The following is a 144,179-nucleotide window of genomic DNA, read 5'->3' as shown; positions in this document are numbered from 1 at the left end:
AAAAAGAAATAAATATCCAAATTTTTTTTGGCATATTTTATTCTGTGCTCTTCTTTGACGAGTCCTAAGCTAATTTTTCTAAGAGTTATCCTATCTTTCCGATATATCTTCGTACGTATATATATGGCAACAACGTTTTCTTTTTTTCATTTTTATGTACTCGAAGATAAATCAAAACTCAAAAGGAAAAGTATCGAGATATAGAACAGAATTCAATCCACTAATTATTAGGCTACAATGACTCAATTTGATTCAAAAGAAAGACCTAAAATTCCAGAAGAATTGAAGGAAATTCAATTTAAAAAAAGAATTCATGACCAGCAAAAAATTCCATGAAAGGAAATTTAGTTGATCATTAAATCAAATATAAGAATTCTAATAAATTTTCTAATAAATTTCGCAATGAAGAAGTCTTATAAATAAAAGATATCGAACAACAAATATTCAAAGCTTTATTTTAAATATCTCCCATATATTTCAACAAGAAAATAACTCACAGGCATCAAGCTACATACTTAATTTCCGAATTCTTATAAATTTATATCACTATTTATATAATATCACCAAAACTGTATATGCACCATTTTCATAGTAAAATATGATTTTTCATACTAAAATAAATCTCTAGAAAGAAAGTATGTAAAGTTGGCATTAACAAAAAGCAGAGATTTTTATATTTTTATATTTAATGATATTCCCAAAATGAAAAAAAAAGTTAAAAAAATTTTAAAATTATAGAATAATTTTTTTAAGAATGTAAGTGTATAATAATAAAATTAGCAAATATAAAAAATTAGTCACCTATATTTTATTAATCCGCTTTCAGAATACTAATTAAATTTAAAATTAACGAAGACTAAAGAATTTAGGTAAACTAAAATAGAAATAAATTAAAGAATTTCGAACCACATGCATCCATATTAAATAGCGAGTTCTTTTTTTTTTTTAAATAACATTTAAAATAGCATATCTTGTGAGTACATTAATTTTAGAATATTGAATTTTAAATTTGCTAACAAACAATTAACTTTCTATATTCTATTTAGAACTAATGATCTAAATAGAATTCATTGCTTTTATTTTTGTGTTTGATTTAATTTGAAAAAATAATCATTAATGATTTTTATTTTACTATACTTACATATAAGAAAAATATTCTGTTTATTTATCGTATTATTTCGTCCAAATTTTTAAAGATGATGCTTTTTATTTTATTTGTCAACTATTTATAAATATTTAAAATTCCTTTGATAATATGAAAAGTATGATGTTATTGTGATGATTGTTATTATATTTTGCTTGAATTGTTGTATTATATATTTTTTGCTTTTTTATAATTTTTTATTTTTTGTTTAGATATTGTTTAAACGAATTTTTTTATAAGTTTTTATTCTTAGTACTGAATTTTTTATTGTTATTATTGTTATTGCTTTTATCTTGGTTTCTTTGTTAAGTTTCCTCTTTTCTAATTTGTTAAATTTTTGTCATACAATATATTAAGATCTGATATATATTTGTCATATAAATATTACTTTGATATATTCATAAAGATTTGTTTTTTAAGTTAGTTTGTATATTTTATTGTAATTAAACTTAGTATACATATGTAATTTCTGTTCTATTCTGAATCTATTTTTGTTAGGTTTAGTATGGATATAATTATATTATTTAATTATATTATTTATTTGAATATTATGATCATTATTAAATAGAAATGTTTTATTAATCATTTCATTTATTAGTAAAAAAAATTATAATTGGAATAAGAAGTTAATTTTTTATTCTTTACTATTAGTGCTAGTTGCTTTAAATGTTGATTTATTATTTTATTAGATTTATAAAAATTTAAATTTTTATAAATTTAATAAAAGTTAAATTTTATAAAAGTTTAAATTTTGCATGTAATAATATATAATATTGTGCTTAATTAATGTAAGATCTTAATAGAGAAATTAATTAATTTTTTTTGTTTGCTATTTGATTATATGAAATATTTAGATTTATTAATGTTTATATTTTTTCTATTTTTTATTTTCTAATTTTTTTCTTTTTCTATTTTTATTATTATTATTATGATAATTAATATGCATCAAATCATTTTTTGTATGATACCAAATAATCATTTGCTCTATATAATGTATATGTTAATTTGTTTTTATTTTTGAGGATTTATTTTATGTTTGTACATCTTATTTTGTATTCTTTGTATTCTTTCAAAGAGATTCATACATTTAGATTAAAAATTGCAATTGAAAAAGGAATGACATTGATATTTTTAATATTGCATTGTTTCTTTGTTTTTAAGTTTTTTTCTCGATGAATTGTCTATTATAATTTTTTTTATTTTTTGATTTTTTATAAGTTATTTATATTATCCGAAGATATTATACTATGAATATTGATGTTTATTAATGATTATTTGATTTTGGAGTTTATTTTTTTTCTATTTAGCTTATTTAATTTGTTCAAAATTTCCTTTGAGATATTTGTAACAATATCAATCAAGAGATATGGGATATTAATGCAAATTGATATGATTTATCACTATCATACAATGAATATCCAAATTCATATTCAGAATATAAAAAGTTATAATTATTTTTGACATGACTCATATGAAGGAAATATATTTTTTAAATTAAGATTGTAATATAATGGTAAGATTGTAATATAATGGTAATATTTATATATTTATTTATAATAATACTTGATAAGAAAATTGAAAAAAAATAGTAATTATTTGGAATCATAGTCACTTTATTTCAATGATTTTTGAGAGCATGATTTTGAATAATTTTTTCATTTGCATATTATTGCTATTTAGTCATAGTTTTGAAGATATTCATAAAAAAAAATAACATAAAATTATATAGAATTTTATTTATATATATGCATTAGTATTTTGCCACTTATCAAGTATTTATATAAATACATATAGTCAATTAATATTAAAAATATATAATGAGATAATTAATATTATACTTACAAGGAAACATAAATATATATGCTGATTTATGAAATTTATTATTAGAAAGTTAGTTCTTAAAAAAATATTCGATATTTTTTTTTTATCGATTGATATTTTGAAAGAATCAACATTCAAATTTGAAAAATTTTTTTTTTAATATTTTGAAAATTAGACAACATAGAACAATTAGAAATTAGATAACAAATTTTTTTTTTAAATTACATGTTAAATATGGAATTCAATCACATAAGAAAATTTTTTAAAAATTTATTTATATAATATATTGAAAATTTTGAATTTTTTATTTTTTTTTAAATTAAATATTAATTTACTCTTATGATAATTTATATATACATATATGCATATATACATATATAAATAGTATATAGTATATATAAAGTATAGCTATAGCAAAATAGAAGATACGTTTTTGAAATTTTTTATTTTTTTATTTTATTATGGATTTTATCAATAAAACTATTATTCTATATAATGTTTGCAATAATATAATTTAAAAAAATATATAAAATATATTTTTTTTATTAAGAATATTACAATATAATTGCAATAAAAACATTATCATAGTTAATTTTGTTAAACTAAACTCTATGTTGACTGGGCAGTGGAAAACAATAAATAAAAATATACGGGTTTAGCTAAATGAATATATTTGATTATACGTGATTGCGCGTATCTGTTTACAAAACATTTGAAATACGTGTATCGAAGAGAAATAAATAGCTACCAACTATGAAATAGTAATGTTGCTGACAACATTCAATAATGAAATCACATATAAAATTTCAATGAACTTTAAATTCTATAACATTCTATAATTATTCAAATTGAAATAGTCTAATTTAAAACTGATAATTTATTATAAATTAATAATTACATTTTAATTTATCTTATTTCTTGAATATAAAGTGATATTTATATTTAAAATCTTTTATTTTATATGTTAACAAATAACGAATTTAGTGAAACTATTAAAAGTACTAATTGACTCGCCATCGAATGATTTAGAAAATTTGATCTTAATGAATTTGTAGTATATAAAAATCATTTTCGAAATAATAAAAAAAACGAATAGCAAAAAAATAATATATATATAATATATATAATTTTCAAATATTAAAGGAAACAACAAAATAATGTTTTGAAATATTAAAATTTCATGTTTTTAATGTACAGACAATAAAATATTTTCAATACAAAAAGCTTTTAGCTAGAAATATATTAAGATAGATCTTTATCATAAAAAGATGAAAAAAAGATATCTGTAATAATTTAATCAACATTAATAATAACATAATTATACAATTATACAATAATTATACATTTCATCAATAGGCTCAGCAGATGACAAATTACTTCCCTATTTATTATTAAAAGAAGCAATTTTCAAACTTTTATTATTACTAGAATATCTAATTTATCGGGAAATTAATAAAAGAACTATTAAGGATTATTAACTATATTAAAGAAATGATTTGTAAATATATTTTTTTAAATTTCGAAAAAAGCAAATTTTTTATTTGATTTTTATTTGAAATGATATGATGAAATTTTGATAAAGATATGATAAAATATTAATTAAGAATATATAAAAAAGAATGCAATTCCAAAAGGAAAAATATTTTTAAAAATAGTAAAAAATAATAAAAATTAAAAAATATTAAAAAATAAAGCAATATTAATACATTTCATGCCATAGATACTATATCTAAAAAAAAAATTTTGTAAGAAAGATATCAGATTAACAATTAATATTATTATAATATATATATATGTTAATATATATAAAATATAATATATAAAATATTATATATTAATATAAATTTATATATAAATTTAATAATAATAATAATATAAATTTAATATAATATGTAAAAATATTAAAATCAATTTATATACACAAAATAATGTTGTATAAAAATGCAATCATTAATTCATAATCAGTTATCCTCTCTTACATATTAACAAATATTTAAATATGCATTTTTCAATAGATAATAAATTATAAATAAGAATTTGAAAATTCTAAAATGTTTTGTTTCAGAAATATAATTTAATATCATGAATTACTTCGACTGTAATTTAATTTCAAATTTCGTGATGTAAAAAACATGTTTTCATTCTTCTTTGAGAAAAAAATTCTTGAAAAAATTCTAATTAATACTTGTGAACATTATATTTTATATTGTTTCTTCAATGTCTATTTTGAAAATAAATATTTATAACTAAATTATTTTTTTTTATCAATATAAATAAGAAATATATCATAAATATAAATATTTTAAATATTTTATTTTATATATTTATTATATGAAACAAGAGTTTCAAATATACTTTTTTTTATAATAAAAAAATCAAATTTCTTATTTTATATTTGGGTATATAATAAATAAATATTTAAAAAATATATTAATATTTAAAAAATTAACAAAATAAATATAATATTTCTAATGTTTCTAATATTATTATTTAAATAAATTGATTTTTTATAAAATACAAGTGAATTTGTTATTCAAAAATATTAATTTTATTTATTTATATAATTATTTTATTTATTAAAATTAAAAATTTTAATAAAAATCTTTTAGTCTATAAAAAATATTTTAATAAATTTTAATAAATTTTTAAATATTCCTTTAAAATAAATCTTTAATTTTACAAATAATTTTACGAATAATTTTATCGATAAAAAAATATATTGTAAAATATTTTCATAAAAATTATTTATACTGTTTCACTCATATTTTGAATTTTATCAATAAAGTAACTATTTTATATAATATTTATAATAATGAAAATTTTCGAAGAAATAAATATAAATGTTCTTTACACTAAAAATATTTAAGAATAATAACAAATAATGACAATAATGATATATTATCATAGCTAAATTTGTGAAACAGAATTCCATAGGATTTTCAAAATTTTCTGAATGATTATTCGATTATTATTATTATACAATTAGAATAAAATCAAGCATAACGAAATATTATCTATAACGTAATGACAATATAACAATGAAGACTAAATCTAACTAATAATTTTTGAACAAATTTTTTTTCAAATACAGAATCTATTATTTATATACATCAAGAGGTTGAGTGATTAATGTCATATTTTTTGAAATTATTATTATTTCCAATTTCGATATTTATTTTTATAGAATATACTCGTTATATTCATTCCAAGAATAAAATAATAAGACTTATTAAAAATTTTAATTTCTTAAATTTTGTAATTTCTATATATTTGGAATAATGAACATATTATTTGAACAAAATGAAAACAATTGAATATTTGTTAAAATTGTGGATTGAATTATATTAGAATATTTCATAAGTTTCTTTCTTTATTTGGTACGAAATGAATACAATATTGTATTTAAAATTGATTTATTGCGTTATATATGAATCGTTCTGCTCTATCGCTTTCTTCGATCTCTCAGAAAGCCTCATTCTCTCTTTCCAAAATTGTTGAGATTATTTGTAAAATATTTCTCGAGGTACGTTTTTATTTCGCTTACGGATTAGAACCGTTTATCATGAAGAGAATTTTTTAATGATAAGAATAAATAATAAAGCAAAGATAGAGCAAGATCTAGGAAGTATGGAGAATGCAATAGAATGTCCCAATCAAATTGTAGCATCTTTTCTCTTACAGCCAATACAACATGCAATTTTGCATTGTTGTGATGAAAAATGATGCCTTGTCGGTTCGCCAATTCTGGCTTTTTTTTTTTTGTTATAACGACTTTCAATTTATCAAACTGATTGCAATATTTTGCAAAATTGATGGTTTTACTTCGAAAAAGGAATTCATAGTAGATTACATCTTTCCAATCTCACCAAATGGACAAAAAAACTTTCTTCGGGTGAAATCCAGGCTTCATGACTTGAAGATCTATTGTCCTTAGATCAAGTGTGTTTTCGATGTACATTTTGGTATAGAATCCAAGTCTCGTTTGCAGTGCAAATCTCTTTAAAAAAGGATCTCTTTCATATCTGAAGAAGCAAATGGCACTAGAAATGTGATTCATAAAGCCGGTTTTTATCAATAGCTGTGGAAGTCAAACTTCACATCGACTGATATCTCATCCTAATCAGGTGATTATATTGTTGTCCTGGGAATGGTATCCACTATCTTGTGCATTTTCAGCAAATATAGCTTTGATAAAATCCGTATTCGTTGTTGCTGCACAGCCACCGCGGTCTTCATTTTTCAAAACAGCTCTAAATCTCTTAAACTAATTGCGAACGGTCATAATAATTGTAACACTACTCCCGTAAACCATACAGATCTCATCTGAAGTATCTATTTATATTATTATCTTTTTAAAATAATAAAGCATAACATGTCGCAAATGCTTTCTTTGGCTATCTATATTGAACGATGTAGAAAAAAGTTTTAAAAGAGACTGTATTATCAACGAAATGTATTTTAAAAGAGTTTTGAGACAACTGAAATCGATGCCATAAACGTATAGATAGGTAATAGATAAGCCTGTATATTAATATAAAAATATAAAAATAGTTAAAGTCATTCCTAGTATGGTGCGAAAGAAACTCATAGGATACTCTAATATAACTGTTTAGGTTATCAAAATATAATAATAAAATATAAAATACAAAATATAAGAATAAAGTTTCTTTTTCATTTTTGTGTGATACTCCGTGACAAAATAATGAGATCCTTAAATTTTTGTACTTCATAAATATAACATAATATAGAAAAATTTTATATGTACTAAAAAAAAGTTATCATTTCTTTAAAGATTTTCTCGAATAATCACAAAATATGATCTTGCTGTACTTTTCAATTTTCCATAATTATCATTTATCACTTTTTTTTTTTTTAAGAAATTTAAGATTATGTTTTCGCTTTTGTTCATAATTTTTGCTACAGTAAAATTTTTTTTTTTTTTAAATATTTTTTTTCAGTTTTATTTTATTGTTTTTCATGGTCCATTTTATAATTAATATATTTACTTGACACTTTAATTAATAAACAAAAATACTAAAGTACATAAAATATTTATTCATAGATTTTACTATTTCGATTTCTTATTGTAATATGTTCAATGTTTATATTCTATCAATTTGTCTCTGTTTTTCATATATATATTATATAAATAATAAAAAAAAAAATATCAAAAAATTTAAATAGTTATTGATTTTTTGTAAATTATTAAAGAAATGATAGTTTCTTTTCTAGTATGTATAAAATTTTTATATATTGTATTATATATATGAATCAAAAATCCAGGAGTGTTCTATCATTTTGTACATGCAGAATGTATATGTGATATTTTATCAAAATGAATTTTCAATTGAAAGCTATTTTAATTATTATTATAAATATTATTTTTTCCATAAGTATCAAGTTTGTTTATTTATTGATACGAAATTTTCAGTTATATTTAAATCGATTAAATTATGAATATAATGATGAATAACAAGTAATATTATTGTATAATATGCATAATTTTCCATAACCAATACTTGAAAGTTTGAAATCCTTTTAAATTTATTTTTCGATTTTTATTATTGTCTTATATCCACTTTATTATTGTCTTATATCATAAATAATTATCTTACTCGCTTTAACAAATTTTTTTTATTTATTTTAGTTATACATTGTTTTCGCTTTTTCATTTTTTTAAATTTTTTCTGAACAGTTTAAAAACTCAGTAGACTTTTTATAGTAATTTTTATACTCTAGATCTACATTTTCAATATTATTAACAATAGATATTATCATTAGATATTATATTTGATAAATTTGACGAATTCTATCACAGCATTTAATGTTGATATAAAAGCTTATTTATTTTCAACAAAAATGTATGGTGTGAATTCATCTGTTATTGTATATTGTTGAATTTTTGCATTTATCCATACATAATGTTTTTATATATCAGTCGATTAAATTTATAATATTATTTGTCAATTCAATCTTTTTTCTATTTATGTTATATAAATGTTTCATCACTAATATCATCACTAAAATCATATAATTATGTTTCCATCAAGATTTTTATAACATTAATTTGATTAATCTTCATATTTGTAAAAAGAAATCTAAAAATAAACAAATAAAAAAAATAATTTAATATAAATTTTAAATATAAATATAATATATGAAACAAACATTTTAATTAAAATAATCAAAATATTATCATGTGTTTATTTAAATTATTCATTGACTATGTCTTTAATAACATAGGAAAACTCATAAACATCAAAAAAATATAGAAAAAATAATAATGTGCAATACAACATTTTCATATTTGTAGATTTGGAAATAGCTTTTTCTTTTAAAAATTGATCACTTAGATTCTTGGAAATTTTCAATTCTTTCTGTAAAAATATATTATGATCTTTTCTTTAGGAGATTTAAAGATACTAAACACATCGCCATTGGTAAATATAATATTTTTTAAAAAGGAAATATATCTAAATATTTAGATAAAAATCAAAGACATCATCGTTGATATTGTGTGAATATAATATTTTTTTTTTAAAAAAAGTAGAGTGTCAAAGAGTAAAAATAGAAGTTGGAAATATGGAGAGTAATAAGTAAATCGATCATACAATGGATATAAAACTAATAGATTTATGAAAATTGCAATTTAGGAAAAATGAAAATAAAAATTAATAAAAGTATTTTTTTGATTGAAATTATATTTATTAGCTATATAAATATATTACTTATAATATATATTCTATTAAGTATATATTAGTATATAAGATTAGTATATAGATTAGTATGATTATATCGATTAATATTTGTCATAAAAAGTATTGTAGACATCGAATGGAAATAATATTCATCATTAATTATAGTTACTTCATTTTCGAAAAACTATGGCCAAATATTTCCAGTTAATAATATATAACAAACTATATAAAGCAATAGTTTGTGATTACATCTGTTGTTCATGGTTTTTTTTTTTTTTTGAGTCTCAAATGTGACAATTTTATTTATTATTATATCTTATTTTTTAATAAAATGGATTTCATGGCTGGAAATTTTTTTGTAGAAATAATTGATAAAAATCTACTGCTTCGTTATTAAGATTCCATTTAATAGATTCATAATATTTTCATGCTTTGTTAACAAATTTTATATAGATTTAGTTTTTTCAAATTTGTTTACTAAATTATGTATTTTTTCTGATGAGCAGTCAAAAAAATATATTTTTGATTGAATATGAATTTTCATAATAAATTCTAAACACAGTCTTTTATTATAAATTTTTTCATAATTAAAATTATAATAGTCTATAGATAAAAAATGTCATTACATAGGAAATATTTTTCTATAATTAAAACTATAATAGTCTATAAATAAAAGATGTCATCACAGTTATAATAAATACATTCGTTACGGAAAATATATATTGAATTCTAGAAATTTTTCACTTGCGAAATAGAAAATTCAAATATGAAGTAAATAATTCACAGATATTGATTATAACGATAAATATTTAAAATATTTATTTCTATGATGAATTATACAAGATTATTATTAACTATAAAATAATTTATGTATTAATCATTTGAAAGTAAATTAACAAAAAATATAAAAAAATTTAGAAAAAAAATAAAATTTGATACAAATTTAGTATGAAATTTGATATTCTTGATTTATAATTTCTTAAAATTTCTTTAACTTATATTATGATATATATGATTATATATAATTTATATATATTTACATATATCATTGTAATTTCAATCATTTATATTTTAATCGCAATGATTTATTTTATATTTTATTTTTGCATTTTGTAGATTTAAAGAATATTATAATTGATAATTATTTACATATTCATTGTTCATTGTTCGTCCAATAAATGGAAATGTGTTCAAAAAATCTGCATAAAGATAAGCCATTTAAGATCCTCAAGTTAGACTAAATAGATATAATATACATATTTTATTTTTCTGATTTGTCTATATATTATATAATGATTATATAATGCAGTAATATAGATAGTAATGCAAAAATATCAAACATAACGTTTATCTTATAAAAAGTAGAATTATAAGTAATAATTTCAATTATTTTCATAAAAATTAATTTAATTATATTACAAACTCTAATAAAAAAATAACATTTTATATTCATTTATATTAATAATATACCGACTATTTTAAAAATTAAGGAGTTATTTTAAAAAATAAGGAATTATAACAATATTTATATATTTTTGTATTTGAATATTTTATATAAATCAATATTGTAATAATTGAAAATCAATATCATTTTATAAACTAATATTTTGTTCATTTTTTTTTTTTTTTGATTTTTTACTAATCTATGAATAGTAATCTATGAATAGTTTTTTTGATTTTTCTAATCTATGAATATTATATATTTATTATATATTTATTGTTAAATATAATTTTATGTATAATTTTTATGTATAATTTTAATTTTATATTATAATTTTATATTACTATTATTCTACGTATCTATATGATTCATGTATATCCATTAATGTATTTTTGAATTTACTTAATTTTCCTTTAATTATTGCAATCCATTTTTGCAATTGATTTATTAGGACTTTATACTGGCCATTTCATTATCAAAAAATATGGATTATAAAGTCAATTTTGGATTATTTTGAATGTATAGTATATTTATATTTTGTTCAAAAATTTTGTTTTGTTAAAAAATTATTTCATTTTCATTATATCTGGTGAAATTAATAATTGGCGGTAAATTATTTTATAAGATATCTAAATATTTCTTTTGCATAATCTTTTCAATTTTTCTTGAAGGATCAATACTTTTGCATGATCAAAACAGATTCGAATTTCAATGATTTATTGTTCGATAATGTTGATTTATTGTTCGATTCACTTCTATTGATGAAGTTCAGTACTTTCCATCTAATTCAAAATAAATTCAAATAAATCGATTTATTTTTGTTGCATCGGATTTTCACTATCACTCTCTCTCAAAATCATTCATGGCTCATTTTTTAAGTATATAATCTATATAATAGTTTATTCTATAATTTCCTGTTAAAAAGAGGAAATTTACGTTTTTTCTTTTATAGTTTTTCAAACAAAATTTTTTTAAATAATATAATCATTAATTCTTTTTATAATTTTTCTTTATTTTATTTTTAATATTATTATCTCGAATGAATATGATATAAAATTTCATGTCTATTAGAAATAATTCGAGATTTTTTGAAATTGAAGTTTTTCTTATCTTGGCCATTATTGACTATATGATTGATTCATATTAAATTTATTTCATATAGTCATGATTTATAATCGTACAAAGAAATATTCATTTTCTTTTTTTATTTATTTTATATTTTTTCTTGAGTTTTACTACTCAAACTTGAAAGATTAAAGAAATATGACGGATTTTACAAAAAGACATATTATTTTTTATAATTATAAGCAAATAATGATTAGTTATTTTTTAGTTATTTTTTAGCAAATAGTTATTTTTTTCTTTTATTATCATTTATTTTTTATATTTCTATGCCAAATTATTATTTTATGAATCGACGAGATGCTATGTATTTATGTTTTTTCAGTTTATAAAATTAAGATATCTCATAAAATTTCAAAATTTCATAAAACTATTTCTTTTAATGTATTGTTTCATTCATAATTATTACTATATCATATAATAATATTGAATATTCAATTTCAAATAGTTGTACTACTAATTCCTATTGATATATAATATATAGTAATAAAACTAATTTATTACGAAATTCGCTATTGCAAGTTCGATTGAAAGACGATCAAAAGCAAAGTCTATATGCTAATAAATACGTTTACGTTATCAAATTCGAGGTTATAACTTCGGCAAAATTCTAAATTCAGTTCTTGTTCTTTCTCAGATTAGAGTATTCTAAAGATTCTGAGAATTCGAACGATTCTAGTGTTCCGGAAGTTCTGAGAATTCGGATAGTTTTTTTTTTTTTTTTTTTAGTTGGATGGTGAGGAGATTATACAATATTGCCAGAAGATGGGTATAATTTCCTAGAAGTTATCTTCACACGCTGAAAAAATAATAAATAACATAGAGTATGAGTAAATCATTGTAACAGGAACAGGACAAACTTTCAAAAACTTGCTGAGGCATGTGCTATTTGCATCATGAATATCATAGGGCATACTGTGTTATCTGGATTTTGGATAAGTGTTGATCAATATATCTAATAATTGGTCGGCGATTTCCGCAAGCCAGTTTTCGGAAGTAAAGAATAGGAAACAGGCCGTTGTGTATTGTGTCGGATTCTGTCAATTGGTTAATTATGCTTATCTGCCCTTCTGCTGAAGGAGATGGTGGAGGTCTGTGATATATCCAATAGAAATGTTTTCGGATTATATGATAGGAGATGTCTTTAGTATGCAAGAGTTCCTCTAATGAGAGGGTTTTGATGGTGTGGAGATTGTAGTTCATGATGAGAAATTTTAGTACTATTGTTAAGAATAATATTCCTGATCTGATATATATATGTATGAAATAGTTTATGAATAGATAAATGATCTTTAGAATCTTATTCAGCATCCTTTGTAGGGATATTATTGGTGCTATGTGCCAGAAATGCTCTGTAAGCTAGTGGCTATTGGGCGTATGCATGTTTTGTAGAGTAGTGGGCAACTTGAATTGATGAGCTAAGAGGATAATAAACGTTCTAACAGTAACGATGGCTTTTTTGCTTCTGTTTTGGATAATCTCAGTTAAGTGTGTAAGATCATCCTTAGGTATTTCACTTCTTTTTTCCAATGGATTTCTTTATTGTTGACTAATAATGGCGGGATGTTATTCTCGAAATGCTTGTGTTTCCGAGTAAATATTATCAATTAGGTCTTGGAACTTCATCTTCCATTTTGTAAAGTATTCTGCAAAATTTAACTGGTTTTGCAAGAGTTTAGTTAATTTGTGGGTGCAAAAAGATACTCCCAAGATTGCTATATTGTCTGCGAAGAAAGTTAGAGTTGGATTTATAATGGGGAATATCATTAATATAGATTAGAAATAGAAGTGAGCCAAGATAGATCCTTGTGGTACTTACTAGCTTTGATTAACTTGAGATTAAATATTTTATTGCCGATTTTAACCAATCTTTTTTCCAAGTAGAAATGTAGAAGTTCGATTAGTGTCGAATGGAAGTTTATAATTTTTAATTAGTTTATATATTAAACCGTTATGTCAGACAGAATCGAATGCTTTATTTAAATCGAGTAAGACCATGATCAAATATTGATTGGCATTGGCATAATGGATGTGATATTAAGTTGAGCTGTTGTATTATAGAATGTGCTAAATGGAATCTGAATTATTGATCAATTAATATATTGTTTGTAGTAATGTAATTTAACATGAAAGTGTATATGACTTTTTTGAATATTTTTTATTATCAGAAGGAGATAATTGGGCTATAATTCTTGACCATTTTGTGATCTTTATTCAGTTTTGGAACCGGTATAACTTTTGCAATTTTCCATGCGAGATAATAGATATAGATATAATAGAGAGAGATAAATAAGAAAAGACAATTGAATTCTGATGATGTAGATGTAGTAGAGTTGGATTAGTAATCTTTTGGAGATATTTATGATATATAATTCAGGGAAGATCTTGTCTTATTCACTTGCTTTCCGAGATTATAATTTTTTTAATCAAGGACAAGATACGGGTGAAAGATAATCTTGAGCCAGTGAAGATGAAATGTAATGTTCTTTCAAATGGCAGTTGCAAAGCTCATTGTTGCTTTGGAAGATCGAAAGGTGTACGTTTGCTGAAAAATACTGTGGAATTGTTCTGCTATTATCGAGACTTTGAATAAGTTGTCTGAATAAAAGTTTTCTGTTTTGTCCTTTAGCGGAGAAATCTTTATTGGTTTTATGGTGATTTTCTGTATACAGTTCAGAAGGAGTGGTCCTTTAGTTTTGCTTGTTATATGTGTTCCTGGGTTAATTTTCATTTTAGGAAAATGATTCTTTTGTTGATCATTTTTGTTAAATGGAGATAATGAAGAGTTTTTCGTTCGCTGCCAATGCCTTTTGGCTGAGTTTCTTAAGATAATTAGATCCTCCAGTACCTGGATAATATAAAATAATTATGCATCTTTACAAATTCAATTGGATTTATAAAAGGCGTTTTTCAGTGTTGAAGATTGCTATGACAGAATCGATTTTTTGGGATAAATTGAGGTTAGTTTTAATTTAAAAGCTGAGAGTACTTTGTAATCGTTCAAGTTAATACTAATAATAGGATTAAGTGGATATTCATGATAGAAAGCAGGAGGACAGGCCTGTGGTCCGAGTTTAGATCCTGGGAACATCAATCGAGATTTTGATAGACGTTGGTCAGAAAAAAATCAATTGTTGAGAAGCATTTGTTGGGAATGAACTGGGTATAGGACGGAGAAAACACAATTTGAAGTTGATTGAATATTCTTTCAGGATTTTGTCGTTTCTATTGGAATAGAAGTTGTTCCAGTTAAGATGTTGCTAATACCTAGAAAATTGGTTTGCGGATTGTAATAACTTTTACTTTCAACAAGACAACGCAAGAAGTTGTCATGTTGAAAGTAAAAAGTTGCAGAATTATTTAAAACAGAATAATCTTAAAATATTGAAGTGGCCAACTAATAATCCTGATCTAAGCCCAATAGAAAATTTATAGGCAACGTGGAAGAAATTAATTTATAAAAGAATCCTACAAAAAAAACTCCGTGATGCTATAAAAAAATCGTGGAATGAAATTTCCGCAGCAGAATGCGAAAAATTAATAGAAAATATATCGCAACACATATTTAGCTATTATATGTGAAAATGTGAAAAATATTAGATAGTATGAATTTTAAGTAAATTATCGTTCATTTTTTTATTTGATTAATTGTAAATTTATATGGTCAAATGCTAATCATCTGATGATGATTTCAATGTTGAAATTTATTTCATTTTTTTATTCATGTGTACTGATAAAATTATCAGATTCAATATATCTTCGTCTTTATTATTTTTTTTCTGAGTTTTTTATGTAAAAAAGAATTTAGATATAAATCTAAATTAAATATAAATCTAATTAAATTTAAAATTAATCTATGAAATAGATTTTTTTTTGGTCTTTGTTCACGATACTTTTCGTATACTCCTTGTATACAGTTTTTTCAGAAAGTTTTCCAATATAGAATATTATTTTAAATAATATTTGCTTCATGAATAAGTACAGAAATGAGGATATAATACTCTTTGTATAATTATACATTTATTTGTAATCAATAAACAATAATTTTTAAAATTCTATGTTTATCTTGTATTTACTATTAATATTTCTATAATAGCATAATATTAAATCTCTTTATAAAATCCTTATATATTTCACTTAATCTCAAAGTTAATTTTATGATTTGCAATTAATCGCAACAAGATTTGAACATGTTTTATATTGTGATCGAGAACGAATAGCTGATAAAGTATAATTATTATACATTTATCTAAATTATTACAACATATCATACTAATAATAACAAATAAAGAAAGTATAACAATTAAGTGTAATAATATCTATAAGCTATATTAAATAATCTAGCTTTAAATATAATGTTTTATAAAATATATCTAATTATATTTTATGAAATACAAATAGCTAAAAATATCATATGATATATCATGATCGATAAAAATTACAAGACTGTATTACTAGCACATAAAACTTGATTCTAGAAAAACCAACACATAATAACAATTACAATTAATATATTTTTCCTTCAATAAATTAATAAATTAAATAAATCAAACAAAAAATTTCAAGATATTAAAATTCCAAAATTATATTAAATATATAAAACATACAAACAAAAATTATCAAAAAAACTTCCAAGACTTGAACAATCATTCAAAATAAAAAAAAAGAGAGAGAAAGAAATCAATTCATTGAAATAAAAATAATACGTTGAAATTATAATGATCTTATCGATATATTATCCACGATATCAATAAATTGAAAGACTTTATGCAAAACAGATTCAAAATGTTTTAGAATTTAGTCGATTCAGCGATTAAAGTCAAACTAATTAACAAGAAAATTATAACTAATAATTGTTTGTGATGTAAATAATAAAAATTGAATGAAATGCTGAAATTACACTTATATTCCTATAAAATTATAAAAAAAATATCAATATATATATAATCAAAATTTAACCAAAGATTATAGAGAATATCAAAAAAATAAGAAAAACATATTGGAACATATTGGAACTGAATATAATATTCTTAAAGAAAAATTTTCAGAATCATAATCAGACATCTATATTTTATTTTATTCATTTACCTAAGACATTTAAAAAATGACAAAAGATACTTGTTTTAAATTATTTTATAATATAAAACAAGAATAGAAAAATAGAATAACAAAGAACATTATTCCTCTTCTTTGGATTTTCTATAGACTTAATATTAAATCTGAATAACAGAGACTACTCCGTTAAAAAACTACAAAATATTCAAATCTCTATTGAATCATCACACATTAAAGAAGAAATATCTCGGTGCAAAAGATGTCAAAGATATACATTACACAAAGATACTATTTCAAAACACTAATTACACTAAAATGTGTAAAAGAATTTCACGATTATCATCTTTTCTCGGTTTACAAATGCAAAATTAGAAATAAATAAATAAAATATATTAATTACAACGAAAATCATTCCGCAAATTATAAGAATTGTACGATGATATCATTGAAACAAAAATATAAATCAAGTTTTACTCATAGAATCAAAAATGTATTCGTATTCACACATAACATATCATAGAAATGAAAAATTCTCTTATGCAGCATAATCATATTGTCCACAACGTAATATAACAGAAATTTTTATTTATAATGAAAAAATTTTCATAATGATAAATATGATATCAGAAATAAGAAATCTCATGAACAAACAATCAAACTAAATTAAATTCATAACAATAGTAAATTACATCCTATATAAAATATAATGTTTAATATATATTAAATAATTCTATGAACTGCTGATATAATATAATATACTTAGATAGCGCAAAAATTGATATTTTATTATTATTTTATATAACATATTTTTTAGATCGTAATTAGTACAAAATAATCTGATATAAAGTGTTCGGCAGATTATCTCAATAGAAATGTTTATGCTGGATTTGTCATAATAATAAAATATTATATGTCTCAAACTTTTAAAAAAGATTATTTACAAACTAAAAATATAGTTATAGATTCGATTTATTAACACTCAGCTACAATGTTATAAAATTCATCATGTCACTATCTACTAATATGGTATAAAAATTTTTTAAATCATCTATAGAGAGCAACTATAATGGCAAACATTAAACATTTAATGGAGCACTAAAGCAAAAATTTCTAAATTAACAATTTTTTAAATCTAAATATAAAAGTAATCATAACTGGAGAGTTTACGTATTCGCCAATGTTTAAAAATTGTAGATCAGATTTTCTTTATAACGAAGATTTTCTGGATTTCTTTATATTGATAAAGAAAATCGATGTTATGATTTCATCGTATCAAATCATATAGCGGTTATTAATATAATTTCATATTCCAATTTAAAATAAAAATAAATTTACACTCCACAATGCTAAAACAGATTATAACGGGATGTATTCAAAAAAAATTTTTTAAGAAATATTTTTACATTATTATATATTAAATTATTATTAAAATCCAAAGAGGAAATAAACAAAGTAGTTGATCACACGTCTGTGACATAGGAATACATATCGTTACCAACCAATAAAAACTACACTAATATTAATGATATAGATATTAATATTTTAATGATATAAAAAAATTATTATTACAAAAGAATATTACAACTTACAAAATAGCAACTTTCAAATCACTTGAAACAAATCACTTGAAAACATTCTTAAAATAAGAAAAAGTTTAATCAAACTAGCAGAAAATTGAAAAAGCTATAAAAAGAACATAACGAGTCATTGAAGACATTTATTGAAAATCTGTTATTTTCAAAAAAATTTGAATAACCCAAGATACAACTTATGCATTGTGGAAATTTTAGTAAAAAAGTTAAAATGGCTTAAAAACAATTTTTTTCTAATTAAAATGGAAGACAGAAAATGAACAAATGAAGAACTGAAGAAAAAAAAATTTTGGTATCTTTCAAAATAAAAAATTAATAATAATAATAAATTAATGAAAATGAACATCGATTAGATAATCCAGATATATAATTGCCTATATTCTTTTATAAAGCTTTTTTCAGCATATTAATTAATATAAAATAATATATATGCTAATTAATATAAAAAAAAAATTACTTGGCATTGATCTAATTATTATTAAAAAATTATTAATTCATTATCGTTAGAATCACTAAAAACATTTGATTCTAAAACATCAATTCAATTTTCAAAAAAATTTGAATAACATAAATTTAAAATTTGAATAATAAAAATCAAAATCAAATATTATTCAACAGCATTCCTAAATGTCTCCTCAGCTTCGATAAAAAAAAAATATCTCTCTATTATTCAAAATATAAAAACTATTGCTATCATCTTATATATAATTTCTAAAATATTATATATTTTCTAAAATCATATCTAATAAATAAACTATTTTAAGACTATTTAAGACAGATTTTACAGACAGAAGATTTAACAGACTCTTTCTAGGCCATACAATTAATAACATATTCAATCTGATATTCCATAGGATAGTATAAGATCACTGTTCACTTTATATTCATATAAAGTTATATATATATTTCGGATTTTCCTAAAAAGAATGACTAAACTAAAATACTATACTAAAATACTTTAGTGTATACTTAGAAAACTGAAAGATATTATAAAAAATATACATTCATTAAAAAAAAATAATAAAATATAAATATCTAAGTGGCTAATTAATAAAAAATTAATAAAAATATGTTAATATAATTATTAACAACAAATTATTAATATACAATATAATATAAAACTAATTTGGTGTCATCTTTGCAACTAGTTTTTAATTCCAACATTAAAATAATAGAAAGATTGCAAAACAAAAAGTTCAAACTATTATGAAAAATGATATATTCTGATTGATATATTCTAAATTATCAAATAAGGAAATCGACATTTCTATTAATAAAAAAGTAAATTGCCTATTGATAAAAGATATCAATTGTAATTACGAGCTCATTCTAATAGATTCACACTAAACTTCTTGGAATAAGAAAAATTACGAAGACATCATTTTCTTTAATTTCTATTTAGAAATTTACAATCAAAATTAGTTAAATAACATTATGATATATCATATATTCATTCTTATGTCATTATAAAATCATCAGATTGTATAAAATATTATTTTTGATACATTATTTTTAAATTTATGTAATTAATTAAAAAACAAAAATTATTGATATTGATTGATGAAAAAATTTTTGACTTTGAATATTTTTATCATTTATGTTCCGTATTCTGTTTTCAATCAATTATTAAATTCATTATATTGCCGAACTTTATTTTTGTTTCATTTTCTTTCTTTCTTTAAAAACTGATTCTTTATCTTATGAAATTTTCCATGTTTTAAGTATTAATATATGATAAAAAAATTGTGAAAATATACGAGAAAAACCGATAACTCGAATTTATATTAGGGTATCCCATAAGTTTCTTTGTTTGATACAAAATCAATATATGATTTTTGTTGTTTAAGGTTGATTTTGATCTCTCAAAAAGTCTTATTATTCTTTCTTTTCAAAATTGTTGAGATTTATTTCCAAAATATTCCTCGAGATGTGTTTTTATTTCGCTTACGGATTGAAATCACCATTTATCATGGAATGAATTTTTTAATGATAGGAACAAATAATAGTCGGATAGAGCAAGGTCTGGAGAAAACGGAAGATGCGGTAGAATGTTCCAATCAAACTGTAACAGCTTTTCTCTTACAATCAATACAACATGTGGTTTTGCATTGTCGTGATGAAAAATGACCTCATCGATTCGTCAATTCTGGCTATTTTTCTGCTATGATGACTTTCAATTTATTAAGCTGATTGCAATATTTTGCAGAATTGATAGTTAAATCAAATGCGTTTTCGATAAAATCTAACTCTCGTCAGCAATGACAAGCTTCTTTCATGTCGCTGGAGAAGCAAATCGCATGATTCATAAAGCCGATCTCCGTGAATAGCTATACAACCTAAACTTTTCATCGATTGATATATCCTGATCAGATGATTATATATATATATGTTGTCTTGGAAATGTTAGTAATATCTACTATCTTGCACACATTATATCGTGGATTGTCAGCGAGTATGGCCTTAATAAGGTCAATCTGTTGAACGAGCGCGCCCTTATCTTTCAAGTCAAAATTGCCAGCTTTGAATTTCTTAACTTAAACCAGATGCGGATGGATCATAATAGTCGCACTCCTGTAAATAGTACAAATCTCATCTTCAGTATCATTTGCACTATTACCTTTTTTTAAAGTAATAAAACATGCCGCAAATGCTTTCTTTGGTTATCCATATTAAACGATAGAAAAAAATTTTATAAAAGACTATGTCACCAACGAAATATACTTTAAAAGAATTCTGGAATGATTAAAACGGCGATGCTATAGACGGCTAATAGATAAGCCTGCATATTCATATAAAAATAGCCAGTTAAAGTCATTCCTCCATTCGTGCGAAAAAAATTTATGAGACATTCTAATATATCTGAATAGATTTTTCTTGCATAGTTTTAATTAAATTCGCATAAATATACCAACCAATGAATTGCATATCATCTTTTCAGTTCATTAAAAGCAAAAAGATGTATTTTTTTATTTATTTTTTTCTTTTTATTTTTGAAAAATATAACTATAAATTTTGAATCTATTCAAGCATGCTTTATTATAGATAGATATAGAATTTACTTATAATGAATATATATATATAATATTATATTCATTATATAATATAATAATATTATAAGAAATACTTATAGTCGCTACGACATTTTTTTATATTTTATTATAATTTTTCTTATCTTAATAATTCAGTTCTTTTTTTTGTTCATTCCATTCAAATAAATCTAAAAAGATAAAAAAATTTTTCCATATAATAAAATTATTATCATTATATATCAATTAAAATAGAATATAATAATTTTTATTATTATTAAATTCATTTGTTTTTACTTTTTATAATTTGTAAAATTTTTTATTAAAGCTTCAATATTTTATTTTATAATCTTTATAAATTTTATATTTTTGTTTATTTATAAAAATTTCTCCTGCATAAAATAATTTCTTTAAACATCTTTAACATTATAATATCACAAATAAATGGCGAATTCGCATTTATATATTTTAGTTGACAAATATAGAATAGTATAATAATAATATAGTAATAATATAGTAATAATTAATCTTTTGATAAATCCAAAGTTATTGTTAAAAATAATATTTTTTCGGTTTTATTCTTTTCTATTTTTCATTTTATTCTTTCGAAGTAATTTTCAAAGCTTTTTAATGGTCGCCCTCTTCTTGATAGTTTAGGAAAACATTGCAAAATTTATTTAAAAAATATAATTCCTTTGATAATCATTCATTATGTTTTATTTTCTTAAAAAAATGTTAATTTTTTTACATTTTTACATTTTTTATATTTTTACGAATTTCAACATTTAAATAAAATAATTAATGAAATAATTAATGAAAATTTTCTAATATACTTTTTTAGTTTTTTCCTTGTTGTTAAATTATTCTCGATGCAAAAATATCAAAGAATCAAATATATTCTTTTTTTCTTTCGTCGAATTGTATTATCATCAAATCATAATATATGTCGTGTAATTTTTCTTCTCCACTATTGTTTTGCACGATTATTTAAAAAATATTATTTAGAAATATTTTTTCGTTTATTTGCTTATTCAAAGAGAACTCAATATCGAATTTACAATAAACTTTTTATCATAAAACATTTTATATAATTTTATATAATTTTCATAATGCAAAAAAACATTACAACAAAATATTATGATATTCTTCCACAACGAAAAATATCTTCTTGAAATCGCGATTTATTTTTTTAAATTTGAGCAATTGTTTGTTTTAAAATTGATATTCTAATTACTACATATATAGGTTGTCAATTTAATCATATAATAAAGAAAAATTTTGTTCAAACAGTTGTAATATAAAAGAATATATATTATTTATCAAATTATTTTTTAGAACTTTATCATCATATAGAGAATAAATCTATTTATAGTAAATTGTGTTATTCTTGGTGCAAAAAAATATCATATCTTATTGTCTCTCAAATTTGGAAACAATTTTATATTTCATATTTTATTGAAGAATGATTATGAAGATGTATTCAAAATTTTCAAGATGTATTAAAAAATCCAATATCATTAATATTAAAATGTAATCCAATACCATTAATATAAAAATATGTGATAATAATTGTTATCATTTGAATTATTTTTAGAGATATGATATATTTTTATTTATAAAACAATTATGTTTTTCTATTTTATTCCGATTATAGCACATTTCTTTTTCGTCATTTCACTTTTATTTTATTAAAATCACAAATAATGCTAAAAATTATAACTTTTTTTGATCAGATATACATCTTAAATTTCTATTAAATTATATTCAATTTATGTATTTTTAAAAATTATATTAAAATATATTATAAATTTATATATTATATATTTCTTTATAGAATATAAATTTTTTATATTTCTTCATAAACTCCATACATAAATATTCAAATTATAATTTTTCGTATATAACAACTTATGAAAAATATAATACTTTAAAAATTAATAATTAAACAACGACTTATGAAAAATATAATATTTTAAAAACATTTTAATACAAGCTATAAAGATATGTAATAAAAAATAATAAGCTAATAATAATATAAATATATTATAAATAACATTCCATTTAAAAATTTAAATATGATTTTTATACAACGATTCAAAATTAAAATCAAACATTTATCATCATAATATGTATCCCTTAATACTATACAATTTTTCTGAAATATTTTTTTAAATAGATGAGTATTAATAAAAAAATTTTATGAATTTTTAAATATATTCTAATAAATATTCTACACAAAATTCATCGTAACTTCTTTTTTGTTAATATCGTTAAATGCTAAATATAACAAAAAAATATGTAGCTATTTCCGAAAGAATATTTTTTGAAAAATTAAAATATATTCTTATATTTGTTGCATTTATAGCTGAAGAGAAACTCTTTAATATTATATAATTTTAATCAAATTTTTTAATCAAATTTTAATCAATAAAAAATATAATGAAAATTTGAATATTTCAAATTGAATGAATAATTTCAAAAAATGATTTTGTAATTAATGTATTTTTTTTTATTTTCATTCTCAAAAAATTCTAGAATATTGATATATATTTGATAATTTATTTTTATACCATATTATTTAATTCGAACATTTATAACAAATATATACACATATGTATATATACTATATATACTATATATATACTATGCATATATATACTATGCGTTCTATAAACTGGGATGTAATTATTTAGTGTAATAATCGCTTTGAAAGTATAATAATATCTTTGAATAGATATACAGTCTCGAAATTACCAAATGATTTTGAGAGAAATATTGAACTAAAGTTTTGATTTCGTCGAAACAAAAATTTAATCTTTCTCAATTTTCATGCAAATGAAAAAAGAAGTAATAATAAATAAATATGACATAAATATGTATTATTGTTACTTGAAATAAACTTATCAAAATTGACAGGAATTCGGAATTCTGATCTTACAGAATTTCTTATTGTTCAACTAAACTTTTCTAACTAAACTCTTTTTATATTCAAAAATTAGAAAAAAAGAAAAAAACTACTAAAAATAGAAAAAATTTTATGGTCAATTTTATGGTAAAATTTTCGTGGAAAGATTCTTACTTCGCATTGATTTCAAATTTTCTAAAATCCTAATCGAGCTATCTGTAAAGAAAAAATTTATTTAACGTAAATATAACATTTTATTGTGATGCTTTTTTTTTCTTGAAGATTGAATGCTAGAAAAGAGAATATATTGCAAAATATGAAATAAACTATTTACGATATAATATATGAATATTTTTGCTTTGCATTCTTTTTAATAATATAAAATGCTGTATAAAATGTAGTTCTGTTTCATTATTTCATATATAGAATTTGTTGTTGTTTAAAAATTAGAATAGTCAATAATGCTAATCCAGTTATTTCGATTTCTTCTTTATAAGTTATCTGGGATTCTATTTTTAATGCATGAAATCTATGCTTTTTTGAATAATCATATTGTTTCTCATCGGCAAATTGTATTGTTTCTCAGCGATTTCGCTTATTTCGATAAGCGCCTTTGAAGTTTAAATTTTATTTGTTATTTTTTTTATTGATAATGATTTGTTGATAATCCTCGTTTCGATAGAGCTCGATATCAAGATCGACATTTATCTTCATGATATTATGCGAACTTTTATTGTCATGTCTAATAGTATTCCAACAGTAAAATTTCTCAATATAATTTCTAGAATAAATTAAATCCTTTGTAATCTGACATTTCTTAAGAATATCTTGGAAGCGTGAAGATTTATATTTATGTAAAATTATTATTGTGGAACCTCTTTTATTGTCCATTTTTAAGTCAAATGTGTTTCTGTCTCTTGACTCATCCATAAAGTGACGAGAAATAGAATTTAGAATGAGAATTTAGAGATGGTAAGAGATCTTTCGTTCTTTTTATGTATTTATTATAAATTTAGTAAAAATTTAGTAAATCTTGCTATGTTTAGGAATAATAGTGTAATCATCTTCATCAAAATGATTTAAAAATCTATTGTCTCGAATAAATCGTTGATTTTTCAGATTCGATTTATAGGACAGTCTTGTATACTCTTAATATTTTGATTTTCAAATCAAATTTTTTTTCTTGATTTCTTGAATTTAATCAGCGTTATATCTATATTTTTCACAGATTGCAATGTCAAGTATATATTATATATTATATATTCTTAATAATTCATTTTCATAATAATCTTAATAATTCATATTCATTTTTCTTAATAATTCATAATAAATTTTTAATTGAGAAATTTCCTCTTGAAAATAAAAATTCTTTTCGAATACTTAATTTAAATGTTTTTTTTTTAAATATTCTAATAATTGTACAATATTTCTTTTTATCTGAATATTAATTCTGATCGATTTGAATCTATTTTGAGATATTTAGGTTTTGTTATTTTCTTGCGCTAACGCGAGCACATTTCTTTGCATGAAAAATAATATATAAAAATAGATTTTCTTTTCTTCTTTTCTTTGAGAGAATGTTTTTGACGCAATTAAAATTATTTTAATTAAAATTATTAATTGTTATTAAGTACATATTTAAAGTATATATTTATATTTTTTTACATATTTAGATATAATGATATAATATAAAATATAAATATAAAATACATACAATATATATACAATATAAATTATAAATATAAAATTTTTAATATAAAATGAATAGGATATAATTATAATGTAATTTTATATACATTTTTATTTTTATCATATATTCATTTAAAATTGTCTTTCTTTTGTGCAGAATTTTTTTTATTTCAATGTTTTCTTATCGTAAATTTTCTTTTCTATGAATATATATATATACATAAATTTATATAAAACAAAGATGATTTTTATAAAATTTATATAGAACGAATAATTAAAAATATTATCGATATTGTAAATGATATAATAAATTAATAGTGGTAATCTATAAATATCGAATCGTTTCCTATAATTTGCATTGCATTAAACTTTTACTAATGGCATACAGTTTTTTATAATTTTTCGTAATTTAAAGTATTGTGTTTATTATTGTGCTATGTATTTATTTTAGTTATAATAAATTTTCAGATAAATCTATTATTGTTAAGTTGTACGTACGTAACCTAATTTTTCTTTTGATTTATATAGTTTTATGATTTCTGTTATAAATTTCGCTGTTAAAAATATATTTTTTATTTTAATTAAGATTATTCCAGAATCTTAAATTGTGATGTTATGATATATGTTATGATATATCTGAGTCACAGATTAATTATACCAGATTCGATGTTACGTATATCTATGTATCGGAATAATTGTATATAATATTTATTATTAAAATAATTATATAAACAATTTCAAATTATAATTTTTAGAATTTTGATTTAATTTAACATATAATTAAATTTTGAATAGTTAACTTGAAATCGCTTTATAAACCAATACATATATATGTGATTATGCAATGTTTTATATTTTTACATGTTTTTTAAATCGAATTGAATATAATCTTGGTTTAATAAATCTATACTATATAGTTAGGTTCTATTGTTTTTAAATAAGCGTAAATAGTTTTAATTCTTGTTAGAATGAGATTAATTTATAATGTTTAGAATTTAAAAGTAGAATTTCTATAATATTATATTGATTAATTCTCAACCAATATATTGATTCTATATAATTCATTATATCTAATCATTAATCTATCATTATATCTAAATATATTCTATGGACTAAAATATTGCATTGTTTACATTATTGCAATTATTTATAATAATTGCTTTTTTATTTAAATATAATATTATAATTTATTTCTATTTTATTTGCATATATTAGAAGATTTTGTGAAACTTAAGATAAAATTTTATCTAGTGCTTTACCAGATAATGAACACAGAAGTTTGATAAAATCTAGATATTACAACTAATATTGTAATGTTGTTATTAATTTTTGTTTTTAATTGATTCATTAATTGTTCATAATTGATTCATTAAAAAGTCCTGATCTTTTTTCAATAATTTGTAATTTCGAAAAAATATTCGATAAATTTATAATAGCCCGCTAGATTTAAAAATGATTCCTTTTTTTCTTATATTTTTTAATATAAAAAAATTTTTTATGATCATCCAATTTGTTAGAATTCATTTTATGCTGTCTTTTATTATAACATGATTTAAGTATTTTCATTTCATAAAAATTCGCATATATTTACTTATAATTAATTCGTTTTCTCTAATATAATAAAATACTTCTAATCTTCTTTGATATTCCTAGAAAAAATGCATACACGATATCATCTAGATAAACAAAACATTTTAATCTTATTAATTCAGCTAGAACTATATTCATTGCTTTTTGAAAAAATCGTAAAGAAAACAGCATTCGATTGTGTATTATGTATAATGATCATATGATGTGGAATTTTTTTTTCTATTCTTTTTATTATAAATTTATTTTGATGGAAATCGGACGCAAGATTAAAATCGCAAAATATTTTACAAATTCTAATTGATCTAAAATGTCAATGATATTTAAAAGAGAATCATCTATTATCATGTCATTATCATATCTATTATCATATCATGTCAATTCATGAAAATTTATTATTAGTTACAACTTAAGTCGTTTTGGATTCGTACATGGTCGAATTATCTAGCATTTTTTTTATTTGTTTTTAATTTTTTTTGTGTGTATTTGTGCGGTAATAGAAATGCGATTTTATATTCTTAGAAATTATATCTAATTTTAATGGATTTTAATAGAATTTTATGTTTTATTATCATCGTATGTCTTAATTCATCATTATCTATTTGTAAAAAAATATGTTATTAAATTTCTCACATAATTCTAATAGAATTTTTCTTCTTTTTAATGATGTACTAAATGTTCTCTCAAGATTTCACATTTCTTTTTTTTAATGGTTATATAGTATTATATAGCATTATATAGCATTATATATAGAATTGATGAGATTTTTTAATGAGATTTCGGAATTCCAAAGATATATATATCATTATATAATTTATCAATTTTTAATATAAAATCATGTCTATTTCAGTATTTATCAATATTTGTGAATTTATTGTCTCAACAATCTGTATTTCTGTTATATTTTTTTAATTTAAAAATTTCTTTTATTATCTATATCTTATATATCTTGTAAAATTCTGATTTCATCATATGCATTATACATATGTATAATATTTTCCGTTCGATTTTGATCCATATTAGTTTATTGTTCATAATTTTGATTTTATTATTGTTTTTTATTTCTCTATTATATATAAGAATTCAAGAATTTCTTTTTCGTACATACGTTTTTTTTACAATAACTGTTACTATCTTACTAAATTACTGTTACTATCTTTCTTCTTTCTATAGAGAGCTTACTTTTAAAAGTGATCGAATTTTAAACGAAAAGATGTTTAATCTTATATAATAATAGCTATATTTCCCATCTTTCATACCGTTTTTATGATTATTCACAAAATGCAATGAATTTATTTTGGCTATTAATTCGTAACGTAATATTTCAAACTTAACATATATTTTTCTTCCTTGATTAATTCTGTAATCACTTTATGTGAAGTATTATATTTTCTAGATTTGATGATTGTTTTTAATCTATCTTTTAATTTTATATTAAATATTGAATTTTTTTATTGCTTAAAATCTCTTAATAATAAAAAAAATTCAGTTTCTTTTAATATTTTTATTTTATTTTTTCACATTTCTCATGTTCTTTATTTTCATCGAAATCTCACTCAATTTTATTTTAATGACTCATCGCTTTATTTGTTTCATATATACTACNTATATATATATATATATAATACATACACATAGTGAACAGAATATCTAAATTATTCTTAACATTCTTTTTTAATTTTGATATTTCGTTGTTTGTTTTTCAACTAATTTAATTTCTAATTACAATTTTTGAATTAATTTTATTCAATGGTTAATATATCAATTAGTTATCAAATAGTTATCAATCTATTATTAGGCATTAATTTTTAACTTTCTTTTTCTACATTTTTTGTATATGAAATGGAATATTTTATATTTATTACGTCTATTTATTACGTTAACTGTTTCGTTCTTTATTATGTATATAGTGCTTTGATTGTTTATTATAGTATATAAAGTTTAATTTCTATCTATCTATTGTAATATATAGTTATATAGTTATATTATAGTATAACTATAATATATAGTTAGTTTTTAAATCGATGATTTTAGATTTTTTTAACATAATCAGTAGTCAATATCAATTTTATATTGATAATCAAGAATTATTTTATTCCAAATAGATTCTTCAACATAATATATTAGAGAAATAATATTTTTTCTAGTTTCATTATTTGCACTTGGACCATCAATAAGTATACATTTTTTTTTATTTTTGGAATTTAATTTTTTTAACTGTCCTATTTTTCTTGTATATATTATCTGAATATTCGCATATATTATCCGAATATCTATATTCTTGCATAATTATGTATTTTCTTATTTAATTTTTTATCTATTTTTCTCGTTCATAGCAAATTGTATTCATTAGGTAATATATAATTCTCTCTTCAAATTTGTTTTGTTTTTAAATAAAAATCAAATAGCAAAGATTTTTTTCTTCTCTCTCAATATTCTGTTCATCTCTTTCACTTTTCCATTCAATTGCGAAATATATTATCTTTGCCCAGATAAACATTATTTCATTAATATATTTTTTTTCATTGTCACATGTTATTTTGAACACTTATTTATACCAATAATCTTCTGCATTTTATTATATAAATTCTGCTAATAAATCTTACTTCTTTCTCTAATTATATTTTTATAATTTGATTTCAACATAATGTGTGCAATTGTTTAAAAATATAACAAACTATTTTCTTGTATCCTATGTTGTTCTTTCCATAGATTTGCATATTTATGATATATATGAATTATGATATATTTATGAATTAATTGAAGTTTTGTTGCTCGTATTTCAGTGAATTTATATATATTTATATATATATTATATATTTATAGTCTGCTCTGTTGCCTGGTAATCTTTTGATATGTTTAACAGATTATTTTATATTTTTCTTATTTTTTTTTATTTGATTCAATTTTAGAATATATCCATAAGATTCATCAATTTTTTTTTTTTTTGGCAATGTGTTTTAATCTTCAAATAATTCTGTTATCAATTCTTTTTTACTTATGATTTGTTATATTTTTCTACACATTTAATTCTTTGTGTTTGTTTTTTTATATATAATTTATTACATTTTTCTATATGTTAAATTTTTTAATGTCAATTTTTTTCTATATAATCTTTCATTTAGCTTCCAACATTTGATTTGTTGTTGTTCATTTCTTTTTCCCTCATAAATATCATTTTTCCTTCATCTTGTAATTTCATTGGAATAACCAGCATTATATATTTCTCAAAATTTTTTATATTCCAGATTATTCATAACTTCCGCTTTCATCGGCTCATTCTTTTTGGCTATTTCAATAGATTCTTTTTCTCATAAGTTAAACAAGTTCTTTTATTTATTTGTCATGTTTGATGTCATTTTCAATTCGACTATCCATTTATTTATATTGTCTATTTTTTGACATCAATATATATTATTTTATTTCTTCTTATTTTTATCTATTCCTTTTTAAAGTAATAGTTTTTTTCATCATGATTATCTTTTTGCTATATAATTTGTAATTTACTTCTTAAACTTCTTGTCTATTATTATTATTATTAAACTTGGCTAGTAAACTTGCTAATATTTTTGTAATTATATTATTTATAAATCATAGACGATGTGATGATATATTAGATATATTTGATATATTATATATCTATCTATCTAATAAATTACTTAACACATCATATTTTTTATGGTTAAAAGATTCATGCAATAAAATATACTTTTGTTGTTCATTATCTCGTTCGAACATCGAGCATAATTTTTTTGACTAATTCTCATTCGATTTAAATTTCATTAAATGTATTAAGATATTTTTTTTGAACAATCATGATTATGATTTTTTAAGTATTAGATTTTTATTTATTGTAGTTTTCTTCGTGTCTGTTTCTCTTCAATTAATATATCAAAAATTCGCTTCCCTCTTTTTCAATTTTTTTGTTATAGAATTTATTCTTTTGGATTTTTCACAATTTATATTTTTCTATTCTATTATTATCTAAACCCATAACCTGTTGAGTTTTTTTTACTGCTTACAGTTACTTAAGAATCAAAAAAATGAAAACTTAACAATCAAATTCAAAACAATCAATTTCTTTTCACATATTTCGTTTATTTTTTTCTCTTATTTTTCTTCATGTTCTTTATGTTATTTTCATCTTATATAATAATAAGTTATATAATAATAAGTTATCGTTTTATTTATTTTATATCATACTGCACTTGTTCTCACACAATCAATGGAAAGCATTAGTTTTAAAACAGTAAAAATTCAATATTTATTTATCGATCGAATCGATTAATATTTTGTTGTGCTACTTTGTGGCTGTTTCATGTCTTATCATTAATCATAACAATTTTTCTAATCTCGACGTGTAATTGAAAATTTTTTCTCTTTCTCTTTAATGATAAAAATTAAATTCCATTTGAATAATCATTGGTTTTTGTTCATCGAAAACGATATTTAACAATTTTTAAAAATCTTCAATATTTCTGCAGTTGGATTCTATTATGACTTTAACTTTTAATTTTGTTTTAAAAATAGCATGTAAATCAGTTATATCGATTTTGTTTTACATATAATTTTAAGAAATCTATTAGTTCCGCTCTAAACAATTTTCCTCTGAATTTAGTGATCATTAACGAAGCTCTGTCATTTACGTTATTGATTAAAGTCGCATTTTTAATCATTTTTAATAGTATGAACTCGATTTTAATCAGATTTTTCTCTTTATTTTCCTTACAGGATGTATTAAAATTAATTTGTCACGATTCGGTAGATTTTTTACTACGCAATGTATCATAATTAAAAGAAAGTATTTGATTATCTAACTTCACGATATTAAAATTTAAATGAAAAATATATTTTAAAAGTCTAGAAATTAATTTATGTTTGAATAAAAAATAATAATCATTTAGAATAATAACGTATCTTTATTCTCTCTTAATATAATAATTATATCTAATATCTCCTTCAGATTTCTAAAATATAAAAAATAAAAATAATAATATCCTTAAGAAATAAAAATATCCTTAAGAAATCAAAATTACAATAACCGAATTAGCCTCATATTTAGTTATAAATACGAGGATGATTTAAAAAGTTTTATTTAAATAAAAAATAAAAGATATATTTTTATAAAACAACAATAAAACAAAATTTTCTTTATTTTTTATTTTTTAAATTTTTCTTTATTTTTAATATCTCTTTACATCTTTTAAATTTTCACAATTCAGCGGTTTAATAAATATATTAGCACTTTGTTAATGCAGTTTCATAGTTCTTTCTTTGAATTTTTCTATCAGGAAATGATATCTAATATCTATATTTATATCTAGTATCTATAATTATGTCATTCTTAATTATCTGTACTCTGATTAATATATAAAAGTAGCGAAAACCTTTTTGTTCATAAGTTCCTCTATCAGATTTTTCAAATATATTACATATCTTAATACATTCAATTGCTGCTACAAATTCTTGTACTGAAAAATGAAAAATATTACGATTTGTTATTTTCAGCTGCAACCAAATAAATTGCGTATTCCATGTGCTCTTCTTTAATTCAGGATCACTAGCAAAATCGTAACAATTTAATTCTTCCTTATTTATCCTTCTTTCTTTTCTGCAGAAAAATTATTTTATGCCAATATTCACAATTTTTTAAATATTTCAACACTTTTTTCAACTTTAGACACATCTTTAGCCATATTTTTCTTGATGTATTATTTACAAGAAAAGTTATTTTCAATATTTTCCATTGAATTTTCGTCAGCACTTATGTTGTTGGGACATTTATTCCTTTAATTTTTATGATCTAACAATTTTATAATAGAATCTGTTTTCTATATTCTGGATAGTTGGTTTCGTAGTACATTTCTATCATTTTTATCTACTCTTGCTCCATAAGATTCAGGATTTTTTAGATTTATGTTTATTTTAAATTCTTTAAATTCTTTCATTTAATTCATCCATTATTTTAATTCTGTTTTTTTTTTTTTTTTTTTTTTTTTTTAATATTAGGCTATCATCTATGTATAATACTAATGTCAGTGTCTTTTTCTCATTCATGAAACATATGGTTTCGAATTCAAAGAATTTCTTTTTCTTTAAGAAAGTTGTAAATTGAAAATTCCGTGCGAATGGTGTTTGTTTCAGATCATAGATAGTATTTTTTAATTTATTTGGTATTCTTTTCAAGATTTGATATTCTTTTCAAATTCAATATTTATATATATATAATATAAAACTATTTTTTTGTTCAGAATTCCATACAAGAAGAGAACTTTTATGTCAAAAGTGAATATCTATTTCTGTTTTTTGATGGCTAACGTTCATTATTTCTCAAATCTTGTTCTCTTCCAGAGATTTTTTTCTCATCATCATTACTGCTTTCCATTTCCTGCATTCTGATCATTCATAGTCTGACTATATGTCAAATATGCACTACCATCATATTTAACTGAAATTCATTTTGCTCAAGTTGATTTTTTTAACGTTCATGTTCTTTGTTCTTAACTTTCTTCTTCTTTCTTGTTTCCTTCTCTAGAATCTATTTCTTCAAATCTCAATTGTGATTTCATTATTTTTTTTTTTGTTCATTTGTTTCTTATTCTTCGTCTCTTGAAAGTTGAAACAAATTAATCCATTTCTTTTTGTTTTGTTCAGTCTCAATGTCTCTTGAATTGGATATGAACTTCATATTTTTCGCTACTATAACTTTCTGTTTTCACAAATTTCATAATCTGTACCCATTTCTAATATAATCTACGAACACATGTTTTTCGCTTCTTAATTCGATCTTGAATGATTCAAATTTCTTTGCATATACTTCAGTTTGAAGTATTGACAAATTATTTTTTTATGTCCATTTTTCTGTTATCTTCTTATCGATTGTGGGTAATTTATTCAACAAATGACTACATACATTATTTTTCTCCATATCTCATAATTTATTGTCGAGTTAAATAGCAGTGGTTTAGTTATTTTCATCAATGTTGGATTAACCTTTTCAGCTTTTTTATTCCAATTGAAATGTATAGATAAAATTCAATTGAATTCTATGCTTTCACTCGTGACTTAGATTTTCAGTTTTTTATTTATATATTCTCTTCCGTTATATTATATATATAAACTTTATTCTGTTATTCCAATATGTTTTATACATTCAATCAACATGTTCTATTTTAGATTTATTATTCTCAACTAAAAAATTTTTATAATGAATGTAATCATTTATGAATGTTGTGAAGTTCTTTCCATTCCATGTATTCTGTTCAACTGAATATTCAACAAATATATGTTATCTCCTTATTTTCAACTTCGTATTTTTAAATTCTATTTTCGTCTATTTCGCTCTGAGACAAATTTCGTAATTGAAATTTTCTCAGACTGTTCTTAGAGTGTTTTCATCCATTTTGATTCCATTTGCCATCTTAATATTCTTTATTTGCATATATGTCTAATTTTTTATATTATTCAATAGCATTATCTATTATCCACATTTGGATGATATTCACAGTAAGATGTTTTATAATGATTATTATTACTTTTTTGATTCGCATATTTTTTATTTTCTAATTCCATTTTTATTAATATAAAAGAGAATATAACCTATAAAATATATAACCTATAGAATAAAATCTATAAAAGAGATCAATTTGCTTTCAAAATAATTTCCACATTTTGAAATTTTCATATTTCAAAATTTTTCAACTTTAATAATTTTGATTCAAATTTTCATTAAAAGTGGACGTTTTTTGCAAAAGTACTTTAAGAAAAAATATATATATATTATTATATATATATATATATAATTTATTCTTTTCCTTTTCTTCAGTATTCACTTCTAACAATTCGTTCGTTAAATAATATAATATTATTTTTTTCTAAATGTTGTAATATATAATATATAAGATAATATATATAATAACCAAAAACAAATTTAAGAATTAAAAAAAAAAGATGAAAAATATGCTAAAAAAAATATGGATTTGAAAAATATGCTAAAAAAAACAAAAAAAAAATAAGAAATGAACAAAGAAAAGAGTGAAAAAAAAGAATAAAATCGGAAAAAGGAAAAAGTATAAAATGAACAAAAAGTAAAATTAGAAACATACTAAATAACGGAAAGGTAAATATATAAGAGAGAGAAAAAAAAAAGAAGCAGATAAAACATTAGATTTTTGAAGGACAGAAAAGAAAGAAATGGATCAAGAAAAAGAGAAAGGATACGAGAGAAAGAAAAGCAAATCAAAAGAGAGAAACGGAAAAAATATCAGAATAAATCAAATAGTTGAGAGAGGAGAAAAGAAGATAAATAGAGGAATGAAAAAAAAACATAATAAAAAAAAGGAGAATGTATAAAAAAGAAACGAAAAGATAGAAAAAAAATGAAAAAAGTATTAAGATAAGGAAAAAGAAAAAATAAAACAGAAATTTAAAAAAAAAAGATAAAAACATAGAGTGAAAATAATAAAAACAAAAAAAAAATAGAAGGAAATAGTAATGTAATGATTATAAAATTAGAAAACTGAGAAGACAAAAAAATAATGACAGAGAAAAAAAATTTAAAGGAAAATATATGGATAATAGTTTGATCAAGGATAAGAAAAAAATAAAATACTGATAAGAATGAGAAAAAAAAAAGAGACAAAGATGTGAAAATGAGTATAAATATAAACGGAAGATAAAGATAAACGGAAATAGCATAGATAGAATGAAAGAGAAAAAAAATGATAGAAGACAAACTGGAGAAAAAAAATTGAATAAAAAAAGAAAAAAGAAAAAGAAAGAAAAAAAGAAGAATAAAAGTATATATTTGAAATATGGCAAGAATTTTAATGAAGATATAATGATTAGAAAATTTAAACTGATAAGTTTAATCAGAATATTTGTTGAGCCTAAGAAAAGAGGAAATTATCAAAAAACTATTGATAAAGCTGCTAAAAAAAAATAAAAGTAAATATATATTTTTTTTAACATAAATAATATTGAATTTTTATGTAGAAATTTTTATATAGAATAGAATAACAATAAATAACATAATATTTTTGCACCGTATTAAAATTATTAAAATTAATTATAAACATAATTTTTTTCAACAACTAATGCCAATAGTTGTTATTAAACTAATTAAAATTATTAAAATTATATGTTAATTTAATATAAGTTAATCGTAGTTTAAGAAGAAAACATTAAAATATTTTTAAAATATTTCATACTAAATTATTGTAAACTATAAAGAAAATTATTTTCCAACTTAAATTATCAACGAAATTGCTTCGTTAATAAACAAAATTTGCTATTGAATCGATCAATAATACAAAAAAATTCGAAAATGATATTGCAATGATATTCCTATATTTTGGAGATTATTTGAAATTATTATCTTTTAATTAGAAGAAAAGAAGAAGAGAATATAAAAAAAAATTAGAAAATTATTAGACTGTAAAATTATTAGAAATTGGAAAAAAAATTATTAAGTGAATAATTTCGTTTATTATATTCCAGTATGATCTAAAATGTAAAAATGTAAATGTAAAATGTAAAAAATTAATTGCGCATTCATCATTTAAAATCTTAGAATAGCCTTTTCAAAGTCCAAGATATGAATCTTATAAAAAATATCTAAGCATATGTAAAAAATAAAAAAAAAAAATAACGCTTTTCCGTCGACATAATTGATTTCTGAAATAAAGTGGAAAAATTCCACCAATGCTATTTCATTCGGCTAAAATTATGAATGTACAATATAATATGATTATGACAATATTGTATCAAATATATATGATTATTAAGCAAAACAATTAAAACAAAAACGTGATTTATCAATCAAATATTAAATGAACAAAAAATTAATTATTATTAAAATTAGTTGCGATAAAAAATTTCTTTCGAAAATAATTTATATCTAATTTGTATCTAAAGTAATTATTATTGTATATTATAATTATTATTGTATATAAAGTAATTATTATATATAATATTAACAACATTGTGAAATTGATTTTGAAAAACCAAAATATTATTTATGTTAAAATACCATATATTTAATTTATATTTACTATATATAGCAGTATAAAAAGATTACAAGAAGGAAAAAACAAAGAAAAGAATCATAGTAGCAATGAGAAAAAATTATAGAGATAAAAATAGTAATAGAATAGTAATAGAAATGAGAATGAAGAACGACAAAAAATGAAGCATCTAGTCAAGGAAAGAAGTATGAAGAAAAACGAATAAGGAAAAAAGAAGAGAAAAAGAAGCCACTTGTAATGATGGATTTTAACGTCAAAAGAGAGCAGAAGAAAAGTCTAATATGAAAAAGAGAAGATGATTAAGATGATCAAAGAAGACACGATTAAAGAGAATAGGATAAAAAAATAGAAATAGAATGGGTAAGAAAGGATGAATAATTTTAGATAGTAATTATAGAAGAAAAGAAAGCTAGATTTTTATAAAGAAAAATTAAATTTCAATAATATATTATTGAAATTATATAATAAAAAAAATTGAAATATAATATTCAATAAGATTATGACAGAAAATAAAAAAATAAAAGAATAAGAGAAAACGGAGTTAAACTATAATATTTACCATTTAAAATAGAAATAAAGAACAAAATAAAAGAACTAAAAAAAAAAAAAGAAAGAAAGAAAAAGAAAGGAAAAAGATTATAGAAAAAGACATTTTAACAAAAAAAAATAACATCATAAAAAATTATGAGAGATAAAATAGTAAATAGAACCGGAAAAATAAAAGAATTAGAGAAATAAAACAAAAACAAAATTAGAAAAAAAGAAGTGATAAAATAAGAATGGAGGAAAAGAAAAAGAATCTAAGAAAAGGTTTAAAAAATTTTAAAAAGAAGAAATTGAAATTTATAAAAAAAAAATAGAATAAAAACAAAAGGAAAAAATGAGAAAGAGAAAAAGAAACAAAATTAGGAACAAAGAGCTTAAAATTAAATAAATAAATACAGGAAAAGAAAGAAAAGAATAAAAATTGAAATGGAGAAAAAATAGAGTTATTGTAGTTAGAGTTAATAATAATATTGTAATAGAGTTAATGATTTTATGAATTAATTAGAAGAGAAAAGAGAAATGAAAATGAAAAAAAGAAGAAGAGAAAAAAATAATATAGAGAAAAATAATAGAGAGAAACAAAAACGCTGAAGAAACCAGAAGAGAACGGAATAATAAATGAAGATTAATATCCAAAGAGAGGAATATTAGAGATTGATCAACAAGAAAGGAAAAGAATATCCTAAAAAAAAAAAAAAAAAAAGAGATAATAAATTTAATATGTAAAGGAAACAAAAAAAAAATTAAAAGTTATTATATATAAGAGGATTTACGTTATTGAATATAATATGGTATATATATAATATAATATAATATAATATAACAAGGTATATACAGAATGATTATTATATGCAAACGGAGTATATTGAATAAAAAACTAACAAAAATGAAAAGTAAGCTCAGAAAAGGATAAATGAAATTCCGAAAAAATAAATATATAATAAATGCAATTTATTTTATACTTATAACTTCATGATAAAATTTAGAGAAAAGAAAAAGAAAGATATATGTTTTCTTCGAAAATTTAAAAATAGCATTCAATAATATTAAGAGGAATTAAATAAAATTTAGAAAAAAAAAATGAAAGAAAAACTGAGGAAAAAAATTAAATAAATTTTACACTGAAAAATTTTCAATATGATATTGACAGACTAATTCTAAAGGAAAAAAGAAAAATAATATTCGAAAAAAAAAGGATATAGACAATAGCATATGCATATAATATAATCGTATTAATGCTCACAGAAAAAAAATAATGAAGGAAATGATTACAGAAGAATGGAAAAATAAAAAAATAGATAACAGAGGGAATGAGGAAATTGTTAAGAACAAAACCAAGATTTGTGAAGCGATCAGACAGCTTAAATTTTATTTTCAACGATTCCAATATTTTCAATAAAACGAATGGATACAGTTCCCTAACGCTTTCCAAATCTTCACTCGCAATCGAAATGAAGATATAATAACATAATGACTTCACAAGTTACATTTATATGCCTAATATCTTGTGATATCGTGGAAGCACTTTGATTTCCACACATTGCGACGCAATTCCACGAGAATCTATTTTTTTGAAATCACGTTTTATTATTGATTCCTGTAATTCTTTCTTAGTTTGTATTTTCACAAAAAATAATGATTGAAAGAAAAACTAAGATCTGCGACAATGTTCTAGATCAAATCAATTAGAATAAAATAGAATTAAGATGAAATAGAATTTATGATACATAACAGAGTACAGTTAGAATCAGAATAGCATTATAATTAGTCGTCAATCAATTAGAAACAATTAAAGTAAACCATTATTCGTTTACTTCAAGCTCATGATACAAAGAATTGTATAGTAGTGGTTCTTCAAATATTATCAGTTTAGGCACCAATTTCTGTAATATTCAAAGTCAAAGTTATGTTGGATTTCAATAAGAATGAAAAAAAACATAGAAAATAAGAAAGAAGAGAAATTATTTAAAGACTTTTGCAGAAAAATGAAAATATTTTAAAATTTGATAGGCAATGACATTATATGAAACAGAGATAATGGGAAAACAAAATCATAGAATAGATAAAGTCAAGAAAAAATATATTATAAATGAATATTAAGATTTAATAAGAGATTATAGTATAATTGTTAGAATAGTACTACTGATACATAGTTTTTTATTTCAAAAAGGCAGATTAAATACATTGATTGAGATTTTTTGAGATCTTTTACGCGATATACATGCGTTCGGCTCGATTATTCACATTCGACAGCCACATATATGTTTCACTCATTCTATCTCTCACTTTCATACTCATGCACACATGCATGAAGCGGTAAATTCAAATCCATCTCCAACAATAATCATAGAGAAATAAAAACATCAAAATTAGTATAATAATATTAAAAAGAGATATAGATTACAAAAAAGAAAAAAAAATGAAAAAATCGAATAAAAAGATAGTGAACTGTATAAAAGAAATGGAAAGAAAAGAAAAAAGAGAGAAAAAAAGAAAATAAAGAGGAGATTGGAAATAGAAAAGACAATTATAAAAAAAAAAAAAAAAAAAACAAACAAAAACTAAATAAGTTAAGAAAGAAAATAAAGAAGAATCCTACAAAAAAAAAGAAAAGAAAGGAGAAAGAAAATTGAAAAATCAAGATATGCAGACTATAACAAAAATATCGAAAGGATTTCAAACAAAAATGAAAAAAAGAGAGAGTATTGATAATAATTTAAATGCGGAAATAAAATAAGAGAAAAACATTGAAGATAGGAAGAAAAAAAAAATATATTATAAAAAATATAATGGGATAAAATGAAAGAAAACATGACATAATGGACGAGAATGGGCGAGAATTGAAGATCTTGAGAAGAGTAGGAAAGAAAAAGAGAGTGAGTGAGTGAGTGAATGAATGAGTGAATGAATGAGCGAATGAGAGAGAGAGATTGTAATTCCTATTAATGTAATATTAAAAATTTCAAAAAACAGATAGAGCAAGAAAAAACAGACCAAAAATTAAGTATTAAAACAATTAGATAATTATTTTTGTAAATAATAGATAAATAAATATAAGAAATGTATAAAATTATGAGAAACTATGTATAAAAAATCGAGTTTCTCAAAACTAAAAAAACAAAAAAAAATCAAATATTATAGATAAGATTATTTGATTTAATGTAAAACATAAATATATTATAAAAAATTAATATAAATTTAATGTATAACATTTATATTGTTATCATTGATATAACTTACTTGTATAAACCAATTAGATTATTATTTCAAAAAAAAAAGTATTATAATAACATTTAGATATTCTTAATTAATTCTATATAGCTTAATTAATTCTAATTTCTATTTTAATTATGTTCCCAATTAATCGATCATAAGTTAATCCTTTTTTAGAAAAAAATCCTTTTCTAAAATTTATGGAGCAAAAGATCATTCCAACAGCATTTTCAAAAATTAAAAAAAATAAATTGATCTCAAATCACATGAGAATTATCAATTTAATATACTATTATATATCAATTTCTTATTTACTTCTAGTCCTCTTTATTTACTCAAAAAAATATCGTTTCTATATTTACTTTATTTTTTCTTTCAAGTAGTATATGTATCCCATCATAAACAAACTACACATGTATAAAAATTTGTATAAAATTTTTATAGCAATTTATATAATTGATTATATTTGATATAATTTATAAATTAAATTAAATAAAATTTATGAATATTTTCTCTAAATCAAATTAAAATGTTGATAACATTTTAATTTGAATTAAATATTTAAAAAAAAAACATTTCAGAAAATAATAATTTCAATCATAAATAACTGAAATAACGAAAAAGTAAAATTAATAATGTTACAAATTTATAATTTGGAAAATTGAAAAAAATTATAGGTTGTAAAAAAAAGTATGGGTACACTGAATTTTGCTTGTCGAAGCGCGCAGGAGATATTTAAAATAAAATCTTGAAATTTTGAATTACTTCATATTTTTATTTATAAAATTGCTCTAAAACCTATAGATTTTGATTCAACCTTAATATCAATGCAGTTTTCTTTTTGCAGAATGTTTTACTCTATTCATTCTTCAATCACGAACTTTCCATTTTAGTTTTTTTTCTGAGACTTTTAAGTTTTTCTTCTAGATCATATTGAATGATAGATTAAGTTTCATCTTATATGTTTTTCGTTCTGATAAGGAAATGTAAAAAAATAATAAAACTTTGGATATATGTAGTGCTTATATAAATATATATTACGCAATTTTTTTTTTTATGAAATCACTTTAAGGGAATGAAATTAACTTTTGAAATTGCCTATTTTTCGATTTTTTGTTATAATTCACAAAATATAAGAAATACAAAAAAAAATTTTCAGATAAAAGTTATTTGTTTTTATAAAGATTATTTTCGTAATAAAACATTTTAATTGTTTATACAATTAAAAATAAATTATAAACAAAAAAATTAATTTTTTTTTAATTTATTTTTCAATGTGAAAGTTTTAATTAGCAGATCTAAATAATCATGCGATAGTATAAAAAACAAATACTTTTTATTTTTAACAAATATAGTTTTGTTGTTACTGATTTTTATTGTTGAATTTTCAAAAATAAGAAAATTTATATCATACATATACTTCTATCTTTTATTAAACATTAACATACCAGATGAAAATAGAGAAAAAAAAGAAATTTATAACATATTTTATTATAACATTATAATTATTTAATGAGATTTTTTTTATTTTTATAATATAGTTGTTAAAATTTAAAAATTTGTATATAAAATTCTCTTATATGCGAAATTTATACATTAAGCATATCACATATTATTCCTATAATATTGTAAATATTTCTTTAAAGTCTAAACTTAATGACTTTGAATATTACACAAATCTGTGCCTGAATTAATGATATTATTCGAAGAATTATCTTTTTCTTTTTTATATGTAGAGGAAATCATTATAGGATACTCCGACCTTCTCTCTCTCTTGGTGAGGAAATCGGACTATTGTCGAATTTTTACCGATTAAAACCAACACGATGACTTTCCACAATGATGCCTCCGGGAAGCATTGGGAATTCTTGATGAACACTTTCCGGTATTTCCTCCCTGAGGCGCTTTGCCTTATTGAGACTTATTCTCGAACTCAAAGAATTATCTACCGTAAAAAATTGTTTATATTATGAGCTTGGAATGAACGAATAGTTTACTTTAATTGTTTGCAACTAATTGATGACTGATTATAATTATTCTAATTGTACTCTGATGTGAACTGTATCATTGCTGAACTGATTCTATCTAAATTCTATTTTATTCTAACTGATTTAACTTAGAAAACTGTCGCGCACCTTGGTTTTTTTTCCAATCATTATTTAAAAATGCAAATTAAGAGGAGATTAGAATCGCATTGGAAAGTGATTTCGAAAAATAGATTCTCGCGGATTCGCGTCTCGTGGCAATCAAAATCCTTGCGATCGCTTGCATGATGATTCAAAGCACTAGGTGCATAAATGTGACTTATGCAGTGATCAATGTACTGCTATATCTTTGTTTAAATTGAGGATTTGGAAAGCGTTAAAGAACTCGCTTGTAAATTATTCTTAGATTATTGAAAATATTTTATTAAAAATGAAATCTAAGCTGCACAAATTTTAGATTTATCCTTAATATGCTATCCGCCTCAAAATCGTTAGAGATTTTAACACTGTAATATATTCTACTAACGTTGACATATTAATTCTGTAAAATGTATCTATAACATCTGTATCTTCCTGTCATCTAAATGAGCTAAGATATGCTGATCTCTTTCTTTTTCGTTGAATTCGATAATAATCTTCTATCTTCGTGGACAGAATGCACAGCTTCGCCGTTGACCGCTTGATAATGATGCTGGCGACTTTTACAATAACCACATACGAGATACCATCTATTTCAAAATGAAGTTGCATCATCCTATCCATGCACCATTGTAAAGGAATGATTTTTTCTTGTATTATTAGATCATTTTCTTGCTTATTACTTTATGCCACTTATTCTTCTGCTATATCTGCTATAAATATTCTTTGCTCCAGTACTATCAGAAATGCGGGAATATTTATTGAATTAGCAGATATCGCTTGAGCAATCACTTTGATCCCTTGCAAATCATTCTCTAAAAATATATTGCAATCAATATATCGATCAGAAAATGATCTGGAGTCAAAGAATTCAAATCGTCGAGATCTGACAAAAGAATGAGAGATCGGGAATTCAGATAGGATTCTATTTGCATTAGCAGAATGTATAGCTCTTGAAATATCTGTTAATATTTATAGTTATATAATATTATATATAGTTAGTCATATATATATAGTATTATATATATAATATAGTTATATAATATTTATAGTATCTGTTAATATTTATAGTTAATATCTGTTTATCAATGATACGATGCAGGTGATATTTGGTAGATTTTATCATTTAGCACTTTCTCATAGCCCACCAAAATGTGGCGTGTGATGAGTTCAGATGCCATTCTATGCCGTATTTTCTTAGCGCTTGATATCTTTGTATTATATTTTTTATTTTTCAACATGCCTAATTCATATAACTCATTTCTCGCGTTTACAAAATTCATTTCGTTATTTGAGAATATTGTTGTTCGTGAGCACTTATTACTCGCTTATTACTAAATTTATAAATAACTTATTCGGAGAAATTCCTTATAGAAACTTTCATCTGTTATTATCATTCGCAGATTTCTATTAAACCTAAACAAAAGATGATATTATTTGAGAAAACTGTTGTTTTTGAGAGTTTGATCGATATTTTTATTATATTTTTTTATTATATTATATTTTTAACATGCTTCAGCCTGGTTGAAGAGCCCGATCCATCGTCCAAGGGGATGGTGATTCGCAACCAACATCATTCTAATTTGAGAAATTTTTCTCTAATTTGGAATCAGGCGATTGACCGCGATGTTATTGATTATTATCAATGCCCCAAAAAACTAAAATTTTCCCAATTGAACTAAGAAGGAATTTTCTAAAGTAGTTTCACTTGAAATAGAGTCTCATTATGAACAGATCGTATTCTGACTGCTGGATACGAAAAATGGAGTTTTGTTCTAATACGTCATCGTACTCTGATCATTGGGCATGATTATCTATTGTGACTTAAAAGAGAATTTAATTATCGCTTATTGTGAACATATCGTAATCTGATGCCAAATACGACAAGATAGTTTCTTTATAATTACGCATCATGATCTGATCGTCGGATAGTCTGACTGCAGTTATAACTCCATTCATCTTTAAAAAATACATTAACAGTCACAAACATCATCTTTTTCATATACACTTATCGAAAGTATAAGTATCTCAATCGAAAGAGCATTCGACACATATATTCATGCATTTAACAATCTATTACAATACTATTACTGCGGGCGCGAATAATTATTTTGCATAATCTTCTGTAGTTTATGAATCTATACAGACAATTTAAAAATACCTTACGGAAAATCCATAGCTAATTCTAAGTGTATAGCTTTCGTAATAAAACATACGAAAATGCATAAATAAGATTTGATTACGATCTTGCTACAAGTTCTTTTATGTGTTAGGAACAGGCTCGTATAATGAAGATAGTAGATAGAAAACGACCAAGCTGGAATTAAGCCGCAGATAATTAATTCAGTATGCATTCTAAGAATCTTGTCTTAAAACATCTTATATATCTTCTTATGATTTCCTTAATCGAGGATTTACATTTATAAATCAATATCGCTCCCATAATGCTATTATATTATATATCTATTGGCATCCCGCATATAATAATTTTATTGTGCTTATTATGATTTCTGTAAATAGATATTGGAGGATACTTTACAGGATGTTTTTTTTGAAATTGTATGAGTAATCTGCTAATCTTATAATTCCATCTTTATCTAAAAATACATTCAATGAGCATAATTTACTGATTTTTGCAGCAGCTTGTCTGTTCTTAAACACAATAGTTGAAAAGGCTTCTTGAATGAGGCGTTCTATTTTACGAATTTGTGTCAACTCGATAGTAATCAAATTGCCATTTTTTTCTGATTTTTCGAATCTCTATTATTCGTTTTTATATGTGAATTCTTACTAAATCTAATACAATAAGATATAACAGATGCGTGTCGAATATCTGCGCAATAAATCGCTTTTCTATTTATTTAAGTTGTGAAGACAATTTTTATCATCTTTTATCTCTGGTATAAATTTCTCTGTCGATTTATTTACTAAAATAGACCATTCATTAGTCCTTATTACTAAGTGACTATCATAGGACTAAGTAATTCTGACTATCATAAGAAGTTAGTTTGTAGAGATTGAGAATTCGCATTGCAAGATATAAAACTGGCCGGATTATCGCGTGAAATTATATGATATCATGCCCGATAATTGCATGCGCCTTATATTATCTGCAATCTTTATTAGCCAAAGGTTTCTCACTTATTCACGCAATAATCGTTTATTCATGCAAGCACATTGGTGCAATCTGACGATCATTAATACTCGCAAACAAAGTTTAAAATAAACTACGCTTATTTTAATAACATTTAATAATATTTTAATAATATTTTTGATATTAATTGCATGAATGTACCACAAAACTCTAATCATGAAAGAAAAATTAATTGGAGCCACTTTGGATTTCGTGCAGATTAGCCAATGCTTTACCTGCTTCTACCGGTAAGCATAGATAAACACATACTTTTTGAAAACATCGGAGCAACCATGCAACTCTATGCTTTCTGTTTTCGTTGTTAATGCACGGAAACCATTAATTGTTCTAAATCTGATCGAAATAATATCCAATCAAAATAAATTTCCTAAAAGACCGACTTGTTTCATCCTAACTGAACTTTTCACAAACATTGCACTTTTGCTCGGATAATTATCGATCCTATTAATTTTAACGGGTCATAAATCTATGCTATTTGGAAGTATCATTCGTTTAATCATGCGCGAATATGCAATTAAAGTGATGCAGAATCAAAGTTCATTATCAATTCGACTATAATAAACTCAACTTTTCAGCCGCTATTTTTATCTGAACAATAATGTTTTGAGAATCAGCTAATATGGTTAAACTATTATTGGAAATCTATTTTTACAAAGATAATTTGGTTTGTGTTAAGATTCCTTTCTCTCTGCCGGAGTTTCAAAATACTATCCGCGCTTGTTAATAAGTTATCGACGTAGAATTTTTCTATTATGATTCGATTACTCTTTAGAAAAATTTTAGCGCATCAGATTCTTATTTATCGCAATACGCGTATTTAGAAATGATGTAGATGTGATATCATAGATGACTGTATTTAATTCGTATATACTTATGTATATGTACACTGCGTCGCATTTTTTATTATATTATATACTACTATTATATACACTATTAATGTGTTCTAATCCAATCTCTACAAAATACGCTAAAATTTGCAATTTTTTACTCTAATACATATCTAATGTATCTTTAACGATACATTTTTTTTATATCCATTAATACTAAACATACTTATGTTGGCGAAACTGAAAATAGAGAATAAATCGTCTTGAATAGTTCTATTATTTGAGTATCATTTAACAATAGGTCCGATGAAGTTCTTGCGAGATCTATCGAATACGACATAAATTTTCATCATTACTTCGTATCTCAGAGACAATGTGGTGAGTGACTTTTTTCACCTGTCTTGAGAGACAATTAATCGAATCATATGTCCTAATCTTTCATATTCTGTCATAATATCGTGTTTGCAATTTTGATTGCCTACCTAATTTCCTTTCAAGCGAGTACAATCTTTCCACTGTTCGCACGAATCATCCAATTGAAGTACGTTATCTCAAAATGTATATTAATTATATAACATTCGTCTGTCGTTTGTTGTATGTTTTCTCACAAGTGAGTTTCACAATAATTTTATTTTTTGCTTGGACTTCACAAATATTTTCTTTCCTAAAATTTAACAAATTGTTTATCCAAATCACTATCTCCTAATGCGTGTCGGACTGTTTTGGTTACGCCACGTGAAAGTGCTGCCAACCGAACTGGATCTTCTGCCGCAATAAGCGAAGAGTCCAGTGTTGATCTACATACAAAAATGCTCAAAATGTGCCTGTTTCGATGAGCATGTCTATTTTTTGCTGAATTGATTAAATTGAAAATTGACTAATGCGTGACTATATAATATGTAACGGTATTTTTAATTTTTTCTTTACTAATGAAAGATTCGGCAAATATAATGATTTTATCTATGGCCAAACAAAAGATGCTAGTGTTAAATTTATTATATTATTATTAATATTAAAAGAAATATTAATAAACGTTTTCCCTGACACGAAATTAATTGAACTTCCAATATCCAAAACATTCTATTTTGTTCGCCTATATTTTATTTCCAATTATATAATTTCTCGGTAATAAAATTATATTGAAAACCTATGGAGAAAGTGCTAAAAATATAAGCCAACTTTTAGAAAAATTTAGAATCTATTTAGAATTTGTAAATAGATATATAAAACAGAATTATATATATATAATATAAATTATAATATATATATATAATTTACACTACATATTTTGACTTAATTTTGAAGAGATAATCTGCGTGAAAAAAAACAATATTTGATTAGAAGCTACTTTTATTCGCGAATTCAATTCTGCACTTCGCAATTCTTTATTTGTACACAAAGTATGCAAACTATGTACACTGCGTCGCATTTTTTTTTGTCTCGATGTACTCGATGTTTTCAATTAATTAAAAAAAAAATTATATTAGCCAATCAGTATTATTCCGCGTGAAGTTTGAAGCTTTTCTAATATTTGAAAATTTGGCAATGAGATTTCCTTCGGATATAATGTGATTAATTTTGTCACCGAGTTTTTAGATCTTGCGTTATATAACTCTTAAAAAATGTTTATAACACCAGTAATTAACTATCAAAACCGTCAAAAAACTTTTAAAGAATGCTGTAAAAACTATTTATTGATTAACAGTTTCTTTTATTCGAATAATTTTATTATTTTATTATTTTCTGTATTTCCGTCTAAGCGTCGTGTATAATCATCTAAGCGTTTGCACAAATCGATGTATTATTTATTATATTAACTGCTATATTACCTTCTTTCCGTGTTATATCAAAATTATTCTCAACTATTATATTGCTAATTTATAGCATAATTTATTAATAATTTATTAAATTATTAATTTAATTAATATAAATATAATCTACATATTAAGTTATTAATAGTGATTGACTTAAAAACGATCAGGGAATTAGCGTCTATCTGAACATATTTTGATCGTAATTGGCACGTGAACAATCGCGCAATTTTTTTCATAATTCGGTACAATATTATTCTGGGCTACCATAGACAAATCATCTTCGAATCAATAAATTGTTTTTAATATCTATCGATAGACATAATGTGTTTTTTGAATTACATATCAGATCAGAAGATAATTGATCCTTCATAGATCCTTCAAGATTTGCAGTAGATTTTTCGCATTATTTATATATACAAAGTGGAAAATCTTAAAAATTTTATTTTTTCCATAGTATAATTCTGCTTACAATTAATTGTAAATGAAAATGTTTATGAAGCTAATTAATTAATCACATCATTTTTCATCAAGTTAGAAAATAGATAGATTTTCTGTTATAACTCACCTATAAGTCAGTTAAATAATCTCGAATAGAGAATAATTGCACGAATATTTAATAATATAATTGATAACGCATTTGTTTACAATTATTCTCTTCATTCGTCATTATGATGATTCGACATTATTCGTCTGATGTCTTTGTTGTTTTAAATTGTTTATAGAACCATGTTTATTGTTAATATACAATTGTTCAGAAATACGTCGTATTTAAAAATGCATTCAATTATTTAAATAGAATTCAAATTATCGATTGCAACTAATGTTCCAAATCGTGACCTAAACGACAACGAACTTTCTTGCGACTATTTTTTAATATTTTCGAACAGAAATACTTCTGATCAATGTATAGATAATGCAAATTATCTAATATTTAATTAAGCAATTATTATCTAATTATTTATTGTTTCACATATTAAAAATAATCTCATTAATAGTTAGTGAATAATTTTAATATAATATAATAATTTTAATGTAATTATTATAATTTTAATAATTTTAATATATAGATAGCAATAAATTTTTATTTTGCAGTATTATAGTTTTATTCATAAAAAAATTTTCGAAAAAAACAATTATAATAGTAAGGCATTATGTCTAGTTAACAATAATGTGATACTTTATAATTTATAGATCTTATTTTAATTAAATTTATAGTTAAATAATATATATTAAATAATGTTTGATTTTACATTACAATGTTAATTTAATATTCGAATACTAAAGAATCCGTGATGTCAAATTATTTCCATTTACAATTAGATTAAGCAGAAACATGTGATACATGACTTAGAATAATATAAAATGTTACTATCACAGTCATAGGATTAACATTTAGAGAAAAAATAAATTTTAAAAATATATTTTTTGTTATGAATGAAATGAATCAAAATATGTGCAATATTAATCAAATATAAAAGACAAAAGACAAAAATAATAAAGAAGATTAAAAAATATAAAAATATAATATAACAGATAACTTAAATGTAAGTTTACATAATAAAATACGAATATAAATAAATATAAATATAAAAAAAAATTTACAATATATACAATATATAATATAATATATAATTTATAGATTTATTTTTAAATAATTCTTTTGTTTATCACTTATATTAGTTTCATCAGAAAATAAAATCCCAGTTAATTTTTCTAATATTATTTTTATATATAAAATTAAATAATTCTAATATCTTTTTATCTATATGATATGTTTTTATTTATATTTATATTTATTGAAAAATATCTTTCTATATTTGTATTGAAATACAATAATATTAAACATAAATTTCAACAATGTTTTTGAAAGTTAAAGTTAAGTTTCTTCAAGATTCTCACTAATTCTATATCAAAATTTATCTATATATAATTGTAACAATTTTACACTTCTATGTTTTAATTCTAAAAAAATAAAATGATATTATCTGCTATTTATTTAAGATTAAAATTCTATGAAATTTATATTATATTTATATTATATTTATTTATATTTATTTAATATATATATATATATATATATATATATATATTCTAATAAGTTTGTAATCTTTATGTTTAATTATCTTTAATATTAATTATTTAATATTAATATTAAACTGTAACAAATATAAAAATTCTCACTAAATTGTAGTATCTCAAATAGACTTTCAATGATAATCAATGTATTAATTCATTAATAATAGTAGTAATAAAACTTAATATAAATTAATGATTATAAAATTTTTTAATATTAATATAAAATTTTTTCATTATTTTTTCATTATTTTTAATCAAATTTAATTTTAAGTTAATTTTTTTTATAGTTTTTGATACTTTTATATATATATTATAACAATAATATTATAATAATAATATAATGAATAATATAATGGATTCTAAATAAAGTAAATTTTCTTCATTATTAATATCATTTTTATATCATGTATTATAAATCATCTATTATAGAAATTAGAAAGAAAAAATTTGTATATGACAATATAATAATCTTAAAAATCTAAAATATTCAGAAAGCATATATTAAAATTTTATTACTTTGAAATCGTTTATTAAATAGTAATCTGCATAAACATTTATAATATTTATAAAATGAATTTTAAAATTTGTAAATATTTGTAAATATTTTACATAGACAACTGAAATATTTTACATAGAAAATAGTAAATATTAATTGTGCAATTATATGCATTAAATTTATATCCAATATTTGTTTTGACCAAAACTATGTAAAATTGTCCATTCTTTTTGCAAATTTTTGAGTATTTTCTAAAATTTCTTATTTTTTTAGATGAGAAATACATATATATAAATTGAATTTAATAATTTTTCAATATTATAAAATAAGTTATTGCTTACGATGCAATTAAATGCATAGAATGACATACACGAGACATGATTGCAATTTTTTGCATTCATTTTTGCAATCAAAGAATCAATTTTTTCTAATATCATATGTGTATTCATATGATATTCATATATATTCCAACTATATTTTTTATTGATAATAATTTTATTGCAGATTTTACATTTTGTCTTATATGAATTATTTTCAATACTTGATGAAAACTTTATATAAAATTGTCCATTTTTTTTGCATAAATTTTTGAATATTTTCCAAAAATTTATTTTTAAATGAGAAATATATATATATAATATAATAATATAATATATATATAAATTGAATTTTAGAATTTTTCAACTATATTTTTTTTAAATTATAACTTCCAATCTTGATTTTTCAATCATATAAAGCGAAATGATTTTTTCTTTTTTCCTAGAAAAAGAAGACAAAAATATACTTCTATTATTGCTATTATCTATATATAAAATCTATTATTTATATTTTATATCTATTATATATATCTATATATATCTATTATTTATATTTTAAATTATACTAATGCAAAAATATTGAAATTTATCTTATTTTGTTTTTCTGTTATTCATCTTTTTGTAAAGTATAAATTATTAAAAAATAAAATAAATTTAAAATAGTAAAATTAAAAAGAAATTTAAATTACGCATCATACAACTTTATAAATTACACAATTCAAAAAAATAACTGATTTGACAAGTTATATTATAATAAACTCCCGCCAAAATTATGGCGCTGTTGCATTATAGCGATAAAGATATAATATAACGGAAAGGAATTGATAAAACTCTCATAGTCATAGTGGAGCATAAAATATTTGGCAGTTCTGTTTGTATCAAATTTGATGACATTTTGGTGACAAGATTTGTATCATTATATTTATTTCGAAAATATAGCAAATATTGATAAAGAAGTTTATATATGTATAATGTATATAATATACAAATAATTTACAAAATTTTTGTAATTATTTTTCTCAATTAAACTCGATTGATCACAATTTTATTTATATATATCATCTATATAACATTAAGAAAAATATTTAATATTTAAATAAAAGTTTATTCGTTTATTTATTTAATAGATTATAAATAATGAAAAGTCGAAAAAGTAATACTTAATGAAATTTGGAAAAAAAATGACAGATATTATTTTAGAAATTAAAAAGTTTATTTCTGAAAGTTGGACAAATATTTTTATGGAAGTATGTAATGCAGTAGTTTATATAGATCATTGTGCAATTGAATGTTTACATTGGTATACAGCTGGTAAAAGCTATTTAGCATTGAAAGATGCTGGAGCAGCTGCAGTTTATGAAATTGGCATGTATCATTTTCGAGTAAGTATATGTATATATTTTATTCACATCTATATAAATTTAAAAATAAAAAAAACATTATTAAATGTGCATTCCTTTTATTTTTATTTTTAGTATGTTGAAGTAAAAGATGTTAAGAAAGCTGTTATTATATCAACATCTAGTGATCCAGCATTTTATCAACGTACAATTAAAATGATTCTAACAAAGAATATATTCCAAAACTGTATTGTTTATTGTAGTGTACCTTGTTGCACTATCAACCATTTAGGAACATCATTTATTGAAGAAAAATTAAACTATAATAAATTAAAAAAGGATATTAAAATTTGGATGACTTCAAGAAATCTTTCTCAAGTTAGTTAATTAATCATTTATTTTTTTCAAATCTATAAATTTTTTCCAAATTTATATCTAGTTAAAACTAAATAAATTACTTTATAGGAACCCGTTGTCAATATTATTTATGCACCAATTTTTATTGCCTTTTTGAATAAAAATTTGTTTGTAACACCTCCTTTTGGAGATTTGATGCCACCTTTGGATACAAATATTTTAAAAGATATGATTATTAAATTGAATTTTTTAGCATATTCATTTTATAATCTATTTAATAATATAAAAGCTAGATTAGATATTTATTCAGTTGGAAAATTTAGTGATCATCTTGCAGAAAATTTGGAAGATTATATATCTAGTATTAATCACCAAAATGTGAGTATAAGAAGTAATAAGATAATAAAAATATGAATTTTAATATAATAATGAAAAATAATTTTTTAATTCACTGTTATGTTTATAGCATTTATCAGAGTCTCCAAAAGTAGGTATCTCTCTTATTTTGATTGACAGAACATTGGATCTTTGTACACCTACTAGTAATAATACAGAATCTTTTCTCACAAAAATATTACGAACATTTCCTCGTTTACCAAATCATGATAATGATGTAGCTATTAACATATCACCTATGTTTGGAACAACAGTAAGTAAGCATACATGAGTATTTATTTATATAGCTATTGTTATTAATTTATTTATTTTATGTTTACTTTTCTATGGATTTTAAGAATATTTTAGAATCATATGAAATACCTGGATGTTTAGCAAGCATAGAAAATATTATGATGGATCTTTTTATTTCACAAAAAGAAAAAAAATTGTTAGGTACAGCCAATCAATTTTTAAGTGATATAGCTCTAACAACAGATAGCTCTAAGTTGAGAACACCATCAAGAATTTCTGGTCATAGTTTAGAAAAATTTCTTAGTAAAATTCAATCTACAAACAATATTGCTTCTTTAGCAATTCACATAGAAAAACTTCAGGTGACTTATTTGGTTTTTAATTTCTTTATATATTTAATATATTTTAGGAAGTTTTTTAATTTTTGAATGTAGTGTATTTTAGCAATAATTGAAGCATCTACATCACAAAAAGCTAGTCAGCTTGAATTACTTACTAGTTTAGAAAAATTAGCTTTACAAAATCTTTCAGTAAGTCGAGAATCTTCAAGCATACTTATACAGGTAATCATTCTCTCAATTTTAATTTTTATCCATATAATACATATATATGATATATATCTAAATCAAATAATTTTTTAGTTAAGTAATATTATACGTACACGAATTCATAGAGGACTTGATATTGATAATTTATTAGCGTTATTAATTTACATTTATGCTCTTGCGGGAACGCAGATACAATTTTCTGCACAACAAGAACATCAATTAGAAGAATCAATTGCGAATGCAATCTTTGAAGATCTACAAATTTTAAAAAACAATCCATTGATTAATACAAAATCGGCATATCAGCGTACTTTATTACTGTTAGGTAGGTTTTTTTTTAAATAATGTAATAAATTATTAATAACATTTGTGAATATTAGGAGCGGACGATGTTACTGTAGCACAAGAAACATCATGTAGGATTGCAGCGCGTTTTATCAATATTCTTCGATTAGTCGCGGAACAACGTTTAATATTACAAGATTACAGGTGAAAACTTTGTTTTTTAATTTTTATCTTTATATAGTTATAAATTATTCATTCTATTTTCTTTCTTAATCATTTTTTTTTTTCAAAAATAATTTTATTTATAATCATTTGTAGATTTTGTATGTTGAAACCAAGTTCTCAAGAAGTAATTCGACATATTAGTATTTTAGAACAAATTATTAAGGATATATTTGATGTAGATGTAAATCGAGAATTACGGGATCTCCATAAAAAATCATCTTCATTTATTCAAGCCAGTTTTAAGTAATATTTCTTTTTTTTCTTAACATATCATATAATTAAAACTTTTAAAATAAATAATAAATTTTTAAAACTTTCTCACAAATCTTTTTTGCATTGCAGTTTATTTTTAAGAGGTAAAACAAAACATCATCCTCGAGATAATTCTTATATTTTAATATACATTGTTGGAGGAATTACTGCAGAAGAAGCAAAAATAATTCAAGAAATAGTATCTGTACAAGAAAAACATAGCAACAAAAAAACACCATATGTCATTCTAGCAGGATCTAGATTGTTAAATCCTTTGGATATAGTGGAAAAAATATTTTTTTAATTATTAATTTTTTTTTAAATCTATAAATATAATAGAATTTATTTTCTTTCCCTATTTATTTTCCATTTTATACCATTAGATAATATAGAATAATGTATTTTTTTAATAATTTGTGATGTTTCTAATGTACATATAAAATTTTTTGAATTACTTATTCTAGATAAATATATTTTGTAATCTATGTTATTTGTTAATTTATTTCTTTTCTTACATATTTTTTCACTCAATTTAGTATATATTGTTGCAATATTAAATTGAGTTGTATGTATTTTAATAACTTTTAATAAATTTTTTATATAAGTATCAATTGTGATAATATTGTCTTCACAATCTTGCCAATAATATGCTGTTATACTATCAATAGCTAAAAGTGCAATTTTGGTATTATCAAGAAATATGTCATCTAATGTACGTAATGTTAGAGAAAATTGTTCACTATTATAACAATTTATAATATGCAAGTTGTGTAAAGAATTTTTAATAATAGTTGTTTTATCAAAATCTATTTCCATTGCTTCAGATGCAAATGACATAGCATCATTTATAATACCACTCATTAATTCAATTAATTTTGAAATTTGAAAATGATGATCAGTATTTATCAAAATAGCTGAAGCATTACATCCTTTAATTTGATAATAATTTGGTAAAATACACTTTGCAAGTATTTGAGATAAAAGAAGACTTTTTCCAGATGATTGTTCTCCATTAATTTCTATAATATCTGTATTTCGAGGACCCTCGAGAAATAATGTATCTTCAATTCCACATAAACTTGGTTTATTATTTAATCTTGCGAGCAATTCTGCTCCGGATTCTATTTGAGATCGCATAGATTTTTTTTATATTTTAATTTGTTTTTATATTTTATTAATTTTAATTAAATCACTATTTAGATTTTTCTTTTGATTTTTCATAAGCATAAATATTATATACATAGATATACATATTGGATATCAATATAGTTGGCATAATGAATTATATAAATTAGAATTACCTAAAAAGTAAGGTTAATGTTCTTCTCGTAAGACTAAAGCCCGTATCACAATTTTTTAGTTAATAGGATAGACGAATTATAATTGTAACTAATGTCACACGATGGCAGTGTATGCTGTATTTCGCGTTTATATTTCATGAATTTAATATAGGACATCGAATATTATAAAAGTAACAATTTTATTGTTTTTTATTTTTGTCATATGTGTATGTATACATATGTGTGGATGTTAAAAAGTTTTTCATGAATGAAAAAATGCTTTATTTATGAAGATATAAATAAAAAACATTCAAAAATTAAAAACAGAGAATTATATAGAAAACTAACAAAATTGAAATTCAAATTTCACAAATAATAGATAAATTCTATAGATATATATAATAATAAATAAATTCAACACTTGATAAAGTAATGGTTAATAAAAAATTATTTTTTAATCACATGTGTATTAGTGATTTTAAGAAAATGTAAAGGTGTCCTTAGTAAGTTTTGGTTATATTATGAATTTAAAATACAATTTATTTTTATTTAATTATTTTATTAAATTATTTTTATAATTATTTTAAATAGAATTTGAAAAAATTTATTTTTTCAACAAAGAAACATTTTCATTTAAATTTTTATTTAAGGATTAAATAATATATATGTTAAAAATTATTAAAACTTTTTTTATTCATTATAATTTTTGTTTAGGTACATGATTTAATTTCTATCTCATAAGTCAATATATTTGTTAAAACTTTTCTGAAAATGGTGCCACTTGGACCATCACCAGGGCATCAAACATCTGTTAATAACACTGCAACTGCTCCAACCACTGGTACTAAAAGCAGTTCAACATTAGTAAGTTAATTTTATATTTTAATATTTTGGACTTTTTTTATTATTTTTTTTTTCTCATTTTATTTTTGAATAATCTCAAAAATTTGTTTTCTGATTTTTGTAGAAACCAAATTATACATTAAAGTATACCTTAGCAGGACATACTAAAGCAGTTTCTTCCGTAAAGTTCAGTCCCAATGGAGAATGGCTTGCTAGTTCTTGTAAATATAAATATATATTTTAAAAACAATGTAACATCAAATCAAGTATTTAATTTATCATTAATTTAAGTAATAAGTATTAATTTTATGATTGCTGTATCTATTTTGAATTTAATTTCTTATTTGTAGCTGCAGATAAATTAATTAAAATATGGGGATCCTATGATGGGAAATTTGAGAAAACTATATCTGGTCATAAGCTTGGTATTTCAGATGTTGCATGGTCTAGTGATAGTAGATTGTTAGTATCTGCTTCTGATGATAAAACTTTAAAAATATGGGAATTAAGTTCTGTAAGTTTGAATATAAAAAAATATTTAAAAATATTTATATTTAAATTTAGTTTTATATTAATATACAATGAAGTTTTTTTTATTATAGATAAATGAAATAAAATTAAATTATAATAAATTTATATACAATTCTTTTTATTTTATAGGGAAAATGTTTAAAAACTTTAAAAGGTCATAGTAATTATGTCTTTTGTTGCAATTTTAATCCACAGTCAAATCTAATAGTTTCTGGTTCTGTAAGTATTTTAATATAAAAATTTATGTGATCTTCTATAATATGTAGACCTGAATAATATATATATAAGATAGAAAAAGAATATAATATATATTTCAAAATAATAAATTAAACTTAATATGAAAATAAAAATAATAATTCAAAAAAAAAATTAAAATTAAATAAAAAAAGCACCAATTAATTTAATATTAAATATTTTTACAAATGTTTTTGTATAAGTTATAAAGGTTTGCATGCATAAATGAATAATATTGAATAATATGAATAATATGCATAAATGAATAATATGAATAATATATGAATAATATTAACTCAATGAATATTATTAGTTTGATGAAAGTGTTCGAATATGGGATGTTAGAACTGGAAAATGTCTAAAAACATTACCTGCTCATTCAGATCCTGTAAGTGCAGTTCATTTTAATAGGGATGGATCATTAATTGTATCTAGTAGTTATGATGGATTATGGTAAGTATGCATATTTTATTTTATATGAATTCTTAAAAAATATAGAAATATTATTAATAATACAATTATTCTAGTCGAATTTGGGATACAGCATCTGGCCAATGCTTAAAGACTTTAATTGATGATGATAATCCTCCTGTATCTTTTGTAAAATTTTCACCAAATGGAAAATACATTTTAGCAGCAACATTGGACAATACATTAAAGCTTTGGGATTATAGCAAAGGAAAATGTTTGAAAACATATACAGGTCATAAAAATGAAAAATATTGTATTTTTGCAAATTTCTCAGTTACAGGAGGAAAGGTAAGTTATATTGCAAATTTTATGTGGAATATACTTATTAGATATTTTAATTATATAAATTATCATTATTGAATTGAATTTTTATGTTTATCAGTGGATTGTTTCGGGTTCAGAAGACAATATGGTGTATATTTGGAATTTGCAGACCAAGGAAATTGTTCAAAAACTGCAAGGTCATACAGGTATAAATAAATTATATATCTTATTATGAAATATCATATTTTGATTTCTTTATTGATTTGTAGATGTGGTATTATGTACGACGTGTCATCCGACCGATAACATTATAGCTTCAGCCGCCCTTGAAAATGATAAAACTATCAAATTATGGAAAAGTGATACATAGAATATATATTATGTTATTCATGATGTCATTAAAAATCCTACAAAAAACTTGTATCTGTTAGAAACGTCCTATTCGCTCTCTTTTTATTTTTAAAATTTTTATATTTGATCATGTTTCGATATTAATTTCATCAATTTTAATATCCTGAAATTTATTATTTTAACATATAACTCATAATTTTGGGTAATTTTAAAAAATATAACTCTGATTTATTTAATTCAAAAATAATATATCTATAATCAAAAAATAAAAAATTACACATTATGTTATGTAATTTTATGCAGAATTCTTTTAGGTCAATATAAATGAATAAATCGAACAATCTAATTATTTCTATCGATTTTGAATAAACCGAAAGATAAATAATTTTTTAACAATTTTCTCTTATAATTTCTGTATTTATTGTATAATCGATTACTTTAAGTTTGTCACTATGTAATTTACTTGTAAAATGGATATATTTTTTTTATCTATAATAAAAGAATAAAATATGTATAATATAAAAAAAGAAAAATAGATAAAATGAATCCTTTTAATATAAATTTATATATAAAAAAAAATTATTAATATATTTAATATATTCGTATTTAAAATAAAATATTTGTACTTTTTTATTTGCAAATAAGAATATAGCATAAATAAATATTACTGGATTGAAGTATTAAATTATAATACGATATTTCGTATTTTATTAAAGCACATATTTTTTTTTTTAAACGTACAATTATAGAATTGTGTTAATACGCAATACACCAATTTGATTTTCTCTATCGAAAAAGCAAAAAATAACTCGCAATTTACAGAGCGAGTATTATTTCCATTTATAGTGATAGAGATAAAAAAAAAAGGAACTTTGTAAACATATGAAAAAGCAATTAATTTTTATGTTGTATGTATATGTATGCGCATGTGTGAAATAAAGAAAATAAAGTGGACGAAACTTGAGAATTCGGAAAAAATTATTATATTTATATGTAAAAGAGTGCATTTTCTTCAGCAATATTCGTCTTATTTTTTTTAACCGAATCTTCGCAAAATGTCACTTATATATGTAGGATCCGTTATTTCGTCCAATAAACCTAAAAAATAACAAAAATTATTGCAAAATATCATAATTGTAAAGAAGATCGATAAATGTACATACTACGTTAGAAACTTTTTAAAAAAAAATCCATTTGAAGAAATTTTTATAGATCAAAAACAATAAAAAATTTTTTTTCTTAAAAACAATTATAGCATATTCTACTTTCATTATTCATGCTATATATATTTCTTTTTATTTACCGACAACATCACAAAATTCTTCGAAAGATGTACAGGGTAACAATTCGTCACGGTATGTAGCTAATACATGTTCCGAAGCTTTTAACATAGCTTCGTCATTATGCCTGATATATTCAGCCAAAACTGATGGCCATTGATTATCGGACAATATGTTAACTTTCTATGAAAAAACAAGAGAAGATAACAAAATTAAATAAAAAATTAAATAATTATTAATAAATTAATAATACTTAGATTGAATTGTATATTATATATAATAAATAATAATAAGAAATATACCTTGAAGAAATGAGTATAAATACAATCGACTAGTCCAAAAAAGATTAAGGCGTTTTTATATACAGCGTAATGCTTAATAGTAACATCGACAATAGTTTTTGTCGGACCCGATGGCGAAACATATCGTTGATGGGCAAGAACAATTAATTTATTTAAATGAACTATTCTATATGTTTTCCAACGAGCCGGTGAATGAAGCAAGAGAGACATGGTGCACTGATAAAACGGTCCTTCCGCTTCGTAACAACTATCGAGCCAACTAGAACCTGGTGGCGTTTCCAAATATCCAATTAATGTTTTATCTGCTCGAGTGTCTGCTAGTGTGCTACAAAAAAATTATACACATATNTATATTCTAAACTATCTAATATTATATATATATATTATAATATATATTATATAATTATTATATTATATAATAATATATCTTTTTAAAATTTATATAGTTTGAAAATTTAAATATTAAATGAAATAAATATAAACATATGAAGAAAAATAAGATAAAAAAACTTCTTATTTAACATACGTGTTGATTACATAAAGTGCAGTATGAATTAAATAAGGGATCAAATGCATATTTGATTGTGGACCTCCTCCTCCACTATCTTCATGAAAACTTTTTTCTTGAGCAAATCGCAACAATAACAATTTCAAATCATGAACAGTTGATGGATAAGATATGTCGCGATGACTCGTACATTCTTGCAAATAAGTATTATGCCTTGCTAAACAACTAGCAAAAGCAGATTCTAAAACTTGAGGACCCCATAATGGTAAGAGTCCATTACATTTAGTATTCGCATTTTGCAATGCTGCACTTTCCCATTCATCTCTGCCACGTGCCAGTCTTACTGCAGACATATGACAATCTACATGAACAACATTGAAATGTGTAACAGTAGTATATCCTACTGTTTTTCTTTGTTTTGTTTCAAATTCTTCAACATTGCAACGTTTTGAAAATGTATAAATGGCCAAAACCTAAATACAAGAATAGAGACAAAAAAATATATAATGTTTGCAAAGATAAAAAAGATTTAGGGAAAAAAAGATTCTTACCATATTTGGTTTAAATTTGTATCCCTCGCGACAAATAACACAAACTAATCCTGTTTCATCACCTAAATCTTCCATTTGTTGAAGAATTGCTCCACTAGCTACTACTTGACCTTTATCATTTGTTTGCATGCCTAATGCACCTAACTGTCTTTCTCGCATAGCCATTGCCAAACGTTTTTTTTCGCTACGTGTATGTTGTCGAGCTTTTTCTATTAATTCAGCAACGCGTTTATTTGTACATAATGCTTCCAATAAATTTTCTGCTAGAGATCCAACATGCTCATCAGAAGATACTTGTTCTAATCTATGTATTATACTGATTGTAAATTGTGATACCGCCAACTGTGTTGGTTCATGATCCGTTGCTAGGCCAGTTAAGAATCGTAAAATATATTTGAGCGCAGGTTTAGAAATATAGTCTTTTAATTCATCACTATCCGTTCGTAATAGCGTAGGCTTAAGACAAGGAGCACGCACAGTTATATATTCGAAAGCATCTTTTACGATCCCCATGCTTATAATGTAATCTTTGAGAGTGTTTCCAATGGCATTGCGCTCAATGGCTTGAGTGAGAATGCAAAATAGTTCAAGTTTTTGTTCATCTTCTGCTGTATGTTCATGGTCAAATTCATAAAAATTTAATACAGGTTTAAAATAATCACAAAGAAGAGCCATTTTTTCACGATTGCCATATGTAAGAGCGGCTAATACACGTGCGAGTTGTGGCAATATATTACTTTGTCTGACTGCAGTTGATTGAGCACAAGAGAGGAGCGCTTTTATATGCTCCGGTCCACTTGATGTATGTGAAAAAGCTTCAAGTGTAGATAAGGATGCATGCGTTAAAATCGTTTCCATAATTTCTAATAATTGTTCTGTAATTTTCGCTTGCCAATTTTCTGATTCAGTTGCAAGACAGCGTTGAAGAACGTCGAGAAATACTGTTACTGCTCCCAATTTACTTAAAACTTCTTGATTTTTTTTCACTTTAACCGAAAGTCGAAACAATTTAAGAAGAACTTGAAGCAACGGTCGAGCTCGATTGACATTTTGTATAGCCGCTAATCTATTTACCATTACTTGAAGACCACCACAATCTGCTAAAACATTTGCCATTTTATATACTTCTTCATTGTTTACTTCTTGTTCGCTGTTTGCATTCAAACTTTCAACAAATTCTTCAGTTGCATCTCCAAGTAATCCTCGCATCCGATATACAACACGCATAGCATCACATTCTCCACCTTCTGGTACCCAAATTTTCTTATATACTTCTTTTACAGGCAAATCCAAACTAATAATTTTATTATTAACTAAAAGCTCCATTCCATTATCATCTTCCAATAAAGCAATTAATTCACAATCTAGACAAATCTTATTTTTTACATCTCGCATAAGGGGTCCTAAACCAGGTTCTAAGCTACTATAAGGATTTCCCAACATTCTACCTTGGAGAAAATCTTCTTGTTGTGAATCTTTCTCAAGAGTTAAATAAAACTCTCCTACATCGTTTTCTTCCGGATAAATAATCGAACAAAGTCTTTCAAAAATGAACACTGGTGTACAGACATCTTCGATGCTACATTTTTGTACTGTTTCCACACAAATTGCCATAAAAGCCTTAGTTTCTTCTTCAGTGCCTGTAGTCATTTCTTCAAGAAGTTCCAATAATTTTTTTTGCGTATCATCGATTAATCTTGTTCGTTGGACAACTAATCTTCTTAGAGATAGATAACCATTAAGTACAGCACCTACCAACCGACTTTTATATTGCTGTTTGATATTTTCTTGTTCGAGAAACGTTGCTATTAATTCGGTCAACATTTTCAAAGAATAACCTTGTGCCAAATCACTAGTTAATGTAGTTTCTTCCAGCCGATGAAGTTCTTCGATTTCTCTTGTTAAAAGATCTGCAAGTAAAGTCATAACACCTCGTACTGCTAAAAATTGTTTCCAAGGCGGTTGTCTGATTAAACTTTGATATAATGTCAGAAATTCTGTGCTACTTTCGCCAGCTGTACGTAATTCTTCTAAATAACAAGTAAGTAAAACAAGTACTTCTTTTTTTCGTTCAGTACCTTGACACAAACTTTCTATCATGTTACAAGCAACTTGTCGTGCTAATCGTGAACTTGGATTAAACAGAACTTCCTTCAACCAAGCACCGTCAGCCAATTTTAATGGTTGAACACCATGCTGTCTTAAACATCGGTTATGCCATCTATGTCCATATTTTTCCATTAAATAAAGTGCTCGAGTTTCTTCCTTCTTCATTGGTTTGCCTGAAGATTGTTCTATTTTTCTAGTAGGCATACGGCGAATCCATTCGGAATACGAATGTTTTGAATCACCATTTAACCATTTATTTACATCAATAGTAATACCTTCAATCGGTTGAACAGTTGCCAATGATTCAATATTTTTTTCTTTAGTTTTCTTTGAGACTGGTTGCTCTGGTTTCACGAGACCTTGCAATATTTTTAAACACGGTAAAATGATACTTTCCATGACAACAGGACTCTTCGATTCTTTACACGCCATCAAAAATAATTGCATGACACAACGTAATTTTTGTTCCCAGCAAGTATCCTCTTTCTGAATCAAAGCTGCCAATAACGCCATTTCGTGACGTACTGCTAATGATAAATCTGATGTAACAACGCGACCACGAAGTGTCAAAGTGATTCGACAAGTTAATAAAGAACAAAGCTCTTTAGTAGACTGAGCATTGTCTCTAGTAACGAGACATAACAATTGTCGTACTTCTTCCTGCATTTGTACAGTACCTTTGCGTAAATTATGCTCAACTAATTCCTGGATTAATCCTTGTTTACACAAAACTTCTTTAGCTACTTGATTAGTAGCAAGAGCACGTAATAAGGTTAAGCAATGTTCTGTAGCTGCGGTTGCACATCCATAACAACGACCTACTGTTTGCGGATTCACGCACCCAACAACAGATTGTGAATGAGGTCTTGTCACTGTCGATATCGATTGAGGAACATTTACTATTGCCGAAGCTTCTTCTTTGTCAGTAGCAATTGTATCGTTGCTTGATGAGCAACTGGCAATAATTTGTCCTCTCTGTTGACGATCATATGCTACAAGTTCTCGTCGGCAAGCCAAAACTCTTTGTATAATTTTACTTAATTCTTCAAAAGAAGTTTTACATTCACCACAGTATCTTTGAGCAAGTAATTGTATAGCTCTGTTTACTTGAGTACTTCCACTTGATACTTGAATAGCAGCTGCTGCTGCTGCACCATCTTCTACCAAACCACGATCCAATCGATGTTCTGATATTTTAATCAATAACATTTCTAACGTTGGCTTATTTGAAATTAAAGTTTTATATACTCTATCAGCTTTTTCGAGTAAAGTATTAATCGTCGCTACTGTCTTTTTTCGATCATCATCACTCTCAATAGGATCAACTGCACAACATGGTCTACCAGTAAGCGTATAATCAAACTTGGCGTATTTGCAAAAACCACAAGCATGACAAAGGAATGGATCTTTCTCGTCATAATTGATTGCTCTACATTTATGACATTGAAATACATTTTCCCCGCAATTCCCACAAACGCCAGGATTTGCAGGCACATTCGCAGAACATCGTGGACATTGTAAAGTTTCAGAAGAAGCCTGTATATCTTCATAAAAATCTGCATATTCAATCATCAAATTGCACGCGACAATCGGTAATGGAAATTCCATTTTGATTTCTGTTTGTCCTTGAGCTAGTGTAATCTTTTTAGCTTTGTGCCACATAGCCGGTTTATTTTTTAATTCAACTACTGCTTGAACCGATCGATTGTTATAATAAATATTAATCGAACGTACCATTTTTGTTCTTTTTAAATCACCTATGCGAAGAATAATACGACTAATCGTATAACTACCGATCAATTTTACAATTTGTGTGGTTGTTGTGAATTTTGAATCAACTTTAATTGAAGAAAGTTTAATTGTCGACATTGAAACTTCAGGATTATTGCATACTAAGCAAGGTTCACTTTCCAAATAATATCCATCTAATTCAACGAACTGAGCAAGATTTGCATATAAATTTGCATTTGGATGACGTGCAAGCAATTGATTTTGCGCGCGTAACACTGCAACTGCTTGTTCCATATAGTTGTGCATTTTTTTACTTGCATGCTGAGTTTTTAGAGAAAAGTAACCAAGCAAGTCAACAAATTGTGCCGCTTTTCGACCATAAGCTGGCAGCAAAGGCCATAATTGCCACAATAAGTCTAATAGAACTTCTTGATCTGCCGGACCACAATTTCTATATAGTAAAAAAAAATTAAAATGTTTAATTTGAACAAACGCTAGGAAAATTAAATAAAAAGAAGAGAAAAAAAAATATAAATTTACTTATAAATAGCCAATATCAAGGAATGTGCTTGCCAACGAACATTCGTATTATTTGTCTCAAGTAAAAAAGTTTGAATGAATTTCATTAATAGGTTTGGAGAGACTTGTTTTTGAATTTGTTCAACTAAAGCTAAACATTGAGCTTCCTCAAATTTAGCTTCTGTATCTGAATCTTCAGATTTTTCACGTTCTCGCTTCTCTTTCGTTGTTATAGTCCCAGACTTCGGTTCCTATCGAAGTAAAATAATAATTCAAAATATAAATTTTCTCAAATCTTTTTCTTTTCTTTCCTATCACTTTTTCTTTTATATATCATATGCGTTCTTTTTTTTTCTAAAAAGAAAAATAAAAGATAGTTTTGCTTACTTTCGTTTTAATATCTTTCGTTTCTTTTGATTTATTGTTCGAACATATAGCACATTGTAGAAGTTGCAACACTGTAGGACTAACACCTTCGTCTAAAAGTGTTGATATAGTAAACAAATAAGATAATACTGTATTCTGTTTTAAACAGAATCGTTGCCAATTTCCTGTACGACTTGTAGCTATCTCAACACAACATTTCAAGTGTTCAATTAAATCTACTAATGAATCATATGGTAAATTAATAGAATGAGAATGAGTTTGAAGAGGATCAAATCCACCAGCGGTACAGCATTGTTGTACTGACTATAAAAAAAATAAAGTATAATGTAATACCTACTAATACATATAAGAAATATAAAGAAAAATACAATAAAGATTATAAAAATTAATTTACCTGAATGTGTGAAATTAGAGCATGTAAATCACGAAGTTGTCTGTATTTTTCTTTATTACCACAAATAAAAAGCAATAATTTGCGCACTTGTCTTCTAACAAGTGGTGCTTGATAAGACATCATATATTCACAAAGATAAAAGTACCAAGGTTGTTCAAAAGCTGTCTGTGCCGAATTACTTTCAGCATATTTATATACTTGATAGGGTAATCGTAGTACCATTTCTGTTAATAATTGCGGATAAGGTTCAAATATATCACTGGGATGTCCCTTTACATGCTGTCGCAAAAAAAGCGGTGACATGTCTGGTAAAGAGGCTGTAAGATGTTCTTTAAGTAATTGACCGCCAAGAATAGTATCAGTTTCTTCGGTTGATGTTCTAGAAGAAAATATATTGATCAGTATATTAGACAATTTATCATTAAATGCATATATCCAATAAAAAAAACTTACGTTTTCCAATATTCTAGCAATGCTTTTAATAAAGTCGAACAATAATCAATTACTCCAGCTTTATTAAGTATTGTAGCTGCCATTTGAGAAATAAAATTCGAATTTTCTGCTTGTGTTTTAGCAGTATGTTTTGAGCGAGACATTAAAACACCTATTAGTATTAGACAAATTTTAAATATATTATATACATTTTAAATATATATCAAAAACAAATAGTTTATTATTCATCATGATAAGTTTATAATTAAATAATAATAACTCACTTAATAATCGCATAATAACTAAATGAACTTCTCGTTTGTTATTACGTTGCCATATGTTAGTTGTATCCGGTTTATCCATTTCTAACTCAGTTACCAATATTCGAAGTAATCGTTCAACACAAGCTTTGTCTTTTTCTTCTTGTCCATCTAAATCAGCTGTTAATATTAATAATACCTGAAAAATTAAGATTTTTGAAGCATTAAATTTAATTCAAAATTATAAATTAATCGAAATAAGAAAAATTAATTGTAAATTAATTGAATTTTAAAAAATATGGAAAATTAAACAAACCTGCATAAATGGAATAGTTAAAACACCAGGCACATTTATCAAATTTGGTATAAATCGCATGAGTTTATCGAGTAATAATAATCGTATAGTATGCAATTTTGCAGTGATTTCACAACTTGTATCATTTTCTTGTTCTATTACGTGTTCTTGTTCCGTACCTTCTTCTTGTTCGGTAACCTGGACAAAAAATCACACATTATCATTGTAACATTAATTTGTCTTGATTTTTTATCACAAAATAGTAAAATGCGCTATATAAGAGAAAAGAAGAAAATAGAAAGAATGTAAGTTCATTTACGGTAGACTTTCGTTTTAAATATTCCTTTTAATATATATATATAAAATAGATATTAAAAATATACTTTTTAATTAATGTATCGAGACACGATATATGAATACGAAGATGGAGAAAAAATGAAACTGAAATTGACTGTATGAATAATACACAAATGTGTATTATATCGAGAGTCTACCGTGAGAAAAAAGTACGAACAAACAAACGAATGAACACACGAATAAAGACGAGCAAATGGACAAACAAGATGAATGAAACACAGATAGCACTTGAAAAAAGATCAGAAACAAACATTTGTTATTCATCACATAACATTGGATACAAAATAACCATGAAAAACAGTAATCAGCCAACGACGAACGCAGTGACGAAAGCACTTACGGTGAAAGCCGCGGGAAGACCCACGGAATTAGTTTCGGAACGTGGTGCTTGGTTGACTCCAATTCCTCCAATCGGAGGTATAGAATCGGGACCATTGTCTCCGTATGCGGAGCTCCTTCCCGATACATTATGCTCCCCCGTCATGCTGTCTACAGCACTTCCTCCGCTTTCGCTTCCACCGCTCTCGCTACCCTTGCTACCACCACTACCACCCTAACATAAAATATATCCCAAACATTACTACCACCTACAATAACATTTTCGATAATCTCCCTCCCTCCGCCCTCTCTCATTGTTCCTCTTCTTGTTTGTATTGCTTATTACCAATAAATGATAATAGCAAAAAGTAAACGACAAATAACCTTAAATTGTTTCAGCAAACTGAAAAGTAACTCACTTGTTCTGCCGGAGATGTACGTAGTGTACTGCCATCAGTAGCTGCAGTTGATCCCTCATCATCCGAGCCTCCAGCAGATGCAGTTGTATCTGAATAATGACCACCAGCTTCTTGACTCTAAAAAACATTAATAATAAAAAAATAAAAATTAGATTCCAATAAAATTAAACATGTATTACGTGAATATTATAATCTGTTTAGAAGATTTAAAATATATAATAATAATAATCATAATAATTGTAAAAAATAATAATATGAAATAATGAAGACAAATTTGAATCATGACAATTAAAAAAAAAGTAACAAATTTAAAAAAAATTAAAATAAGATATTGAAAATATTGAAAGATATTTATTTTTTATTTATTATAAAATTATATAAATATATAATATATAGATATTTATTATAAAGCTGATTTAAAACATATTATTGAATCATATATGAAATCATATGTGAAATTTTTTAGTAATTCAAAAAAAAAATTGCTCAAATAATTGATAACATATCCGAATTTCAATTTTATTAAAAATATTATTTATAATTATAGAACTTAATAGATTTTAAGATCTCATTAGATAAGCAAAAGAATACATTTTTTTTAATAACTTAAAATTAGTTTTTAAAAATATTAATAAAGATTATATGAAAAATTTAATGAAGAGCATATTTAAGAGCACAATTAAGAGCAGTGATTGCAAAAATTATCATTATTAATTTTAAATTATTTATAATCTTATTTATTTTAGTTTTTCTGTAAGTATAATTTAAGATATTAAATATAATTAAATTTAAATAATTTTTTATTCAAACTTAATTTGTTTTTATATATCATTTTAAATAATAACTGTTAATAACTAAACAATCTATATACTATAAAAATATATAGAAAATAAAATAAAACTTAAGCAAATTATAATAATACAATTAAACTTTATTAATAATTATTTTTATTATTTATTTTACCACTTACTTTTGTTTGATTATATATTGAAATTCTTTTTATTTTTTTCTTAATCAAATATAACAAAACAATTAAAATTTTAATACTTACTTGACTGGTATTTTGAACTTGAACTAAACCTTGTGCTGCTAATGCTTGTAAACTTTGCAAAGTTGGACCATTTAAATTTTGAAGATTTTCTAATCCTTGCAAGTTTGAAAGACTTTGTTGAAATCCTTGTCGTAATACTTGTAAATCAGCATTTCCACCTTCATGGTCTTGTAAACTAAGTGCAATTGCTAATTCTACCATCGTTTCATCATCTGTATCAGGTGGTACATCCAATATCTGTGGAAAATTTCCTGAACCGAGCAACGTTTCTATGGAATTCACCGCTCCCCTTGTTATTGGTTCACTGCTATTGGCAGCAGTACTACTAGTGGCACCAGCAGAATTTCTACTTGTAGTAGTAGATATTGCAGTAGTTGTAGGAATAGTTGAACCTTGATTACTATCTGCTGTCAGCATCACTGCTAAAGGATCAACCACTGATCCTATTGATTCTACATCCAAATGTTGTTCTGTTTCTCGATCCATTGTTGTTGATGGTATTGTTGTTGGTAATTCTCGATGAGATTGTATAGATGATGTTGTTGGTTTTTCTTCCGTGTCTATAGCTATTTTTATACATTTATTAAGAATGAACTAATAAATAATAATAACTATTAAATAATAACTATTAATACTTTATTAAAAACTAATAAAATTATAATATTTAATTTAATTTTTTTTTTACCTGGTGTACTACAATTAGGAGGACTTGGTATATAAACTCTTCTTCTTTTGTATCTCGGACGAAGTACCCGAATTATTGCTTGTTTAACAGTAAAACTGATAGCAGTATTAGATGATAATAATAATTGTAAATATAATTTAGCAGTTAAAGAAATATTTTTTTCTATATCGCATGTCGTAAATGCATGAATTATTTCAATAATTGCATGAATCGTTCCTTCGACATGAGTCAATCCTGGAACTACTACTGGTGCAAGGGCCATATTCTTTGGATAAGCCATATGTAAAGACCATAACATTTCCATAAGTTGTACTACCAAATGCAGTTGATTTGCATCTGCATTTTTACAAGATTGACTAATATTTTGTCGATCTTTTTCGAAAATTGGTACTAAATTGATAAATAGAATTTAATTATTTTATAATTGATAATAATGATATTAGTAATGATATTAATAATTTATTAATATTACCATTAATTTCATCTATTGGTTTGTTTGTATATTGTTCAGTAAACTTTGCAAGGTTTTGTGGACGTGATACGGAAATACTTCGAACAATAAGTACTAATCTGTAGAAATTTTCTGCATCTATATCACGAGCATCATCGCATTCTCTCATTAATTTTAATGAATCCAATACATGTGATAGTAATACATGATCCTAGATAATAAAATTAATAATAATTAGAAAAAAAAATTATATTTAAAAAAAAATTGTTTTTTGCTTTGGATTGAATTTATTATTTAAATGAAATATGAATTATATAGTTTACCTTGTGAAAATGATATGCTTGTTTAGATGGATGTAAAACAGCTAAAAGTGCAGTTGTATGCATTTGTACAGATGGAGGAGTCGGTAATATAAGTAGTTGTGAAGCTACTTCGATAGCTGTTGTTTTCAATGATAACTTGTTCTCGTCATTCGAAGGAACATTGAATGATAATTCCAAAACTTCTAACATACTTGCGATCATTCTAAAAAAAAAATATGCTCGAAATAAAAAATAATTATTCATAGAGTAAGCTCTCAATATTATATATTATAGCATGTAAAGTGAGTGAAAATTGCTTGTCCTTTAAAACGAAATAATTTTTTTTAAAATTAAACCACATGAATTAAATTTTTTTAAAATATTGGAAGTTAGAATAATTTATTAAATATGTTTAAATAATATTTAAAAAAAAAAGTTTAAATTTTTTGAAAAAGATAATTTTTAACTTTTTATATTTATATGAAAAAAAAAGTAAAACACGTCTTTTATAAATCTAAAGAAATTACAATTCTATAATATAGAATACTATAAATACTATACTATTTTATTCTTAATTATTTATAATAATTTTAGTATTATATTATATATTATTATATTATTTAAAGTACTATAGTATTTTATCTATTTATATTATATATATTATATATATCTATATTTATTATATATATCTATATATTTAAATTTTTTGAAAAAGATAATTTTTAACTTTTTATATTTATATGAAAAAAAAAGTAAAACATGTCTTTTATAAATTTAAAGAAATTACAATTCTATAATATAGAATACTATAAGTACTATACTATTTTATTCTTAATTATTTATAATTTTAGTATTATATTATATATTTAATTATTATATTTATATATTTTATTATATTATTTAAAGTACTATAGTATTTTATCCATTTATATTATATATATTATATATATCTATATATATTCTATTATTTGATTATAATTAAATTAACGTATTTTTTGTTGATAAAGCATATATTGTTTTTGATGGAAATATAAATTTTTTTAATTTATTATTTAAACTAATTTTTATAATTTATTTTTTCATCATTTTTATTATTTATTTAATTTTTTGTGCAAATAAAATATTAAAAAAATATAAATATAAATAACATATTTAAAAATGTGTTATTTTTATCGCAAAAATATTAATTTTTTACAGTAATTTAACATAAAAAAATTATAAAATTTTTAAAATATTAAATATCATTTTGTTTGATTATATATTGTAATGTTGTTATAAATTTGTTGTCATGTTAGTTATAATTTTTATAAATAATTTTGCGTTATTTATTAACTTAATTTTTCGTTATTTATTAACTTTTTAAATTAATTTTTTATTTATTAATTTTTTCAGTTTAATTATCTTTTTTGTGTAGATAATTTCATAAATTTTTAATTGGGTTTAAATAAATAATCTAATGAATTTGATCATGGATGTGCAAGATAATTTTATATATTATAAATATTTTTAAATTTTGGCTTTATATTTTCGATCATTATCATAATAAAATTTGAATTTAAATATTCATTGTATTTTTTTTTTAGATTTTGTTTTAAAAATATTTAAATATCTATTATCTAAAATGCCATCTATATAAACTAATTCTTTAATTTCGTTTAATTAGATTTAAATTTTTAAAATTAAGCTCTTCTAATTTTTCGTTTATCAAATTTAAACAAATAAGTTGAATTTCATTGGCAAAAATAACATCATTTCATCAAGATTATTTTTTGCTAAATAAATTGTTTAACAAATATTATAATATATATTTTCTTATCAATTCGTCTCATTTATATGTATTCTTCTTTATAACTAACTAACTATACTATTCTAACTTCTTATATATTATTCTATCATTATATTCTTTTAATTATAATTAATATTCTATTAGATATACATCTAAATAACTTTTTAAATATTAAATTAAGTTAAATAGTAAATATTAAACTTGGAAACATTTAAATTAGGATTTTTTTTTATTTTTGTTATAATGTTCCATTTATTTCGATCAATATTTTTCTTCTTTTAAAAAATTAACTTTATTGGATTCTCATGATTATAATATTTGCCATTGTACTCTTGCTTAAATTTAGAAGAGTGCCTAAAATTTCCCGATAAGATTTTTCTTTTTTGCAATAAAAAATAACTAATTATCATTTAAAATGATTAAATAAAAAACAATATTAAAAATTTTTGACTAATCACGATGATTTTTAAATAATAACTAATATTTCAAAATATATTACATATCTTGCTTAACATATATTTATAAATGTTATGTTAAAAAAGCATAATTAAGAAATATTAAGAAATATATATATATAATTAAGAAATATTAAAAAGTATATATAATAAATAATTAAGTATCCAAATATTTTTGTGACATAAAAATAATTCATTTCTTAATATATTATTTGTTACATAACAAAATAATTAGTTTAAATAAATAAAATTTGCATTTCCATCAAAAAGAATACATGCATTATTATGACAAAAAAAATATTTTAATTTAATTTATTTTATTTTAAATTAGGATTATATTTAATTATTTTATTTTAGTTTAATAATAATTATTTTATTTTAATTATACTTAATTATTTTTAATTATTTTATTTAATTATAATCAAATATACGGAGAAATAATGAATAAAATGTGATATTCGAATATAAATCATTGTATGTATATAAAATTTCATTAAAATCGATTGATTGTACGTAAGGCATCGAAAGATGTAAATATTTATTATAAATATCAAAAATAGTTATAAAAAAATTGTAAATTTGAGTATTTTTAATCGTTTGCAGTTCATAGCAATAATAATGGATTTTGAAATTTTATGCAGTATTATGTATTTAATTTATTGAAATTTAAAAAATTTAAATTTTTTTTATAGAATCATATAAAAATTATAAGTTTTAATTTTTTCTTTGCTAATTCGATTAATAGTAATTTTTTTAAATTTTTTTTTATCTATTAAATTATCTACTAAATTAATTCTTCTAACATTTTAGAAAAATTTATCCAATATAGTTTATCCAATTTTTCTAATTTATATATAAAAATTTATCCAATAGTTTTGATCGAAAGTTATTTTATCCAATTTTAAAAAATTATTTCATTTTAAAACGACGATCGATTTTCAATTACTATATATATAAAATGTTAGGTTCATATTAATAAACATATTAAAATTCTGTGTTTATATATATATATTAATTCTACGTTTACATGTTTATATATATTTTATATAAAAAGCGATATATTGAACAAATAATTTTTTTGCAAATTATTAAAAACAATTTCATTTTTTATAATATTTATATATTATATAAAATATTTTCATATTCTTTAATAAAACCATATAATTTAAAAAAATGAAATTGATCTTAAAATCTTCTCTATTATTTGGATTCCTCATTTAAAGATTTTTTAATGAAAATTTTTTGTACAATACAAATTAAATAATTTTTTCTTCTTTATAACTAAACAACTATTGTTAAAACATTTTTTAATGATTTTAATTTCTCATGAAATATTCAATTAAATAAAACATCTTGTATATATAACATATTCGATTTAACTCAAAATAGTTAAATGTATTTTGAAATATGAAAAAAAAGCAATAAGAATACATAATAAAAAATATTTTCTTTTAAAAATTTAAACATGACTTTTATAAAACTTTTTCAAGTTTATCATAAGAATAAATTGATAATAATAATAATATAATTTGTTCATTCTCAAATATTTAACTAAAACATTTAACTAAGACATTTTTCTTATCGAAAAAAATTTTGATCACTATAGAAAGTCTATGAGATCTAATTTTTATTTTCTTTATGATTTTGATTTTCTTATGCATTATGATTTTCTTATATTTTTTCTTACCTTATAATATTCAATTAATAAAATTATTAAAGATTACTGATATTATTTATATGTTTTAGTTACTAGTAAAATTAATTTATTTTTCACTAATAATACGAAAGATTATATATAATAAGTATGTTATTTTTTTATTTGTTTTAAATGCAAACATTATGCCTTATTTATTATATTTGAAATATACAATATAAATAAAACAATATTATCGTAAATTTTTAAAAAATTTCTCTTTTTTATATTTATTCTCATTTTTATTTTTAAAAAATTATTTTTAATTTATTTTTATAAATATTTATAATTCTTTTTACTAACTTAACTTCAGGATGAAAATAAAGTTTGATTTTTATTTACTTAATCTTATTTTTTTGTATATTCATTTTTATTCAAAATATCTTGTTAATTTTCTTTCTATATTTTTTATGAAGAAAATTCAAAATTTTAAAAAGAAAACAGAAACCAACTTTATAAACTAAGTTAATAATAAAGTTAATATAATTTTATAATTAAAAAAATATATAAATAATGATAATATATAATTATAAAAAAAAAGATATAATATATAGAGTTTTACTAAATATTACCATCTTGAATAATATTATTATTATTATTCGCAGCGAGAAATGATATATTAAATGATTTTAAGAGGTGTATATATTAGCATTAATTTTTTATAAATGGATGTATTAAAAACATATAAAAATCAACTTTCATTTTTTAAATAGAATTATATATTTTCTTATACAATCGATAATTTTTAATTCTTTATAAAAAAGTATCAACTTATATATATCAAAAAATGATTAATTTAGAATTATTTTGATATCTATAAAATATTGTTAAGAAAACTCTTTATTAATCTCGTTTATTAATAATAACTATATTTATTTATTAATTATTTAAAAGATTCAATGTAATATCCACTCACATCTTGACATTTTTGAAACCGATTGAATAGTGATCATTTCGACCTTATAATATGATATTTTATAACATTCGTTTATGATATATTCTTTATCGAGCAAATATAATCGGAATTTCTGCGTAAATTTTATTTTTACTTAATAAAGTAATCCTATTTAATCCGATTGTACCGGAAAATTAATCATTCCGCACATGAAGTATTTTTTTTAATCTTAAAATAAATTGATAACATGTCTAATTTCTCTTCTTTTATGTATTTTATTTTCATAAATTATATAATTAAATGTCTAACATAAACTAAATGTTTGTATCAGAACAATAATACCGAACTTATCAAATATTTATACTTCACAACGCTGTAACTTATAACAATTTTGTTGCAGTAATATTGATATAAAAAGTTACTAATATTTAAAATAAAAGTATTATTAGTATAATTATAATATATATAATTATAATAATATATTAATAAATATTAATAATTATTATTAAAATAAAAGTATTATTAAGAGAGAGAAGTTTTCTTAATAATATTTACATCAAAATATCTTCTAAACCAATCATTTTCGTCATACGTAAGTTAATATTTTTTTAGAGAATTAAAAAATGTATTGATGCATAAAAAAATACATGGTTTTATTTAAAAAATGAAAATTTATTTTTATATATTAACATATCCATCTACAAAAAAAACTAATAATAATAATGCATTCTTGAAACCATTTAATATTCATCAAAATATTGCTATAAATAATAAATAATGATAATTCAAGGTGATAACATTTAGTGAAACACTTTTTATGTATTTGCAATTATTCAATCAGACCTGAATTTTTCCATTATTAATGTACAATTGGATTTTGATTTTGGATTTTGGACTTATATATATAGAACTATATATTAATAATAAACATTAGTGATCTCTGAGACCTCCGATAGTTATATATATAGTTATATATATATATATATATTATATATATATATATATAGTTATATATATATATATATATTATATATATAGTTTTAATGTTTATTGTCAATATTAGTTACTTACTGAGTTAAATTTTTAAGTTAGACTGAACATTCTATATGTATTTTAATGTCAACAAATCACATAATGACTTTTTGTTATTTTAATTAATTCATAAAACTATAATTGTTTCAAATTTTTCTTACCTATCAATATCAAGGGAATTGTCCTTTGTGGTGCTAAAGCATTATGCAACGATAAAAGATTTCGTTGTATATATTGTTGTATAAATTAACAAATTTATTATATGTATTTTTAATATTTACATACCTATCAACAGAGGATAAAGAAGCAGGTGCAGATAGGGCACTATCTGTCTCACTATTGATTGTGGTTACTGGTGCAGATGTTGATTGACCTGTTGGAACATCTTCTATTTCTTCAGGCCAGCCAAAAGCATCTTTTGTCTTACCATATCTAAACAAAAAAATAGGAATAAAATCAAAAAAAGAAATTATTAGTATATATTAATTTTAAAAACTTGTATGATTAGATTGTTAATAAAAATTAATTATGTATTATAATTATTATTATTATAATTATTAATATAATTATTATTATATAACTATTACAATACATACACCTTAATACAATCCACTATAATGACACCTTCAGGATCTTGAGATGGTCCAAATGTAATAGTTAATTTTTTATCAGCTTGAAGACTTTCTTCTCGTGTAAAAGGTATATCAAACCAACGACTTCTACTTAAAGTTGTACGAATACTTCTACCAAATACCTACAAAATATAAATAAAATATCATATAAATAAATATATATATCGAGTATTTTGATTGAAGATTGAAAATTAAAGATTGATTTGATTTTACCTCGATATAAACCGGAACCCTTTGAATATCTTGATTTCCAAGTAATACTCGAATTCCCGTCATAACCAAAACAGCATCATTATTGGTAACTTCAACTGTAAATCCCATTGCTTTCGTAGAAACAACGTACATTCCAGTTGTATTGAGTCTATGTTTAATTTGAGCAACGTTGTAAATTTGTAACAAATCATTACCACCAAATTCTACATCATTCATCACTTGACAATGTTCGAAAAAATCAATAGGAAAAGTAACAGATCCTGTTGGTTTTCCTGTTTTGATAGTTTTTTTCTTTCGCGTTGGCTTAACTGTGGCCATTGTAGCTACTGGCTGAATGGTAGGAGACATCCAATACCCAGTTTGTTCCATTCCAGCCATATAAATCCTTAAACTTCCATCTTCACATAACAAAATTAAAGTCGTACGATGCTCAGCATTTGAACTTGGATGTCTTATGACAACCATATCCATTATTTTGGCTTTGGCAGGAATAGCTTTAATTTCTTGAATCATTATTATATCAGGTTTAATCATTAATATTACAGGATTATTGCTCGTCTCTAAAATTGAGCAAATCAATCCAGGATGATTAGGTACTTCACTCCATTGACATAATGGTTGTGGTTGATTATTATTTGATTTATTTCCATTCGAACTTTTATTGCCCGTGAGATTAATTTGAAATACAGTTGTTACATCAGTTTCCATGTATTTAAGAGGCGCAATGAAACTTTTACCACATGCATAACTGAAGAAGAGTAATTGTAAAGCATGCGAATAATAAATTGATACGCCCCCACCTCCAACTTGACCATTATCTCTTATTTCTGGATGATACACATCGAGAGTATTTGTTACATAGAAAGGTCCATATTTTGCTGAGCTTACCTCATCCATTGCTTGACCATAAATATATCCAGCTGAAGATATTATTAAAAGATAAAAAACACCGTCTTCTGCATGCATAAACGTACAATCTCTTATTTTTCCAGTAGGTACTAAGAAATAATATTGAGGACAAAGAGCATCTTTTCCAAGATCATAAATCTTTACAAAATCTGCAGTAACTAGCGCAAGTTGAGTTTGGGATCCAGGTAACCAAATTGCTTTTATGATAAAATTGCCAGTTTCTAATTGAGGATATAGAACCAAGTGATCGGATACAGTGCCAGAAGTATTGAAAGTTAATACATGACAATCTTTAAAACCACAGACTGCCAAAAAATCTTCATTCCATTGATTTCCAGTTACAGATAATACTGTAAATGGTACTGGAGCGGAAGCAAGTCTTGTTAATGTTAATTTTCTTTTTGATGAATCAGGTTGTTTCAACAATGCGCCTAATTGCAATACCGTTATTTTTCCTTTCTCATGAGAAACCGCTATTTAAGAAAAATATATCTTATATTATTTTTAAATTAATTTGTGTAAATTATTAAGTAAACCAAAACAGGAAAATATAATTACTTACCCAAATGTTGTCTTTTACCATGTGGAGATGATAAACAACACATTGCGACGCGACGTATCATATGTGCAGATAGTAATTGCCTAATAGTCTGCCCTTGATCTCCCGAGTAATTCATACGAACATTTTCAAATGCCCCTTCTTGTGATCCCAATGTAGGAAGCTGAAATTAACATTGGAAAAAAATATAATTTTATTAATTTCATTAAATTCTTGGCAATATATACATACCATTAACTGATCAGTATATTCAAACTTTTTGTCCACTGTGTGTAATTGTTTCAATGCCATTTGAGCACGAGCATGGCAACCAATTGCCGAGTTCTTTTTACATGATGCATCTACAGCTGGTAATAATGCACCAGTCAGATCTACTAATGATGATACTAAACCACTTTTCCAAAGATGACTTTGGATCCAATCTTTCGATGTTTCTACATATCGATAACGAATAAATAAAAATCTAAAATAAGAATTTATAATTTAAGAAAATAAGAATAAAAGAAACAAAAATTACCTAGCTGTTTGGCTAAATATGCATGTCTCTGTTTATCGCGTCCTTGTCTTTCAGGTTTATCAGAAAAGTATAAAGGACTGGAAGTTCTTCGACGTAAACTACTTGTGAGAAGAAGATCTCGATTTTCAGTGGATGTACCTAGTGTATTTCCATAACTTGTACTAGCAACACTAGTTGAACCACTGGTTGATGCAGCTGTATTTCCAGAACCAACAGCAATTGTCGTATTCTGATGTTCTAATGATTGAGGACTCCGTTTAGTTAAAGCTTGACAAAATCCATCATTTTTGGCACCGCAATCACAAAAGAAATTTCCATATTTTGCATAAGTAACATCGTGTCCGCGATGACAAACACGAGCACATACTGTACAAACTCCAACTCCATTTACCATATTGCAAGTATGGCAATGATACCAATGTTGATTCATAAATTCCTTTAATGTAATAGTGAATGTGCATAGTTTATTACAAAGACTATCATCATCAGAATCTTCAGCAGCACTATCTTCATCTTCATGTGGAATCTCATCTATCCAATCACTATCATTTACATCATTAACTGGAGTAGTACCTTCCCACGGTGGACTAGTTGCTCGATCTTGTGATTGTAGCGATTGAGGACATATTGCACTTACTATATCTGCTATGTAATTCAATATGCAACAGCCAGCTTCAACAAATGGTAACGGTTTATCCAAACTTTGAAAATCTTTATTCATTAATTGTTCCTTACTGTAATTTGTAAATAACATTGATTGATAATTATTTTTTCAAGCACATATGTTATATATAAATAAATATTATGTATTACCAAAGTTCTATCCATTCAACTGCAGCTTTAAATAATAATGTATGTCCTTTTTCAGAACTAGCATCGGCTAATGTAGACATAACATTCATTAAATCCGAAAAACCATTACCCTCGACCGTGGGAGAAAGAATATGATAAGCTAATGGTATAAGAGCTCGAAGAAATGTCACAGGCACACCTTCATCAATGCTGATATAGAAAGATTCGTAATATAAATAAAATCAATAAAATGCATATTATACATAAAAAACAATCAAAATGAATATAAAAAAATATAATTTTACCTCTTCTCTTTTACTATATAATTTGTAAGCGCTCGTAGAAGACGACTATTTTCATGCATTGAATGTTGTTGTTGTTGTTGTTGTTGTTGTTGTTGTTGTTGTTGCTGTTGTTGTTGTTGTTGTTGTTGTTGTTGTTGTTGTTGTTGTTGTTGTTGTTGTTGTTGTTGTTGTTGTTGTTGTTGCTGTTGATCATCAGTGATACTTGTTGATTGATTATTGCTAGCTGAATCATTTGATAATGAAATTAACCATCGGTCTTGTTCGTTATTTGATACATTATTGACTTCATCTGATTTCTGAGTATCTTCAGTTGTATTAGCAATAGCAACCGATCTATCATTTCATTATTTTAATCAATTAATTATTTTGAAAACGTTTTTAATTTATATATAAATAACATTTTATACTTACGCATTTACAGTTGTTATTGTAGATTGAATATTTGTTGAAGATGTATTTGGAGAGATATTTGTTGCTCCTAAAATAATTTGCTTCAACCATATTTGTAGTTTTTCCGGCTCTTCATTAGCTAAATTCGATACCGATCCGCAAAGACGTTCTAATGATCCGTCACTTCCTTTCTCAGCTAAATACAGAAATATACATTATTTAACAAATAAACAAAAAATTGTCAAATAGATATTATTTTATTACCTGTTTTGAATAACATATTGAAAAATCTTAAAACATGTGTGGCAAATTGTTGCGAAGATCGTGAAGATGTTATACATAATAATATAGAAACAAGAGATCGATTACTATTTGGTGCAAAAAATAAATCTAATGCCTTACATCCAACTGATTTTTCTAATAATTGTTCCCAATATTTAATACATCGTTTCAAAATTTTTTCATCAATGATAATACTAAAAAACATGAAATTGTGTAATTATATTTTGACAAAAATTTATACATAAAAACTTAGAATATTAATTTTGTTTTCTTTGTAAATGATGTTTTTATTGACAATACCTGACAGGATCTTGGATATCATTTGTGTATTCAATTATCAAATTATACATATGATGCAATATAAAAAGGTGTTCTCGCAATTGCCGCGTTTCACTATCATTATCACCTAATAATTTTGTTAAAGCTTTATTAGTCATATCTTGAAGATAATCCGTACGAGCATCCATAGACAATGCAACAAGGATATCCAATGCTTGTGTATGCACATCTGTATTTTCTGGCGTTATTGTAGGACTATAAAAAAAACATCATATTAAATATCTATATAATTAATGTAAATTTAATTGTAATTAACGAAATGTAATAAATAGATTGCGAATGTATAAGAAAATGCAATTTATATATAAAATAATAAATAAAATAATTAGATTTCATCAGATTTTAAAAACATATATTTTGTATAATATATGTAATATCAATATATTAAAATTGAATAAACATCCGCTATTTAATAATATAAATTAGATTATGACTTACGTGACATACTCCACTATAAATGTAACTAAATTGTGCAACAATTTCTTCAAAGATGGATTAATAGAAAACATGGGATATTCAGAAAGTGAACTCACATGTTGACATACTGTAGCCAAAATGTAACTTTCTGCTGGTATAACGTCATTCGTATAAGTGTTCTATGATCAATAAAGAAATTAATAAAGAGATTCATTTATTATATATAATGTCTTTTAGATCTAAATTTGACATTGAAAATTTACCCAAGGAATATGAACGACATTGATAGATTTCCATTTATCTATAATAGATTTTACAGAATTTGGTAAAAAAGAGATCAAAGATGCTTCAGATGCCCAATTTGCACCTGCCATTGCAATGATGTTGTCAAGTATAGAATAATCTCGAGGGCCATATTTATTATCTTGTTCAAAAGATTCCAGCATCTCGTGCAATATATTTGATCGACACGAATACAAAATTGATTCAGTCAATGAAAGAACATGTGGAAGAATACTGATCATCATTTTATTTGCATTAGTATTTCCGGATTCTGAAGTCTGCGAATTTCTATAAAAAAAAGAAAAACAAAGAAAAACGAATTTAAAATATTTAAAATTAAATAAAAAAAAAAAGAATTGTATTGTTTCAAAACATAAATAATTCAACTTACTTTGAACTTTCAATAGTTTCATTTTGAGTCTTCAATAAGTTTTCATAAAAAAGAATTTGTAATTTGCCAATAACAGCAGCCAAAATACATAACGAACTAAATTTAGGTAATGCATTTTTTGGTATTATTTTATTGTTAAAATTAATCTCTGGTTTCAATGCTGTAATGCAATTTTTTGTAACTGTAACATCATATTTGAGAGAATTTACAGTGGACGATACTGTCTTCAAAAGATTTCTTGCATATTGCGCATACATCCCCTGCCTGATTAAACAATCCTACAAGCAAAAATAACGATATTTTAATATAAATGAATCACTTTGATTTAAAATAATTCGAATTAATTAATTTCTTTTAATTAAAACTTACATTCATCCAACTGGTAAAAGTTTTGCATGCAGCTCTAGGTCCCCAAATTAAAGAATATAATAACATTGGTCCAGCAGGAATTTCCTCACCCAGAGCTAATTTATCCATATATAGAGTAGATGGTGGTAGCATTAATAATAATCTATTAATAATTCAAGAAAAATAAATCTAACAAGAACTATTTTAGAAATGTTACTTTCAAATTTAAATAAAATTAAATATATTAATATATCTATATGCACAATAATTATAGTTGAAACTATAACTATAGATTATATATATATTATCAATATGTTTAATACATGTAAAATTTGAAAAAATTATGTAAACAATTATATGAAAATAACTCTTTAATGAAAACTTCTTTAGAAATTGAATATAGAAATTGAAACAGAATGACAATAAACAATAAATAATTTTTCTATTATAAATTCCAACTTTATTTTTTTACAAATTTTCAAAAAATTATTATATCAAATTAAAATTAAAATTCTTTAAATATGAATTATTTTATTAACTATTATAATTTTGTTAACTATTTATTTTATTTTTATTTTATTAATAACAAACAAACTATTATTTCTGAAGATTGCTGACATATAGAAGAGTAAATAAAGAAAAGAATAAATGTACAAATAAATATACATATAATATTTATAAATTATAATTTGATTACAATTAAAATTATAAAGATAAAGATTGTTATTGTATTATAATATAATTAGAATTATATAATTTATTATAATTTGTAAATTAAATTTTATGTTATACATTTATCTCCTTTTTGTCCAAGCATTATTGATAAAAAATTGATTAATATTTATGATTAAAGCGAGGTAACGATATAATGAAGATAAGAACTATCTTATTCTATTTTTGCTTTTACTAATACAAACTTAAATTGTTTATAATTTATATATTATATAATATTTATATATTTGTATATATTTATTTTATTATATATAATATATTATTTATATATTTATATATGTATATTTATTTGTATATCAATTTTTATTTTTATTTTAGTCTTTAGAATTGATTACCCAAAAATATTTATAAATATATTAATATCCTCTATAAACTCGTCATCTACATAATTGCAAATTATTATTATTATTATTATAATATATATAATAGGCTATATTTTATTAAAATCTAAAAGAGTAAAAAAATTATTAAAATAAAGTACTTTGTAAGTATGATTTTTGATAAAATTTGCATATAAATTTGTATTTTGATCAAATGCAATGATAATATGTAATTACGTAATTTATGATTAACAAGAATAACAAATTCTCTGGCAAAATGCGCATCTAACTTTAACAAATTTAATATATTCATAAAAATAGATAAATATGATTCAAAATAGAAAAACATGATTCATTAAGATTATATGATAATATTATATGATAATATTATATGATATATTATATGATATATAATATATATCAATTAGCAGAAAAGGATTTTATATTTTTATACTTTATTCCTATGTCGTTCCGCGAGATTTCTTATCAGTTATATTATACATTAATTAATTATAAATATTATTTATAAAAGCAATATATATTAGTATAAAAATATTCATAATACTACTTACCGCCAACATATAGAAAAACAATATCGAATTGCACATAATCCTATGAAAGTAGGTGTTTTATCTTTACCATCAGCATTAATTCTCTTTTGCATATCAGCTTGATTAAGAACATTTAAAATATCTATTAATGCATCAACCAGAAGTGGATATTTCATTTTATCTGGAGCACCCAGAATGAAATTACAAGCCTATATATGGTTAATAATTAAATCACAAATGAGATCAAATCAAAAACTTCAAGAAAAACTGTTCAAACAATTCAATACATTATAATACCAACCACTCCATCCAATTTTGGTGTATCCTGATTATTGAAATCTGTGGTAGAAAGATTATAAAATCGAGGCTTCATTGAAAATTCATCTTGATTACCAATTTTACGATAATTATCTTCAATTACTGTCCATGGTGTAAAAATACGGGCTGTTTGTTTATTACCATCTTTCATGTCACAAACTAAACTTGTAGCAGAAAAAAGATTCCACCGAACCTATGCATTAATCATTAAAAACATATAATGTATAAATTATTGATAAATTCAAATAAGAATAAAAAATTTCTTGTAATGAAAATGTACAAGATTTTTACTACCACTCAAATATATCTTTCAATTTAGTGGCCCTGGTATCTTGTCACGTTTTGTATATACACGTTATTACTTTCGCATTTTACATTAACATTATTTAATATAATGTTAATAATGTATATATTTATAATCTTATTGAAAAATGAAATAATGAAATAAATCAAAATATATAACAAGGAAATTAAAATAAAAAATGGAATCATGATGAATGAGAAAATAATGTTAAATGCTTTTTATAAACTTAATCAATAATTAAAAATATATATATATATATATATATATTTACTTACTTGTTCAAGCAATGCAGGAGGTGCATCATAAAGATGTTTCATCATATATTCAAGTAGTAATAATAATCGTGATAAATGCAGTAATTGAGAATCTTTCATTGGAGTTTTAATTGCTTCACTGCAACGTACAGCACCACTACCAGTTACAAGCAATACCGATTTTTTTTGCATAAAATTGAGAGAATGGAATAGAATTAAAACCAATTGAGCATGTTCTACATTTAAATCTGAAAATATTGATATGATAAATATAAATGTTGTGTGAAAAAAAGATAAGAAAGAAAAAATTAAAAATTTGATTATACATTTTTCAATACAAACAACAATGTTTTAAGAAAATAAAAGTAAAACAAGTAAAATATAAAATACAATAAGTTAGTTTATCTATATGTACACATTATTAAAATAACTTTTATATATTTAAAAAGCATTTTTGTGTTTTCACCTTCATTTTCAGCTTCAAATGTAGAAGGTGGATTACATACATTTTCCACTAAAGTTGTAATTAAACGATGCCATATACTTATACAAGCTGCTTCTTTTTCAGATCGAGGTTTTAATAAAAGTACCTATTATAATTAAATATAATTATTAAAAATTATGAGATTTCATTATAAATATAACAAAAATATACCTGTGCCAATACACTTAATGTTCTTGGGTAAACTTGAAGAGGCCAAGTGCATGGACTTGTACTTTCTGTTCCTGACCAAGGATTCACACCTAAATGCTGGAGAAGGATGTTTTGTAAACCTTCGCTTAATGTATTTTGAACAAGTAAATTATGCGTATAAAGACTCAAAGCTTGAGAAAATTCAGAGTACATAGTGCCTAATGTAGCACCATAGAACACTGATATAGTTCCTAAAATGAAATATATGTAACGATATTGATGAATATACAAATATTGTATAGTTATTAACCCTTTGCGCTCCAGACCTTTTTCGCTCGGTCGAATTTCATTATCAACAACTTCAGATTTCCCATTTGGTGAATTTCTTAGCTAATTTAAAATGATTTCACACGCAATATAAAAAACTTTTATATTTTAATATTTTATGTACCTTTACGTATAAAGAAAGAAAATTTGTTAAATATTAAAGTTTATATTATTGTTGTGATTTTAATAATAAAATAATTACCAAAATGCATTCTCGATTTATCACAAGTATCACAATAAAATGTCGTTTGATGTCTTTCATCTTTTTTATTTCATTGAGAACAAACACAATCAAACAATTATTACAATCCTAATAACATGCTCTCACATTCATTGTCTATTATTTTTATTTTTCATCTTCTTATGCTATATCTCTATTTTCATCATTATTTTTTTTCTCTCTATCATATCAATTTCTTAATGAATAAAAATAATTTCGTTATTTAATAACGAAAAACTCATCTTAAACTAATATTCTAATAACATGTTCTCATATTCACTGTCTATTATCCTTATTTTTCACTTTCTCTTACTGCATTTCTATTTTCATCATTTTCCTTCTCCTCTATCAATTTCTTAATGAATAAAAATAATTTCATTATTTAATAACGAAAAATCAAACTTATCTTCACTTGAAATTTCATTATCATTTTATTCCATGCTTACAAAACTCAAAAACTTTGAAAATAATATTTTTATTCCCACGACTATCAAATTCGAATTAATGCCGAAAATCGTTCGATCCGCGTTCACAGTCTAATTTGAAATAAAAAAAATCTAACCATTTGATAGTATATTATTTTATACTTTTATAAATTATATATAAAGAGCTTAGGAATCTATTTCATGAAGCGATATTTTTAAAAAACAAAAATAAATATTATCGCCGTTCAAATTGCCACATCAATCCAAGTGATGCCAGAGAGTCATTTCTGGAGTTATCGCAAAGGGTTAATCAAACATAAGTTACTTACCAGTTTCTGTTCTAGCAGTTTCGTGATCCAAATCTCTGATTATTGCCGCTAATATAACCATCTGTTGTTCAACTAAACCATTTACTACATATTCGCGAACATAAGAACTTCTATTACCAATCAAATGTTGATTCATAAATTGAAAAATTTTAGTGGCCAATGATATATACTGCAATAAAGAATTAAACTAATTACTATATTATGTTTTACTTATTTATATCTATAAAATGAAAAAATTAATTCACTTACTCCATGAGGCTCACGATTATCAGGAACAATAGTGTTTACAGTTCGTTCAGCATTGGTTTCATTGTTGGATTCTTTTGTACCATTCGTTGGCGACCCATCGGACGGAGCAATTGTTTCTTCAAACCATAAACCCAAAATAGGTTCGCTGTCCTCCTCTATCGACATAACAGTTTTTTCTGTATAGCGAGAAGACGCATTTAAACCGTTAATCATCTCTTTTTTATATGAATATTGAAATTATCAAAATAACAATTTTTAAATTATTTATGAAAAATATATATAATGTGAAATATACGAAAACAGCTTATATATTATGGTTATAACTATATCTTATATATGATTCAAAAAATAATTTTATATTTAAATAAAAAAAAATATTGTTAAGATAATTCATTTTTTTTAACTATTATTATAAAAAAATATATATGATTTTATATAATACAATAAATATTTTTTTACCTTCATCAGTAGAATTATCTGAGCAACTTAAAAGATCTTCATAGTAAGTTGTAGAATCAGATTGACTTAAAGCATCACCTTCGAATGGATGTTTTTGTATTCTCTTTAAAGTACAAGCCTGTAGCATAAATTTATAGCGTTAATAAAATCAATTAAATCAAAATAATTAAATAGAACATTTATATAAATATAATCATTACAAACTGACCCGTCTATAACTAATAGTGGCTAAATAAAACAATAAATGATTTAATGGTACAGCTTGCAGAAAAGTGACTGCTCTTTGAAGTGCAGTTGCAGTAGATAATATATCTAATGGAGCTGGTTCTGGAGGAGTTGAACAGTCAGCAATTGCTTCAATTGAAACATCTTCCAATAAAGCACTCATTAATGTAAGTGCATGAGAAGCTAAGGCAACTGAAAGTACTCCAAAACCTTGTTGACTAAAATACAAAAATTTTTAATAATTTTTTTCTTTCATTTGTATTAATCAATAAAATAATGAAAATATTTAATTATTTTATATCTTACATTTTCATAAGATTAACGCGAATTGTTCCATCACGCGCTTTACTAGGTGATTTACCCTTTTCTTCTTTTCCTTTATCTGCTGCACTTAAACCACTGACTGTAAGTTGAGCTTGTAAACCAGCTACCAACAACCAGACTCCAATTAATAAATGATTTTGTAGAATCTATCACAAATTAAAAAAAAAAATATTTATATAATTATTCTTATATAAATAAATAAACTTTTATAATATATGAAAATAATTTCTTACATGACCTCCAGCTCGTGTGCTGTTTTTAATTACATTTGAAACTAAACCAAATATTTCAAGACTCTTTTCTACCACTGTAATTGCTAAGGTGTCATATTCTTCTTCTACTGTTTTAATACCTGAAACGGTTTGTGTGCTGGCAGACGTATTCGTGCTACATTTAGGTGATACAGCATTTGTTATTCCAACAATACTAGATGCAGTTGCATATACAATCGAACAATATAAACAAGACATGGTCAGTAATGATAGTTTTTCTAATTTGTTTGGAGTTAAAGGTTCTAAAAAAGGCAAAGATATTATATTGTGAACAATATTAATATCGTTTGATACAGAATGTAAATTATGACGTATAGCATGTGCATCAGAGGCATTCACAGGCAAAGTGAAACTCTTTTTATGTAAATATGCTTGATATTTGCGAGTATAACATGATAAATGTGGAAGGTTCAAACACATATCTAATAGTGTATCTCCAACATCCATATTTCTAAGAATGTTTATATTATTTGTAACAAATGTTGTCTGCAAGATAAAAATAAAATTTTTGAAAATAAATAATATCAACTTTTTTATTATCTTAATACTTATTATTCATAAAAATATTTAATAAAAAATACCTTAATATCTGAATGAATTTCATTAACAACACTATCATTTATAGTTTTAGTTGCATTTTCATTAGGATTTTCAATAACTCCAGACATTGACATTGCAGAACCTTGCAATGGCATAGTTAATTGTTCTAAAATGCTACCTGATAAATCACATTGAATTCTATCAGAATCTTTAGATGATTGAGAAGAATCTTTTTCAGTTTCTGGGGATAATTGTGATTTAATGTCATGTGGTATATTAGAATTCTTTATAATAGTAATCAAAGCTGCTTCTTCAGTAGATGATAATAAAGATTGTCCAGTACAAAGAGCAAGAATTGGAAGCAATAATTGTTTTGTACTTAAAACAGTAGAAGTCCCATTTCCTAACTGAATTTGATGTTGAGACAATTTTTCCATAAGACGAAGAAGCAAAACTCTACATGCTTGACAAACTATAGATATTTGGCTTTTAGAAACTGAAAAGTTATAAAAATATGAATAAGAAATTATATAATTTTTCAAAATTGTTTTGTATAATGATTAAACAAAAATTCTTACATGTATTGATGCAAGCACAGAAATAATCAGCTGCAAGAACTGCCACAGATGTATAAAAAGTTTCATACAATTCTCCTTTACAGAGAAAATCATATTCGCTAAAAATTATAATAAAATAAAATTAGTGAATTCGATAAATAAATGGATAATCATAATAATCATTTTTTTTAAAATTGTTATATGATTTTTTTTCTTTCTTTTTGAAATAATTTATTGCATTTAAATCGCTTTTTTTAAAAAACATTATAACTCTTACCGTATAACGATACTTTTTGCCAATTCCAAGATATCATTTTTGTCAAATGATCCTTGCGATATTGCTAATAATGGTTTCGTTACCGCTGACCATGTATAGTTAGCACGAATCTTGGTCGCCATTTTCGAAACTGTTCGACTTTGTTCGAACTTGTCTCCTTTTCCTCAGTGATATTTTAACTATACGTATTTACATACTCATACATGTATATAAACGTTTCTTTTACGTATTACGTCTCTTTGTCTCTCCTAAATTTTTCTTTTTTTTCCTTTTCTTTTTTCCTTTCTCTTTTTCTTTTTCGATATACTTGCACTTGCGCAATTTTTAAATTGCACATGCATTTATATAGAGTTTTATGCAAGCTTATATATGCACACATATATGTATTTATTATAAAAAAAAAAAATAAAAAAAAATAGATAATAAAGAATTAAAAAAAAAAATTAAATCAAAAAGAAAAGAAAACTAATAATATTTGATATAGATACATTTGATTGTACTAACAAAATTGAAAATCTTCATATTTATGCAATGACTAGATAATTGCGCATTAAGCTTAAGGTTTTTATAACATATCAGAGGTCAGTAATCATGATACAATTGAATAGATTATTCTATCTAAAAAAATAAAAGCAAATTTAATATAATATTTTTTTGGATATTTCATTATCAAGAAACTAGATTTTACTAGAAAAATTACTAGACTAGAAAAATTAGTCTGTAATAAATATATATAATTTATAAATATACTATTATTTCGACTATATTATTATTATTTATCAATATTTACTAATAATTTAAAAATAATCTATAACGAAATGATAGATATTCAAGTCACATAGTCGTAAATTATCAGTTTATAATATATACTTATTATATATTCGTATTTCTTTGAAAAAAATTTTAACAATAAAATTTTAAAAAATGAAAAAGAACTTGTTTTTTTTCTTTTTTTATGTAAAAAGTAATCCCTTAATTTTATTTTAATTCTATTCTGTATATTTATTATGTTATATATTATGTATATTATTATGTTATAATATATATATTATATATATATATATATATATATTTACATAATATATATTACATTATATAATATATATATATATTGAATAATATATATAAATATATAAAATATATTGAATAACCATAATTCATAATTTTGAGATTCTAATGAATCTTATATCTTAATGAATAGTAAAAGAAATTGTCAAATTGTTTTTGAAGATAGATACTTATTGAAAAACGATTTTGTATTTCATAATTATTTTATGATTTTTTTCTGTGGACATTGCTAACAAATTCGTAAAACTATATATATATATATTCTATTATATAATATATTTAATATAAATAATTACCTATCATGTATAGCGAAAAAGGATAAAAAAGTGAGGATAATGATTTCCATATCTTTTATATGTATAGTTATAAAAAATTATTGATTATATATTATATATATATATATTAAATATACATTAATAATTTTTGAAAGTATTTATGTATATATTAATATATTAATATACTTATGTATATATTAGAAAGAGAAAGTATTGTGTATATATTAAATATTTTCTCTTTAAAACAAAGCAAATCTAAATTAAAAATTTTTTGAACAAAATTCAAAAGATAATTATATTAAATAGATTAAAATTATTCTATATAAGTTCTTTGCAAAACTTTTTTGTTAAGATATGATTAATTTTACTCTTTTATTTATATTAATTATATTAATTATTCTCTTTGCAGATAAATAGTTATACAATTTTAATTTTTTTCATAAAAAACTTTAATATTATTCATAAAAAACTTTTAATATTATTAGTATCATTGAATGCTGTCTACATAGTATATGTTAACATGCTTAGCATATATATTATATTATATTATATTATTATCTCTACTCTACTATCATTTCTCAATTGCTTACATAAAAACTTAAGACAACCAATTGTAATACAAATGAGCTTATCGAAAATTTATTTCCGTATAGATTTGAATGTTTCTTCCATCTTTTTTTAAAATTCCTTTTAATATATATATATGAAAACTTCAGTCATTTAAGAATTATTTTATATTTTTTCAATATTTTATATTTTTATGCATGAAAATATGTCTAAGCTTTCTATAGATAAATATTATTATATATTATATTATTATATTATATTATTAATATTATATTATATTATTTAATATTATTATTATATTATTATATATTAGTTGACCCAGTATATCATATTCATATAAACAATTGAAAAATGATAATTGTATAAATTGTATATATATATGTATATATGTATAGACAAAATTTAATGATATCAAAAATTTTTTATAAATAACTCGAAAACTAAAGCTGACCTGTTATGAATAAAAGAAAAAGTTGCTTAAAATAATACCATATTAACATTATACATTTCAAGCTTATCAAAATCAAGGAGGAGGAAGTTAATTGATAAGTTGATCTAAAATGATATGCTTTGATACTCAAAATATTGTAAATTTTAATTTTTTAAATTTTAATTTAATCCTAATATTTTGATTTGTTTTGATTTTATTTATATATAGCTTTAAATATGAATCCGATAAATTATTTACAAATAACAAATCAAATATATTCTTATTAAACTTTTTATAATTTTTAAATAAAAACAAGCAGGAATGATCATTTGATGAAAGAAATCAACTTCTGTTCTTTTTTTTTTATGTATTATTCTGTATTTGTAAGAGTTTGACAAGTCATGAATGTTTCAGAATACATATTCAATGGATAATTTTTGAAAATATATGAAAAACATATAACAGAACTTTGATAACAATGTTCACAAATATATTTCTCAATATCTTTTTTAAATATAAGTTAAAAAAAAATTATTTTTTCAAATTATTTTTTTTTTTAAAATTGAATGGATACATATATATATATATTTGAAGTATTTACTTATATATATATATATAAACGAGAAACATTAAAAATATATTTCTTCAATATAATAACCGTGAATGCATACAATAAGTTATTTATATTAATTATAAGAAACAAGTTTTCTAATTCATAAATAAATCTAAATCATAATAAATCTTGTAAGTCATACAGATAAATAAGTATAAATAAGTATAAATAAGTATATATAATATATAGATAATATTAAACGAAATTCCTTTTTTTACTTAAAAATTTTTATGCGATTATGTTCAAGAATTCGGAAAATAGTATTTCAAATGAATAAATGACTTTAAATAAGCCGTCATTAAGCATATACATTTGTTAGTTATCGAAATGTTTTAAAAAATTTTAAGAATTATATACACACGCATACACATATTTCATTATATCATATATATTTATATATATATATATTTCATTATATTATATATATGATATACATATATCATTTCACTATTATCGCATTTATTTTTAAACTATATTCTTCTCTTCTTCTCGATCTCGATCAATTTATATTTTTTTTCAGACTTCATTTATTTATATGCTATTTTTACCTTTATATTTATGAACTAAAATAATAAATAAAAAATTATATATAACAACTACACTTGTATTTTGAGAATAATACAAGTTATCATCGCAATAAAACATTATAAATATAAAGAAATTATACAATTTTAAACTATATAAATAATTATTATTGTTGCGAATAAGAATTTGTCAAAGATTTTTTGAATATAATATTTTTTTCTATAAAAAAAATTCTATTATTTGTAAAAAAATTTTTTTACAACATTTAACATGTATTGATATTGACGTTATTTATTATTTATTATTAAAAAATTAAGAAGTTCGTATCTATAAAAATATATATATAAATAGAACACATCAACTTTATTCCTTAAATTCATTATTTTCATTAAAATTCAACAAAATTTAAAACAATTTCATAAAATCTTTGATTGACAAGCGAATGTTGCTTACCAAAATTTGATTATTGGCAGTATTACAAGTATATTGAAAAAAGCTAAATTTGCCCTAATAATATTTCATTTATTTTTTATTAACTTAGCCTTCATCATTAATACTTATATGAATATACATCAATATATTCATTGAATTGCCTGATTAAAAGCTTTTAAAAACTATTTTTAATTCAAAATTTTGTTTTTTCGTTATAATTTTTTCAAATATAATCATTTTTAATTTTTAATATGGAAAATGTATTAATTTTATAAGATTGCAATTTTTAAGCAAATTAAATTTAAGAAAAATCAAATATCTTTTCGACAAGATTTATATTATTTGATATAAGTTAATTATTATGTAAGTGTAAAATATAATTTTCTTAGCATATTTAATATTATCATTGAACATAAAAATTTTATTCAATTATTAGATAGTAATGGAAATAAATATATATAATATATATATATAGAATAATATTTAAAAAATTAAAAAAATTTTAACAATTATTATTATTTTGTTGTAAATTTGTTTGTAAATTCTTATTTTGTTTGCATAGAATTGAAATAAGCAAATCAATCACTATATATGTAGTATGTAGTATATTCTATATTATACTGATTTATGCATAATAAGACTTAAAAATATATTTTTAAATATTTTTTCTAAATTTATCTTATATTTTTTTATAAACATATTTTCTATTAAAAATACATTTTAAAATGATTTAAATTGAAAAATTCGTGAAAAAATCTTACATCTTCACGATTGTGATCGACACTTTTTAACCGTATTTTTAATATAATGAAAAAAAATAAAGAAAGCAGTATGATCTCAACGATCTTGAAAAAAAATTTTAAAAAATTAATATAATAACCAAAAGAAATATTCACGCGATTTTTTATGTTTACCGACATCATCCACACATATATGTACACATATTTGTTTACTTCTTTTAATGCTAATTCTTTTATTTTATTATATAAAGACATACATTAAAAATTTCTTAAGAATAAAACAATTGATTCAATAAATGATCAATTCGTTCGTAAAATAAACTGTTATAATCGATTTATAACTTGTAAATCGGTCAATTCATATATTTGAAAGATATGTAAAAAAAATATAAAAATAATATATGAACAGAACGCTGCTTTTGATTATTACCAATTCGATAAAATTGAACCAAAAACGCGTATTGTTTAAATTACTCAAATTAATTTGTTCTAATTTTTTTCAAAATCATCGAGACTACGAACTATATTTTCTTTTGTTTTTATATATATACAATATTATAATAAAATGGTTAAAAAAAATTCATGAGAACCATATGAGAACATAAGCTTTTGATATATAGTATATAATAGTACTTATATAAATATTTAAAGTGAGTTTGTGAGTTGCACATATAATCGTTATACATTAATGGATAAGCATATTTCACCATGTGCGAAACAAAAATTTGATAGAAAATGTAAATATAAACCGATCTATTGTTTTTTATTCTTTTGCCATCATTATCAATTGTTTACTTATATCTTTATAATATCTATATATTTCTATATATTATTCTATATATCATTCATGTTTTACCATTACAACATATCGATGAATCATATTTGTTTTGATACGATTACTTATGATTCGGTATAAACCGAAAATTACAGTGTATTATATCATTGATATTGTAATATGATATACATAAAAATAAATATTCTTTTTAAATTCGAATAATATTGTTTGATTGATAATTTCAATAAGCCAAATCTGAATACTAGTTAAAAGAAAATATTATTTATTTATTTATATAATATATTATTATTTAATATATTATTATTGCATATTATCCAATGATATTATCCATTACCTATGTCATTACTTCATTACATTCATATCAAATTTTTTAGATTTCAATAGAAATCTATTTTTTTTTTTTTTTTTTAATGTGATGATAAAAACTGACAAATACAACTGATTGATCTCGTTACATACCTTAAAGTCAAATTTTGTATGTAACAATGCAATGTTTACTTGTTCATACTGATATGCAACATAATGTTCTCCATTTTGTTATTCATTATCAGTGCATGAATTTCATATATTATATTTTCATATATATTTCTTTTTTTTTATTTTCTCTAAAATATCTATTTTTTTTAATTCAATTCATTAATATTTAAATATAAATTAGTATGCTTAAATATTATAATATTATTTAATATTGTTAATTAATTATTTTTTGCATGAAAATATTAGATCAAGCAATTAGGTATGTTTTTCATTATATAAGTATATATTCAAAAAAATTATAAATAATTATTCAAAATAGAAAGAAATCTTTATCGATTTTCATGATTTTTGAATATGTTGCAAAACATTGTAAATAATTTTTTGCTATTCAATCTTAATTTTTTAAATTTGAAAAAAAAATTGCTATTGTTATATAAAATTTTTTTTTTACTATGGCTGCCTACAATTACCATTTATTTATTGTTGCTAAAAATATATACCGAATATATAAATTAATATATGCAAATATAATATATAATATATAATGGATCGATCAAAAATATACTTATTTATAGATTATGTTAAATATGTAAAAATAAAATATAAAAAATCTTTGGGTGATTGAAATTACAAAAAATTACAACGATATTGATATAAAATTACAAGAATAATGTTGATATTTATTATATTTTTAACGCCCAAGAATTATTTTATATTTTATTTTTGTATTTCGCGAATCCGCGTATTTACATTTATAAGGAAATTTATATTTATGAATGTTAAAGATATATATATATATATATATATAAAATTCTAGATAATAGTAACAATTTTTTTTTGCAAATAATATTGAAAATTTAAGCTGAATGATAAAAGAAAAAGTTCAAAATGTTGATTTTTGCAACATATATAAAAATTATTAAAATTGGTGAGAACTCCTATTCTGAATAATTATTCGAATATTTATATAATATATATACATAATATAATATAATATATTAAAAAAAAATTTACAAACATAACTTTTTCGAAAAATATTAATTTATATTTATTTAAAAAAATTTTATATAATATGTATATAATATATATAAACGAAACAACCCAATGAATATTGATTATAAAGTAACTTTTTAATTCAAAAGAAAAAATTTTGTCAAAAATATGTAATATGTAATATTTTAAAATAAACATGTAATATTAATATATTAATATATTCATGGAATATATTTAGTTTTCATATGGAAAGAGATCAAAATAAATGCAGAACTTAGTATACAAAAATTTTGATTAAGATTTATTTAATAAATCATAAACAATTTAAGATTAAAGATGAAACAAAAATAAGATGATTAAGATTGAGTTATTTCACTCTATTTTTGTCTTTATCTGTTTTCTAATACAAATTTCAATTTATTTATCATTTAATAAATAAATTTTAATCAATATTTTTATATACTAATTTTTGTATTTGTTTTGGTTTCTAAAATCAATCCTTCAAAAATATTTCACGAATATATAAACACATTGTATACAATTATTAAAAATTTATATCAACCTATAATTTAGTGTACATGCATATATATATAATTTTTATTTCATTGAACGATTCTCAATTTTATAATTATTGGAAAAACATATGATATTGTTAATATTATAGAAATATAGCGCATTGATGGATAGAACTGATTTACAATATAAGATTTATTGTATTTATATATATTGCATTTTTATATATGTATACTGTATTGCATATATATATAATATTAAAAACGAAGATAATTAAAAAATATATATTACTTTACGAAACTCAATGTCAATGAAAAAATACGTACTTTTATAAGATTTAACAAATCAAACAATAAATTGATCTCAATAAATTTTAAATAAATTTATATGTTTTCATCTTAATAATATAACAATCATCCATCAATAATATACTATACATAAGTTGTTCCATAATTTATAGTATTAACAAAATCAGAAAGAATCTATGCTTAAAATAAGATGGAAATAAAATTGAATTATTAATTTTTGAGAAAATCTAGATTGAAAATTTTTAAAACAAAAAAATTTTATTTCATAATTTTAATCATAATTTTTATTTTCACATATAGAATAGTAATCAATTCTATTTAATAAAAAATTAATCAGATGCATGATTTTTAAATATATTTTTCTCGAAAATAATAATTTTAATACAATTTCATTAATTATTTCTTACATTATTTTTTTTCATCTTATTTTGGATCGTAAAATTTTTTTAATGCTATTTGTACTTATAGGATACTTTATAAAATGAATACATTACACAAAATGAAATATAAAAATATAATAAAAATATAAAGATCATTAAAAAATATTATTTATTACTTAAAAAAGATTTAACTATTAAATTGAGATAATTCTTTATTTTACTCATAAATATTTTTAAAGCATTTTCATTTTTTAACACGTTATACATATTCTCTATATACATATTCTCATGTATACATATATTGTCACGAAAAGAAGATTTTCGAATTGAACAAATTTAATGAGCAATATTTAATAAGCGTATATATTTCGTACTTTGTTCAACTCGAAATTTATAACTTTCAATATCTTATTTATTTATTTATTATAATTTCCATAAATTATAAATTAAAAATGAAAATCGTTGCAAATGAATAATATATTATTTTTCGTTGATGCATAAGCTAATATTATCACATATTCACATATTCACATATTGATAAGAAAATTATTAAAATTTGATAATGATACATAGAATATACAAAAAATTACTTATAAATTATATATAATTACTAATCAATTTTTGGGATAATTATTTAGAAAATTATTTGAACCATTTTTAATTTCAATGATTTTTGAATATGTAAAAATTCGCATTTTAAACAATTTCCTATATCCCATATAATTGATCGGTTTCAAGGTAATTACAAAAAAAATATTATTTTATATAAAATTTCATCTATAAACATATATTAATGATAACATATAAGCTTATGATTGTTACTTATCAATTATTTGTAATAAATTACGACTGAGACCAAAATATATAATGCGTAAATTAATATAATTATTCTTAATAGTAATTTCTATTCAAACTTGAACATTCTACAAATCCTTGAAACTTATTTAAAAAAATAAAATATAAAACAACTCTTAAGTTATAAAGATAATTACTAAATATAATGTTAATATTATTATAACTTTAATTATTATAATTTCATTTGTTTTATATTTTATTTCCATATTTTATTTTCAAATTTTTTTATGGATACTAACAATAATAACAATTTCCGCTAAATATCCAAAGTTGTTATAAAATGAAGTTAAGATATTTTAAATTTATCACAATTCATCAAAAAATAATTTTCTGATTATTATATATAATTATCTGCTGCTGCATGTTTATATGTTTATATTAATAAAAATAACATGCTTACGCGCATGACAACACACATTGTTATGGACATATATTTATAGACACAAAATGCTATATAAAATAATAGCAATTTTTTTGGAAAATATTTTAAAAAAGAAAACCGAGCAGTTATATATATAAGAAAAAGTTATTTTTTATTCTGTAAATTTATACAATATATTCAAAAATAAGTCCATTTTCTAAATAATTATTTTTTTTTTTATTTGCCACTATTGATATTTATCAAATATCAGATTTTTCCAATTTTTATATGAATCAGTCAAGATATTTAGGCACTCATATATGCCTAATGCTGCATGCTAGTCTTAAAATAAAATTAAAAAAAACAATTTAAGACTTTTTTCTTTTTTTATCATTATATATTTTATCATTATTTTCTTTTCATTTCTCGAATAAATGAACAGATAAATAAATATAAACGATAAAATTAAAATAAAAATAAAATAAAAATAATTATTAATTTAAATTTATATATATTTTATTCTATTTCATAGATATTTTGTATTTTTGCAAACATATTTTAGTTCTCTACTGCTTCGTATTTGTTATTATGTTATAAATTTTTACTATTTTAATTAAGTTGAATACAATAAGAAAAAGAAGATATTAAATTATTAAATTTGATTATCGCCCATCCCATCCACGTGTACAAACGCAAAAGAAACAATTTGGACGTCTATATTATTGCGTAGAACTAATGGAAGAACTATTGCTATCTGTTGATATCCTATCCGAAAGCGGTATCGAAGATGATGCTAGAGGTGGTAAATCGGATGCAACATAATGTTCGCGAAAAATTTTTGGAAATGGTTGTCGTTGAGATGATAAAGCGATATTTACGTTTTCAGGTAAAGGAGGTAATACATTATTTTGAAACTGACCAGATATATTACCAACTGGTTGATAGTTAGCTACTACGATGATTTTTCCGCTTCTACTGCGAGCTTTTCCAACTCCAAAGTAACGACTATTTGTCCAAATTAATTGCGTAAAATGACCTGTGATAAAAAATTTATGATAGATATTAATCATTGTAACTATTTATATTAATTTAATTATAATTAATTTATATTATAATTACAATATTTAAGAAAATACCTGCATTTACATTAGCATGAAGAATATCTGGTTCCTTTAAAAAATCATATTGCTTTACCGCTGAATACCAATACGATGTAACATCTTGTCCAGTTACATCAGAAGGAATAGCACCACCAGGCCGACAATATAGATTTTGTCCTACTTCTCGATTATTTCTATAATAAAATGTGTTTGTATGCGCTAAATGATTGGCCCATGTTTGCGCGTATTCACACAACTGAAAAAAAAATTCAATTTTATATTATTAATAATTGATTTTATTATATATTTATAACACAGATATGTGCATATAACATTTTTTATTTTCTATTTTTGTTTTTAATTTTTTTCTTATAATAATGACAAAAAATAATATCAATTTTTCTTTTCTTTTTTTTTTTATCTTATTTCTCTTATACATTCAAATATTATTTTTACCTGAGGCAATATTGTTAAAGGTGGTGCATTATGTCTTTGCCGATAAACATTATGCCAACATAAACATTCTGTTATAAATTCGCTATCTCGCCATTTAGTCTCCAAATCGTTACTATCATGTGCGATACTCATTGGTTTATTACTCAGGATCTATGTAATATCGACAAAAAAGAGTAGGGCCAATAAAAAGATATGTTTTGAGAGAATAATTACTTGTTCATTTTGTTCTTCATTAACTTCTAAGCATTCAATCTAAATTGTTAGAAAATTTCATTCTCTCACCTTTTTTAATAATTTCGGTCGATTACCAAGCTGTTGAATTTGATCATTATTCAAAACCGAAGAAACAGAAATTGATCCACAAGTATCTGAAATTCGATTTGTTTTGTACAATTTTGATTGTTCCACTCTTTTTCGAAGATTTTCCAATGCTTTTGCTTCTTCTCTTTTTCTAGAAGGCGGCCAATTTGCATTCGAAGTATGAATCATACTAATACCAATATCCTAAAATATCAATAAAAAAAATACATTATGATTTTTGAAATCCTCTAATATATATTTTTACTTCGTTTTGATTTAAATTATATATAATTAAATAATTGTTATATTTTCCGTGTTATTTCTTCCTATTCATGTAATTTTAATAATGTAATTGTAATGATAATTTGATTATCAATATATTTGATTAACAATAATTAATATTTAAATTAATAAATTATAGAATATTTATATAATAAAATTATTGTTAAAAATTGAAATTATTGTTAAAATGAAAGATACAATTATACTTACATTAGAACATATAACAATGAGAATACGAAATTCTCATTAAACTTTGATGAGATTTAATATGCTATATATATTTAATTTAATAATTTAATTTATATTTTCAATTAAATATTTCCAATTATTATATTTTTCCATTGAAAATAACGAGTTTTATAATTGACAATGATTATATTATATATATAATTATTATAATATTTATTACAATATAAACGAATAATAATTTATGGAAATTTTCAAATATATATGTATATTTAATTTATTATAAATTAATTAAATATATATGTATATATATATTTAATTTATTATAAATTAATTAAATATATATGTATATATATTTAATATAATTTAATTATATATATATATATATTTAATTTATTATAAATTAATTAAATATATATGTATATATATTTAATATAATTTAATTATATATATATATATATATATTGTATGTAAAAAATAACTTGTTATGTAAAAAATAGCAAATGAAAAAAAAAAACATGTGATATGTTACCTTTTGATTATCATTAGTAAGATTAAAATCCGCTAAGTGAGCCGTTTGACTAAGTAAACGGCGACTAGCAGGACATCGATTGCGATTTATTATATCTTTTTGAGTAGCGTATCCGATAAAATAACTTTCAATTTCCATGTTATCACGATGAGATGGCGATAAAAGTTCTATAGTTTCTTCTGCACTGTCAAAAGTACGATTCATTTCGCGTAACTCCATAACAAGTTAGAGAATTTTCTGCAATTTATTGTAATAACCTGTAGTTTATTATAAGTAACTTTAAGTGATTATACTTCATAATTTTTTCTACCTACCCGCAATTACCAACTGTCTACCATCAACTACTAAGGTTCCACTTTCAACATTTCATCTCATCTATAGGTTTCCATCCCTTCCATACTTTATAGAAATTGCATCTCTGAGGTTATCTGATTCTATTTACTCATGCGTACATTAAATATAACTATATCTATACATTTCCATACAATACATAATTACAGAATAATGTTTTTTAACAATTATATGAAATTGATTATATTCGTATCTAAAACTACAACAATATGACTAGTCAACAGTTTTTCAATTTCGATATTTTATATTTCATATAATATTATTCCATTATTTCATTTAGCGAATTTTCTTCTATTTTTATGTTTATAAAATTATTATACAATAATAGATCAGAAAATTTTTATGCAATAAATTTATTATCATTTTAATATTTTACTTAACAGAAAAAATACAAAAAAACAGTAAATATATTAAAAAAATATATTCTCTATTTTATACAATATAACATCGAAAATATTTACATTAATATCACATATTATTTTTCATAAAGAATAATATAAAATCAAAAAATAATTTTTATGAATTAATTTTATAAATTTACTTTGTGAAAAAAATATTTTCAGAAAATATTATTAGAGTAGTTTAAGAGTAGAGAAATATTTTAAAAATTGTATTATTTTACATGTATTATATTTGATATTTTAAATACTTATTTAAATAATTAATTTTACGATATTGTTCGAAAAATTAATACATATAATACAGATGATAATAATAATGATATAGAATATCATTATTGCAAGAATATTATATTATTTTTATTTAATAATATAAATTAATAATTTAAATTAAAGAGATAAATAAAAAAAATTTTGAAATATAAATAAAACAATAATACATCACACACTTAAAAATATGTAACTCAAAATTTGCAATTTCTTTCGAATTATTAATATAACCAACTATTGTTATTCATACTTTTTATTGATGAAATCTTGTAAATAAATTTCCAAAAATTTCGAATTTGCATTTTGATATAATATTTTTGTGTTTTTATAACAATTCAAATTTTTAAAATTCTACCTAAAACATTTTTTCTTAAAAAATTTTTGAATTATGTCATTACTGCAATAAATATGCAATATTTATTATAATAAAATTATATACATAGCGATTTGTATATATAGAAATAACATATATACATGATTTAATATTTTTATCTAATAATATGAAATAAAATAATATACAAATTGTAGAATTATAATTTTAAGTGTATTAAACTTATATAATTAATAATAATAAATAATAAATAATTCTATTATAATTTCAAATATAAACTCTTAATAACTTTTTTATTTTCATTGTAGATAATATTAGAGTAATCAATTTGGTTAGAAGCACTAAATGTTTACAAAATTTATATATCCATTTACATCGTCGTTAATCGATTGTTAAATTTTATATGAAATTTTAACGACAAATTAATGTTACAATCTGTATTTTAAATGTCAAATTTATTACAAAATTTTTTGTTTAAAAATTTTTTAAATATTTTAATTATAAAAATATTTTTATAATAATAGTATATGCACAATATTATTTATAATTATGTATTTTTTCTACAATATATGTAGTAAATAAAAATTAGATTAAAATTACAATTCTCAATTTTGCTTTATTAATATTGCTTTATTATTTTTGTTCTATGTAAACTGTTTTGCCTTAATTTTTTAAATAATTGTTTTATTTTTTATTATTTCTGTTCTTTGTAATCTTTTTTTGCATAATCACATAGTATTCAGAACAAATTGTGTATTCAAGCATTGTTATTCAAATAATATTCAACAATATTTAATTCACATCTTGTGCCTTAACACGAGTTAATAAAAAAAATTAAACAAAACGCATTAATATTAATATTAAAATTTTAATAAAAATCTAATAATAAATGATATTAATTATAAAAAAAAGAAAAATAATTTATACATACTATACATATGGGAGAAGAATGTAATCATTTTATAAAGGCTAATTTAAAATTAAAAACTAATACGCTCAATTATTCTATAAATAAAAAGCATATTATTAGTATAATATATATAATGTTTTTTATCATATATTGTATATATTAATATATATATATATATATATATAATGTATATATTACTTATATATATATATTAATGTATATAATGTATATATATATAATATATATATATATTATATAATGTTATATAAATGTATATATTAATATATTATATATATATATATATATATAATATTGTAACATTTTTGTGTATAAACATATTTATATTTTAATTTTGCTGATTTAGATATGTATTACTCTTGTAATTTTGATATTTGACATTTCATGTTTATATGTCATAAATTTATATTATTCTAATAATATAATATAAATATATGAAATTAATATAAACATAATTTTTAAATATGTAATGTAATTAAATTATGTATGTAAATCCATTATTAATGAATAATAGCAATAGTTACTTCTGTTTGAAAATAAAAAATAAAATTTTTAGTAAAAAAGTAAAAAAGTAGATAAATTTTAATAATACAAATCTTATATCATTTTACTATGTAATAGCTATGTTATATACATATAACATATATGTATAACATATATATAACATATATGTATATAATATATAATTACATTTGATACTGCTCTATTATTGTCATATTTTTCTAATATATTTTCTTTTAAAAAATTTTGTAACATTTATAATATGGGAATTTCAAAAAATATGATTGTACAATAAAGTGCAGTAAATGTTTATGAAAGATATAATAGAACTTGATATATTTTGCCATCAAGACTTGATATATTTTAATATAGATTTAATGTAAGTATTAGTATAGATTTTAACATACTTTTAATGTCTTTTTTAATATATTTTCTTTTAAAAAATTCTGTAACATTTATAATATGGGAATTTCAAAAAATATGATTGTACAATAAAGTACAGTAAATGTTTATGAAAGATATAATAGAACTTGATATATTTTGCCATCACTTGATATATTTTAATGTAGATTTAATGTAAGTGTTAGTATAGATTTTAACATACTTTTAATGTCAATTTATTAATATAACTTAATAAATCTTATATCAATTTTGATGACAAAACTTATATCAAGAATTTTAAAAATATGAAAACAGATTTAAATAATTATTATAAAAATTATTTTATTACTTATATCTGTTTCTTTTTAATATCTATTAATAAAAAACATTATTACTTTTTATAAATGAATAATCTAATTTAATTAATTTTTATTTATTGAATTTATTAATTATCGCTTTGTTACAACTAAAATTTTGTACAGGTTATACAGAGTTAACTCGAGTTATCATATTGAATTTAGTTTTAATAATTATAATGTTATAATGTTTTAATAATTAATAATATTAATATCTATTTGTAAATCTGATTTTTATAATATTGATATTGAAATATAATAAGGATAATCTTTTGACATTGGCTAAATGGATATAAAGTATACAAAGCATATATTATTTATTCGATGAGTAATCAAGTAAAATTGAAAACATGTCAATTAATGAATTTATCTAAAATTTATTATTTAACCATATCAAATTAACTATTTTGAGGCATATGATCTTTGAAAAGTTTTTCATGATATATTTTGTTTTGCGTCTCTATTTATGCGCCGCGTGGAAAATTTAAATTTTCTTAAGATTCTTATCATATTCTTTCGATGCACGTTTTATTTCGATTTCTTAATCATATGCATTTTTCACTTATATATATATATGTATCCTTATGCAACGATAATTTTTTTTCATCTTCAATTTATGAGTATGAAACTGGAGAAAAAAAGCAATGTACAAAATGGAATTTAACTCAATATTGATCCTGTATAAATAGATTTCGAGAAAAAAATTGAAAAAGTATGTGATCAAAAAAAAAAGTTGATATCAAGATTTAACTGAGATTGATAATTGAACTGAGATTCTTTAAATTTCGAAATAGATTTGAAAATAAAAAGTATTAAATAGCGAAAATTCAAAATTTTATTTTGAATATGCGCGCATTTCAATGAAACAAAATGGATTAGCACATCAAGGACACCAACTTATGTTTACAATTTCTCGAATCATTATAAGTCTGTATTTTAAATATATAAAATCTGACTGAAACTAATTAAATAGGGACTAGAAAGTGCAACTGGCATTATCAGATTTAAGAAAAAAGTAGAATAGATCTTATGACACTAATGACTTTTGTGTTTTAAAAAAAAGTAAATATCGCATTATTGTCAAATAACTGTATACAATATTTTATATTATCACAATATAGAAGTTAATATATTAATTTAAAATTATCAAATACGAATTCTTCACTTTCAATATTACTAAATAGTAGTATTATAATATAGTACTAAACTCAATTCTTTTTCAACAATTTCTGTACGAAGAAAATAATGATATAACATTATTTTCATTACTAGATTAGATAATTATATAATATGATGTGATACTTGATGAAAATGATACGAAATCTCACTATGGCTATAGATTTAATATAAAATAATATAATATAATACTTAGAGACATTTTAAAAATATGTTTTTATTGAATGAATGAAATGAACCAAAATATATGTAATATTGATCAAATATAAAAGAAAAAACAAAATAATAAAGAAATAAAAATATTTGTTATAAAAATACACATAATATAATATAAAATAATATATAATAGAAAACTTTAATATAAATAAATATAAAACGTAAATATATAAATAAATACAAGTATAAAAAAATTTGCAATATAATAATATATAATATATACGATTTATAAATTTGTTTTTTAATAATCATTTTGTTTTGTGTAATTTGCTTTAGAAAATAAAATACCAATTAATCTTTTTGATATTATTTGTTTTTTATATATGTTAAAATTAAATAATAAGATTCTAACATTTTTATTTTTTTTTGTGTGACAGTTTTTATTTTTGAAATTGATAGTCTTATAATTATATTTATTGTTTTTGTTTTTAATTTATTTCTAAATTTTATTTTTATTTATATTATGATTGAAAAATATATTTCTATTGCATTGGAATCTTTGCGTTGGAATGTGGTAATATTAAACGTAAAATCTATTTCTTTTTAAGATTTTCAATTATATTAATATCAAAATTTATTTATTCTTAATTGTAACAATTTTTTTTTAATTCCGAAAAAATAAAATTTATCAATTTTTTTATCAAATTTATCAGCAACATTTATCATTTATTCAAGCCTATTTCTCTATAAAATTTTGTTTTATATTTAATTAATATATTTTAATAAGCTTATATAATATATTCTAGTAAGTTTAGTCCTATCCAAAGCTATTTTTGCTATTAAAAACTGTAATGAATATGAAAATTGAATAATCTCATTGAACAATAATTTTTTAATATTTTCACTAATAATAATAAAATTTAATGAATATAAATTATGATAATAAAATTTTTGAATATTAATATAAAATTTTATTTTTATATTTATTTTTCAAAATTTTCAACTGAATTTATCCATACTTTTTTTTATGGAATTTTTTGAAACTAATAACAATAGATTTTAAAGAAAATAGATTTTCTTTATTATTCATATTATTTTTATATAAGTCATTTATTACATAAAAAAATTATTATTCAACAATCAAAACAAAATTAAAAATATAAAATATTCAAAAAACAGACAACAATTTTTTTACTTTTATATTGCTTTTATATTACTTTTATATTGCTTTTTAAAAGCATTTGTAAAAATCTGCAAATATTTATAATTTCAAAACAAATTTTAAAACTTATAAATGGGTAATTAAATATAATAAATATTAATTGTTTTTATCTTCAATATTCAAAACACTTGTTTTATCTATCATTATTATCTATATTTATTACTATTATTATAAATTTTAAATTATATTAACAAAAATATCAAATATTTATTTTCCAAATTTTTAAAATCCCTATTATTCATTTTGAAACTGAAATTAGAAAACAGCAAAATTAAAATAAATTCAATGTATTATAAATTATATAATTCAAAAATTCCAATAAAAAAGGCTTGCAAAGTTGCAACAAGTTTTTATGAAAAGCATTAATGTATCATAGCAATGAAGATAATAAGTCACTATATATCTTCTTCGTTTTGAAATTCATAACAGAAAAATTAAATTATATTTAGTTGGTAATAGGAATATCATATAGTCTATGTTTAACAACTGGATATTTCTCATTATTTCTTCTCCCCGCTTTCTAATTTTCACCAATTATTTCCAGTGGAAATTCTTGCTGAATTGAAGTTGTTGATATCGACATAACTATAATAATAATAAATAATTCTTCAGCAATTCTGCATATGTTTTAATTAAAATCTGATCTATACTTATTATAATAAAGATAAAATGTCGAAACGTCCAGAACATTTAGCTCCACCTGAATTGGTAAGAATAAATTTTAAATTGGTTATGTTATGAATTTTGTGAAAGTGTTTTATTTTTATTGTAGTTTTACGATGAATCCGAAGCTCGAAAATATACTCAAAAGTAAGATTTTTAATACTTTTTTTCATAATTATATCTTTTTATATTCTATTTTAAACAAATATAAATTTACTTTTTATAGTTCTCGCATGATAGATATACAAGAGCAAATGTGTAAACGTGCTCTAGAACTTCTTTTACTACCACATGATAAAAGTATTTTACTCTTAGATATTGGTTGTGGTTCAGGATTAAGTGGCAATGTAATTGAGAAATATGGACATATATGGATAGGAATTGATATATCTCATGCAATGCTTGGCAAGTATATGTAGAATATGTTTTAATAAATTATATTTCATATAACTTTAATTATTTTTAATACAAATATTTTATAGAAATAGCTTTAGAAAGAGAAGTGGATGGAGATTTAATTTTAGGAGATATGGGTCAAGGAATGCCATTTAAAGCAGGAAGTTTTGATGGAGCAATAAGCATTTCTGCATTACAATGGTTATGTAACGCAGATAAAAGTACTCATAATCCTTCAAAACGATTATACAAATTTTTCTCTACATTATTTTCATGCTTATCAAGATCAGCTAGAGCTGTGTTTCAATTTTATCCTGAAAATAGCGAACAAATTGAATTAATTACAACACAAGCAACAAAAGCAGGTTTTTATGGGGGTGTAGTTGTTGATTTTCCAAATAGTACCAAAGCAAAAAAATATTTCCTGGTATTAATGATAAATGGATTTTCTATTCTTCCACCAGCTTTAGGTGTTAATGATGCTGAGTCAGTTGTATCTTATATATCTAGAAGGTTAAGTTCTAAATTGCTTTAATTCATGTTAAATGAAATCTTATCCATTTTTTTCTTTTTTTTTATTTTAGTCTTGCTTATAATTCTTATTTTTTTAGAGAACAAATAAAAAAGACCAAAAATAAATCTTTAAAAAATAGCAGAAATTGGATTATGGAAAAGAAAGAAAGACGTCGAAAACAAGGAAAGAAAGTACGAGAAGACTCAAAATATACAGGAAGAAAAAGATGTGGAAAATTGTAATATTTTTTCTGATTTATATATTTTTAAATTTCTGTTTCAAAAAAATAAATATTTATTTATTTATTAAATTTGTTATCTATTATATCTATTTTTCTATTTCTTATATTTTTAATTGTGTTTAAAATGCACTTATATAAAAAAGAAGATTTCAATATTACAAAATTAAAAATCATTTAAATATTTCATTTATTGTATAAAGAGAAATACATAATTGATAATTCTACACATTCTATATATATATTCTAAAACTTTGTATTTTATATTTTATAATGATTTAATCAGGTAATAAGAATTTAGACAAACTTTTATAAACATCAGGATGTGTGGTTTTTTTAAGTTCTTTTCTATCTAACCAACAATGTCTTACATTAGAAGAAATATCTCCACTTATATATTTTGCTAAGAAATAGAAAATTTTTGCCCCATTTTGACCTTTTTCCTGTATATTTTTAGGATATTTATATTGATAAAATCCAATTGGTGCATTGCCATAAAATTTTACTTTTATGTTATTTCCACATAGTTCTTGTAATGTTCTATGTGCAGTCTGAAATAACAAATAAATATTGGTAATTATATTATAAGAGAAAAAAGAAAAAATAAATAAAATACATATAGTTCTTACTTGTATCATACTTTCTCCATGTTTTCTTTTACTTTGTGGAGGAATCCAAAAGTTAGAAGTACCAATTTTTTGTTCTACTAATAATACTAAATTTTTATCTAATTTTCGTTTCAATGATACAATGGTATTGTCCTCTTCATTTTCTATAATTTAAGTAAGTTAGATATAAGAAATATGATTAAATTATTTAAAATCATTAAAACTCATACCATTAATTCTTGATGCAAATTTAAACTTAGTAAGTTCTTCTTCCCAAAAATCTTCAAAGTCTTGCATTGTTTGAGCAGAAGTCATACTCTCAGATGCAGATAATTTTTTTTTATTTTTTTCCTTCTGTTTTTGCATTTCAAAATCAGATATCATACTATTTTCAAATTCTATATATTGTAACATTTTTTGATATCTTGCTTCTATATCTAACATCGGTTTTGTAATTATTGGATGACGTTCCAAACAAACAGCACTTAATAAATCCCATTTTTCCAAAACATCTATATCTTGTTCCGAAAGAGTTCGAGATATAACCTTTGATGTTGATGAAATATCTATGTAAAAGGTATTTTTCTTCAAATGATTTCATGAAATTATGTGAAAATAAAATATATTTTAAAATATATTATTTTATAAAACAAATATAAAATCATAAATTTATAAATTTAATTATAATAATTAAAACCTACACGTTGTTAAAGGCGAACCACTTGATGTACATAATGTTAAAATTTTTTTAAACATCATTGTTCCATACTTTAAGATACTTGGAAAATTAAAAGTTTTTTTGAGTTAAAGTAGAGATAAAATAAATACAAATAAATAATAGAATAATAGACTAAATAAATAATAAATAGTATTATGAATCTCTAGAAACTGCATAAAAATAGTAATTTTAAGGTTATTAAACAAAATTGCTGGAAGAATTCTCTACTATAAAGAAAAGAAAATGACGTCATATATACATCGTTGTGTAGCTCGAAAATTATAATTATTGTTATCCTTGAGAAAAACTAAACTACTACTCATGGTTATAATTAAAATTTAAATACTAATTAAAATAAAATTCATTCAAACTCACACGATTTTAAATAACAATTTTTAAAATTTTTTATATTCATAATATTTTTATATTTGATATTCATATGATGTTAATATGCTTTGTTAATAATAAATTTAAATTAATAATTTTATATAATTTAATTGATATTTCATATTGTTTTATTTACTTTTTTTTTAATAAATATTTTATATCTCAACTATATTTTCTCTTCTAGATAAAAATAAATGTTTATTTAATAAATTAAAATATATAAATAATAATGACAATTTTTAATAAATCCTATTAAACTACTATATTCATTGTTTCATATATCTTGTTGTAGAATTCATATGTGGCGCGTTTAAATTTCCACTATAGAAAATCATATAATATTTTAAAAGAGCAATTAGTAATTAAATTTATCATGTTGGTAAGACAAAATCATTTTTGACGTTTGATATTCTTTACTTAATGCCAACGTTACGTTAATGTTCCACGTTGTAGGATTGACGATTGCGTTGCTGTCCTTCCACGTTGCAGAGATGGTAGCCGGTACTGTTATTTTGAAGCAGCGTAGTTGAATGTTGCTTTGAAGTGAGTGTTCAAGAACTGGGATAAATCGATTTTTATAACAGAAAAATTAATTTTAGAACAACGGAACGAAATGAAGAAGTTTAACATTTTTTTATTAGTTTTCATTTCAACAATTACTTTTACAATGAATAGAGGTAATAAATAATAATGAAATGTTAATTAATATTTATTTTACAATTTATATTTAAAACATTGTAACATATTTGAAAAACATATGGAAAAATTATATTTTTTTTCGTTTTTATTTTTTTCTTCTATATGTAATTTATATTAAACATACAATTAGCACAATTTTTTTAATATCAATTAATAAATTTAAAGTAATATTTTTCATAATAAATTTATATATAAACATTATACATATAAACATATATAAACATATTTTGTAATATATTTTTTTATAATTATATTGATTATATTAATGTTTAAATTTATATTTATATTTGTTTATACAATTTGTATAAACAATTGTATATAAATAATTATACAACGAATGCATATTTTTCATTATAGTTTATACTCAAGAAGATGAAAATATAGATGATATTGTAGATATTGAAGGAGAAGATAATTCTATAATAACAGATGAAGAACCAGAAGATGAAATAACTACTGCTTCATCTGATGCAGATACAACTATATTATTTACTAAACCAGTTTACAATGGATTATCAACATTAGGTATATATATAAATCTTTTGAAATCATATCAATCAGAGTATATTTTTTTATTTATAAAATTAGAAGTTAATATTTCATTTACTTTTTTAGAATTACCAGCTGGAAATTTAGTTGAATTTCTTGTTGGTTTCACCAATAAAGGAGAATCTGATTTTGTTCTTGAATCTGTAGATGCCTCTTTTCGTTATGCAATGAATTTTAATTTTTATATTCAAAATTTTTCAACTGTTATATACAACAAGATTGTAAAACCAAAACACGAAGCAACATTAGCATATTCATTTATTCCATCAGAAAATCTTGCTGGAAGGCCTTTTGGCTTTAATATTAATTTGAATTATAGAGATGCTGTATGTAATATTATAATATAATATAATTATAATATATATTTATTATCAAAAATATTTGTTCAAAAAATTACTGAATCTATAATTTTACAGAATGGTATTAGTTTCAATGAAGCTGTCTACAATGAAACTGTGCAAATAATAGAATTGGATGATGGTCTTGATGGAGAAACAATTTTCTTATATGTCTTTCTGGCAGCATGTGTAATATTAACCCTTGTAGGAGGGCAACAACTTCTTTCATCTCTTGGCCGTAAATCTCGATCTTCTAGTACTCGTAAAACACCTGTTGAAATGGGTACTTCCAATCCTAATAATGTAGATTATGATTGGTTACCAAAAGAAACATTAAATAGAATTAGTAAGTATTATATATTTGAAAAATTAAATTTAAAATAACATATTTTTTTTTAAAAATGTTTTTTTTATAGATAAATCTCCTAGAACTCCTAGACAAAGCCCTAGGCAACGAAAAGTTAAAAGAACTGATGACTGATATTAATATATGCGTGTGCCTGTGTGTGTGTCTGACTATCATGTGTAAATAAAAGAGGAAGTATGGTTTGACATTTATGATAATTCTTTAACAAAAAATTTTCACATTTTTGCATTTATGATATATTAAAATGAGAATTTAATTATTATTATGTATTTAAAATATAAAACAAATGGTTTACATTATACTTTGTAATGAAACAAAATAAAATTTGTAATTATTTTAAATATTATAAAATGTTATATGATATTATCAAGAAAAGGGATAATGCAAATCAAAACATATAATTATTTCATGTAAGTAATATATTTTTCATGCACTGCTATTTATAAATTACATCAATATATGTACATCTTATAATCGTTGTTTATTTTGTTATTGATCTCTGAAGAAATGTTATATTAATAAAACAATTTTGTATAATCTATTTATATATTATTTATGATATAGAATTTTGATAATTCCATAATTATAATTTAATAGAATTTAAAAATATTTTGTGTCAGAAAATGTAAAAATATATTTTTTCTATGTTTACATTAAGTACTTTTTAGCTATGGCAATTATTTCTAAATATAATTTTTAATAAAAAATCAGAATTTCATAAAAGAAATTTTTATTAGAATTTATTAGAATTTAAATAATAACATAAAAAGATTTTTGTGATAATCGCGAAATATATTAATATATATGTATTATAATGTGTATATATATATATATATATATATATATGTTATTTATAAATTCACAAATAATAGGAAATAAAATGTTTTTTTAAATCAATTTTTAATTAAGGATATATCATAATTAGTTATATACAATTATATATATTAATGTAGAAATATTAAAAATTATATAAAATTTTCTTTGTACGATTTTTTATATATTTATTTTTTATTAAAATATCTTTTGATGTTTTTTGTTATATTGTTTCATTTTTAAATATTATTATAAAAATATTTAAAGAAAAAAATATAATAGAATATATAAAAAATAGAATAGAATATATTTTACAACACCATATTTGTTATTTTTATGTATTGTGTTCTAACCTAATCTACATAGTCACTAAATAATACACGTCATACATTGTCAGTGAATTGTACTTATTTATGTGCATAAATAATATATTAATTGTAGTATTAATATAAGAGTTACAAAAATGTCGGATGTGAGAAATTGGTTTAATTCTTTACCAATTTTCACAAGATATTGGCTACTATGTACAGTAGTTTGTACATTAGTAGGAAGATTCGGACTAATAAATCCGACCTCACTAATACTTATAAATGACCGCTTCATAAACAATTTTGAAATTTGGAGAGCAGCAACCAGTGTTTTTTTCTATCCTCTTAATCCAAGTACAGGCTTTCATTTTTTGATTAATTGTTATTTCTTATATAATTATTCGCTGAGGTTAGAACGTGGAGAATATGATGGAAGGCCAGCAGATTATTGTTTTTTACTCTTATTTAATTGGATGTGCTGCGTTATTATAGGACTTATTGGTGAATTTCATTTTCTTATGGATCCTATGGTACTTAGCATATTATATGTTTGGTGTCAATTAAATAAAGATGCTACTGTTAATTTCTGGTTTGGTAAATATATCTTTTTATAAATAAAACTATTAAATTTGAATATTTTTTTATTTTTAATTTAATCTATTAATTTTATGTTTCTATAACAGGTACATCATTTAAAGCAATATATTTCCCATGGGTATTGTTTGCGTTTAATCTTATTATATCTGGAGGTGGTATGATGGAACTTTTTGGTATTTTAGTGGGACATCTTTATGTATTTTTAAAATTTAAATATCCTCAAGAACTTGGTGGACTTGAGCTTTTGAATACTCCAAAAATTCTTGAATTTTATTTTCCACCTCAAAGAGGTAATATTAGATGGTTTGGATCTGTACCTATACAAAGATCGCAGACTCAACATACTAGAAATACATTTGGTGGTCATAATTGGGGACGAGGATATGTCTTAGGAGAATAAATTGTTAATTTTATTATGAAAACATGATATTAAATTTTTTTCCATTATTATTTTCATTCAATTAATTTTATTAAAACATATATAAAAAAATATATAAATAATTTTGTTTTTATAATATATCTTCAAAAATTTATTAAAAATAAATACACTTAATATACTAATTGAATATGTAGAATATCTTTAATATTTTCTTATATATGATAGAATAATTTTTATATAAGAAAATTAATTATATTTACAATTTTGTATATTAATTTTATAAATTAAATATATCTATTTTAATAATACAATCAAGTAACTGCATTAGTTAATAAGTTTTAAAATTTTCTTATATAATTTCATATAATTCTAATTTATGCAATAAAAATGTTAAAAAAAATAATTTATAAAAGAAAAATATTAGACTTGATATGATGATAAACTATGAAATTTTATAAATAAAAATAAATATTAATCTTTTAAACACAACACAAGAATTAGAATTATTTCTAATATATGATTTACAAATAAAACTATATAATTATACATTAATTATATAATACTATTATTAATATATTTAAAAAACTAATTTAGTTAATATTTAATAACAATATTATATTATATTATATTAGATATAATATTAATATAAATATAATATTATAAATTATAATATTAATATAAAATTATATAAAATTAAATATTCATTTTTCATGATTAAATAATTTTAATTTTTTAATTTGTTAAAAGAAGGGAATATACATAAAAGTATAACACTTTAATATTAAAAATGTTTTATTTTTACTCCTTATGAAAAATCTGAAACAGTAAAAATGTAAAATTTTTACAATTAAAATATTATATATATAATAATACATGTAGAATATTATATATTGTATATTAAAATTTTGACTATCAAATTTATTATATTTTGCCTAATTTGTCCAAATTGCTATCAGTTATTTCAGTTTAATATATTTTAATATGCATATATTATATATATTTTATTAAAAAATAAAATTATTTAAATATTTTATAATGAATTTAGCACTTTATTATCAAAAATTTATATATATGATATTATAAATATGATTATTCACTCAATTTAAATAATTCAATTAATCTTTTGGTCTTTTGGTCAATATATTTTATTTTGTTTATCGAATGTTTAAATGAAAAGAAGAAAGTTATTATTAATATAATAACATATGTCTTTTTTTAGTGTATTATTTCTAAATGAATATACATAAAAATCAATGTTTTAAATAACGATTTTTTATTGAGGTTTTCTCCTCAGTAGCAATATCCTTGATTGCTTGCAGATTTACAGCTAATCAGGTGGATGGGATTCTAACCCCTACCAAAAGCTCAAAGCATATATTTTCATCACAGAATTACTTTTTTATCATTTTGACAATACAATAAATTAATTAAATTCATAAAAAGAAATAATGCTGAAAATATTAGCCGAGAGCTTTAACTTACCATATTACTCATCTGGTACTTGAAGTTTTCCACCATTAATCTCTTCAATGAGATCTCGTGGTGGTCTACCTTCAACTGTACATCCAACTGATTGACAAGTTCCTAATATTTCCTTAACAGTACCACTAAGATATTTTGACATAGATCTTGGTCTCATTGATCGAGCAATAGAAACAATATCATCAAATGATAAATTTCCATTGTGCTTGATATTTTTCTGCCTTTTGCGATCTCTTGGAGGTTCTTTCAATGATTTAATAATTAATGATGCAGCAGATGGAACTACTGAAATTGTAGCTTGTCTGTTCTGAATTGTCAATTGTACAGTAATTTTTAAACCCTTCCAATCACTGGTAGCTTTAGCAATATCATCACCAACTTTTTTTGGAGACTATAAAAATAAAACATTTTATAAATATTTTATGTTGAGTCAAATATTAAAAAAAATATGTATATATGTATATATATGTAAATATGTATATCAAAAAAAATATGTATCATTTTTAAATAATATATACTTATAAAATATAAACTCACCAAACCAAGAGGGCCAATTTTCGGAGCTAAAGATGAAGTTGCTCCTACTTCACCTCCAACGCATCGCAAATAAACTATTGAAATAAATGTACACATTAAGAAATTTTGTTTTTTTTTAACATTATATAGAAAATTATATAAAAAATTAAAAATATACCTTTCTTAATTTCATTAGGATCAAATTTAGGAGGCATTTTGATTATAAATACATAAAAAGTAATAACTAAATATTTGATGAAATACGATTTTTATCTTTATTTTAAAATCTAAGAACGATACATACACGTGGCAAAGCTACGTTCAAAAGAAGGTTATTCAGATATATATTTAGGAACAACGTAACATGAACTATATAATTTAAAGTAAAGTTTTACGTTCGTTTAATCTATTGAGCATTTCACTAGTTACTTTTAGTTATTTTTGTTTAAAATTATTTATAGAGAAGTCTGATAATTTCTAAAGAGAATGAAATTCTCTCGTTAGTAGTTTTGAATAATAAATTTATTATTGCTTACATTTTTAAATTATGAAACAAATACTTTACTTAAATTTATTATAACTTAATTATTTAACAAATAAATTTATAATTTTAACAAATTAATTTTATAATAAATTTAACTATATAGTAATAAAAATTAAATTTACTAAATTTCTAATATATTTTATAGTATATTACATCTATTATTTTTAATAAAAATTGATACTAACGAAATAAAATATTTTAATATAATAATTAATATAAATAACATAAATTTGCTAAATAATTTATAAATATTGTAATAAATTGCAATTTCAGTTATTAGTTTAAGATATTGGTATTAGAATTGTTACATATATATTTGCCTGTATTATTTTCAAAATCATATATATTCATACATGACTATAATAATTGGCAAGAATCATCTATATGATATCATATGAAGATATGTAATGGAAAATTTTTTACTTTCAAAATAATAGTACATAAATATTTACGAAATGCAATCATTATTATGTCTAAAATATATATTTTATTATATTATCTTTAACTTTTATTTTACTTTTTAATGCATTTCATTTCGTTTCATGACATATATCTTGAAAATTATAATTTAAAAAAAAATTAAATTTTAATTAAAATACTGATAATATTCAATTTATAATTATTTTCTTATAATATATTTTAATTAAAAAAAATAAATAAGAATAATGGATATCTAGATAATATATTGCAATGAATGTAAAATTTTTCAATTTAGCAAAATATATTTTTTATTTAGATCTTAGAACATCACTTTTATTTTATTGTTTTTAAAATTCTTTATATAAACATATAACATATTTTATTATTATTAATAATTATTAAAATATAATTCACAGCCAAATATGAAATATAAATATAAACATTATTTCATTTGTTGTTAATTTATAGTTTTCTTGATATCAATTAAAATTGTTGCTATTACATTGAATTTTACTTATGTATGTTTATATAATATCTTATGTATATCATTATATAATATCATTAGAATCGTCGCTTATATTGTTTTTATAATATATCCTAACATATTCTAATAATCATTTAATATATTTAACATTTAAAATTTTAAATATATATATATTTAAAATAACATTTAATATATATAATAACATTTAAAATATATAATCAGCAGAATTATCGAACGGAAGCAATATCCTATACACTTTTTTATTATAAAAATGACTCAATTTCTGTTTAATAAATTTCCACATAAAAAGAATATATCATATCATATTATCCCATTGCTAGTACTATAGACAGATACATTATGAATACATCACTAGATGTATTCCTTTCTCCAAGTCAAAGTAAAGCATCGCATCACGTTAATATATTATCTTCATTCAACAATTCTGATAATGGTAAGCTAATATTATCAATGTTAGTATCTATTCTAAAAAGTTTGGACATTCTATCGGATTTTTTCGGATCTGCGGAGTAAAAAATAAAATAAATAAAAAAACTTTCGTACAACTAAAATTATAATGATCAAAATTACAATGACCGAAATTACAATGATAGTGGTATCAGTTTTACATATTTGATATTTTATATCACATTATATATTATATAAATATTTATTATATAATTTCGATTTGTGTTGTATATTTTTGTATTCTACAAAAAAAGGATCTGTGTAATGCCCAAGTTTATTATAGATAGATATTGATAATAATGATATGATAATATTAGTTCATTCGTTATATATTTTGGATGTTATTCATCATAATGTTTATAAAAATTTTATAATAAATAAATGGTGCATACTAACGCAAATGCTGTTACGATACGAACGCTGAACGATATAAATGTATAGAAAATTCTATAATCTAAATCATATATAAACTAATATCAATAATTTTTGTTAATATTTCGAAAATTATGAATTTACAGCAATCCGAATTATTATAATTTTCAAAAAAATATACATTCAAACTTTTGAACTTATACTTTTCAAACTATAAATTCTTTCTAATAATAATTAATAAAATTAGCTAATAAGAACTAATAAAATTATGTTCTACTTGTAGTATATATCTAATACAATATCATTTTAAATTATCTTTTAATCATAAATATAATTAGCCATTATATTTTTCCTATTATCTTTATTTCAATTTAACTGTGGATTTTTATACATAAATTGTATTTATAAGTACTTATATATGATCTAAGATTAATTCATTAATGTTCACAGATTTTCATTTATTTTTATTCATTTATATATGAATTACCTTGTTCTTTTACAGATTATTTGTTAGATATTCACTTTTTATTTTTTATTTTCTTTCTTAATTTAAAAAATATAATATATTCCAATAATATTTTATTACATAAAAAATTCATAGTATCTTATTGTTAAATTTGTGAATTTAAATTTGTTTTTCTTAGAATAAATTTTAATCATTATTATATTCAATGATTCTTTTGTTAAATAAATTTAAGATATATTCATATATATTATTACTTTCTATATTCTATAGTTTTCCACTTGTTTTTTATCTCAATAAATTTAGCAATTTTTGTGTTAATTGTTAAATTCAATTAGTTAAATGAATTTAATAAAACAAAATATTATTTGAATTTTTTTGAATTAAATAAAATATGATATAAAATAATTATTACTTAATTTTTTCATTTATAGTTATAGTTCATAGTTATACTTATTTTAATCTTTTCAACTCCAATAAAATATATATGTAAATTTTAATAAATAAATATTTCTGTTCTTCTGTGAGATATCTATGTATCTCTTGTTTCTCTATATGTATCTCTATATGTATTTCATATGTAAATATGTTATTTCTTGCTTTTATTATTATATTTTATATTATATATATAATAATAATAATAATAATAATAATTATTATTATTATTATTATATTTTATTTATTTATAAAAAAAAAAGAATAAAAATTGAATAGAAAAATCGAATTGAAATAATTAAAATTGTTGAAAATTTTAAAATTTTGAAAATTTAGTATTTATTAATTTATTAATGACATAATAAAAATATATTGAAAAATAATCTAAAAATCAGTGCGAAAAAATATTTATTTTGAACAATTTTTAATTTTGTTGCTGAAATGATCCTAAATGTATTCATATGTAGTTAAGAATTGACTATTGTATAACTGTCTTAAAATTCTTTAAATGCTTTTATCTCTATATCCTGATATTAATATATATAAAATGAATTTATATAAAAAAAAATAAAAATTATAAATAAGATACATAATATTAAAAATAAAAAAAATCTAAAAAAAGTTTTACAAGATAATAATATCAAATAATCAAAAATAATTTCTAAATTTTTCGAAAATTTAGTAAAATCCAGCTATATTCAATATATATAAATATAAATAATATAATAATAATATATAAATAATTTTATATAGATGACAAATTTTTTTTTAGTTTATTGACTAAAAATTTTATTGAATTAAAAATTTTATTATATTATTGAATTAATTATTATTATTTTATTGAATTAAAAATTTTATTATATTTTTATCACATATAAAATAAAAAAACTGAAAAATTGAATTATGTGCATATGAATTTTAATCATTTTACACAATTTTTAGAAAAAAATCATCTGAATGTTTATATATAATTTTAAATGAATTTAAATGATTATAAATGTTCATTTAATATTATAATATATATAATAAAGAAGTGAATAGTTATTAAATAAAAAAAAAATAATAAATATTTTATTATAATTAAATATGTATACAAATTTATTTCATAAATATAAATATTTAAAGTGAAATAATTATAAATAATCAATAAAATTAATATATATGAAACTATTATGTAGAAAAATGTAGGCAATTCCAAAATGTAATAACAATTTGAATAATCAAAGATAAATATATTTTATTAATATATAAAATATATAATAATATTAATATTATTTTTTTTAATTAAATATATAATATTCATAATATTCAAATTGTTTCTACTTCACCAGTAATAGCAATAGCTTCAATTTCAAGTTGTGCTGCCTATAATAATATTTTGCATTTAATTTTAATACTTAAGATTTTAAAATATGTACATATATAAAACATATTCACTTCATACCATTGGTAATTTTCCAACTTGAAATGTAGACCTAGCTGGATAATTTTCCTTGAAAACTAAAAAAAAAAAAAAAAAGTGTATATAAATTTGTTTATAAATAAATTAATAACATAAAAATTAATATATTTATATGTATATATGTAAATCTCACATTCTTTGTAAACTTCATTTACATCAGTGAAATCATTAATATCTTGTAAGAAAATTGTTGTTTTAATAACTGTAAGTAAACATAAAAAATTAACTATTATCATTATTTGAAATATTTAATCTATATTTATATATAAATATAATATAAAACATGATATATAGCTTTTTTAATTAGTTCATAACTAAAGAAAAAATTGAAAAATGAATTTTCAAATGAATATATAACCTTTATTGTAATTAGATCCAGCTTCCTTTAAAATATGTCCCATATTTAGAAGAGCTTGACGAGTTTCTGCAACAGTACCTCCACTAACAAGTTTTTCAGTTTTAACATCAATACCAAGAATTCCAGACAAATACAAAGTATGATTTACAAGTATAGCTTGGCTATTAAAAAATTATTTATAGTAATTAAATGTTTACATAATAAAAATTAATTAAATTTTTGTTTCATTACATTAAAAAAATTTAATGTTTAATCTAAGATGAAAAATATTATAATTTATTAAAATAATTATTGCTTACTTATATGGCCCAACAGGTTTTGGACATAATGGGGATGATATTATTTTTCTTATAGTTTTTTGTGATGCCATTATTTTAGTTTGAATACATTTATTAGTTGATTGAAACTGTTTCACTACGTATTCTTCTTTCTTATTATGAATATTTTATATTGATAAACTTTTGACCTTTTACTAAGAGAAATATCTTATCTTGTATTCAATTCTTTTTTATATATAATTTTCACAAAGATTTTTATATATAATATATATAAAATAGAAAAAATAATACATAAAAATTTAAATATATTTTCATGTTTATTATATTTGTGTTTTATATATAAAATTTACATATAAAGAATTCAGAAGTCAATATAAATTTATTGATATGAAATTAAGATTATATAAGATTTTTATAAATTAATTATAAAAAATTCACAATGTCAGTAATGATATAAAAAAAGATTTTTATTATAAACTAATATAATATAATGTAATATAATATAAAAAATTTAAAGAATTATTTAAAGAAAAAAAAAAGAAAATTATGATTTCTTAAAAAAAAAAAAAAAAGAAAAAAAAATCAAATTGAATGAAAAAATTGTAACTTACATCAAATGCTTAAAAATGCTCAATAAATTAATATATATATGTATCTGTCAGTTTCAATATTATTTCATGTATCAAGATTCATTTGATTTAGACTTTGAGATTGATGCTCGTGTTTTTTTAATTTAGATAAATTTCAATAAAAATAAGTGATAATATGGTAATAATAAATCAAATATATATCTTTTTTTAATATTTTTCTTTATTCTGGATAGTGAGATTTTATGCAACATTTAATAAATTCAAAAACCTTTCTTTTATTGTTGGTTTTATATTTATTTCATAAAATGAAAATATTTTGTAAATAGAAAATTAAATATGATTAATTTTTACAAATCTCAGCCATTTTATATTGAACTAGTTTACTTTAATGTTTTGTAATTTTTCTATTACAAATATGATTTTATAATTTTTTAAAAATTAAAACCAAATCGATCTAATTGAATCATGAATCATAAATAAATTTTTTCTCTTTTTGTTTTTGATTTGATAATATTAAAAATATTATTTGGCAGATAATTCAGCAAAAAATTTGTGATCAATAAAAATAGTAATTAATATTAATTTTATAATTCTATAATTCTAGATTTTGTATTAATTTTAATAGATAAACTTAATTTACTATTTCTGTTTTAAGCTGTATAATAATTTGAATATAATAATATAGGCATGACTTGACTATATTGATTGTCCTTTGAATAATTTTGCTAAATATATCACTATTTATAGTTTGCATATGAAAATAATGATTTAATTTATTTATCAACTAAAAGTTGTTTTAACAATAAAATTTTTAAATTATATAATTTATTTTCAAAGAAAGTTGATCCTTTATTATTTATTAAAAAAATAAATTTCAAATAAATATCAAATTGTAATAAGTTTTCAAAATAAATTTTTAAAATAATTGATTTAAGTATTTATTACACGAATTTGTGTATATGATTATATATGCTCTTCATTAAATTTATAATAAATTTATTTTATTATAACATAAAATTAATTATTTTAATTAATTTTAATTAATTTATTATTATTTTAATCTTTTTAAAAATAAAATAACAAAATTAAAATAATTAAAAATTTAATCACTCCTTAATTATTGATAAAAATTATTAAAAGTTAAATATAATATTAGACATAATTTCAAAAATGTTTTTTTAATAAGAAGATATTAAATAAATAATTTTATAATTTTTAATATATTTTATAAATTATTGTTATCAATTTATCATTTAATTTTAAATATATTTAGAAAAATCCATTGGAAATTATATTAATAAAAATGAGATTATGAAGAAAAAATATAGAAAACATTCATATAATCTTATTTTTGTTAATAAAATTAATTATAGAATATAATTTCTTTTTAATATAAAAATTAATTTATCTTTATATTAGAATATCATTAAAAAGTTTATTTTGATTTAAGTTTAGAATTTTATCAAATAAAAAACAATTTTATAAGATTATTATTTACCATAAATAAAATTATTTAATAAAACTAAATTAAAAAATGAAGATATAAACAAAAGTACATTTTTTTTAATATTATTATTAATCGATACACACGTCATCCTTATTTCTAAATGTCTTGATGAATATAAAATATTACATATAAAGTAATCAAATGAAAAACGAATATTTTGTAGATTAACTTTTACTTGATAAACTGATGAAAATGAGGTTTTTACAGCGCAATCATACCTTTTATTATAATATATATATTTATATAATGTATGTATGTGTGTATTATATATATATATATATATATATAAAATACACATATACATACACAAATACGCTTCCGTGCGTACTTTTTATATGAATGTATGTATGTTTGTATAGATCGTTTACACACTTCTCGCACTCTTTTCTAAGCACAACAAATATTACAGTACATTTTATTAATGATGTTAATATCTATGATGATCGAGAGTGATTTGTAATAGGCTTACGAAATTTCAATGAGTAGTGTTATTACGCCGCCCGCGTCTTTTTCGATTTCCACCAGAAGGACGGTTTGAAGAGGCCCATTGTTCGTAAAAACGTTCTGCTTCTAACCATTCTTGATATTTATACCACCATTCTTCCCATTTTATATAATCATCTAAAGTAAGATCTCGAAGATATCCTCTTGCTTTATAGTAATCATATCTAACGCGAACATCATCCCAACATTCTAGACCTCTTGGTCCTTGTGCTAAAAGTGATTCAGGATAATGTCCTGGTGGCGGAGAATCATATCCTAGTCTTGCAATTCTTTCTTCACCCTCTATTACAACTTTCATTGCATTTTCTCCATCTTTTGTGATGCGCATATTTTCCATATCTCTGCGATCTACACTCCATTGTGCCATTTTACCAAATCTAAAACAGTTTTATATTATTATATAATTTTATATTTTTATATTAATTTAAAATATAATTACTATCAAATTATTATTTCAAATTTTAATTATGATTTTAGTTTTAAAATCTATTTTATATTTTTATAAAATTATTGATTAAATTATACCGTTCAGATAGTGTCATTCTAGGTGGACCCACGTGTGATGTTGTAGAGGAACTATCACTATCTTCACTAGGTGAGGATTCAGGAGGAGGCCTAATCATTTGAGTTGATCCATGACTTGAATGAGTTTTTTCTACCTTTACAGGTTTACGCATCTGTACAAGTTTCATAGTTATATATTGAAATATAGAAAGAAAGTATAGAAAAAATATGTAATAAAAAATAATTAAAAAATTAAACTAGAAATATATATGCTATTTCAAAATCAAAGTAATTTGAACAAAATATGTTTTACCAATGGAATGGAGTCTGGAACTCTTGGATCTTCTGGAATTCTAGTATGATGTTTTTCTTTACGCCGGACTTTGGTTTCTTTTTCTTTAATTATTTTATAGTCTTTTTGATGACGTGGTGGAGGCTGTGGCGTAGGCGGTGGTGTACATGGACGTGGTAAAGGAGGTGATCGTGGTCTAGTTCGAGTTGGTATTACTCGTGAGCTTGATGGTATTACTTCTTTTTGATGTGTTCGGGCTCGAACTGGTGTCAGTGATCTTGAACGCGAACGAGAAGGTTGAGCAATGCGTCGTCGTTCTTTTGGTGAACAAACACTACATGAACGATCAGAACAAGTACTTCCTGTACTTGGACTACGTGTAGGTCTTCCTCTTGTATGTGATTTATCACGTGGTGATCGTGGACTTCTAGTTCGAGGACTACGTGGTCTTTGGATGTGAGGGCTTCGTGGTCTTGGACTTCTTGGACTTCTTGGATGTCCTCTGCTAGGTTCTCCACTTGTTGTGCCACCAACATATAATTCCTTATATCCACTATGTCTCCATCTATTTGGATCTCGTTCCTCTACCTCCAAAAGTTTTTTATTCCAATAACTTGATTGAGATTCACGAGCTTTCCGCATTACACTATCTAATTCTCTTCGTTTTCCTGAATTTTCACCATGTGGTCTGGGTTGTGATATATTGGTATCCATCCGCAATTTACTAGAACTGGTACCACTACCGCTACCTCCTCTTCGTCTATCATAGTCTCGAGACATTCCTGTCATATAAAATATGTATGAAATATTAATGATCTATAAAATTACATATTTTCTTCCTTTTATTTTTGACACAGTTATTCAAAATATAAACAATTATTAATTTTAAAATTAAAAATAAATATTTACATATGAATAAATATTTTTTAAAGTTTCTATTTATACTAATACATACCTGACAGAAATCTTAGAAAAGATATAGGAGGAGCGAAAAGCTGATGATCCAAACTCCTGCGAGAGCAGTGAACACGTTAATTTTCAATACATGATAGAATGCCCATAAAGATGATAATACGTTGGATTAAGAGCCATGAGAGATCGCTAGAAGAACCAGTACCATTCGTCCTTTGGATCAACTGGCCTACGTCAAAAATTCTATGTCACAAATGAGTATCATCTGCAGTGGTCAAGCAGTGGAAAAGTTAGTATTCCCGATCAAAAACATTTTCTTTCAGAATTTAAATTCGCGAAATCCATATGTGGTACTGGACATCACCCGTCGCGAGACCTTACCATCGCCACTCTCCGCATGTCCAGAATTGTAGTACGCTTCGATCCACGATCCATAAATGTTGGTCGCGTGGACTTTCAATGAGTCGAACCAAATTCAGAGATCGCCTTCGAAAGGCGTCGCGCGCGCGTTAACCGAACTTAATCGTGTCCAAGTTTTCGTATTTTTTACCGAACCGAATGCGGATAGGGTGAAGTTTATCTCGGGCATTACCCGGGTAATGCCATGACGGCGGCACTCACGTAGCCGGTTACGATACACGATAAGATTACTCGTCAATGTTATATCGATGGTACACACAAGTAAAAAAATATAACGAACGTTGCGGTAAAGCTTTTTGGCATTTTTTTGACATCATTAAGGATGTCATTCGAACATCACCTTTCCGGTACGCATCGAAGAATATTTCGCCGCGTACGTCTCATAGCCACACCGAAACGCGGCGCGGAATTCGTGGCTCGAGTAACGGGTACGTCAAGGTCACGTAAAGGCCCGACTGTGCGATTTCGCGACCGGCGGAACTGTATCTTTCGCGACACCATTTCAGATATTACCCGGGTAACACCTTATTGGTGTCGTAACGAAGAACTCGAGAAGCGCGGATTACCTCAAATTGCTTGAGGAAATAAAGAAAAAGAAAAAGAGTGTCCGGAACCGGTATATACTCGTATAGCCTCCTTCGCTTCTTTCTTTCATTAAAAGCGAAGGTCGGCTCTTCTCGCTTTTTCCATTTGCTGGTACACACCTTTGCACTATATTTTTTAAAATGTAGCTTCACAAAACTCTTACTCGACAGTATTCAAATAGATCTAACTTTGATAGCGTTGTCTGCTATTCGTATCGAAGCGTCAGAGGCGTTCATTCGTTCGCACTCGACGGTCACTTTGAAAATCAATTGCCCACCTAGTGAGCGCTACTCGAGGAATTTCACGACATTCACCGGACTCAAGAATCTTTCGAGATAACGACACTCACTTTTCTCACCGCGGCAAATTGCAAACTTGCATTTTCTGGCACGAGAATCGATGAATCACTTCCGCGTGACGTTTTACGAATGAAGATTGTTAAGAAGACTTTCCTTGTGGAGCCGCACCAAATACAAAGAGTGCATTCCAAACGAAATAAATAACAGATGTCGCTGCACAAATTCAATATTCATAAATTTTATACATTATTTATAAATAATTTTTTTTTCAAAATAATTTATAATAAATAATTTTTATAAAAATTAAGATTATTTTTACTATTTTTTATATGTAATATATATTATAATTGAAAATCAAGTAAAGTTAAATAAATATGATTCTATTGCGCATGTATCTATACTTTCTATTGGATAATTACTTAATTTACCAATGGTTGTTCATCATATAAATTTGTTTTATATTTTTTAAAATTAAACGTAAAAATATAAAAATGACAATTGCAATTGGATTCGAAGGTAGTGCAAATAAATTAGGTATTGGAATTATTCAGAATCAGAATATTTTATCAAATGTACGGCATACGTATATTACTCCACCAGGTGAAGGTAAACTTAACCTTTAATGATTATTTTTAATTATAATATAAAATGTAATTTGAATATAAAAATATTACATATATCTTATTTATTAATACATATAAAATATTATTACATAAAACCTTTTAAAGATTATTTTGAAAAGGCTTTTTACCTCGTGAAACTGCACAACATCATAGAGAATATATACTTAATATTCTACAAAAAGCATTGGATGAAGCTAAAATAATATTGAAAGATGTAGATATAATATGTTATACAAAAGGACCAGGAATGGGTGCACCATTAACAGTTACTGCATTAGTAGCAAGAACAATTGCTCAGATATATAATAAACCAATAATAGCAGTAAATCATTGTATTGGTCATATAGAAATGGGAAGATTGATAACAGGAAGTATAAATCCCACTGTTCTTTATGTTTCTGGTGGAAATACACAGATTATTGCATATTCTCGGCAGAAATATTGTATTTTTGGAGAAACAATAGATATTGCTGTTGGGAATTGTTTAGATCGTTTTGCAAGATTGTTAAAACTTTCAAATGATCCTAGTCCTGGTTATAATATAGAACAATTAGCAAAAAAGTAAGTTCTTTTATTATGATAAAATTTAAATCTATTAAAATTATATAAATTTAATTAATTATATTTTATATGTAAAATAATATTATATATACAGAGGAAAAAAATTAGTTCCATTACCTTATGTAGTAAAAGGAATGGATGTATCTTTTTCTGGAATTTTAAGTTATATAGAAGAACATATTTCTTCTTGGCTTGATTCAAAAGAATTTACTTCAGAGGATTTATGTTTCTCTTTACAAGAAACAATATTTGCTATGCTTATAGAAATTACAGGTTTTTTTTATTACTTATGATTTATATAAAATATTATATACAATAAAGTAAATATTATACATTTAATATTATTATAGAAAGAGCGATGGCCCATATAAAATCATCAGAAGTATTAATTGTTGGTGGTGTAGGATGTAATGAAAAGTTACAAGATATGATGAAAATTATGTGCAAGGAAAGAAATGCAACACTTTATGCTACAGATGAACGATTTTGTATAGATAATGGTGTAATGATTGCTGTTGCTGGATTACATCAATATAAAAGCCAAGGAAATACTCCATGGGCAGAAACAACTTGCATACAAAGGTATAGAACAGATGATGTACATGTTTCCTGGAGAGAATAAATTAATTTTATGTAGATTTGTATATGGAATTGTTTAAAATGTTCATTGTTAATGAAATAAAAGTAAAAAAAAATGTATATGTAGAATAATAATTAATAAATTTTGATTTTGATTTTATATGATTATAATACAATATGTAATTAATATAATATAATAATTAATATTATATTAAATATTATATAATTGTTGATGATATTATATAATGTTGATTATTGTAAATTGATTTTATCCTTAATTATAATTTCTATATTAAGCAAAACTTTATTTTATATATTTATAATATTTTTTATGTTTATGTTTTTCTTTTTATTTATGACGATATAGATAAAATGAATGTAATTATATTGAATATATTCAATATAAAATTCTATTTTATATTGAATACGGAATACATTCCATTTCAGAAGATAATTTGATCTTCAAGTTATTTAATTTTCGAGTTTATAATAATTTGAAATTTTCATATTTAAAATAATATAAATGGAATTTATAGAATTTATTATATATATTAATCTAATTCTCAAAATTTAAATATAATACAAACAAAATTACAATACTAAATTACATAAATATTTTAAATGCTTATTTTAAAATCATTGATAAATATAATGATAAAAGAAATTTAATAATTATTTTTATTTTTATTTATGTAATACATATATATATATATATATATATATATACATATATAATATAATAATTCATAAATATATTATTTTATAATATATTATAATAATATATAGATATTTTATTTTATTTATAATAATAAAATGATTAAAAATAATAAAAGATATTTTATAATAATTAATCAATAATTTTTATTTTTATCTACTAAATCTACTTCATTGATAATTCATTAACATTACTATTATATTGTTCTGAAATAAACATAATTAATTGTTTATTATATATACTCTTCTGTTTATTCTCGAATAGGAAGAGAGAAAACTTGAAGAATGAGTGAAAAATTTAAGATATTAACAGAAATCAGAAAGTAATTGATTAAGCAACAATTTTATTCAAAAGAAAGAAATAAAATGACATGTCATTTTTCTGTTATTAAATGATTCTGAATAAATGTAAAGATATCTGGTTTTTTGCTTTCATGGATTTCTTATTTGTTTTCATTTCTTATTTTGTATCCGACTTCAAACAAAGAAGTAAAAATAGTTTAGCTAAATGTAATTTATTTCAGAACAATATTATATTTGATTTTTTTTTGAAAAAATATCAATCTAAAAATATCAATGTTATTTATCTATTTTTCATTTGGTTTTGTTATATTATTATTAAATAAATTAAATATAACAATATTTTAGATGCTAACAAAATGTAAAAATGTTCTACATCTTTTTTACAAGATATACAGATGTTCAAGATATTTTAGACTAATAATTCAATAGTTTTTTAATATCTGCAATGGAAATGTTCTTACGTAACAATATGTAATTATTTATTCGAGTTTCAAAACGATTTTCTTTGAAATTTTTATTTTAGCTTTAAATTATTTAGATATTTAATTGAAATTTTGATGATCCATTATACATATATCTTATCCATTACATATATCTCTAAGTTTTAAATTAAAAATTATAAATAGTAAAAATGAAAAAGATTATTTAATATGAACGAAAAAATGATTTTATAAGAATTTATAAAATCTAGTTTTGACGTTTTGTAAATTTTTTTATATATATTAATTTAATTTTGATACAATTATAGTTATTATTATAATAAATATCATTATAATATTTATAATTAAATATATCTATAAATCGGTAAATTTTATTAATGAAATTTAATTCATTGATTTAAATAAACCGTAATAATTTTTTTTAGTTTGATATAATATTTTCTGCGTACGCATATATATATATATATATATACAAAAATGCATACAAAAATATTATACAGGTTCAAAATTGATATCGAACTATCAGTTGTAAAAAGAAAAACGTGAGCATCATAGGTAAAGGTCAAATTTTCATGACACGCGCGATAGACAGGGTAGTATACGATATTCGTCCACGCAAGCGCAAGTCTGGCTGTAATCCAAACAATCTTTGTTGGAAGTAATAGCAATTGTAATATTAGTAGAATTTATATTGTCATCATTAGTGGTCGTACACGATCAACTTTATTAGTTTAAAGATATTAATGCTTATGTTTTGTTTTTGAAAATTATTTTGCAATTCTGTTCCAATACAAAAATTTATTATAATTGTATATTAAAGTTTTGATTTTTAATTTAAATTATTTTTTAAGAATCCGAAACAATAAAAACGCGAAATTTTTTTTCTTTTACATCAAATATAAATAAAAGCGGTTATCATATTGACTATTTCCTAATCGATAAACCTGCAAACGTCGATTGCAGCGCTTAGTGTGGAACAAGTGGCAGTACGATATTGTCGTCATTGCTCGTCACTGATCGTCACTACTCGTCATATTATTCGTAATATCACTTAACAAAATGTATTACTACATTATTGTATGTAATGTATCTTTTCGGACGAGTAGTGCCCGTGTTTAAAACAGAGGTGAGTTGTAAAAATTAATATTTCTAGTTTGTTTCTATTACTACTGTATGTCTATTTCCGTTTAGGAGCTATTCATTATACATACCGGTACACGTCAAATATTGTCTCCAAATAACACGCGTAGATAATTTGAACCTCTCAGCTGTTCGTCCTTGAATTTGACATATATTTAATATTTCATTACTGTCATCTTGTAGATTTAAATTAAAATTATGATAAAAATATATTTATCATTAGTAATAGAGTTGATAATGAAATATATTACATATTTGTATAATTAAATTTTGAAAAAATTTCAATCGAATTTATTATAACTATTTAGTTTTTGGTGATTCAATATTAAAAATATTTAGACTATAATGCACAATGTTTAAATCTAATGAAAATGAATTAATATTAAAAGAATTAATATTTAAAAGAATAATATAGAAGAATATATAGAAAATATTTTGCCTTTAATAATTAACTGCTAAAAAATAAAAAGAATAACTATTTAAAAAAATTTTACATAATAGACATACATAGAGCAACAATTTGATTTTTATGTTCAATATAACGATTACAAATTTAATCACAATATTTTTTTTTATTTAACAGAATAAAAAAATACGATATTTCAAATTTGCAATACATTAAGAGATGTAGTTTGTAAATGTATGTTGTTCTTTACTATTTTGCTAACATTTTTTAATTACTTACAACCTACGATAACATATATATGACGAATTATTTGTTTAAATGGATATATTTAATTATAACTTTTAAATTTTTTGAAAATATATATATTATACTTATGTATTATATGTATTTTATATAATTTATTTTTTTTCATTATGTCGCGAATTTGAATCGTAGACGATGTTATTAAAAGCAAAGAATTCGAAGCAGGCATCGTATCTTACGACACTTGGCGAATATTTTTGCTAGCTATATAACATTATATTGACGCGTAGCCAAAATCCAAATTGTGCATCCAAACAATACGTGGACAACACATATTTAAATAATAATATCTTGAATTATATATGCGATTGTTGGCTATGATTATCTTCTTACATAAATATTTTTCGAATGAAGATTTGAGTTATAAATCAAAAAATGAACAATTTTATATAAGAGCTAAATAACAAAGAAAAATAATTTAATTGATAATAAGAATATTAAGCATAATGCTGTTCAAAAATGTAAAAAAGTTTTAAAATTAATATCACGAATAAATATCATGCTATGATATTTAAAGTTATTTTTTAGAATCATTCATAAAAAAAATATTTTTTTGTATTTTATATAACTTCATTCTTTTATCAATTTTTTAATGTTTTAGAATGATGTTGAATAAGTTCAGTATAATAATAATTTTCAATATATATATTTTCATATATATATATTTTCATTCAAATATATATATTTCAATATATATATTTTCAATATAATAATCATTTTCAAGGAATAATTGATTCAAATAATAAGAATTTATTGAAACAATTGATATATACATATATATATGTTCTATGATGCCGTAATCGTTTAAATCGGATATTTTACGTACATTTAACTGTACATAAAACGTATATTTACATTTGCTTAAAGTATCCAAAGAAATTCAAATAAGTAATTCAATGATCGAAGTATTTCGTCTCGCGCAGTTGTTTCCGCCCACATGGATCGATCTGCGCAAAGTAGATACCAGAGTGTACTCCAAAAGCTTTTAGAATACGAGTGTCAAATAATTACTACAAAATTGTAACAAACAATATCTTGTTCACTTATATATAACTAAGTACTTTTTTCAAAGATTATATATGTAATCATATAGAAATTCAATTACAAATTGAAATTCTAGATAAAATTATTTTTATTAGATAATCTTATTTTTTTTCATCTTAATACTTTAATAATTTATTTAAATACTTAAATATTTACTTAAATACTTAATATTAATTTTAAGATAATAAAAAATTAAAAAGATTATCCATTATATGTTTTATATATATTTTTTCTTTTTCTCTTTTTTTAAGATAGAATTATAGTTTATAGATTCTATTTGAATCTACTGAAATCTGATGTTTTTAATTTTAAAAGATTGATAATATAATATAATCAATGATCTTTTTTTACTTCTAATTATGGTTATATTTAATTAATTATAATTTTTTACAAAAAAAGGTTTCTGAAAAAAATATATAAATTATTTTGACATTTGACAGAAATTATATCTATATATAATCTATATAATTAATCTATATATAATTATAAAATGACTAATTATAAGGATCTAGTGAAAGAAAGAATATATTACAAATTATATTACAAATAAAAAATTGATTTTTATTAATTTTCATATTTTTCGTTGTTTAGTTACTATTAGTTATTATTATATTTGATTTAAATATAATAAAATTTCTATTGTATTATATATACAAATGATTGTTTTTTTTTATATATTTTAATGAAACTCGTATATTTCTATATTATGCAGAATTTTTGCTTAATGTTCATACTTGCTACATATAAACAGTTTCGTAAAAAATAATAAAATTGAAAAATATAACTTCCATATTATTATTTATTTCATAAATATTATGACGTTTACAAGAAACTTAAATGTAAATTATAATAATAAAATAAAAAATATATAAAAATTATTTAATAGACTTAAAAACTTCAAAATAAGTTTACATTAAAAAAATTCAATCTTAATTATATAATTTTTATTAAAAATATTGTTTTTCATAAAACCTTTAATATCTCTTAACACTAACATAACATTGTAACATAACTCTTTTTTATATTAGATTCCTTAATTAAATTTATGAAATTAAAAAAAAGTTATAAATATGATGAAATTATATATGATATTAATTAAAATATCAATAATTAGAAACAAAAATAAAATAAAAGAAATATGCAATCAAAATAATAATTTTCAAATTTCCGAATTTCTATTAAATGTATTTATGTGATATTAGATCTTAATGACCGATTTTCTTTTTTGTTTTGCTTTTACTTTCTTTTATTCTCTTTTTTTATCTTTTCACTAGTTGATTGTTATGAATAAAAAATATTGTTATGAATAAAATTGTTTGCAGCTATATTTAGCTTGTTATTTATTGTTATTGATATCTATAAACTTAAGAAATTTATAGAGAGAAAAAGTAGATATAGAATTTTGAAAGAATTTTGAATAGAATTCTTATTTATATTGCATTTCCGGTTACTATTGAGATAATTTATATATTAAAATATAAAGTGTTTGATAATGGAGTATTGAATACTGATCTATTTACTTAAAGATAAAACATACAGCATTGTTATAACTATTGTATTTTTATTTTTTATCTTTTTTCTTTCAATAATATTATGTAATATGTATTAATATAAATTATGTATTAATATAAAATGAATATTTCGATTTGAATTTTTTAATAGTATATTTTTTTTTAGTATATATTCTATGAAAAATATTATTGCTTGTCCACTATGTTTTATAAAAAATATTTATATGTATTTAAGATATTATTTTTAGAAAAATAATTTAAAATGAAATATTATGTGATTTTGCGAATAAATCAATTTACAATAATTTTTTTATAAATTTAATGTGATTGTTTCTTTTATTTAATTCTATTTTTTATTTTAGATATATATTCTTCTATATTCTTAATTAAATAAATTAAAAAAAAAAAATTTAATTAATTATATAATATAGAAATTTTAAATTTTATTTTAAATAATTATATGTTTATTTTTTAAATATAAAATATAAATATATAAATAAATATAAAATAATAATAATAATATAAATAAATATATATATAATAAATATAATATAAAATTAGATAGATATAAGTTTTATAATAGATATAAAATAATAATTTATAAAAATAATAATTATATATTTATTTTTGTGATAGATATATTAGATATATATTTCTTAAAATATTCGAAGAATTTTATATAATTGTTATATAATTTTTTGCTAATAAAAATTAACTACTTTAGTTAATATCGTTTTTAAACTCTATTATAAATAAATAATATTGCAATTATATGAATAGTAAACTTGAAAAATAGTTAAGAAATATTGCTTTTAATGAGAAAACAGGTTGTTTGAAATTGTAATTAAATAAATTTTTAATTAATTAATTATATAATTATATAATTTTTAATTATTATATATAATATATATAATATAATATAATATATATAATATATAATAATTATATATATATATATAATATAATACTTAATATAATATAATACTGAATATTTTTTAACGATAAGTTTCTATACTTCATATAATTTGCCTTATTTCTTTTAGCAAGAAATTATTTTTGAGTCTTTCTTTATTCTCTGTTTTTTTTTTTATATATCAATACAGATTATTGATACCATTATTAATTGTAATCATATTTTAATTGATTCTTTATTATTTTATAAAATAAATATATAAATATGTTTTTTTAGATATTTCAATGAAAATATTTACGGAATATAAACGGATTATGAATTTTGATATATGAATTTTGATAAAGTTTTTATTTTTTCGATTTTTATATTGTCTCAATATATGCCTATATACAATACATGTAAATAATATATAAATTTAAACAAATGTATAGGTTATAATCTATATTATTATAATTACCATTAATTGATATAGAAACAATATAAAATGTTTATAAATATAAATTTGTAATCATGAATATCTTTGGAAATTTGAAATAAAAATATTTTGAATAATATAGAAAGTTATTGTAAGTAAAATAGATATTTATCGAATTGTTTGCAATCTTTCCTTTTAATTCTATGCAAAACAAATTATTTATTAATATCTGAATATTTTATTAGATTTAATAATAATTATTTGAATTTTATCATAAGATATACAAATAATGAATTAATAATAAATTATTTTATTAAGCTCTTATTATCTTCTTCTGAAGTTAGACTGGAATTAAAATTCTCTATTTAAATATTTTTTACTATTAAGATTACTACTACTACTATTAAGAATATATATAGATTTTTTTATATAAATATTATTATTTGAATTCTATAATTACAAAATATTTTTGAATAGTGTTGTACATATACATATAGTATATAAAAACTTTTACGTAATTGCGCATACTATTACGTAATTGCGCATGCTTATTTATTGTTATTGATATCTATAAACGTTTTATGTACGTTTTATTTTTTTATAAAACTGTTGCATAAAAATTCGAAGTATTCGTATTAATTGTGCATGTTTAATCGTTATTTTTTATAAACTCTCAAATATTTTAATTTTGTCAAAATAATCACCATTACATACAGATTTAGACTTTGTACAAACTCATATTTTTCAATTGAATAAGGAGATTTGAATATCGAGACAAGTGCTTTTCGAAACTGGGTCAGAGTGTATTAACCTCATACATAAATAGTACTAATGATATATTTACAGCAAAAATTTTTCAATTTCCTCTTCGAAATTCACTTTTTTTTTATTTTCTTCTTTTTTTAATTCTAATGTAATTTAATAAATTTCTTTTTGACATTACTAAAAACGCGTGTGATAATAAGGAATTTTGCCATATGTACGAAAATAGTAACGTAAATGATGATATTAGATTTGAAATTTGATCTCATTAAAAACGACATACTTTCTTTGAATACATACTATCGTTCAAATCCATTGCTTATAGATATATATCTATTCTTATATTATATCTTCTGAATAGTAATGAAATTTTATCTGAACGAAATAGAAAATGAAGTACAAACATTTTTTGAAATAACATGAATATTTCAATTTTGTCAGCTAATAAGAAATAAATAGAAGAATATTATATATGTTAAGAAAGAATAAATAAAATGCAATTCGTGGGATATTCGAAATAACTTCTAGTATTCAATTTTATTTATTTTATTATTATATATTTATATACTTCAATATTTATACGTAACTATATTACTATAATATATATGTATTATATAATTTTATGAAATATAAGAAAATTTTAGAAATTCCAAATGATATTAAGGAAAAATTGTAAAATTACTATGAATTTAAAAAATAATAGTTTAAATTAAATAATTATATATTTTTTCATAATAAAAATTATTTTATTTTAAATTGAATAAAAGATATAAAATAAATTATTGTTATATTTCGTAAATTTAATAGTTTATAAAATATTTATTTATAATATTTATTTTTATTTATTAATTTAAATAAATATTATTAATTTAATATTTATTTTTTCGAAAATTTATTATCTTTTAAAATGTTTTAAAATATTTTATTATTATATTTTTATATATTTTTTAATTAAATTTAATTTGTTGTTAACTAAATAGAATAATAAGAATAAATAGAATAATTTAAAATGAATTGACTATTCTTATCGTTATGATTCATTTTATACTGTGAAATACTGTTGAAAATATATACTAATAGTAAGATAGATTTTATTATTGTATGTAGTTTTATTTTAAGTTATATATGCATTGTTTAACAAATGAAAAATATAAATTAATTTTTAACTGATTCTGACTAATTTTTAATAATTATCTTTTTTGATAGTTTTTATTTTATAATTTTAAAAAAAATGAATCAATTTTTGATTTTTTATTGAAGAAAATGTTAAGTATTTTTACAGAAAGTTAAATTGTATTAATCATTTTGATTTGTGAATATAATTATGCAATATAAAAATATATGCAATATAAAAATATGACATTGAAGAGTATAATTGAAATAAAAAATATATACTTAATATATATATATATACTATATATATATATACTATATATACTTGCATTTATTATTAATCTATAACTCTATAAATCTATAATTAATCTATAATTTAATCATGAAGCTAAGAATTAATAATTTATATTTTCTATGAGAGAATATAGATTTTAAAGGCTAAACTTTTCACGTTACGAAAATTTTATGAAAGAACTAACAAATAGTTGATTATTAATGTGATATAAGTTATAATATATAATATATAATATATTGATTATAATTTATATTGTTTTATATGAAAAATAAAGCATATTTTTGATATTTTTTTTTAATATAAATCAAAAGAATTTATTTAAAATATTAAATTTCTAAATTATAATAATATATAAAAATTACTAAATACAAATTGTAAAAAAAGATAAATATATTTATTGTCATGTTATTTAAATATATTAATATATAATATATATTTTATATTTATAAATCTTTATTTTTAAAAAAACTCTAAATAAATTACATTTTTAAAAAGATTTTATTTATATTTTATAAATATAAAAATATATATATAATATATATTCAATATGAAAAATATAATTTTATTATAATAATAATTTTAATCAATAACTTTATTACAATAATAATTATAATCAATTATAATTTTATTAATAAATAAATTTATTTATTTATTTTTTATTATATTTATGTATCAAAAAAATGATTCTTTTGATATACTTTGTCTAACAAAATAAAAAAAAAAGAATAAATATTGAGAACTTTAAATGAAATTTAAAATTATAAAAATTAATGATTTTTATTAATATTTGATTAAGTCAAGATTTTCCGAAAGTATTAAAAATATTATTTGTTTTATTTTATAATGTAATAAGATATAGTAAATTAGCTATTTGAAACGATATTATAATAAAATGTATTTAAAAAATTTGTATTCTTATAAATAGTAAACTACAAATTAATCAATTAAATATTTAGCATTATAAGTATTTATATTTTTTACATTATGATACATTATGATAAAAATCCATTTTGCGATTTAATATCACTAAAATTTCAAGATTTATTTATTTGTCAATAATTATCAAAATAATAATTCTAATATACTAATACAAATTAAAAAAAACTATATGATATAATTGTTTTACAAAATCATATACTATCTTTTTTCAATGAAAAATCATCAAAGTGATTATTTTAATAATAATTTAAAATATTATTTTAAATCAATTAAGATATTTCTTGTAAAATGATGAAATAAGAATGCAATTAAGTAGCCAAATTAATTCTTAGATTTGAACTTTCATCAATATATTTGAAGTGAATGTAAAAAACAAAAATAATATGGCCAAAAACATTGATTAATATATTTTGTGTTTAATTATAGAATTAAAAAATAAATTAATAAAATCATCAAAAATCATTTAACTTATTATTAATCATTTAATTTATTTCCTTATGCTATTTTTAGTTCCAACTTGATTCAATTTTGATTTCAGAAGATAAAAATATAAAGAAATTCGTTAATAATTAATTTGTTTCTTATCTTTCATTCATAAATATATAAATATTCAAATAATTAGAAAATATAATATTTTTATTCATATAATATTAAATTTACAATGAAAATTTTTTTAAAACTGTAAAATTTTAAAAATTAAAATCTGTACTATACTATATTCCGTAAAATAATAGAACATATAGCAATTTCACTATAAATAAATGCCAAAATGTGATAAATGAATTTCATAACAATAAAAAAAAAGAAATTAATTATTCCATTTAAGAACAGAAGCATTTTTATTATTTCATTTTTTTCATAAAAATGTATTCTTTTTTTACGATTTTTGTTATTACGATAAAAATTTTAAATTCTAAAGATCTTTGAGTGATTTCTAAAGAATTAAATTATACGTTTAACAGATAAACCTTAGTTAACAAATTCTTAATATTTTTGTATATATAGGTTGATAATGATGTGGCGCGGTTTAGCCGAGCCAACGGAAGAAGATAGACGTACATACGGATGAAGCACAAGAAAGGTAACCTGGACGAGGAGGAGGCGGAAGAAGAAGAAGGAGAGGAAAAAGAAAAAAAAGAAGATAACGAAAGAAAAGAATATAGACGAAATAAGAAAAAAAGAAAAAGAAGAGGAAGAAATTCA

General features: G+C 21.9%; 14 protein-coding genes across 28 annotated transcripts in view; 7 read left to right on the top strand and 7 right to left on the bottom strand.

Annotated features, from left to right (window-relative positions):
- Nucleotides 1–53,523: 53,523 nt before the first annotated feature.
- On the top strand, nucleotides 53,524–56,612 carry LOC122717759 (sec1 family domain-containing protein 2-like). 2 transcript variants are annotated; one of them, XM_043942144.1, is made up of 11 exons: nucleotides 53,524–53,677; nucleotides 53,799–54,053; nucleotides 54,147–54,389; nucleotides 54,477–54,746; nucleotides 54,835–55,017; nucleotides 55,103–55,360; nucleotides 55,433–55,561; nucleotides 55,640–55,871; nucleotides 55,927–56,035; nucleotides 56,150–56,299; nucleotides 56,399–56,612. In XM_043942144.1, the coding sequence occupies exons 2-11, from the start codon at nucleotides 53,835–53,837 to the stop codon at nucleotides 56,610–56,612; spliced, it is 2,007 nt and encodes a 668-aa protein (XP_043798079.1). In that variant the 5' UTR covers nucleotides 53,524–53,677; nucleotides 53,799–53,834. The 2 variants fall into 2 exon arrangements, with proteins under 2 accessions (XP_043798079.1, XP_043798080.1); XM_043942145.1 differs by lacking the exon at nucleotides 56,150–56,299.
- A 38-nt stretch (nucleotides 56,613–56,650) lies between these two features.
- LOC122717760 lies at nucleotides 56,651–57,639 on the bottom strand. The gene has a single exon (XM_043942146.1). It carries the CDS (start codon nucleotides 57,443–57,445, stop codon nucleotides 56,651–56,653), a length of 795 nt encoding a protein of 264 aa, XP_043798081.1. The 5' UTR covers nucleotides 57,446–57,639.
- A 390-nt stretch (nucleotides 57,640–58,029) lies between these two features.
- On the top strand, nucleotides 58,030–60,489 carry LOC122717766 (protein will die slowly). Its single transcript, XM_043942152.1, has 9 exons — nucleotides 58,030–58,091; nucleotides 58,303–58,452; nucleotides 58,556–58,652; nucleotides 58,782–58,945; nucleotides 59,092–59,181; nucleotides 59,510–59,649; nucleotides 59,724–59,955; nucleotides 60,050–60,137; nucleotides 60,201–60,489. Exons 2-9 carry the CDS (start codon nucleotides 58,360–58,362, stop codon nucleotides 60,299–60,301), a joined length of 1,005 nt encoding a protein of 334 aa, XP_043798087.1. The 5' UTR covers nucleotides 58,030–58,091; nucleotides 58,303–58,359; the 3' UTR covers nucleotides 60,302–60,489.
- A 480-nt stretch (nucleotides 60,490–60,969) lies between these two features.
- On the bottom strand, nucleotides 60,970–92,498 carry LOC122717792 (protein purity of essence). 5 transcript variants are annotated; one of them, XM_043942191.1, is made up of 47 exons: nucleotides 92,188–92,498; nucleotides 91,932–92,029; nucleotides 91,395–91,849; nucleotides 90,775–91,299; nucleotides 90,524–90,687; nucleotides 90,201–90,435; nucleotides 89,993–90,110; nucleotides 89,534–89,709; nucleotides 89,285–89,453; nucleotides 88,005–88,234; nucleotides 87,816–87,939; nucleotides 87,371–87,597; nucleotides 86,775–86,984; nucleotides 86,495–86,682; nucleotides 84,892–85,033; nucleotides 84,523–84,800; nucleotides 84,113–84,419; nucleotides 83,871–84,028; nucleotides 83,394–83,627; nucleotides 83,076–83,287; nucleotides 82,833–83,007; nucleotides 82,422–82,754; nucleotides 82,138–82,326; nucleotides 81,325–82,058; nucleotides 81,039–81,241; nucleotides 80,811–80,970; nucleotides 79,340–80,721; nucleotides 79,091–79,248; nucleotides 78,780–78,926; nucleotides 78,656–78,688; nucleotides 72,655–72,856; nucleotides 72,353–72,542; nucleotides 71,881–72,270; nucleotides 71,196–71,761; nucleotides 70,145–70,261; nucleotides 69,748–69,960; nucleotides 69,072–69,248; nucleotides 68,780–68,954; nucleotides 68,517–68,667; nucleotides 68,064–68,442; nucleotides 67,670–67,972; nucleotides 67,304–67,533; nucleotides 62,924–67,214; nucleotides 62,391–62,845; nucleotides 61,865–62,189; nucleotides 61,586–61,745; nucleotides 60,970–61,380 (listed from the first exon to the last, which is right to left on the bottom strand). In XM_043942191.1, the coding sequence occupies exons 1-47, from the start codon at nucleotides 92,307–92,309 to the stop codon at nucleotides 61,319–61,321; spliced, it is 16,272 nt and encodes a 5,423-aa protein (XP_043798126.1). In that variant the 5' UTR covers nucleotides 92,310–92,498; the 3' UTR covers nucleotides 60,970–61,318. The 5 variants fall into 5 exon arrangements, with proteins under 5 accessions (XP_043798126.1, XP_043798127.1, XP_043798129.1 ...); XM_043942192.1 differs by having other exon boundaries at nucleotides 89,534–89,688; XM_043942194.1 differs by lacking the exon at nucleotides 69,748–69,960.
- An 8,911-nt stretch (nucleotides 92,499–101,409) lies between these two features.
- LOC122717777 lies at nucleotides 101,410–104,939 on the bottom strand. The gene is made up of 6 exons (XM_043942169.1): nucleotides 104,691–104,939; nucleotides 104,377–104,613; nucleotides 103,359–103,580; nucleotides 103,077–103,226; nucleotides 102,657–102,876; nucleotides 101,410–102,556 (listed from the first exon to the last, which is right to left on the bottom strand). Exons 2-6 carry the CDS (start codon nucleotides 104,593–104,595, stop codon nucleotides 102,240–102,242), a joined length of 1,128 nt encoding a protein of 375 aa, XP_043798104.1. The 5' UTR covers nucleotides 104,596–104,613; nucleotides 104,691–104,939; the 3' UTR covers nucleotides 101,410–102,239.
- A 6,009-nt stretch (nucleotides 104,940–110,948) lies between these two features.
- LOC122717767 (probable 18S rRNA (guanine-N(7))-methyltransferase) lies at nucleotides 110,949–112,329 on the top strand. The gene is made up of 5 exons (XM_043942153.1): nucleotides 110,949–111,154; nucleotides 111,219–111,256; nucleotides 111,336–111,514; nucleotides 111,592–112,018; nucleotides 112,117–112,329. Exons 1-5 carry the CDS (start codon nucleotides 111,116–111,118, stop codon nucleotides 112,259–112,261), a joined length of 828 nt encoding a protein of 275 aa, XP_043798088.1. The 5' UTR covers nucleotides 110,949–111,115; the 3' UTR covers nucleotides 112,262–112,329.
- Nucleotides 112,330–112,429: 100 nt separating this feature from the next.
- On the bottom strand, nucleotides 112,430–113,770 carry LOC122717781 (39S ribosomal protein L46, mitochondrial). The gene is made up of 4 exons (XM_043942173.1): nucleotides 113,567–113,770; nucleotides 113,096–113,431; nucleotides 112,887–113,029; nucleotides 112,430–112,808 (listed from the first exon to the last, which is right to left on the bottom strand). Exons 1-4 carry the CDS (start codon nucleotides 113,622–113,624, stop codon nucleotides 112,536–112,538), a joined length of 810 nt encoding a protein of 269 aa, XP_043798108.1. The 5' UTR covers nucleotides 113,625–113,770; the 3' UTR covers nucleotides 112,430–112,535.
- Nucleotides 113,771–114,431: 661 nt separating this feature from the next.
- LOC122717776 (translocon-associated protein subunit alpha) lies at nucleotides 114,432–116,245 on the top strand. The gene is made up of 5 exons (XM_043942168.1): nucleotides 114,432–114,647; nucleotides 115,027–115,194; nucleotides 115,285–115,544; nucleotides 115,635–115,902; nucleotides 115,973–116,245. Exons 1-5 carry the CDS (start codon nucleotides 114,584–114,586, stop codon nucleotides 116,035–116,037), a joined length of 825 nt encoding a protein of 274 aa, XP_043798103.1. The 5' UTR covers nucleotides 114,432–114,583; the 3' UTR covers nucleotides 116,038–116,245.
- Nucleotides 116,246–117,099: 854 nt separating this feature from the next.
- LOC122717778 (derlin-1) lies at nucleotides 117,100–118,289 on the top strand. The gene is made up of 2 exons (XM_043942170.1): nucleotides 117,100–117,638; nucleotides 117,728–118,289. Exons 1-2 carry the CDS (start codon nucleotides 117,200–117,202, stop codon nucleotides 118,039–118,041), a joined length of 753 nt encoding a protein of 250 aa, XP_043798105.1. The 5' UTR covers nucleotides 117,100–117,199; the 3' UTR covers nucleotides 118,042–118,289.
- A 505-nt stretch (nucleotides 118,290–118,794) lies between these two features.
- LOC122717756 (60S ribosomal protein L12) lies at nucleotides 118,795–120,352 on the bottom strand. The gene is made up of 4 exons (XM_043942137.1): nucleotides 120,197–120,352; nucleotides 120,040–120,113; nucleotides 119,503–119,893; nucleotides 118,795–118,836 (listed from the first exon to the last, which is right to left on the bottom strand). The coding sequence occupies exons 1-3, from the start codon at nucleotides 120,231–120,233 to the stop codon at nucleotides 119,507–119,509; spliced, it is 498 nt and encodes a 165-aa protein (XP_043798072.1). The 5' UTR covers nucleotides 120,234–120,352; the 3' UTR covers nucleotides 118,795–118,836; nucleotides 119,503–119,506.
- Nucleotides 120,353–124,421: 4,069 nt separating this feature from the next.
- Nucleotides 124,422–125,484, bottom strand: LOC122717785 (2-iminobutanoate/2-iminopropanoate deaminase). 2 transcript variants are annotated; one of them, XM_043942177.1, is made up of 5 exons: nucleotides 125,324–125,484; nucleotides 125,025–125,107; nucleotides 124,800–124,868; nucleotides 124,649–124,704; nucleotides 124,422–124,569 (listed from the first exon to the last, which is right to left on the bottom strand). In XM_043942177.1, exons 1-5 carry the CDS (start codon nucleotides 125,392–125,394, stop codon nucleotides 124,513–124,515), a joined length of 336 nt encoding a protein of 111 aa, XP_043798112.1. In that variant the 5' UTR covers nucleotides 125,395–125,484; the 3' UTR covers nucleotides 124,422–124,512. The 2 variants fall into 2 exon arrangements, with proteins under 2 accessions (XP_043798112.1, XP_043798111.1); XM_043942176.1 differs by having other exon boundaries at nucleotides 125,025–125,185; nucleotides 125,324–125,476.
- Nucleotides 125,485–127,470: 1,986 nt separating this feature from the next.
- On the bottom strand, nucleotides 127,471–130,058 carry LOC122717784 (serine/arginine repetitive matrix protein 1). Its single transcript, XM_043942175.1, is given in 6 exon segments — nucleotides 127,471–128,280; nucleotides 128,429–128,580; nucleotides 128,721–129,481; nucleotides 129,655–129,698; nucleotides 129,700–129,710; nucleotides 129,993–130,058. Coding segments are annotated over 6 exon segments (1,428 nt in total). The 5' UTR covers nucleotides 130,047–130,058; the 3' UTR covers nucleotides 127,471–127,874.
- Nucleotides 130,059–131,259: 1,201 nt separating this feature from the next.
- LOC122717782 (probable tRNA N6-adenosine threonylcarbamoyltransferase) lies at nucleotides 131,260–132,832 on the top strand. The gene is made up of 4 exons (XM_043942174.1): nucleotides 131,260–131,521; nucleotides 131,658–132,099; nucleotides 132,194–132,372; nucleotides 132,450–132,832. Exons 1-4 carry the CDS (start codon nucleotides 131,407–131,409, stop codon nucleotides 132,719–132,721), a joined length of 1,008 nt encoding a protein of 335 aa, XP_043798109.1. The 5' UTR covers nucleotides 131,260–131,406; the 3' UTR covers nucleotides 132,722–132,832.
- Nucleotides 132,833–134,778: 1,946 nt separating this feature from the next.
- Nucleotides 134,779–144,179, top strand: part of LOC122717791 (potassium voltage-gated channel protein Shab) — a 71,201-nt gene continuing 61,800 nt past the window's right edge. For 4 of the 9 annotated variants that reach the window (XR_006347246.1, XR_006347248.1, XR_006347247.1 and 1 more), the window contains exons 1-2: nucleotides 134,779–135,261; nucleotides 143,982–144,179. The exon at nucleotides 143,982–144,179 is cut by the window's right edge and continues 1,131 nt beyond it. The gene's annotated coding sequence lies outside the window, so the exon portion shown is untranslated. The remainder of the gene's footprint in view (nucleotides 135,262–143,981) is intronic. The other 5 variants (XM_043942187.1, XM_043942185.1, XM_043942184.1 and 2 more) reach the window with 4 other exon arrangements.

The sequence above is a fragment of the Apis laboriosa genome, unplaced genomic scaffold, assembly GCF_014066325.1.
Source record: "Apis laboriosa isolate Shangri-la unplaced genomic scaffold, ASM1406632v1 scaffold58_cov148, whole genome shotgun sequence".
Classification (NCBI taxonomy): Eukaryota; Metazoa; Arthropoda; class Insecta; order Hymenoptera; family Apidae; genus Apis; species Apis laboriosa.
Note: the sequence above shows the minus strand (reverse complement) of the source record. Positions and strands in the feature narration are given on the sequence as shown.

What these genes read in the sequence shown, in the direction of transcription:
- LOC122717759 (XM_043942144.1), top strand. Translation starts at nt 53,835, where the DNA reads ATGAAATTTGGAAAAAAAATGACAGATATTATTTTAGAAATTAAAAAG. An exon ending in CTAGTATTAATCACCAAAAT is followed by an intron (nt 54,747 to 54,834) that starts GTGAGTATAAGA and finishes TTATGTTTATAG; the next exon opens with CATTTATCAGAGTCTCCAAA. An exon ending in TTCACATAGAAAAACTTCAG is followed by an intron (nt 55,361 to 55,432) that starts GTGACTTATTTG and finishes TTTTGAATGTAG; the next exon opens with TGTATTTTAGCAATAATTGA.
- LOC122717760 (XM_043942146.1), bottom strand. Translation starts at nt 57,445, where the DNA reads ATGCGATCTCAAATAGAATCCGGAGCAGAATTGCTCGCAAGATTAAAT.
- LOC122717766 (XM_043942152.1), top strand. Translation starts at nt 58,360, where the DNA reads ATGGTGCCACTTGGACCATCACCAGGGCATCAAACATCTGTTAATAAC. An exon ending in AGAATGGCTTGCTAGTTCTT is followed by an intron (nt 58,653 to 58,781) that starts GTAAATATAAAT and finishes TCTTATTTGTAG; the next exon opens with CTGCAGATAAATTAATTAAA. An exon ending in TCTCAGTTACAGGAGGAAAG is followed by an intron (nt 59,956 to 60,049) that starts GTAAGTTATATT and finishes TATGTTTATCAG; the next exon opens with TGGATTGTTTCGGGTTCAGA.
- LOC122717792 (XM_043942191.1), bottom strand. Translation starts at nt 92,309, where the DNA reads ATGGCGACCAAGATTCGTGCTAACTATACATGGTCAGCGGTAACGAAA. An exon ending in TTTATAGTGGAGTATGTCAC is followed by an intron (nt 83,628 to 83,870) that starts GTAAGTCATAAT and finishes TTTTTTTTATAG; the next exon opens with TCCTACAATAACGCCAGAAA. An exon ending in AAGCATATCATTTTCACAAG is followed by an intron (nt 72,543 to 72,654) that starts GTAAACTATATA and finishes TTTATTATCTAG; the next exon opens with GATCATGTATTACTATCACA.
- LOC122717777 (XM_043942169.1), bottom strand. Translation starts at nt 104,595, where the DNA reads ATGGAGTTACGCGAAATGAATCGTACTTTTGACAGTGCAGAAGAAACT. An exon ending in GACCGAAATTATTAAAAAAG is followed by an intron (nt 103,227 to 103,358) that starts GTGAGAGAATGA and finishes GATATTACATAG; the next exon opens with ATCCTGAGTAATAAACCAAT. An exon ending in CTTTAACAATATTGCCTCAG is followed by an intron (nt 102,877 to 103,076) that starts GTAAAAATAATA and finishes TTTTTTTTTCAG; the next exon opens with TTGTGTGAATACGCGCAAAC.
- LOC122717767 (XM_043942153.1), top strand. Translation starts at nt 111,116, where the DNA reads ATGTCGAAACGTCCAGAACATTTAGCTCCACCTGAATTG. An exon ending in TATATCTCATGCAATGCTTG is followed by an intron (nt 111,515 to 111,591) that starts GCAAGTATATGT and finishes AATATTTTATAG; the next exon opens with AAATAGCTTTAGAAAGAGAA. An exon ending in GTATCTTATATATCTAGAAG is followed by an intron (nt 112,019 to 112,116) that starts GTTAAGTTCTAA and finishes TTATTTTTTTAG; the next exon opens with AGAACAAATAAAAAAGACCA.
- LOC122717781 (XM_043942173.1), bottom strand. Translation starts at nt 113,624, where the DNA reads ATGATGTTTAAAAAAATTTTAACATTATGTACATCAAGTGGTTCGCCT. An exon ending in TGGTTCGCCTTTAACAACGT is followed by an intron (nt 113,432 to 113,566) that starts GTAGGTTTTAAT and finishes CCTTTTACATAG; the next exon opens with ATATTTCATCAACATCAAAG. An exon ending in ATTTGCATCAAGAATTAATG is followed by an intron (nt 113,030 to 113,095) that starts GTATGAGTTTTA and finishes CTTAAATTATAG; the next exon opens with AAAATGAAGAGGACAATACC.
- LOC122717776 (XM_043942168.1), top strand. Translation starts at nt 114,584, where the DNA reads ATGAAGAAGTTTAACATTTTTTTATTAGTTTTCATTTCAACAATTACT. An exon ending in CAATGGATTATCAACATTAG is followed by an intron (nt 115,195 to 115,284) that starts GTATATATATAA and finishes TTACTTTTTTAG; the next exon opens with AATTACCAGCTGGAAATTTA. An exon ending in ATTTGAATTATAGAGATGCT is followed by an intron (nt 115,545 to 115,634) that starts GTATGTAATATT and finishes ATAATTTTACAG; the next exon opens with AATGGTATTAGTTTCAATGA.
- LOC122717778 (XM_043942170.1), top strand. Translation starts at nt 117,200, where the DNA reads ATGTCGGATGTGAGAAATTGGTTTAATTCTTTACCAATTTTCACAAGA. An exon ending in TACTGTTAATTTCTGGTTTG is followed by an intron (nt 117,639 to 117,727) that starts GTAAATATATCT and finishes TTTCTATAACAG; the next exon opens with GTACATCATTTAAAGCAATA.
- LOC122717756 (XM_043942137.1), bottom strand. Translation starts at nt 120,233, where the DNA reads ATGCCTCCTAAATTTGATCCTAATGAAATTAAGAAAG. An exon ending in TCCTAATGAAATTAAGAAAG is followed by an intron (nt 120,114 to 120,196) that starts GTATATTTTTAA and finishes TTATTTCAATAG; the next exon opens with TTTATTTGCGATGCGTTGGA. An exon ending in AAATTGGCCCTCTTGGTTTG is followed by an intron (nt 119,894 to 120,039) that starts GTGAGTTTATAT and finishes TTATTTTTATAG; the next exon opens with TCTCCAAAAAAAGTTGGTGA.
- LOC122717785 (XM_043942176.1), bottom strand. Translation starts at nt 125,394, where the DNA reads ATGGCATCACAAAAAACTATAAGAAAAATAATATCATCCCCATTATGT. An exon ending in AAACCTGTTGGGCCATATAA is followed by an intron (nt 125,186 to 125,323) that starts GTAAGCAATAAT and finishes ATTTTTTAATAG; the next exon opens with CCAAGCTATACTTGTAAATC. An exon ending in TGGATCTAATTACAATAAAG is followed by an intron (nt 124,869 to 125,024) that starts GTTATATATTCA and finishes GTTTACTTACAG; the next exon opens with TTATTAAAACAACAATTTTC.
- LOC122717782 (XM_043942174.1), top strand. Translation starts at nt 131,407, where the DNA reads ATGACAATTGCAATTGGATTCGAAGGTAGTGCAAATAAATTAGGTATT. An exon ending in TATTACTCCACCAGGTGAAG is followed by an intron (nt 131,522 to 131,657) that starts GTAAACTTAACC and finishes TATTTTGAAAAG; the next exon opens with GCTTTTTACCTCGTGAAACT. An exon ending in TATGCTTATAGAAATTACAG is followed by an intron (nt 132,373 to 132,449) that starts GTTTTTTTTATT and finishes ATATTATTATAG; the next exon opens with AAAGAGCGATGGCCCATATA.